Source organism: Sprattus sprattus, assembly GCF_963457725.1.
Source record: "Sprattus sprattus genome assembly, chromosome: 4".
Lineage (NCBI taxonomy): Eukaryota > Metazoa > Chordata > Actinopteri > Clupeiformes > Clupeidae > Sprattus > Sprattus sprattus.
The window spans coordinates 35058213-35194401 of record NC_137923.1 but is presented as its reverse complement, the minus strand read 5'-3'; the positions used below and the strand labels follow the sequence as shown (position 1 = coordinate 35194401).

The 136189-nt window shown below is 40.7% G+C and overlaps 11 protein-coding genes across 15 annotated transcripts in view; 8 read left to right on the top strand and 3 right to left on the bottom strand.

Moving 5' to 3' along the window:
- Nucleotides 1-2062, bottom strand: part of cabp2a (calcium binding protein 2a) — a gene marked incomplete at both ends in the record, with an annotated part of 18385 nt that extends 16323 nt beyond the window's left edge. The window contains 2 exons of the mRNA XM_080836289.1: nucleotides 1021-1212; nucleotides 2006-2062. Of these exons, the coding sequence (XP_080692415.1) occupies nucleotides 1021-1212; nucleotides 2006-2062 (249 nt within the window). The remainder of the gene's footprint in view (nucleotides 1-1020; nucleotides 1213-2005) is intronic.
- A 4825-nt stretch (nucleotides 2063-6887) lies between these two features.
- On the bottom strand, nucleotides 6888-8882 carry LOC308363480 (prostaglandin D2 receptor 2; the record flags this gene model as incomplete). The annotated part of the gene is made up of 3 exons (XM_080836287.1): nucleotides 6888-6970; nucleotides 7211-7371; nucleotides 7639-8882. 3 exons carry the CDS (start codon nucleotides 8880-8882, stop codon nucleotides 6888-6890), a joined length of 1488 nt encoding a protein of 495 aa, XP_080692413.1.
- Nucleotides 8883-16025: 7143 nt separating this feature from the next.
- vwa11 (von Willebrand factor A domain containing 11) lies at nucleotides 16026-23344 on the top strand (the record flags this gene model as incomplete). Its single annotated transcript, XM_080838144.1, has 16 exons — nucleotides 16026-16217; nucleotides 16557-16835; nucleotides 17022-17115; nucleotides 17399-17527; nucleotides 18368-18554; nucleotides 18801-18970; nucleotides 19501-19613; nucleotides 19752-19868; nucleotides 20012-20191; nucleotides 20506-20638; nucleotides 21112-21264; nucleotides 21483-21575; nucleotides 21688-21956; nucleotides 22293-22426; nucleotides 22552-22711; nucleotides 22919-23344. The coding sequence occupies 16 exons, from the start codon at nucleotides 16026-16028 to the stop codon at nucleotides 23342-23344; spliced, it is 2829 nt and encodes a 942-aa protein (XP_080694270.1).
- A 7150-nt stretch (nucleotides 23345-30494) lies between these two features.
- On the top strand, nucleotides 30495-33706 carry LOC308363479 (uncharacterized protein). Its single transcript, XM_080836286.1, has 2 exons — nucleotides 30495-30935; nucleotides 31710-33706. The coding sequence occupies exons 1-2, from the start codon at nucleotides 30656-30658 to the stop codon at nucleotides 32867-32869; spliced, it is 1440 nt and encodes a 479-aa protein (XP_080692412.1). The 5' UTR covers nucleotides 30495-30655; the 3' UTR covers nucleotides 32870-33706.
- Nucleotides 33707-38939: 5233 nt separating this feature from the next.
- Nucleotides 38940-42086, top strand: LOC308364307 (uncharacterized protein). Its single transcript, XM_080837404.1, has 3 exons — nucleotides 38940-39818; nucleotides 40096-40220; nucleotides 40312-42086. Exons 1-3 carry the CDS (start codon nucleotides 39551-39553, stop codon nucleotides 41392-41394), a joined length of 1476 nt encoding a protein of 491 aa, XP_080693530.1. The 5' UTR covers nucleotides 38940-39550; the 3' UTR covers nucleotides 41395-42086.
- A 1767-nt stretch (nucleotides 42087-43853) lies between these two features.
- LOC308363771 (uncharacterized protein) lies at nucleotides 43854-47876 on the top strand. Its single transcript, XM_080836621.1, has 7 exons — nucleotides 43854-43966; nucleotides 44233-44573; nucleotides 44731-45323; nucleotides 47062-47139; nucleotides 47250-47339; nucleotides 47447-47551; nucleotides 47749-47876. The coding sequence occupies exons 2-7, from the start codon at nucleotides 44237-44239 to the stop codon at nucleotides 47821-47823; spliced, it is 1278 nt and encodes a 425-aa protein (XP_080692747.1). The 5' UTR covers nucleotides 43854-43966; nucleotides 44233-44236; the 3' UTR covers nucleotides 47824-47876.
- Nucleotides 47877-48551: 675 nt separating this feature from the next.
- Nucleotides 48552-59078, top strand: LOC308363478 (uncharacterized protein; the record flags this gene model as incomplete). The annotated part of the gene is made up of 9 exons (XM_080836285.1): nucleotides 48552-48576; nucleotides 49525-49844; nucleotides 51800-52150; nucleotides 52251-52329; nucleotides 52730-53173; nucleotides 53593-54261; nucleotides 54460-54530; nucleotides 54651-54694; nucleotides 58612-59078. 9 exons carry the CDS (start codon nucleotides 48552-48554, stop codon nucleotides 58646-58648), a joined length of 2040 nt encoding a protein of 679 aa, XP_080692411.1. The 3' UTR covers nucleotides 58649-59078.
- Nucleotides 59079-69062: 9984 nt separating this feature from the next.
- Nucleotides 69063-74246, bottom strand: tmem176 (transmembrane protein 176). Of its 2 annotated transcripts, none has more exons than XM_080836982.1 (7): nucleotides 74166-74246; nucleotides 73796-73928; nucleotides 73377-73487; nucleotides 73140-73199; nucleotides 72885-73034; nucleotides 71211-71327; nucleotides 69063-70054 (listed from the first exon to the last, which is right to left on the bottom strand). In XM_080836982.1, the coding sequence occupies exons 2-7, from the start codon at nucleotides 73916-73918 to the stop codon at nucleotides 70040-70042; spliced, it is 576 nt and encodes a 191-aa protein (XP_080693108.1). In that variant the 5' UTR covers nucleotides 73919-73928; nucleotides 74166-74246; the 3' UTR covers nucleotides 69063-70039. The 2 variants fall into 2 exon arrangements, with proteins under 2 accessions (XP_080693108.1, XP_080693109.1); XM_080836983.1 differs by having other exon boundaries at nucleotides 73140-73196.
- On the top strand, nucleotides 74140-80325 carry LOC308364036 (uncharacterized protein). Of its 3 annotated transcripts, none has more exons than XM_080836979.1 (6): nucleotides 74140-74244; nucleotides 74903-74999; nucleotides 76523-76630; nucleotides 76820-76876; nucleotides 77946-78128; nucleotides 80063-80325. In XM_080836979.1, the coding sequence occupies exons 1-6, from the start codon at nucleotides 74144-74146 to the stop codon at nucleotides 80174-80176; spliced, it is 660 nt and encodes a 219-aa protein (XP_080693105.1). In that variant the 5' UTR covers nucleotides 74140-74143; the 3' UTR covers nucleotides 80177-80325. The 3 variants fall into 3 exon arrangements, with proteins under 3 accessions (XP_080693105.1, XP_080693107.1, XP_080693106.1); XM_080836980.1 differs by lacking the exon at nucleotides 74140-74244 and adding an exon at nucleotides 74310-74407; XM_080836981.1 differs by lacking the exon at nucleotides 77946-78128.
- Nucleotides 80326-80904: 579 nt separating this feature from the next.
- Nucleotides 80905-86717, top strand: vps37c (VPS37C subunit of ESCRT-I). Of its 2 annotated transcripts, XM_080837217.1 has the most exons (6): nucleotides 80905-81134; nucleotides 81336-81435; nucleotides 81957-82065; nucleotides 82885-83056; nucleotides 84343-84425; nucleotides 84594-86717. In XM_080837217.1, the coding sequence occupies exons 3-6, from the start codon at nucleotides 81973-81975 to the stop codon at nucleotides 85296-85298; spliced, it is 1053 nt and encodes a 350-aa protein (XP_080693343.1). In that variant the 5' UTR covers nucleotides 80905-81134; nucleotides 81336-81435; nucleotides 81957-81972; the 3' UTR covers nucleotides 85299-86717. The 2 variants fall into 2 exon arrangements, with proteins under 2 accessions (XP_080693343.1, XP_080693342.1); XM_080837216.1 differs by lacking the exon at nucleotides 81336-81435.
- Nucleotides 86718-93984: 7267 nt separating this feature from the next.
- tmem132a (transmembrane protein 132A) lies at nucleotides 93985-99019 on the top strand (the record flags this gene model as incomplete). The annotated part of the gene is made up of 11 exons (XM_080836781.1): nucleotides 93985-94201; nucleotides 94326-94540; nucleotides 94778-94987; nucleotides 95261-95772; nucleotides 95857-96009; nucleotides 96305-96500; nucleotides 96737-96880; nucleotides 97025-97227; nucleotides 97477-97702; nucleotides 97828-98019; nucleotides 98150-99019. The coding sequence occupies 11 exons, from the start codon at nucleotides 93985-93987 to the stop codon at nucleotides 99017-99019; spliced, it is 3138 nt and encodes a 1045-aa protein (XP_080692907.1).
- Nucleotides 99020-136189: the final 37170 nt, after the last annotated feature.

Genomic DNA, 136189 nt, shown 5'->3' with positions numbered 1-136189 from the left:
ATTTCAAAAGGTTTAAAGATGTTTCAGATAGAACTCGGCCAAAGCCTAAATGGCGCATCTTGTGGGATTTGTTTGATACCCTGTAAAACACTTTGGTTGTCATTTTAGTTCTGCCATAGAGTAAATCCCAAACGCAGACAGATAGACAGCAAAAACGATACTCAACATCTGCCTCTGTACTCTGCCTCGCATTTTCCCAAGTAATTAAGCAACCTCTCAGATGTTTACACACATTATGCAACAACATCTGGAGGTTAGAAACGGTGGTCAAAGCTCACGGCTCTGCAACCCCATGCATGCAGATTAAACTAGGACTTCACTCCTCCTGAAAACAAGTCTCACCAAGTTTGAGCGTACGTGGTGGTTGCCCTATAGTTTGTGTAGAAGCCTCTGAATATCTGTCTTTGCATGGTGCATCCCTATTGGACAGGGGAACTGAAGGTTTGCTTTGATAGTGATCTCCTGAGCACAACATACAGTAGATGCAGTTTCAGGATACACAGAGATACTGAAATGTCCTTTTAAACCTTTAGCTTAACAAATGCAAGAAATTAGTCAATCAATCACAGAAATGAATGCAAGACAAGTTTCAGTTGATAAAGCTATGTTCCATTCCACACACACAGTTTGATATGACACATATCACCTAAGAGTAAGGCAACTGGCATGGCTGCATGGGGGTAGATGTTATATAATGCATTAGCATTTATGCTCACAACTGAACTTCATAGTACTTTCTAGTACCTCACAAAGCCATTTGCACACTAACCACACACTGTTCCAGTATTCAGCAGATTGCTGGCTCAGTGGAATCCCATTAAAGCCTTGGCAAAGGTTCTAGAATATAATGGAAGTTATTCTCTCTTTGGAATCTTGGTTCTATCTGGTCCCTTATGTAGTTTGACAACCCATAATCTCTTGCTATTGCATGCCCCCAGTTAAAACCACACGGGAAACCTTTGTTCACTGAGCCACAAACCGGCCAGATTCTGAATCAGGCTCTGACCAGGAGGCGCTTACCTGGCCAAACACGGAGGCCACGATGGGTCTGAGCCTGCGGCGCTCCCTCTCCCTCTCCTTCCGCTTGGGCTCATCCTCAGTGGGGGACGCCAGGCTCAGGGCCTTCGTGGGTTTGGATGGCCTCTTGAAGCTGCCGCCAGAGGAGGAGGTGCTCCATCTTCTAAGCTTCTCAATCTTCTTCTTGATCGAACCCTTGAGAGAGGGAGGATAGAGGGACAGAGAAAGAAAGACAAATAGTTGGTGTTATGGTTTGGTCGGAGGACAGGAAAGAGTAAAAATTGAGAGATTAAAGATTCTCCATCTCAAAACTTAAAACCACAAAGGCAGCTGTAAAAAGTAATTTGTGTAAAACATAATACATACAAGATAAGGTTGCATTCTGAAGCATCCTTGGGAGCAATACCCTGTGTCTATTTAACATTGTGTATAAGTTAAGTCAGGTATACCTGCCTTAAGTATATGTTCTCCCTGGGAAATGAACACACAACCTTGGTGTTGTAAGATCTTTGCACAACCAGTGGATCTCTTGAAACAACACTGTAGCCATTAATGCTGTGCCCAATGACCCTAAACTATCAACTGGTTGTATGGTTTGTTGCCAAAGATAAACCTGACAACAAAGTGCTGCAAACACAGAGTGTACAGAAAGCTCTATTTGACATGAAAATGGGGTTCCTGAGTTGCATCAACAGATATGGACTGGTGCAGTGCAGCTAGTCGTGCTTACAGAAGGTCTGTTTTGTATTCTGTATTGTGCAGTATGACTATACACAATTAGATTAAAAATACACCAGTTGCAATTGAGGGAAATAGAGAAAACCTGGCAAAACAGTATAGTGGCCCTGCCAACCTCCCACCAAAGCAAAAGCACACACATGAAAAGATGATGGGTTAGGGTTAGGATTAGGGTTAGCACACAGATGAAAAGATGATGGGTTAGGGTAAGGGTTAGGGTTAGCACACACATGAATAGATGATGGTCTACCTTTTTGGTGATCCCCTCCTGAGGCAACTCCATCGTTGTCATGCTGCCAGCTTCCATGGTGAACCCCTCTGCATAGATGATCCACAGGTCTGTGTCCTCTCCTCTTTGCCTGCCTGAGCTGTTCTCAGCCACTCCCTGACCCAGGGACCCATCTCCCGCTTCCCTCAAAGCCACTCCCCTTTCTCTTTCTCTCTATCTCTCTCTTCCTCTCCATCTCTCTCTCTCTCCCACTTTCTCCAGCTCACTCTATCCATCTCTGTCCCAAGCTCTTCCCATTCATTTCCACACATTCATTCACTAATAGAAATTCTTTCCAATATGGATTTTTGTTGATTAGATGAACCTCTTAGATTTGTCAACATTTACTATATTAGTTATCTGCTATACCCTCTGTTTATCTCTATTTTTTGTTTTTGTTCTTAGGTCCAGTGGATTTCAGGAGGGGTTACAAAACTATTTTTTGTTGTTAATCTGACGTTGACGTGATTCTCTCAGCCCTGTTTATACTCAGACAACAACAGTCCCTGTCTCCCAGCTCATTCAGTGTATTTTTACTGTAATCCCCCATTCTCTCTTTCTCTCATTCATCTCTCTCACTCACTCATTCTCTACCAATTGACAATCCTCTTAGACTTTCATATTTCAAACAGTTGTTTGGCTACCCTACACAGTATGTGTGCTACCCACTGACCCTGACCTGCACTTCATGCCTCTTGCCTCACAGGAGCAGAACAGAGTCACAATTCATGTAGCAGGACTCTTGCATACTCCTGACTGGTTTGGAGAGTAAGTAAGAGCAGGTCTTCACTAATAATCACAACATGACATGGTCATTGGTGGTGCCAGGTTAGATTTCAAGGACCCAATGCACTGTGGGCTGAGAACCTCAACTTAGCGGATACGCAATATGCGTGGTGACGAAACCTCTCTGATGTCAATTTAGACACTGGTGGTGGGGTTGGTTTTCAGAATGAAGGTTAGTACACTGGAAGTCGTTTCAAAGCCCAACACAATAAATCATTTAACAATGTTAAACCATTTCCATGAAAGTTTTTACTATTGTTTATGACTAGACATTAGTCTATTCTAGCTGGATTTTGAACCCTGTAACGATTTGCCAAGGTGTCCAATCGATGTCTCAGTGGAGACCAGCCTATAAACCACCATATTTATGTTGTGTTTTGTAATCATGTAGGCCTATGTATTGTTTGTGAGTTGTATGTATCTATGTGCTGAGGTGTGTTTTTTGTGTTTGTCATGTCCTGCTAGCCTACATGTCATGAGACTCCTGGCTATCCCTAGCGCCAATGCAAGTGGCAGCTTTTTCATGTAGCTCTGGTGTTTTGTATTCATGTATGTATTGTTTGTGAGTTGTATGTGCTTATGTGCTGAGGTGTGTTTCTTTTACTGTTCCCACACTGTACTCCTTTAGGAGCATATTTTTCTATGTAAAGCACTTTGGGCTAAATTTTTTTGTATGAAAGGTGCTATACAAATAAAGCTTTATTATTATTATTATAATTATGATCCTCTTCCTTGTCCATACTGTAGATGGCTATATGGACGCCTTATTGAGCCCAGCTCCTCTCTGGTGATTATAAACCTGAATACATCTTCACCAAGCTTAATGTTGCTGAAAAGCTGAAAATCTCTTGTAGTCCATGCAGATAACTAGATGTGGAATGTTCTGAACCCTGAATGTTTTTTGTGAGAATAAAGTATGGACCATGCTTTTAAAGTTATGTAATTCCACATTCATACACATGCATACACACTTACATGCAAACATGCAGATACGCACACACACACAGAATGGGTTCTCATGTAATGTTATACGTTCTACACCTTGAAATCGATTGTTGGTTTGAGGTTGAATCAGATTCAGTGTCACAGCTGGGGAGAGCTGGTAATGATTATCAAAAATAACTTGCTTAATAACTGCTTGATGAAAATGGTGCTCTTCTTTACAGTTTCTTACAATCATTTTCATACTTGTCTCAATACCATGTACACTTTTTCAAACCCCCAAAGGTACTCATGCTGCCATAACTACAGCATATACTCTCTGCCATTAAACTACTTTATCACTCGATGTACAATTAACTCAAAAACACAGATAACTTGAAGCATTGCAAAATAGCTCTATGCTTAATTTTCTGTGGTATACCATAGTACAAAAAAACACACTTTTCATTCCCAGTACAGTTAGTGATACAACAACACACCAGACTACCATTAGAAGTGTCCTGTAGCCCTAAAGCTGATCCATGGTGACCTCTGAATTTAGAACTTTTAAACACATTTACCTTAAATCATTCAAAAAGATGTAGCGTATCTAATCCACCCCCAGAATCTCCATAACCCATGAATATTCCAAGGCAAGCAGTAGTCATGACAACATAAACAAACTTTTTTGATCTGTTAGTTTGTCACAATACTTACTTACCACATGTGCTCAATGGTGTCAGTGTTACATGTGCTCAATGGTGTCAGTGTTACATGTGCTCAATGGTGTCAGTGTTACATGTGCTCAATGGTGTCAGTGTTACATGCGCTCAATGGTGTCAGTGTTACATGTGCTCAATGGTGTCAGTGTTACATGCGCTCAATGGTGTCAGTGTTACATGCGCTCAGTGGTGTCAGTGTTACATGTGCTCAATGGTGTCAGTGTTACATGTGCTCAATGGTGTCAGTGTTACATGTGCTCAATGGTGTCAGTGGAACATTTCTCAATGGTGTCAGTGGGACAGTGGTTAGGGTTGTCGTCTAACAAGTAGCTGACCTTGATCCAATTCCTGGGCTATGCAAGATGATATTGTAAGTCATTTAGGATGAACCAGACCTTTGTTGTGTTTTTGTGTCACTTAATCTCATTGCCCATGACACACATACAGCAGTAACAGTGGGACGTCTATCTACATCTTTGTTCTTCTTTCATAACTGCACCCCTTTTGTTAAGTTGGCAACCAGGCTGCAAACAAACAAAACAAAGCAGAAAACTGAAAACATTTTCAGCAAAAATTGCAGAATAACCTGTCTAATTTCAAGTGTATAATTTCATTTGTCTTTTAAAATACAGCATCTTTCCATCTTAAATGTGTCTGTTTTTGACCTGAAAGTAAACTGTTTTGAGCAGAGTATCAAAATGTCTACAAAAAATGCTGTAGTTGCACAGAGTTCTTCTGTGGTGAACATTGACTGAGACAGGTATCTGTGAATTTCAGAAGAACTGGTCATTGAATGCATTTTGTATCTAAACAATGCAAAAATATCTGCAATTAAGTTCACATGGTCTACTGATCTGGGTAATGTAGGCATTGAGTAGGAATTTCAAAATCAGTTTTACAATCAATTCATGTCTAATCCCTGAAGGGGGTAAAGACAGCAGAGCATCTAGCAACTTCATTTTGACTTATTTCAGTTCTACCCTGAGTGGTGTCTGACACACACAGCCAGGAGGGGAGTGTGTGTGGTGGCGAGTCGTAGCTGTGTGACGCACTCACTCTCTCTAATTCCATGCTGAAGCATCTGCTGTATGAGTAATGCCCTGCATTAACCCCTTTCTATAAAGCACGTCCAGTGATTCAATTTACTGGTCTGTCCTTCGATGTCTCACTCTCATGGACAGTTGCTCAACAACTCTCTCTGTGTCATACACACATGCACACAAAAACACTCACAAACAGACACACACACACACACACACAAACACACACAAACACACTCACACACACACACAAAGTGAAAAGTGACTACAATATCGATTGAAAAGTGATTGAAACGTGACTACAATAGGCCGATGTCAGAACAACTCAATCTCATGCAATCGATTTAATTTCTGATGCAATAACTGCGTAAAATACATTTATGCCTTGAGTGGTCTTACAGTTTGTCCATGACTGTATTTTGCAACGGTATGGATGGGAGACTCAAGGAGAGATTATGGGAATTTACCGTGGGGTATTTCCGTGGAAACCATGACCTTAGTGTAATATGGCACCTGTTTTAATCCTCCAATGAAGTTGTTTGTAAATGTGCATGTGTGTGTAAGTGTGTGTGTGTGTGTGTGTGTGTGTGTGTGTGTGTGTGTGTGTGTGTGTGTGTGTGTGTGTGTGTGTGTGTGTGTCTGGTGTGTGTGTGTGTGTCCGGGATGGTGGTGACTAGGGTGGGATGGAGAGGTCAGACAATCTTGACATAAGAGAAAGAAATGTGGGTCTGAAAAGGATTAGGGATTTTTCACCCTGGATCTTCCCTCTAAATTACAACAACCTCAGTTGTAATCCCACAGGGCTGTGCGTACAATAGTGACAGTTTGTGACTGAGTGAGTATGTGTGCATGCGTTTTGTGTGTGAAGAAAGCTAGTTCAAGGTCAGATAATTATATCTTATTCTGTTATGTATTAGGTTGTGAGGCAAGTACATTTAACCCTTGTATGGTGTTATTCAAATAAATAAAATAGTTATGAAAAACCTTGCCTCTGATATTTCAACTGACCCTAAATTTGACAAAAATCTTCAGAAAGGTACTTGACAGGAACTTAAGAGATACTTAGGTATTTGTTCAGGCTGCATCTCTCTCCTCTCTCCTCATAAAAGTTAACTTTTTAATCAGAATCAGAATTAGAATCAGAGGTTTTTACTGCAAAGTAGGTTTACACCTACCAGATATTTTCTGTGGTACATTGGTACAAACAATAAACTTCCACAATAAACAATACACATGTTAAGTAATTTTTCAAACATAGGAAAACCAATATATAAAATGTATTTAAAAATTTACAGAATATGTTAGGGGAACATAAAAGAGCTCTGCAGTCTATGCAGGAGTGTGCAATTAAGAGTTCAGGATAAGAGTCTGTGTTGGGGGGCGGGGGTCCCGGGCCTAGTTGATGAGGCCAACCGCAGGCGGGAAGAAGCTGATCTGGTGGCGTGAGGTCTTGATCCTGATGGATGGACCGCTACCTTCTGCCGGAGAGGAACGCACAAGGAGTTTGTGTCCAGGGTGGGAGGGGTCGGCCATAATCTTCCCTGCACGCCTCAGGGTCCTGGATGCATACAGGTCCTGGAGAGATGGCAGATGTTTTAAGAGCGTTGAGCTCAAGGTTGTTCTGTCCACACCAGGTTACCAGATGATCAATCTCCCACCTGTAGGCAGACTCATCCCCACCAGAGGTGAGCCCAATGAGGGTGGTGTTGTCGGCGAACTTGAGGAGCTTGACGGACTGGTGACTGGAGGTGCAGCTGTTGGTGTATGGGGAGAAAAGTAGAGGGGAAAGAACGCAGCCTTGAAGGTAACCGGTGCTGATGGTCCGGGGGTCAGAGACAGTTTTCCCAGCCTCACGTGCTGCCTCCGGTCAGACAGAAACCTGCAGGTGGAGTCAGGCACACTCAGCCGGAGAAGCTTTTCCTGTAGCAGAGCCGGAATGATTGTATTGAAGGCAGAGCTGATGTGCGGGGGTTTTGTCTCCTGAAGAGTCTGTAGACGTCCCCTCCATAATGGATTGAGTCGTCACTGTGCTGGTGTAAGAGGGTGGGTGCTCTGAGCTGGCCAGCTGTGGAGAGGCGCAGACCTTGGCTGTGGTGGGGGAGGTGAAGCTGATGAGCAGGCTAGGTGGGTGTCCACTGTAGGGCACCTTTTGAAGATGCGCCCGTTGCCTGAGTCCTGAGGGGAGAGGTTGAGTCTGGACAGGCCAGGGGTGCTAGGGGAGGTGGGAGAGTTGGGCAAGGAGATGCTGGAGCCCCCCCCTCCTGCTCTGCCAGTCCTCATCCTTACCAGGCTCCCGGCCACAGACACAGGGCCCCCCTCCTCCACCAGGCCCTCCATCAACGCCGACAGGCTCTGCCGGACACGCGTGCAGAAGTGTGGGCAGCTGAAGGCGTACAGCACCGGGTTGAGCACCGGGTTGAGGAAGGCAAAGGTGGTGGCCAGGGGCAGGCCCGCCTCCACCAGCAGGGCAAAGCGCTTGGGATGGTACTGGGCAGCCACCTCCAGCAGGCAGAAGGCGTGGTAGGGCACCCAGCACAGGAAGAAGACGGCAATGACGGAGGCCACCATCTTGGTGAACCCACGGGAGAGGCGCACGGAGGTACCTCTGCCCGCCAGGCCCATGCAGCTGATCTCCCTCTGCCGGCGCCGTGCCCGTAGGCTGAGGCCGCAGTACACGTAGCTGCCCGCAATGATCACAAGTGGTGCAACAAAAGCCAGCAGTGTCTTGGAGACAGCAGTGGCCGCCTGCCGCACCCGGCAGTCCCGCTGCAGCCCTGCCTGCGAGGAGTACAGCGCGAAGTTGTGGTAGCAGAACCAGCCGCCGTCTACCTTGGGCGTGACGGAGCGGAACAGGAAGTAAGGGAAAGCATTAGCAGCCGCCCACAGCCAGCCAACGGCACACACCTTCCAGGCAGCTGCCACCGAACGGTGGTTCTGGCTCCACACGGGCCGCGTCACCAGCAGGCATCGGTCTAGGGAGATGGCGGCCAGCAGGAAGGCCGACACGAACATGTTGAGGAAAAAGACAGAAGCCTGGGCCGAGCAGAGAGGTGCACCCAGCTCCCAGCTGTGGTTCACGTGCAGGTAGTGGGTGAAGAGCGGCAGCGTGAGTGTAGCCAGGAAGTCGGACAGGGCCAGGTTCAGCATCCAGACGGCCGCCACAGTCTTTCGGCGCAGCCGTACTCCCAGCACCCACAGCACCAGCGCGTTCTCCAGGATGCCCAGGCAGGACACCAGCCCGTGGATGCAGACCAGCACCTGCGTGGCCTGCGTGTTGTTGTTGGGGCGATGAAGGCGCATTCTCTGCAGCAGTGGGCAGTAGAGCTCAGGGGAGGAGGCTGAGGTGGAGGAGAGCGGAGGGAACGAGGAGTTGGAGAAAGAGGGATCCATGACACTGATGGGAAAGAGAGACAATGCATGTGTGTGAGAGGGGGAGAGTGGGAAAGAGTTTATTCCACATCAAAGCCTTTGGCAGACATCTTAACACACAGGAAAACAGGAAATAAGACTACAAAGTTAAAGTTAATCAAATTAACTCACTGTGAGTCCAAGCTCTTCCAACGCAACAGCATTGGTTTGAGCCTTATTACATTTTCACTGATATTTGGGGAAAGGACATACTCTGATGGCAACCTCTCTGTGTCACTCGGATGTGTGGTGCCACAGTGGCTTTCTTTCTTTAACATTTACAGCGGTTGCTCCTCTATCTCCAACAACAAGGTATGTTCTAACCTTATGACACAAGTAAAGTATATGAATGTGTTTTAATATGTGGCAGGAGGAGAGCCAGGATATGAGCTCAAGTTATTACTCAAGAAAAGGCAAAGAAATGATGAGAAGATACACAATGGAAATACGATAGATATACAAAGAAGACAGAGGGTCATGTATGATTTGTGTGTGTGTGTGTGTGTGTGTGTGTGTGTGTGTGTGTGTGTGTGTATGTGTGTGATAAAGCTGTAAATAAATGCAAAACAAATGTCTAAAACCTAGTTCTGTAAGTGATGCTGATAGGAGGCACGTGTCATGTCTGTATGCCTTTAGTCTGTGCTGTGGCAATGATACATGGGGGACCCTTATTGTCAGGTTGTCATTATTGTCATTGTTCAGGTGCTTCATGGTTAAAAGGAAAGAATTTTTGAACCTGAGCCCTTTCATCCTTTTCTGATCTTTTTGGGTCCATATTTTTTACTATGGATAAAAACGATCGGAATTGGTCCAGTATTGAGTTAGACTGCTAAAACTGGCAACCACAAAACAGCAATTCAATGGAATCCTTAGGAACAAGCAAACACGTCCAAGTAAACCACTTGTTTTAGCCACTGACTGGCCCATACTTGTTATTTTAAGGGTCAGACGACATGGAATCGATCTCTACAGATATAAACCTTCTGTTTACTGTTAATGAACTTTAGAACATGGAAAGTCAGAGTTTTACCGTTCTCTTCTTCCAGTCAGTGATGTAGCACCATATTCAGTGGCTGTAGTCGATTGGCCTACCAAGTAGTGCTGGAGTGGGCACTCAGACAGTGCCTTCTTTTGATATCTAACTACAGGCACTGATCAGTTTTGTCCCTGGTGAAAATTTTGACAAAAACAAATCAAAAAACAATCCAGAGGTTTTTGTTTGAACTCCAAGGTCAGTAGAAATCAGTCCAATATTTATGTGTCTTCAGGTACAGTGGAGAGAAAAGGCGAATGGGAAAAGACATGGCACAGGCAAGATACTGTCAGATTTGTTTTGTACTTTTGTATGTGCAGTGCATGTGAGTTGGAAGAGGAAAAGAAACTGCTTTGAGTAACAGAATGAAAAACTGAGGTGGTGTACTGACTGACTCATGGGGGAAGACTGAATAAGTGCACTGTTGAAAGCCTCAACTGGCGGAAGAAAAGATAGAGTGAAAAAGATAGGTGAGAGTGAGAAAGGGAAAAATCCCTGACAAGGATCAGTGATCTCAGTGGGGAAAAAACTATCTTTGTGACTATGCAATATTTTAATATACACAGACAGTTTACACACCATAATGATCAAGAAGACTTTTTGCAGTAGCCTATTGCATCACTTACCATCACCTGGCTAGCCTCAGGCCGTGGGGCAGCCATTCATCACAACGGGCTGCCATAAAACATAACCCTGAACAGCGCTGTTAAAATGAGATACTGCTAACCAAACAGTTTAGAGGAAAAAAAGTCCTTGTTAGTCCTTATTAGATGTTACGCTGTGCTACAAATGCTGTTTTTCAGTCATTCAGTGTTCATTCCCGAAGCCATTCTATAGTTATTGGTGCTTTTCAGTCTCTTGGAAAACATCAGTGTGAAGTAGCGTAGAAAATACCACTCGTAAAATCTCATCATAATGCCGTGACAACAGCATGTCAAAGCCTGTCTCCATCAGCCAACTGCATTCCGAGGCATTTCATGCTTAGACTGTTCTTGAAGGGTGTGCAAGATAAACAAACACATTCACAGACAGACTAGCAGGTTACATCTGCGTAAGTGTTATTTGTGTAGGTATTGGCATGCCGTGTATCCAAGCATATGGGTGCATTTACGTTTAGATAACAAACACCTACAGATTCAATCCATGCTCTACCCCACTCAGTGGCAGCTTCACTTCCGAGATTGACCTGGATGCCCTATCTGATTGTTAAATCAGTTCTAGAACAGTAGCATCAGCCCCATAGAAATACAGTGCAAAGCTTTGCTTATTTGACTGAGGTGGTGAGACCTACTTCATATAGGATGTCTTCTGAAATCTCCCATTCTAATTTTGTGTTGCGGATGGACAAGAGGACTGAAGAGGTGTGTAATGAAATTACTCTGTCTGTGGAACCTGTCTGCTGACCCCAGCGTCCTCATGTATACAGGCTTCCTGTCTGAAGTGAAACTCCCTGATCTAATTACCCCCCCAACCCATTCCCCCCCCAACCCCCCCGCTCCGCACACACGCAGGTGCACACACAGTGGCGTAACGTAGTTATGACGGGCCAGGTGCAGGCTATTATGAAGGGCCCTAGTCAGTGGTTCCCAAACATTTTACAGTCCCGTACCCCTTCAGACATTCAATCTCCAGCTACGCCCCCCCCTGTTTTTTTGTTCATGTTTGTAACCGCCGCCACCTAGCCCCCTCCCCCCGCACGCATATTCAGCCTATAACACTTCAAACCGTCATGGTACGTCACTTACCAAACTTTAGATTGACATAAATATGTCTATGGGCCACGGCGACCGCACTTGCTGCACCCACACACAGGCACACACACACACCACACATTGGCACACACACATATGTTTACTAACCTCTTAATGAGCAAGCGCTGTATCTATTCCAACTGTTTCTGGGAAGTGACTCGCATTCTGTGTCGTATTTCTGGTTTCATCCGTGTCCTCTGCATGTTCCCCCAGATGCCAGCCTGGAATGGAACAGGTTATTCAAGTCATCTGCTCAAAGTTTCTTTTTCTTAAGACAGCAGTCGGAATGGAAATGTCTTAGAAAAAGGATTTTTTTAACCAACAATGTCAAAGTCTGTGTTGCTTCTCACCTATGTGGTCATTGTGTCTGTCTTCCTCTTCTCTTTCAAATGGTCTTTTGGGCGAAACTTTCTCTCTGTCATTCCTCCTTTGATCTCGGTTCTCCTCTGTCCTCCTCTGTTCTTCTCTTCTCATTCCAGTCACTCTTGACACATACCTTACCACTCATCATGATGATGAAGGAGGAGCATGCAGACAGAGGGAGAGAGAGAGAGAGAGAGAGAGAGAGAGAGAGAGTGTGTATGTGAATGAGAGGGAGCAAAGTGAGAGGTGGAAGAAGGAACAGGAAGTTCTCGTGCATGTACAGTATGATATATGTGTAGTTGAGTCAGCATTACGAGAAGGGGATGATGAGGAGAATCAACAGCTCAGAATGCAGTTCACATAGTGATCAATGTATCTGCATGACGTAGCGAGAAGGACAGAAAGAGAGAGAGCGGGGGGAGAGTGAGAAATGTATTGATCATGACATTTTGTATCTTTGTGTGCCTACTTAACCTTGGCATGTGAAATACCATCATGCCTCCAGTAAGAGTGTAGGATGGAGGGTTGTAAAGGCTTATTCCTCTGGCCCGTCCGAAGGAGTATGCACTACTGCACTACTCAAGGGTGGCCGCTACATTATGTAAACGTAAACACAACATTAATTCACAATTAAGTTTTGTGAAGCTACAGACACCTTAACTGACATATCCATGATATGCTGTATGCCAGAAAAGTTTTGGTGTACAAATATTAAATACCTCAAAAGTGATGTGACGCATTTCTATGGCAAAGAATTTCAGTCCAATAAAGAGTTGATAGTAGAGGTGACTTGAGAGCACTAAACATATAGCTATCATGATGTGCATATTTTTTAAGGTTTGTGAGAGCCATTTATTGGATCTACACCAGCCCCTTGCTTTTAAAGAACTGAGAGCAGGGATAGAGAACTTGGATGGGGAAGGATGCCAAGACCACTGTGCCATGTTTGCTGTCTTAAAAAACGACCACACTGAGACAAGAAATAGATCATCTTGTGTACCTACCTTAGTTCAAGCCTTTTAACAAGAGTATAAAATGTATAGATGTCTGGATATATGTATAGATTTTGGAAAATCCACAGGAGATAGTGGAACTTGAAATAGACAGCAGAATTGAGTGAAGTGTCAATGTGTATTTTTATTTTATCATTTTAAGATATGTTTTTGTAGGCAACCCCATCAGATTAATTTCAATGGGATAATATAGGTAATTTTGACTTTGGAGGATAAACACTCCCGTCCCACAATATGCCCAGTCTTTTCACTATGTAGTCTTGTGTCTGACTTGAAACCTGGCAGATTTGTTAGTACAGCTTTCACAGTGACACACCCAAATACATCACTGAAATACATCGCTGCAATCTTTTCAGTGACGGCCGCACTGTTGTTGGGGTTTGCAAGTAGGTTGGCTGTTATCACCTTATCTGAGGTAACTCAAGGTGGAAAGAAAATAAATTATTTAAATGTGGGTGCTTCCGGTTTTGACATGATTGTGTGTCAAGGTGTTCAAAAAAATATTTTAGAAAATGAGTTTAGTTAGCAATGCCTTCATCTAGTGGCAGAACATAGGCCCTGCAACCATTTCCTGAGGTCCTTATGGTTTTTTAAGTTCAAACACAATATGAAATCATATTTAGGGAACGTAAGAGGGAAGGAATAAAGTCATGTGAAATACATCGCTGCAATCTTTTCAGTGACGGTTGCGCTGTTGTTGGGGTTTGCAAGTAGGTTGGCTGTTATCACCTTATCTGAGGTAACTCAAGGTGGAAAGAAAATAAACGATTTTAGTGTGGGTGCTCCCGGGAAAATCGAATCCACAGCCTTGGTGTTGCTAGAACCTCATAAGCACTGAACTAAAGGAACAACAATCAGGGGACTGATTGTCTCAGTTGGCTTAAAGCTGTCTAGATTTGGCAGGCAAGTGAAATATTGGTTTTGACATCCTTGTGTGTCAAGGTGTTCAAAAACCTATTTTAGAAAATTAGTTTAGTGAGCCACAAGAATAAATGTAAAGGGCAATGCCTTCATCTAGTGGCAGAACATAGCCGCTGCAACCATTCCCTGAGGTCCTTATGGTTTTTTAAGTTCAAACACAATATGAAATCATATTTAGGGAATGTAAGAGGGAAGGAATAAAGCCATGTGTGATGTCACGTTTGGCTTCACCTAAAAACAAAGCCTCTGACCTGTGGACCTTGGGACAGCCTCCTTTAGGCGGGGATCATGATCATGTGGAGTTGCCAGGGCAAATAGCTTGTAGTCAGAGACAGAACCATTAGTTTTGAGTGAAACCTGAAAACAAAGAGTGAACTGTGCCAAAAGGGACAGTGCAACAGGAATTTCTTTCTATGTTATGTGTTCTCATTCATTCGCAAACACTCCAATTACACAATACTGCAATATTCCTGTGTAGCCAACAATAATGAAAAAGGTGTGTTGGGTCAATCATTGACCAAACTCTCCTATGTTGAATGGAAAAGCTCGGCAGGTAGGAATTCTGTTTCTTCCAGAAAGGGGTTCCCTGAATGGTCAATGATAACAGGATATGAGCAACCCTTCTCCACCCAAGCTATGTCATAAAACATCAGATATGGCCGATATGCGTACATACGTACAGTTCAGTATATAAATGCCCAAATCTGTCTTATAGGCAGTAGGCTGAAACAGGAGGCACATTTGAAGAGTGAGGTGCTTCAAACTGAGGTAGGATAATTATTTTCAATGTTACTGTGAGTTAAATGTATTCTATTTGATGTCTGTCTTGAATTATATAGATCGATAGATAGATAGATAGATAGATAGATAGATAGCTTGAAAGGGAAATGTATATTATAAATAATTCTATTTCATACTTTACATTTTTAATCATAGCTATTGTTAGTGTTATTCACAAAAGCCTATTAAGTTTTTTAACAGAACAGATTGTGGTCAGCATGTACTACAAAAACAAGACCCAACACGTCCAGTTCAACCTGTGAATCATATTTAAACTTTACACAAAAGTGTAAGATTATTTGAGCATGGATGGGCCTGTTTTGCATTATTTCTGTTTTGATAATGTGTGACAGTGAAGTTGACCGTACTTCCGGCTATTAAGTTGACCGGCTATTTTCTTCTAATAACCTTACCAATTTCCTTGTTTCACTCCAGTAGAACTGTCTTTTGCTAAACAAATATGCTTTCTTTCATTCTGAGGAAACCTTCATTATTTGAGTCATGTGGTTACTAGAGTGTGCAAATAATAGTAACTTCAACTAGGGGAGCATTGCTATACTGAATGTTCACCTTCCTAAGGTACCTAACCAGCCTGAGAGTGAGTCTCTTAGGGTTTCATCTGAAAAGTCAGTATTATTACTGTGTTCATGTATATTAATGAAAACCTTTCTGCCGCGTTATTCAGTGCATTTGAACTGAGTTGAACTTGATGGTCAAGTCGGCCCACTCTGGCTTAGTGAACCATAAGCAGACAGCAGAGTGGGCCGACTTGACCATCAAGTTCAACTCAGTTCAAATGCACTGAATAACACTGCAGAAAGGTTTTCATTAATATACCTTAACACCTTTATTTCTGTGTTTCAACTATTTCTGTCTTCCATGTGTTTTGAACATGTATCTCATCCACACAAAAATACTACCAATTTATGTTTGTTCAAATAAACACATTTTATATGTATAAATACACATACCCTCTCAGTGAAGGAATGCAAAGGAGAATGATGTTGTGTGTAAAAAGTTTTATGTCAGAATAATATCTGCTGAGGAAAATATATATTTGAGCACAAAGTCTCAAGAAGCAACAACATCTACATTGAATAATACATTCTAATGACAGCTTGTTGTGAAATGCAGCTATACATACAAGAAAATAAATAAAAGGCAGTTATTTGATTAAAGTAGTAATGATTAACTAGGGTATCTTGAGGTTACTGTTTCCTTGAGGTCATGATTGTGAAGACATATTGTTCTTTTATTACTGAAGATGATAATGATGTCGTCGACCTGCTGTGTGGCCCTCCTGGTGCTGGCCCTGTCTGGAATGACCAAGGCCTTCATGCCAGTTGGTGGGGGCACCTCTACCCATGCCACCATCACAGGAAGTGCAGTGCTCAGTAAAATCACTGAGGTGTGTCGGGCTGTAGCCGAATCTGAAGGCAGGGAGTTCAAGCCTACGGTGAGAAGCTCTGTCTGTGTGTGTTCACATGTGTGTGTGTTTGTGTATGACTCAGATGATTTGTGCCGATATATAGGGTTCATCTTATTTCACCAATTTTCACCAACGCATTTCTCAACCCTTACCTGACGTGTGTGTGAGTGTGTGTCTGTGTGTCGATGTGTGTCTGTGTCTGTCCAAGTGAATTACAGAGTTCACTGTCATTAGGCAGTGTGTATGAGTCTGTGTCTGTTTTCTTGCATGACTGTCTTTCTTGTGAATTAATCAGTGGTGTGTAGCCTATACGTCAGTGTGCGTATGTGTCTGTCTGGTCACCACAGACTGCTTGTGATTCTTCAGGGTTCGTCAGCAGAGGAGCTGTTGCGAGCGTGTCTAGGCACGGCCACAGGAGAAGTGTCAGCGGCAAAGTTCCGCACAGCGCTCAACCAGGTCTACATGCAGAACGGCCTGGTGGACCGTGACTTGGCCAACAGCCCAGCCCACCATGTCAGCAACGAGGCCTTCGTCCAGGCCCGCACTCTCATTACTGAGGGAACCTTTAGTGTCAAGGCCAATGTCCGCAAGGAGAACTTCCAAGCAGCAAGAGAGACACTAGGGCGAGTCTGCCACACCTTACAGGTAAGGGTTCAGAGAAAGAGCGAAAAGAATATAAATGAAGGGAAGGAACAGGGGACACGGGACACAGGAGGGGGGGGGGGGTGGGGGGGGGGGGGGGTATGTGACCGAAAAAGTGTGGGAAAGACACAGAAAAAGAAACAGTTGTTGTAAATGGATAACTTATCACCTGATTATCTACATTTGCAGGACTTCTACAGCCATAGTAACTGGGTGGAGTTAGGGAACAGAGGTTCTTACATCAACCTCCTCCGGCCAGACCTTCCCATCGACAATGTTGCAGGTACATAGTTTATTGGATATGATGTTCTCATTATGATATCTTATGATGTCATTAAGTCATAAAACACCCATGACACAGATATACACAGTGATTCCCCTGATACACACAGTGATTCATCTTTTCGTGGGAGGTCATAAATATGGTGTGTGATTGTATGGGTGTGTGTAAACATGATCGTGTGTGTGTGTGTGTGTGTGTGTGTGTGTGTGTGTGTGTGTATGTGTGTGTGTGTGTGTTTGTGTGTGTGTGTGTGTGTGTGTGTGTGTGTGTGTGTGTGTAACAGATATTGAAACGCCTACATGTAATGACTGTGCCAGTGGTACATGTCCAAACCCTCTCTTGCCTGACATCCTGACTCAGAAGAAACTCACCTCAGGATACATGGGTCTGCTCTCTGCCACCAAACCTAAAGGTACATATCACACACACATGTGACATAGGTGGCCACAAAACACAATTGTACCTATATATCATTTGTTTTACAGTTGGGAAGCACACTGACGGCCTCATTTACGTACATTGCGACCGCATCTTAATCTGCGCCTTTGCCAAACCGCATATACCGCATGCTATTTTTCCGCATTTTCCGTAGTATTTAGAACCTTGTCGCGTAATCTGCGCCTAACCCCGCCCATTACTGTTGATAGTGTGCCATCAAATAGGATGCCTTGGTTGAACAGTTAGAATTAGAGCTTTTGGTTTACGAGGTTAAAGCAAACTTAGACCCCGTCCTCACTAATTATAGAAAAGCAAAATATTTCTCTGTTTAGCCCTTCTGTCCAAAGCAAAACAGCGTATTCCGACACTGAAAATATGCTTTTCAAAAAATATTTGCTTTTTAAGGTTTGACAGGACTGTAAAGGTGCCTTTCCCTTCTGTTCAGTTCAGGTGCCTTACATTCTGTGATTGTTATTTCATCCAACAGCTTAAAAACAAAAAGTAGGCATATATGAATAGCAACATAAATAATTTAAATGTAATGAATGTGTTAATGTAACAGATATTCAATAAAATAATATTAAATGATTCATAATGTTGTGATGAGTTATTTAAATCTGCAGTAAAGTATCTAGTTGTAGGATTTGTAAGACTGTTGCAGCATGATGGGACATGCTGAGTTTGACAGGACTTTCGTCTCAACCATAAAATATTTTAAAGCCCAGTAAAGCTTCTGCAACTCTGCAGTTTATGAGAGGCCTGTGCAATAAGGTTATCCGGATGTGTGGGCTGATGATGGTCATTCTGCTGATAGGAAAGTGTAGCCATGGAGGGGCGTCTGACATGACCAGCACCCAGGTCCCCCGGGGAGGCATCAGCAAGGACGAGCGCAGACCAGACAACGCAGCCCTACATGATGCTGCAGTCGCTGTTGCAACACAAGCCACTCTAGAGCTCCTGGAAGACATCCGCGGGGCTGCGGGAAACAATGAGTTCCTGCGGTAAGGGCGAGGTCACCAGGGAATTGTCCATGACAATCTTGCCCATTCTTGAATTAGTCCTGTGTTAATTACACTTTTTTAAGAATTAGTCCTGTGTGAATAAGACTTTCTTATGAATAAGTCCTAAATTCAGTGAAAGCTAAATGGCTAACTCAGGCCTATTCATCTCAGAGCAAACTCTTTTTAAAGTTCCTGTGTTAACTCTCCATGTCTCTTTCTCTCTTCATCCTTCTCTTCCTGTCTCAGACTGATGGGAATTGCCCGCTCGTCTGTCCTCTGTTTTGTGATTGACACCACAGGCAGCATGGCTGACGACATCGCTGAGGCAAAGAGGGTCGCCACTAACATCATCGACAGCAAAAAGGGCACAGTCGATGAGCCCTCTGAATACATCCTTGTACAGTTTAATGACCCCAGTAAGGACCCACCCCAGCCATTGTGAAGGATCCATCCCAACTTCTCTTATACTAGCAAAATGGCTCTAGTGTATAAAGTGATTTTTGTGTCTACATACAAACACATGTTTACATACACATACAAAATGTGAATGTGAACATATCTGTCGAATTACCAGAAGGCTATAATGAGTGTATTATATTTTATATTTTTAAAAATGATACCCCACTGCATTGCTGAAAAGGAAGAAAAAACTCTATCACACTCTTTGATCAACAAGTAAACATTTGAACTTGATGTGACTGTTTTCACCAGTCAGGAAACTTCCAAAAGCTTGTTAACATGCCACAGCACATTGAATCATGGACATGTACCCCTGTGGTGAATCTGGATAATCAAATAAGCAAATTGTATAAAATACGACAGATTCAAATAAGGGAAATAAGTGTGTGTGTGTGTGTGTGTGTGTGTGTGTGTGTGTGTGTGTGTGTGTGTGAGTGTGTGTGTGTGTGTGTGTGTGTGTCTGTATGAACTGTGCACATTATTACAGAATTTGGCCCTCTGATTAGGACTACTAACCCAGAGGAGATGAAAGCACAGATCGCTGCTCTAAGGGCTAATGCGGGCGGGGACATTCCAGAGATGTGTCTCTCAGGACTTCAGGTACAGACTGGAGATGATCACCATATAGGGAAAATAAATTACAGTTACAGTATATAACATACTGTATGCATTTGAATCCTTAAAGGGCCTTATATCGTTCTCTCGTTCCCTAACTCTTGTCGTTCATCTCTGGTGCAGCTGGCTCTGACCGGAGCGCCTCCTTCCTCCCAAATCTACATTTTCACCGACGCTCCCGCCAAAGACATGGACCTTGAAAAGACAATCATTTCCCTGATCCGCAGCACAAAATCAACCGTACGCTGGATTAAAGACAAAACACATACACACACACACACACACACACACACACACACACACACACACACACACACACACACACACACACACACACACACTGGCACATTCTCAAACGTCTCTTCTGTTTCCTCCCCATACAGGTGAACATTTTCATGACAGCCTCAAAGAGGACCTCTAAGTATGTTGGGCGCACGCCCCGGGCGGATTTCCGTGTGTACTATGATCTGGCGCTGGCCTCTGGTGGACAGGCCATCGAGGTTTCAAAGTCCAGCCTTCCCCAGGCTACCGATATCATTGTGGACTCCTCCACTTCTGCCCTGGTCAGCTGAGTTGGCCCTCCTTTCCTGTGATGTTGTGTGGTCACCATCATGATTCTAATGCTTTGTCCGACTGCTGAATGAGAATATATGATTACGCAGCCATTGAATCAATTAAGGCTGAAGTGATAGCATCCAGAGCAAATATATATATACCTCAAAGAATTCATTGTTATGAATATAATAAGATGTTGAATCTTCACTTAAGAGGATAAGGAATTAATTTGACACAATACAGCCATAACGCACTTAAGGTTCTACTAACATGCTGTTATTGATCCTGTTTGCCTTTGTTTGATTGCCTCTCCATGTCTCAGGTGACAATTCTGCAGAGGGCCAGAAAGCCTGGAAAAGTAGAGACCTTTCCCTTCCTACTGGACGAGACGGTTTCCAATGTGACCTTGTATATCACTGGGACTACACTGGCGTTCACTCTACGAAGCCCCACAGGTAAGATAGGAGGTTAGATGAACCAACATCAGTCTGTAGCAGATTGTACCACATTCTTTAAAAATGATGATTAATAGATCAAAAGTATATTTCAATTCCCTTATGAAAGCTGGCCCTCACATTCAGAACAGATACTCAAACACAGAAGAATTCTAAGTTTAGAAACTTAGATTTTTAAATTGCATATCTCTTGAGGCAGTTACCTTATTCAGAACAGTTTCCCATACCTCAACAAAATGAACTCATTTGGCAATGAACTATGTTTTTCATCAGTTTAAAAAAAAGATTTTAAATGGACACAGCAAGGCACACTTACAAGGAAGTGAACACTGGGTATTGCCATAAATGCTATTCGACTGTTGTTATTCATTTGTAAATTAATTAGATTGGCAGTTGAGCTCAAATATCAACAGCATTTTTCCTGAATTTCTGACTGTGCCTTTAAATGACTTTCCCTTTCTGTCTCATCTTAGGTGTTTCTCAGAGTTCATCACAGACAACAGGACCTCTGGGAACAATTCAGACTGTGGGCAATCTGAAGCGAATCAGACTGGACACCCTAAACCAGACAGGATTATGGGAAATCCACATGAACACTGGGAGTGCCTACACTGTCAAAGTAACTGGTGGGTTTCATTTTAAAACTGCTTAGTTTAGTAGTTCATAGCTGTCCCCACTGCTTGTGCTCCGAGCTGTGGAGGGGAGAACCACAGGAGAAGCCACATGTATGTATGGTGCATGTATGTATGTATGTGTCATGCATCTCTCTGTGTGTGTGTGTGTGTGTGTGTGTGTGTGTGTGTGTGTGTGTGTGTGTGTGTGTGTGTGTGTGTATCATCTACAGGTCAGAGTTCCATCACTTTTGTTTATGATTTTGTGGAGACATTTGAAGGGCCTCACCCAGGGTATGGAGTCATTGATGGACGACCACAGGCAGGTAGGAGAAGTCAACAACAATCACTGAATTCACTTGGATCTCTCTTTCCATCATTCATCTCTTCTTATCCATCTCCCTAAACATCGCTCCCTTTCTCCAACGCTCCTGTTAGGTTTGCCAGTCAAACTACTGCTGACGCTCACCGGCCGGCAAGGACCAGAGAGTCTGAAGGTGATGGAGGCGGCATTGGTGGAGGTGTCTGGCTCAGGTGTGGCCAATGGAACAGTGGAGAGAATGGGAGGCGGCGACTTCCTGGTAACTGTGAAGAGTGCCCCAGCAGGGGAATTCGTGGTTCTCCTTAAGGGGGAGGACATGTCCACCTCTAGCCGATTCCAGAGGCAATCCACCACACAGATGTCCATGACTCCAGTGTCAGTCAAGGTGGGTAGAATTCGCTCTAAACCATATAGCCTACTAACAGCGGGGTGGGTAACTATGTTTTGTACATTACAGTAACTGAAGGCCGTGGAGTCTTCACCATCAGGGGTCTTCACATTGAATTTGAAAAGGCACACGTCTGTATTTTGCATCATTAAGCTCCTCCGGCCTGCCTAACCTACACTATTATGTCCTGTATGAGTAGTCTGATACAAAGTATAAGTTAATATGAGTTTGCGCTGTCCTGACACAATGCCATTAAATCATTTCACATGGCTTCTGTTGAAACCCACCAGTCATCTTTCAATCTGTTTCCCATACATGTTGTCTGTACTGCAGGTTGTGGCTGACAACAACATGGAACCAGGAAAACCATTTGACATACCTTTCACCGTCAGTAGCAGTGTGGCGAAGACCAAGTTCACAATTCGTGCAAGAAATGACAAAAACTTTCCCATGAAATTTCCTCCTAGGTGAGCATATTTCAAGAAACAAGCTAGCAAACACAACACAGGAATATAATAATATGTCAGTGCTTCCATCTCTGGATTCTCAATTATGCCGTGTTCATAGTATTTATGTCTCTTTGTGGCCACAGCATTAACAGTGGGACTGGCACTGAGGCTAAAGGGACCATAACTATCACTACCCCAACCAACACTGTTTCAGGCACTGATGTCACCCTGACCATTGATGTGGAGTCTACGGCAACCTTTGATTCAAACTACGCTGTGGTGCGCCTCTCTGTGATGGAAAAGGTGAAACCTAGTGAACAGTCATCTTTACACAAAGTGCAAAGGCGTAGTTTGTTACCATTTGAGATATTATAACTGTACTACAGTTAAACTGTCAAAGAAATCACCATGGTCTGCAACACTCCAAATTGCTGTGATTAAAAATGGCACGCTGGTGTGTGGACAAATAGTGACATAACTGACTCTTTTGCTTCTGTAATTCTCCAAAAGGTTACAGATTTCACCCCACCAGTATGTAATGTGATAGACTTCAACAACAGCTGCCCAGCTAACTGCAGCATGTCTTCGTGGTCCATCTCTGTCAACATCACCGACAGCAATGGGACGGGAGTCGAGAAGATCTGGATCCAGCAGGGTGAAAGTAACCTAGTCACTAGTACGAATGAAACTGAGCAGGGTGGCGTGACGGTGTTGCAGAACTCCTACCGTACCGCATGCTGCACCCCTGTTTTCAAGCTGTCGGTGCTGGACAAAGCAGGCAACGTTGGTACCTGCATGCACTCCATTGTTCCGCCAACCACTACGCCAGTGCCTCTCACTACACCCAGCGGAGGATCCTCCTCCCTCAGTTTGGCAACACCCCTGTGGTTGTGGACACTACTGTCTGCTCCCGTTCTTGCTCTAAGATTGGCATAAATCAGCATACCCAAAATGCAGTCCCTCCAGGATTTGGCGATGTTGTGTTTTCACAAATTAACAGAAATTCAAGGATTTACCAAAATTACGGGGTTGTCATTTTCTCTTATTATGTAAACATTAAATAAAATCATAACACACCCTCGCAAGACCATGGAGGGACTGGCTGGAAAGGGAAACGATTTCAGGTTGTTTGATGAGGCCCAAATTCAACAATGCTGCTGACTAATAAAGATGTGACCCATAAACCATTGAGAAGTTGATTTAGTTATACTGCCATGTCATTGTACATCACACAAATACTGCCCCTGTACTCTTTGTGTGACAGGTGATGCACAGTGAATGACATCTGTACATAGTATCTATTCACTAAAAATCAATTTCACATCATTTCCAATCACATATTTTATGTAATGGTTTGAGACATTCTGTTAGTTTCTGTAATCTATTTCCTACATTAATCTCATTAATTGCTATTAAAATGATTTTCATGTCTAATGCCTATATGACAATTCAGAAATTAGACCACTTATGAACATTTAATAGTTTTAAGATCTGTAAGAACAGCTTTAATGCTATGAATTAAAACACATTGCAAAAACATTAAACATTCTTGTGTCTGTTGTTACTTTATAACCCTATGCTATAAGTGAACACTGACTGTAGCCTGATATCATGAGCAAAACTTAAGTAAGTTATCCATAGGTGTCTTTGAAAAGGTAAGAAGAGGGATACAGATATACACAGTATTTATTTTTCAAGTAACTGAAAAAAAGCAGAAAAAAAACATATTTTACAGAGCAACACAAGCTTTATAAGGTCCTTCACAATTTTTTCATAAAAAATAAACTTGGAAGTCTGTTTATAGAATAATTTATGTATACAATGCTCGTCCCAAAAAGGTCAAGTTATTGTTACAGTATCTCATTTGTATGAATCCATCTCAAACAATGACTGTAACACATTCATTACTATTACACCAATCAGTGAAATCACTTTAACAGACTGTTAAAAATGACCTCTGCCAAGGCCAATGGTGTACCAAGACCAGCAGATGTCAAAACAACGCCCTATCTTGCAATGTTAAGGAAAGTTAAAAATCCCTGGATCTGGCTCTTGATCTGGATTCGCTCCAAAATGTCATGGGCTCCTCCTTGGCCCATGCTACACACCTTCATGAAAATCCACCAAATATTTTTTGAGTAATCCTGCTGACAGGCAAACAAACAAACAGACAGACACACAAACAAACTGGACTTGGTGGAGGTACTAAAAACCAACCATCTGTATACAGCATTCACTACTAATCTATAATTACCGTAAATCCTCAAATAAAGACCGGGATTCAATCAGAGGCCGGGCTTCAGATAGTAGCCGGGGGCGTGGTCGTTATGGACAAATAAAGGCCGGGCCCCGAATACAGGCTGGGGGTAAAATAAGGTACCGGTAGCCTATTTTACTGTAGCCTACCAGCATCAGTCCATCAGCACAAAGCAGACATCACAATTTAAATGAATGCATTTCATAAATACATCTTCTGCTCATGTTAAATGTTGATGGCTAATTTCATGGGCTGTTTGCAATAAAAAAAGAAATGTTAAGACGAATTTGTTATTTTACAGTTACTTGCCAAAACGATAGGAGACATTGCTCCAAAATACCCCTTTTTAATGATTTTGTTGTAGTTTTGTGAATGAAAAATTGTTCTTCAGGCTAATAGAACTTTAAAGTTCCAGGTGTTGCATAGCAACCCATTACTTGCTGACTTCAAGTTACAATGACTTTCCGCTATGTTAAATGACCGGACTACTTGCGGATGATATGAAAGATGTGAATTAGAAGCACAAAACCTGTCAAAACTTTTCGCAGCAGTGACTTTCAAGAAATTACAGACCTGCGAACGTTGGGGTGCCCCATTCAAATCAACTGAACTTTTTGGAACATTCTGAAGAGCCGTATAATAAGTAAGAAATAAAGGCCTGCCCCTAATAAAAGTCTGCATCAAAAAAAGGCCTGTGCACTGTGCAGCCTAAGTAAATAAAAGACCCCGGCCACAATTTGAGGATTTACGGTAATATAACTAATGCTGTGTGTTGACATGTTTCTTGAGGTGTGCTGACTGAGTGAACCTCTTGCCACAGACCTTGCATTCATATGGCTTCTCCCCAGTGTGAATACGCTTATGCCTCTTGAAATTGCCTAGGTCCACAAATCCCTTGTCACAAGTTGGGCAGCTGTAGCGCTTCTCCCCTCTGTGTCCCTGCATGTGCATGTTCAGTGCCATCCGGTGTTTAAACTTCTTCCCACACAGAGTGCAGCCGTAAGGCTTCTCTCCTGTGTGCATGCGCATGTGAGTTGCACGGTCCGCCTTGGCCAAAAAACGCTTGCCACAGACCTTGCAGGGGAATGGCTTCTCCCCTGTGTGGATGAGCTGGTGCTTGGTAAGAGTGAAGTGGTAGACAAAACTTTTGCCGCATTCAGGGCACTGATGCTGCTTCTCCTCGGCGTGGATCTGGACATGCCGGTTCAGGCCTCTCACACTTGGGAACGCTTTCCCACATTTGTCACATGAGAACGGCCTCTCTCCAGTGTGAAGCCTTGAGTGGTTTTCCAGTGCAGAGGCATTGCTGAGGACCCGGTCACACACCTCACACTGGTTCTTGCATGCTTGGGACTTTCCAGGCTTGGCCAACCTTTTCTGGTCGATTTTTTTGACATCCTTTGCCGAATCATTGTTAAGAGATGCCATGTCATTTTGAGAGGCCATGTGTCCTTCTGCATGATTGATCGGCCCCTCACTTGATAGCTGATGCTTGCTTGTTTTGGGTTCTTCTGAATCGTTCAGGCTATCACTCTGTACCTCAGACTGTCTCGTCCTGTTGGATTCTTGACGAGTCTTGAAGTGTGATCTTAGCCTCCCCAGAACAGACTCACTGTGCCCTTGGCCTTCTTTTTGAACATCATTTTCAATGGTGGTGGAGCTTCCATTACTTTGTTGTGCTGACACATTAGGTGGATCTGAGCAAGTGGGAGAGTTCCTGAATTGTCTGTTTGGGTCCACATTTGCTGAGGGTGAATGAGACTGTTCTGACAGTGTGAGGGACTCTGAGTGTGTTGAAGAGAACTGATCAGATGTGATGCAGGGCGTCTGGGGGGGAATGCCTGGTTGGCTCAATGAAACACATAGCTGGGAACTCCCAGAGGACAAATGTTCTGATAGCATATTCACCTGGTCAAACATGGGTGGATGTAATGTTGTCAAATCTGGTTCTTCTTCCAAGTCGTGCATTGGGTCAAGGGATGCAAAGAAACTGTCTAATGGATAGGTCAATGGGACTTGTGGAGTTTCAAGTGCTGACTGAAAAGACATTGGGATAGAATGGACAGGAGGTAGAGGTGGAACTTGGTGTACTGGAGCAGAAGACCTAGTTGCTGATATTGGAGTTGGAGTTGAATTCTGGAGTAATGCAACAAGTGGCATATTTGATCTAATTTGGCATGCAGAAGGATTAGGTGGAACTAGGCATGAAGCGGAACTTGGCAAAGGTGCAACAGGTATCATATGTGCTGGAACTGATAAGGGAACTGGATTTCCGGATGGTGGACCAAGGGGCATAATTGATGAAACTGGACATGGAGCAAGATTCTGTTGGAATGAAGCAGGAGGCGTGCTGAATTGAACCGGGAATAGAGATTGAATTTGGGGTAATGGACGAGGAGATACAGTTGAGAGAACTGGAGATGATGCCAGAGGAAGTGAACCAGGAGGTGGAACTGAAGTGAGAGTAGAGGCTTGGGGGCATGGAGAAGAGGACATTGTTGACGGTAAAGGAATCTGAACTGAAGGGAGAGGGGCCAACGGAATGAGATTTTGTGTTGCAGTAGGCGGTGTCCTCATTGAATTGGGTGAGATCATAGAATAGGACTGAGGTGTTGGAACGCTGCAAAAAGAAGCATGAATTGGAACTGATGGAGCCAGGATATGGGTAAATGGAAGCAGAGTCTCAGTACATTTTGCTGTATTTTGCTGACCTTGTGGGCTGACTGGAACTGGAATGTGAGTTGCTCGAGGCAGAACCTGAGTCTGAGTTGGTATTCGAACCTGTGGGGGTTGGAATCGATTAGAGTGAGCCTGAGCCTGAGCTGCTGGCACTGGATGCAGCACAACACAGGATGCTGGAGCAATAGTACTGACAACTGTAGGCAGAGATGGGGGCACCGGAAGACCGGAGGAGACTGGCATACGACATGGCTGAAGTGGAGATGAAACTGATTGGAATGGGCTTATACCGGCTGGAAGCAAGACCTGGCCTGCTGCGGCAATGCGGTTTGGTTGTGAATTAGGGAACCGTGTTGTTTGGGGCAAAACCTGAAAATGAGGAGCTTGTTGTTGAGATACTGGCACCGGAGTTGGCTTACATTGCACCTGGCCTTGTGAGACCAGGTGATTGACAGGTGAGAAATGAAACTGCGCTGAGGGATTTGTAATATTTGTCGCATGATTTGAAAGCAGACCTGGTAAGCCTGGTGTTTGAGCCGGGAGGAAAAGAACTGGGGGAGGTGGGGCCGATTTAAGAGACCGCAGAGGAGGGAGAGTGAGAGCTTTGGAGACAGGAAGTGGAGCTGACTGAACCCTAACCTGGGAGGTTTGAATCAGGACTTTACTCTGTGTGCATGTAGGCAGCGATGTTGAAACTGGGGCATGGAACTGCACTGCAGGGCACTTGGGAGGTTCAGTTGGTTGGGAGAGCAGGACAGCTGAACTCTGAGCAGATGTGGTTCCAACTTGGGATGACCCAGGAGCCTGTGTCTTGGTAGCAGTTGTCTGAACAGGAAACCTATCTTTTTCTTCTAATGTTTTTCCTTGTTTAGCTTCTCTACTTTCAGACTCAGTTCTCACTCTTTTATTGCTTCTGGTTTGGGCCTCAAAAGTGCAAATTCGGTGCTCCTCTGTATCCACTCTTTTGCCTTCCGAAGTAATTTCTGAAGGCTTTCCAGAAAGGCTTTTCTGTGTTGTCTTTCTACTGACTCCTGAGGAGAGAAAAACTAAAAAAAGAATAGAAGTGTGAAGAACAGAAGGAGAACTAAAAATAATAATAATAATGACAATAAAGTCAGCAAATTGAAATTGAATGTTCACACTTGTTGTGTTATTGTTATATCTGTATAAAAATGAGATTTTCTTACTTTCTGGAGGAATATCCTTGATATGGTGCTTCCGGATAAGCTTTGCCTCACCATTCTCTTGTTTCAGCAAAAAATACCCAGTGCTATGGTCATCAAAGTCAAGCTCCTGTGAAACAGACAGACAAGCATACAAAGACAGAGTGAGAACCACGGAAGCACACACACACAGACACAAAATGCAAAAAACCACAGTGAGCATGTGACACAAACTAACCACAAACTGTAACAAACTTGGTTTTTTTTTAAAAGGGAGAAATGTGAGCTAGAAGTATAACGGTAGCCAATGGGTAAAGTGCTGTGGACTTAGTAAACCTCACTCCGACACCTTTCCAGTCGTGCTTGCAACAGACACTGTAGCCCCATGGGGTTTAACCTTCTTGCTAGCACGCCTGCATCCCACACGCATATTTTGAGATTGAGTCTGACGCAGGACAGTGCCTGACCACACAACGCATGTTACATAAGCACTGACCTCTTGCTTGATGAGCACCAATGCTAACTGGCGGTTTTCCTCCTCTGGGAGACTTGGGCACAGATCTTGAAATATACTCCTTTCACTCCTTTCTTCATTTTGAGAACATGGGCTGCAGGATCTCTCCACCGTTGTTGGCCTGGCTGACACAGGGAGACCACATGCCATTTAGCATATTCATAGAATCAGCTGTAAATGTGTCGTGTAGGCCATAGCCAAGATCATATCTCAAATGTCCACATTATTTATATCTGAAGTGAAAACAAACTCCTATTTAGCATCATATGCCTGCCATAATAACTATGCATAGTTTTACAAATATTTGTGTCTAACTATTATGTATTGATAAACATGTCAGATAGACAAAACAAAGCAGTGAAACCCCCTGTTTCCTTCTTTCCTTCTTACTATGAGTCAATGTAGACCTGTCTCTAAGGACCTAATTTCAAAGCAGAAACCCAATGGGGAAAGTGAATGTTTACATTGATACATGTTTAATGATTTAACCTACCTAAAAGCTAGTGTCTCACAGAATGGCTAGGACACACAAAAATGTGTTGTTCTTTTGTGAGAAGGACAAAGGTGAAACAAGGACTGGTCTGGATCTAGCCACTACAGGCCTGCGAGGTTTAAGTCGAACCAGGAAGTCTGTTGACATATCACATTGAAATAATTCATCAGTATCACAACTTACCACACTGCACACCGATGTCACGTTTATCAGGATTGTCTTTTGAAGTCGGGATATCGTTTTTTCCTGGGTCCGAACATAGTCTCGTCTTTTCAAAAAAAGAAAGCTTATCATTTAAGTTGTCGTTCTCTTTCCTGACTCGGACTATTTCTGCTTTTAGTTCCTCAACTGAATTCTCGAAGAGTTGTATCGTCTCAGAAACAGTGTTATGCAGTAGCTTCTCCATAACAGATGGAAACTGCCGTTGGAAGTCTCCACGATTTGTCATTATTACACTTTTGAAGCAAAACGTTTTTGGTTAATCATCTTCCAGGGTAGGCAGCTCAACCTGCGCAACTGGCTTCTTGCCCTCGGCTTCACAGTCAGTCGTTGACGCAATAACTCAGCAAAGCAAAGAGACCAATGGTAACTTCCGCACGCACTTCGTGATTCGTGCAATTTGTGCTGTCGCCCGACCCGTACGTATGTTTCCGGAAATTCAGCGTGCTTTGTGGGTGAAGTTGAACTTGTGATTTTGTTGTTAATGTAACTAGTCTTACACAGCTGGCTGTATATCGGGATTTGTTTTTTTAACAGACAGCTAAGAGTTGTCTTTTCAGCATCGTATTCCAAAGCTAAACGCAATGTATACATTTTCAGGAATAGCGATCTGAATGTTACGTCACTCTATTTGGAAAACTTTACCTCCTAGCGTTACGTTATTAGCTAGCTGGCTATTTCCTTAACGTTTCTTTGATTGCAAAATGCATAGCGTCATCAGGCAGTTTAACAGAGTCGCTTGTTAGGGCCGGTCTCGACGGGGGCGATGTTCCACCTGTACCCTTCCTGAATAGAATTTAAGATGTGGTTCAATGTAATAACAGTTTGTTTGTAATCCACCGCTTAGTGATAACGTCTTTTGGTTGTTGTGTACAGATGTACAGTTGGAAAGCTAAAAGGCAGGCTTCGTTAACGAGCCAAAATGTCTGAGGTGATTTTGACATTTCAGTCGCAGTTGTCCGGCGTAATGGAGACTGTTTTTAAAGCGGCGATGTTTGAGATCACAAGGCTTGTAGAGGACAGCTTCATGGAAGAAGTGTCCCGTAGCAGAGAGCAGGTCGAGTCCCTGAAGAAGAGACTACAGCTGTCTGAGAGCAGACATAAAGACCGTGAGAACGTGCGCCGGGTGCAGTGTGTAAACTGCGGGAAGACAGGAGTGTCCACCGAGAACGCTCCAGAGAGTAACTTGGGGACACAGACTAGTAAGTTCTCGATACCTTACACGAAAGGTGCCATACTGTCTCAAATATTACCGGCCATTAACCTGAGTTAACTTGTCTCAGATAGAGGTGGTGGGCTAAAGCAAGAAAAAGTGCAAGAGGATGAGTGGAACAGCTGTGGTGGCATCACAGCAGATGGTTCCACAATTGCAGATCAAGAAACAACTGGTTCCAGTCGTTCGACTGTGGTATGTAAACCTCCTCAGTGGTAACACAGATGGGTATATTCGTTTTTACAACTGAACTGAATCCCTCTTAAAATTGTTGTTCCCAGGATACTGCCACTGGCAGGTTAAAGGTATACTCACACCTCAAACAGGAGACTCTGCGCAATGAGCAGCAGCATCATGAAAAGTGGAGTTTGTGTATGGAAGGTTAGTGTTTTACTGAGAATAAGCTCAATTAGTCACAAGAAATGTAGTATTTTAAAGGTACAGTCTGCAATTCTAATCCCAAACACTTTTTTGTGTCAAATTCAGCTAACTGCAATCCTCTAGCTGTCCATTCAATGTTTGCATTAAAAAAAACGAAAACGAAAAATAAAATGGGAAACGCACATAGCGGCTCAGACCAAGACATAAACAATCCCAGCCAATCAACATGGTGCCTCAGGAGCATGGAAGGGAGGGGTGTGATTTGATTGGCTGTTTAGCTGAAACATCAACAACCTTTTGCAGACTGCATCTTTAACAAGATCTGGTTAGAAATGCAAGAGCGGCCTAACACTATTTGCTAAATTTTCATTCTGTTTACCAGAAGAAGAGATTTCGCATTCATCTGACAGAAAATGTGTCAGCGAGGAGCAGCTCCAACAGGAGGAATGGGGCTCTGAACCAGTGAACCGGTCCCAAGGATCTGGCCCAGATGGGGAAGGAAAGGACCTGCAAGGATTGCCGTACAGATCCCGGTACAGTATGGATGAGCTTGGTGGTTTTGAGACATCTTACAGCAGCCAGGTCCTGGACATTAGTGATCTGGATGGTTTGGCAAACTCTCCTGTGAGAGAGGATGATGCTCTCAGCTACAGCGCAGTCCAGACTCACCTGCCTGCTGACTTGGGTGTAATGGTAGAGGTCAGTCGGCGTACCCATACATCTGGCTCCCTGAGGGGGAGAAGGGGTACTATCAGGGGCCAGGGACGATCACCTGCTGAAGTTTCAAGTGGAAACACCGGCTCAGCAGACCTCAACTGCTTACTGATCAACGAGGATGGATACCTAGAGAATACCAGTGCAATATACCAAAACAGTGGGGAAGCAGGACAGCGGGAGCATGGACTCCTCCCTAGCAGTTCATCTCTGGACAATCCTGAACAGATGTATGCAGGAAATCCCTTCAGTCACACACCACTGACATCGACAGATGGCCTGGTTGAACGCAGTAGTGGGGAGGAGAGACTGCACACTTGCAGTCAGTGTCTGATCAGCTTTCCTGATGGTAGATCCCTCAAGGCCCACATGCAGTCCCACCGTGCTGGGTCTTCTGGCCGTTTCTCCTGCAATCAGTGTGGAAAGTCTTTCACACAAGCCTGCAATCTTAAAGTCCATCAGCGCATCCATCAGGGGGAAGGCCTCCATCTGTGTAGCCACTGCGGGAAAGGCTTCTCCTCGTTCAGCGATCTCCAGAAACACAACTGTAGCCATGCTGTGGATAAGCCATACTGCTGCTCACTCTGTGGCAACAAGTTCAGCCGCCTGTGGAACCTAAAGTTGCACCGGCGCATCCACACCCAGGAGAAGCCACACTGCTGCACACTGTGTGACAAAAGTTTCACCCGGGCAGACATACTGAAGGTCCACTACCGGACGCACACAGGAGAGAGGCCGTATTGTTGTACGGTGTGTGGCCTCAGCTTTAAACGCCTGGACCATCTAAAATCCCATCAGCGCAAACACAGGCCTGACCTCAGGAACTAAGAGTTGGAACATGTTTGAGCTGGTGTTTGAAATATTAGTAGAGGGCATATTTGATGGGAGCAGATAACAAAGTTACATACAGTTGAGTTTTGAAGTTTACATACACTTACAAGACATTAAACCTTAAAAAAAATCACCACTTCAGAAATGCCATGTTACCTTAAATGTCTTTTGGCAAGTCAGTTAGGATATCTACTTTGCCCGGAACAAAAGTAATTTCCCATTGCTTTCACAATGACAGAATTCCAGTGGGTCAAAAGTTTACATACACCATGTTTACTGCCGCTTCAAACAGCCTAGAAGCTTTTGGAAACGTATGTCATGAATTTAGAAGCTTCAGATTGGCTAATGTAGATTAGCGTGTCTTTATTGGAAAATCCTAAAGAAATCAGCCAAGATCTTCAAAGAAGAAAAAATGGACTTCCAAAAGTCTGGTTTATCCTTGGGAGTAATTTCCAAAAGTTTGAAGGTACCAGGCACATCCGGACAAACACTTTTAAACTAAAATAAACACCACAGGAACACACAGCTATCGTTCAAGAAGTAGAAGTGTCCTGAATCTTAGAGATGAACTTATTTTGATGCAAAAGGTTCAAAAGCACCCGCGGACAGTCAAGGAACTGGGGAAGCTGTTGGAGGTAACGTGTACGAAAGTATCTACATCGACAGTGCTGTATTGTCATAACCTCAATAGGCCGAGGAGGAAGCCACTCCCCGAAAACCAGCATGAAAAAGAAAGACTAATGTTGCAGATGAGCACTGTGACAAAAACTGACAATTTATTCTGGTCAGATGAGACAAAAATATAACAGTTTGGCCATAATGATGCATTGGAGGCGGAAGGGTGAGGTGTGTAACCTAAAGAATGCCGTCCCAACCATAAAGCACGGGGGGGGGGGGGGGGGCTGCTGCATCATGTTGTTTGGGGTAGAGGTACTGGGGTAGAGGTACTAGAGTATTGTCGAGAAGGAAAGCTATGTGGGTATTTTGATAACTTAATCTTGAAGACGTCAGCAAGTAGGCTAAAGCTTGGACACAGATGGATCTTTCAGCGAAACGATACTCGTAAACATACCTCCAAAATGGATTATGGACAACAAAGTAAAAGTTTTGGAGTGGCCATCATAAAGGCCTATCGTTAATCTAGTAGAAAATGTGTTGGCTGAACTGAACAAGAGGGTACGTAATGCGAAATGTGTCGGGCTATCTCAAATATTGTCGGCCATTGTTGTGCGAATCTTGTTGAAGCGTTTCCAAGCGTTTGATACAAATTACACAATTTTAAAGGAGCAATACAGAGTTCTGTTCCAAAACTAACTACCTAAAAGGCATGCAAAAACCTTGCAAACACCACCAACAGCCCGGCTGACACTGATAGAAGCTTGCCAACACACTAACTGGTGTCTTTTGGCAGTAAAACTGCCAATGTCATGCTGTGAAAGCTTTTCTTCTATTTTTGCAGGGTGTTCCAGCCCGTTACACAGAACTACATAGGGCATACCTGGATGTCTAGTGTGAAAGACACAGGTGTTTATCTGTCCTTAACATGACCATATGCTATCAAAATTAATTTGAGGATGGTACCAAAATTAGTTGCCTATAAAACCACACCTCAAAAAGTAAGCATAGTGTTACTTTAAGGCAGTGTCACTAAATATAACCTAAGTATATGTAAACTTTTGACCCTCTGAGAATGTGATCAAATACAAACTGAAAGTAAATATCCTTCTATTATTCTGAAATCATCATCATCAAGACTAAGTAGTTGGGCTGATGGAACTCATAGAGGGAATAAACATTGAAGTGAAATGTTTGGAATTGTGAAAAACTGAGTTTAGATGTATTTAGCCGAGGTGTATGTAAACTTCTGGCCTCCACTGTATCAGAGGCCTCATTGATATAGCGGTGCCATCTTCTAGTTATTTACTGGTGTTGCCTGTTTATTATTCTCTCTTTCAATTGTATTATTGCGCATCATAGTTTTTTGTGGTTTTACTATATTTTGTTTAATATTGTTTATTTTTACCACCAGTGTTACTACCAGTGTTTGTAACTTTTGAATATACATGATTTAAACCTTGTAAGGATATGTTTTTACTTTGTAATTTAAAATCTGTGATGTTATATAATGGTGTGTAAGATAAATGAGATTGTACTTATTTTACTTTTGTTAATGTGGACACTGAAGTCTTTCTTGGAATAAAACCAATGGGCCTCATTCTCGACCTTTTTCTGTAATTCTTCAGAAATGTTTCTTACACGACTTCGCAAAAACAACGTAAGAGAAACGCTTCCGCTGCATTCCCGCACGCTTGAAAATGTGTTCATAAGCAGCCGAAGTCTTCTCAGCTGGGTTCCTTCCAATTAGCTTCTTAGATTGATGCGCGTTCTCGTGAAAGTGGATTTGCATACATACACGCCCTGCCAGCTCCTTATTAGGAGACGCAATTTTAGAAACGTGTGCTGTCGCAATCTCCCGAATCCACCTCGTAACAGGTGTTCATTAATAAGGTGGAGATATTGTATAACGTTGAACGTCCGAAGTCCGTAAAACACATTTAAGTAGTCACTTTTTTTTTTTAATCGAAAAATAGGCACCATAGGTGTGAAGACCGGTCCCAAGTACGAGTATAAATTGTAGTCCGTCCTGTAGTTCGAAATGGCCACCATAGGGGTGAAGACTGGCCACCAGTAGTAGTATAAATTGCAATAAATTCATTCCTCAGTCCTTAGATTGAGCTTAGTGTTTATTTATTTATTCACTTACATTTGAAGTGTTCATGTCATTCACAATCAGTCTCTTAGCAGACGCGGCCTTAGTCCAAAGTGACGTACAAGGGAGAGAACAGTCAAGCTACGAGCCATATAGACCTAGTGTAACAATAAACACTACCTCGTATAATTATGACTATACATGTGAAACGTAATTGTTAATGATAGAAATATTCTCGTATTTATTATTATCATAATTATTTTAATCCGAGGATCACCAACGGGTTCTCACAAATTCGCCCTGTAATACGGAGTTTTTTCAAATGTCATTCCTCAACGCGATTCCTCAAATAACCACAAGATGGCCCGTGGAATCCCATTTGAGAAGATTCCGGTAGAGTTACGACTGCTATTTCGAGTTCTGAAAGTTGTCTGAAGTTCAGAAGAAAGCACAGAAGAAAAAAATAACGAGAATGCAAATGTTTTCATAAATGTTTCCGAAGTGGAGTTCCTTCTGAAATCCTTCGGAAAGTCTTCCCAACTGCTGTCGAGAATGAGGCCCAATGTTATTCTCATTTGTGTAATTTTCATCACTGGGTCGCTGGTTGTTATACCTGGTATTGCTGTTATTGTTTGAAAACAGTGTAGGGTGGCTGTTACTACAGGCCAGCTGATTTTTAACCAAGTGAGTCAGGTATAAAGACTGGTTTAGTAAACATCAGTGACATAAAACAGATAAAGCAAATGTGAGTTGAAAAGATGTTAAACTGAGAACATTGGGCCTCATTCTCGACAGCAGTTGGGAAGACTTTCCGAAGGATTTCAGAAGGAACTCCACTTCGGAAACATTTATGAAAACATTTGCATTCTCGTTATTTTTTTCTTCTGTGCTTTCTTCTGAACTTCAGACAACTTTCAGAACTCGAAATAGCAGTCGTAACTCTACCGGAATCTTCTCAAATGGGATTCCACGGGCCATCTTGTGGTTATTTGAGGAATCGCGTTGAGGAATGACATTTGAAAAAACTCCGTATTACAGTAAAAGGGTTAACGGGCGAATTTGTGAGAACCCGTTGGTGATCATCGGATTAAAATAATTATGATAATAATAAATACGAGAATATTTCTATCATTAACAATTACGTTTCACATGTATAGTCATAATTATACGAGGTAGTGTTTATTGTTACACTAGGTCTATATGGCTCGTAGCTTGACTGTTCTCTCCCTTGTACGTCACTTTGGACAAAGGCCGCGTCTGCTAAGAGACTGATTGTGAATGACATGAACACTGCAAATGTAAGTGAATAAATAAACAAACACTAAGCTCAATCTAAGGACTGAGGAATGAATTTATTGCAATTTATACTACTACTGGTGGCCAGTCTTCACCCCTATGGTGGCCATTTTGAACTACAGGACGGACTACAATTTATACTTGTACTTGGGACCGGTCTTCACACCTATGGTGCCTATTTTTCGATTAAAAAAAAAAAGTGACTACTTAAATGTGTTTTATGGACTTCGGACGTTCAACGTTATACAATATCTCCACCTTATTAATGAACACCTGTTACGAGGTGGATTCGGGAGATTGCGACAGCACACGTTTCTAAAATTGCGTCTCCTAATAAGGAGCTGGCAGGGCGTGTATGTATGCAAATCCACTTTCACGAGAACGCGCATCAATCTAAGAAGCTAATCGGAAGGAACCCAGCTGAGAAGACTTCGGCTGCTTATGAACACATTTTCAAGCGTGCGGGAATGCAGCGGAAGCGTTTCTCTTACGTTGTTTTTGCGAAGTCGTGTAAGAAACATTTCTGAAGAATTACAGAAAAAGGTCGAGAATGAGGCCCATTGTCTGCTTCTCTCCCGTATGTGGCAATCACCAGTAGGCTCGAAGTAGCTGGAGATGAAACATCTATGAAATACATAGATTTAAATGTGTAGTGTTGTTCTCAATAGCGAGCGTTCCTCTTTTCTTTGAAGCGAGACTGAGGGACTGATTAAAACAAGCAAACCCCTTTTGCCCTGAAATAAACCTGACCCAAGAATATGGGTACAGAATCACAGTTAAAATGTGCAAACACACCAGTTGGAACCATCGTGGTCCACATCTAACACTACAGTGGGTATTCCGTTTTGTCTAAGGTGCTATGCACACGAAGTCTAGGGCCTCCGAATCGGATTTACTTTTCACACCAAACGAATCTTTTAATTTCGTAAATACGGAGGCTGGCAACGAGAGATTTGCGTAAACACGGAGGCAGCAGATTGCGGTGAACCGACTGTAGTACATACCTCACGCCTGTGGGTGGCGCTTTAGCGCTTTATTTACACAACTGAAAAAACGTGAAAAACCTAGAAGAAGAGACTCAAAAGCACAAGGTAAAGGAAGCAGCAAACGGATAAACAAATTACACAAGACATTCAAGCTCCAATTAACAACATTACATTATGATGGTTAATAAAATCAGTGGTCAGACTAAAGGATATGCGAAAATGAATTCTTTTTTCTATTGATAATAAAGAGTTTGGAACAGTAACATGACATGTCTGTCATCCCATTTCCCATGATGCACTGCTCCGAGCATTTTACATACATTTATGAATAAAAAAGCAAATTAAATCGCTGGCCAATTTATATTTGTGGTCATGAAAGTTATGTTACGTCTGAATAAGAAGAATTAGATCAAGATAGGGGGCTAATCAAAAATCAGAAGACTGGGTTAATGTTAGTGAATTCGAGGCCTACCATGAGTGAGATTTTGAGGGAGAACAAGTTATTTATATACTGGTTGGAGATGACGGAAAAGATCACATGGGGCAGTGACGTCATCAGGTTGCGTGAAACCGTGCAGACGAACACCAGCCCCCGTACCGATTCAAATCTACTCACTTTCTACCCCGGACTGCGATCGTTGCAGAAACAAGGTGCGGATAGAGAGTGTTCGTATGTATGATAGGGCTATCTGTATTAGCTATCCGTATCAGATTGACAAACTAGGCTCCATGTAAACGACCTCTAAGGTGACGTTTAATTAAAGGCTAAAAGCGGGAAATGAATCTTGTTCTAAGAGCATTATGAGCCCTACTATTTGGTGGTGTGGTTTGAACATGAGGAAAATGGGACGTCTGTAAAATAACAGCAATGACAAGTTTGGCCAGTTGCCAGCCGAGAGGCATTCCGCTTTATCTGAAATGATCTATTCAAGAGAAAATGTATCGTTCGGGTACGTTAGGCCGGCGCTCTAGAGATTTATAAATGCGTCTTCGCAGAGTTGGGGCGACCTTAAAGGCCACCGTACTGTTGATGACATCACTGTTTACAACAAGGCTTTCATTTTCTGTGTCGAGGTAATTCTTGGTGCAACAGCTAACTTGCTAGCTTCCCGTAATCTAAACAGAATGTGATGTATGCTGTTATGAGCGACAAATGAAATGACTCTACGAATTACATTCACTGTTTCCTTGATTTGATGTGGAAAATTAACCTTTAAGACATTAACCTCTAAGTTAAGGCGAGCTTGCCGGGTAACTGTAACGTAGCTAGAGGTTGGTTAGCTATCATAATATTAACCATGACCAATGAATAACATTATCTACCGTTAGCCCATTATCTAGGTAGATTGAGCTTTGCCGCTACACGTCCAATGTTTTTCTCTTGTTGTGAACTTATTTAACGTTAATTTTCTCTAGTGTGTGTATTGATGTGAGTACAGTGCTTAAGCGGTCAGTGAAACCTGTGCAGAGTGACTTAGGCCGTACAAATCATTTCTGAAGATTTGACGTTAGGTAAGGTTATGTGATGACGGGGTATTTAAAGAATGGACTGGTGTGACGAATCCTGTTTGTTTCCTTCTGGATATTAATACCGACGCATTCAGACTACATCTTCAGCGGAGTTACGGGTGAAATTAGTCACTCCGTGTAAAAGTTAAAGTGTTCTCTTGCACAGAAAGATAAAACATGTCGGAAGCGGTCATAATCACTTTTCAGACTCAGTTGTCCAATGTCTTGGAGACCATCCTTAAATCTGCTATGTACGAGATTACGAGGCTGGTTGAGGACAGCCTACTAGAGGAAGTGGCGCACGGAAAGCAAGAAGTGGAGGTGTTGCGGAGCAGACTACAGCTGTCAGAGCTCAAACTCAAGGAGAGAGAATGTGAAAAGAGCAGGAGAGGGAAATGTACAGACTGTGGAAGGAGCGTCATGCCTAATGATGAATCACAACATGGTGAGTTTTAGTAGTAGCCTAAAGCATTAGGTGTGTTTGAAAATGATTGTAGGAACGATGATCAATACCTAGTATTTAAGCATATTTGCCAAGAGTTGTATTTGCAGATATTGTATCATTCAACAGTGCATCTTGTTAGACTTGGAATTGTTTAACACAAACCTTTAAAAATCGCAAAATAATTGTTTCCGCTTATGTACAGTAATGATCAATGGGATTTTATAGAGTTTCCCAGCCTGCATTGTCTTCTGCATTTGACCAAACATCTTCATCAAAGGTGGAGAGGAAGGCCATGTTGTGAAGCAGGAGGATGGTCCACCTGGAAAATGGAGCAGCTGTGGAAGGGAAGCCTCAGAGGCAGGACAGGAAATCCTTTCATCTGGCTCTGACAGGGAATTCAAGGTGCATGTTGCTGCTAACATTTAGTTACTCATTTTTAACACACAAGTTTGTTGAGTTTTCATTTATATGATTTTTTAAAAATCTGTTCTAGGTCATAGAATTGGATGTTGTCCAACCTGCTGAACTTGTGAAGAAAGAAGTTTTTACAGATCCATCAAAGTCACAGGATACTGAGCCGCGCATAGTCCACAGCTTCTCAGGAGAGCAGCTAAAAGCTCAGAGGGAGAGTTCGGGTGTATTGAGTGACTGTCAGCTCTCTGAGCCAGTAACCAAGCAGCTAGATATGAAAAACCGTAGGACTGGACAAATGAATCGGGATGAAGGATCCTCCAGGAGTCACCCCATTAGAACACAAACTGGACCCGATTTCAAATCAGACCATACAAAACCTTCTTCTTCTCAGCACCAATCAACCAGCAGCCCACAGTCCTCCACAGATTCTCTCAATACAAGGCATCATACTGGGTCTTCAGACTCTGTATTGATAAAGCAGGAGGTAGTAGTTGTGTATCCACAATGGAGAGAGGAGGAGGACACACCCAGGGAGAATGTGGTGCTTAATCCTTCTAGAGTAAATAGGTCAAGGGTGGACATCTCACCACAGACCTCCCCAATCTGCCCCCAGGCGGAGGGGGTGATGACGATTCCTCAGCCTCAACCCATTGAACGCCATGAGCCAGTCAGAAAACCCAACCCAGCTCTAGTGCAGCCCATTGGTGTGGTGTCCTCAAACCTGGCCTCTGTGGACATGGACAGAAATGCACCTTTTTACAAGAGCTCTGCCACAAGGCCCACCCAGCTTCATCACCATCAGAGAGTTTACACTGGTGGAAGAAGGATTGGCGCCATGCACTTGGGCAGGGGTTACGCACAGATGGCGGGCATCAAAACACATTTAGGCCACCATGTTGCCAAAGCACCTCATAGCTGCAACCAGTGTGGGAAAGGCTTCTCTCACCTGAGCCACCTGAGAGCGCACCAGCAGACCCATACGGGCGAGAGACCCTTCTGCTGTGCTCTGTGTGGGAGGAGCTTCACCAAACTGAGCAACCTGAAGGCACACTGTCGGGTCCACACAGGGGAAAGGCCTTACATCTGCTCAGACTGTGGGAAACGCTTCACCCAGAAGTGCAATCTGAAGAGGCATCAGAGAATCCACACTGCTCATCTATGACACTTTGGGCTTTAGCAGAGGTGGAAAGTTAGACTCGGAAAGTAAATGTCATAAATTTCATATCTCCCATACGGGTCATTCCATGTGAGATCAACAGAGGCCTCCTGACTACAACTCAGCTACCGATTTCATATTTTGTGCATTTTTTTATTAAAACTGCTCTTTCCAGTGGTATGATTGTTTTGACTTTGGCATACATTGGGCAATATGGACTTTGAAATATAGTTGTGAAATTATAATACATTTAAATTACTTTCAGACATGCACATAGTTGCTAAGAAAGTACAATGACAAAATTTGAAAGATATAATGTGGGCCAGTGTGAAGAAATAAAAAGGCAAAAGTTGCTCCAAAGCAAGAAATATTTTTTGTATACAATTTTCAGCAAGCCATAACCTGGCCAATATGCAGCTGTGGACCAGCTTTTCTAGAGGTTAAATGTCAGTTATCGGGCAGTGTCAAAGATCAGCCATTCTGTTAAACAATCAAAATGCTAAGTTTAATAATGGATTAACACTCTATAACTTCAGTTTATTAATGGATTCACATGACAACGCAAACGTTTGCCGTTAATACACGCCGTCTGATAATTAACACTGTTACGGTGTAGAATAATCCCTGGAAATTTAATTGAATTGAATTTTTTTTTTTTTTTTTTTTTAAGCCTCCATATCTCAGAAACTAAAGATACCAAAAAGAAGCCAAAATTGTTGCACATTAGTTGTTGGGTATAATGACATTATTTACATAAAGTATGAAGCAAATCAGTTATGGTCAGTCTGGAATTTTTTTCTTAAAATCTGTTGATTTGACATGGAACTACCCCAAAACATTATTTACTACGATAGCAGGTTTCTCTCATTACCTCTACCTCTATGTCTTGGGGATGACACATGAAGAGTGTTGTTATGCACTTTTGTTTGTTGATTTTGATGTTAACTATTCAATCACTGTGGTAGTGGAAGATGGATGGATAGAGTGTTGAAGCAATAAATATTAATATTGATTTTTAAGCATTTATAGTGTATTTTATGTTTGTTTATGTTATGTTACATGAGCAGTATTTTCACATTGTATTTGTTTTTTCTCAATTGTTTTGTTACCCTTCCTGTAACGGTATTTACAATATAAAACTGCATATGCAGAGTGACACTACACTGCATTGTCCTTTCAGCATGGTTTAAATCAAGACAAAATGCATAGACAGATATTGGCAGTATGGCTGAATTTGTGTTCTGCATTCCTCAGTTATTGTGTTATGATTGTTTCCCCAGGGACAATTTTTTTTTTCATTAGCTATTAGTAGATGCAGAATTTTAAACAATCACATACTTTGCAGTAAGTTAGAGGCAGAATTGCTTGCAAGAGATTAGCAGCACTTTCAATTATATGCAACTCATTTAGAAACATCCATATTGTGGTCGCACAGCAAAGTACAGTACAGTAGATAGAAAACCCAGAAAAGCTATACTGTATTCGAAACAGTGAATCTCCCCTTGGTAACTGAAATCATTGGTTGTCCTGATAAACACATCACGAAAGGCACCATGTAAATGCAATGCAATGCAATACATGTACAAACAGAACAAACAAAGAACCATCACAATCCATTTTGATCAACAAGACTTCTGCACTTAACAGTTTAGCCAGTTGTAGACAGTACAAGTTAACATACTTTTTTGGACAATGTTATCATTCTCTGTCTGATGAAGCCGTAAAGGAAAATGTATGTAATAGATTTAATTCATTGAATCGTTTCCCCTGTTTTGTTACTTTTGAGAATGCTTGTTGTAAAAATGGTAGCTGGGAGTATTTTCAAACAGTAGTGACATTACTGTTGTAATGTCTTGTTCATTGACATTAAGGCTCTAGGTCGAAACAGTACCCAGTATTTAGCATCCCTTCTCTCGCACCAATAGAAAAGGACAATTTTCTCTTTTTGAAGACATACCTTAGCTTTCATTGTTGTCCCCACCACCATAACATGACTTAACTCTATTCATACCCCATTTGTGTAAAAGTAATGAGCTATTTTTTTTTTTATTTTAAACAAAATGATACATATTTGGATATCCCATGACAAAACAATGTGCACGATTTCTAATTAAATGTCCTGAAATTGTTTTATTTCTTGGACGTCGTGCTGAGTTGTTGTTGAAATGTTATATACGGCGAATGAGACCTGTGAGTATAAGTAATATCTAGCCTACTCTCTGGCCAAGCCTTCTGAACTATGGAGTTATTTTTGCGCAGTGGGCAACTTTAGACGCAGAAAAATAATATTTTGTAGAGTTCTCTCTCAAAATTTGCCCACAGCGCACTCAGGACTGAGCTACTAAAATAATGCCACATCCTGAACACCTCATGTGCGACACACGCCACCCAGTGGATGGAGCGCAATATACAATACCAGTCATCAATCCCTGCTTGTTTGAGTCACCCATACATATAGGTGGCAGTGAAGATACTTCTGTGTGTTTCTACCCATACCGAACCCATCGTCGGACTGCAAGGAAAACGGTCAAAATGATACTGAGCTAATTGCCGAAATATAAACAATTGACCACTACTGGTAAGTAGACTGCATTTCGGAAGTATAAATATGTCAAAGCGAATTGGGAAAATGTTTTAGGGACGATCAGCGATTAATATAACAACCTATACATGCAGACATTTTGTTTATCTTAGCCTGTGTACTTAGCTACGTCGAGAGGAAGAAGCATGTTGCCTTATGTTATTGAATCTGCATCTAATGTCGTGGTTAATATAGCACGAATAACCCACGAATTGCTACTTTCTTTGGACTGAAAATTAGGTGTTTATTTTATTTCACTGTAGGTTGATGCAAAAAGGCTACACACGTTCGCATCGAAGCGCCAACTCTGATTCTCTTTTAAAGATGTCAGAGGCCCTCATCCTCACCTTTCAGTCCCAGCTCTCCAGTCTGATGGAGACTGTCCTCAAATCAGCTATGTACGAGATCACTAGGCTGGTGGAAGGCAGCTTCTTAGAGGAAGTAGGCCGTGGCAAGCAGGAAGTCGACATGCTGCGGTTAAAACTACAGCTATCTGAGCTCAAATTAAGGGAAAAGGAGCGTGAAAACGTGAAAGGGATCAGGTGTGGAAACTGTGGAAGGGCTGGCGCCACCAGTGACGGAACCCACGATAAGCCACCGGCTGGTAAGTGCGTCTTTGACCTGGCTAACAGGTCTCTATTTCTGTATTGTTGCTAGTATTTTACTGAAATACAGACTGAACGTGTTCCCTTTGAACAAATACTTAATGGCCCAGGAAACACTAGTTCAATGCTAACTACTTATTTTAATTTTCTGTTTAGAGGCTGACACCCTTTGCTTGAGCCTGAGTGTCAGTGAGCAGCGCCAGTGTGGACAGATGCTTGAAGAGGAGGAGTGGATCTCCACAGAGACACATGATCACAAGCCTCACGTAACAACTGCCCATGTGAAGGATAGGGGGGACAGTCAAAGCATGAGTTTGGCATCTCAATCCTCAATACCAGACAAGCAGTGGACTTTGCAGAGCCCTATTTCAACTGGATCTGCCATAACCCAGGAGTATGACTCCCTCTCTGTTAACAAACACAAAAATAGAGACGCAGAGCCTGGTGGGGAACTTTCCTCTCACACAAGAGAGAGTGTTCAGGAGTCGCAGGCAGCACTGCCAAGCCTGCTTGCCACGTTAGCTCTACCAGGCAGCAGCCGCCACAGCAGCACCAGCAATGATTTCATTCCTACCTCGGCGTTCCCTGATCTGAAGTCAGAGAGTGAGGGAATCCCACCTGTTATCAAAGAGGAGGAAGAAGCCTTGCCTGTGTGGAACCCCAGTCGTGAGGATGCAGAGTTTTGTCAGGACATGGTCAATACATCTGAGACACACTCCAGAGGACCCTGGAATCGAGAAGAGATGCAGGTAGAGACCATTAACAATATCTCCCCTCTTGCCTCACAGGAGACAGACACATACGTTATGTCATATTCTGTTAAGCTGGACACATTGGCGTCACAAACCAGGCAGGTTCAGCCCCTGTTGTTAAGTCCAGCAATGGCAGATTTGACTGATAAGTCAGTTGGATCTGATTTACAAGTTCAGGGCATTGTTGGATACACCATGCCTAACGACAACTTGGTGTTGAGTGAAAACTCACCTGTGTCCCAACAACAGGGCTTCCATGAAGAGAAGGCCTTTAGGTGCTTTATATGCTCAAAGAGATTCTCGTCATATAAGTACCTCAAAGCACATCAGAAGCTCCACACAGACAAGCGCCACCCCTGCACCCAGTGCGGGAGAGGGTTTCAGCACCTGTGTCATCTGAAGGCCCACATGCTCACTCATACGGGAAAGAAGCCTCTTAATTGCCCCCACTGTGACAAAAGTTTTGTGTATAACTTTGAGCTCAAGATCCACCTTAGACAGCACTCAGGTGAGAAGCCCTACACCTGCTCACACTGTGGGAAAGGCTTTGCGCGGCTGAGCAACTTCAAGCAGCACCAGAACATCCATACGCGAGAAAAGGTGTACGGCTGTGTCTTCTGTGGCATGAGGTTCACGCGTTCCAGCAACCTAAGGGTTCACCTGCGGAGACACAGCGGTCCGAGCGACGCTTATCTGTGATGTGGCTGATCTGAAGGATCACCTCCTTAAGACCTGTTGAGGAGGCAGAGACTGTCAGACGTGAACACATAAAAACAAACAAAAAAAAATAACATTAACAAGGACGCTTTCAAGTTCCATTTGGTCAGGTTCCGGAATGGCATAATGGAACGTGGACAACTGCTTTTATATGCATGTGATGTAGATCAGTCATCGTGATGGTTAAATCCTCATCAAATATGATTTTAAAGAAACTGATACTTAAATGTCCTCAGAGAATTGTAATGATAAATTAAAAGTTATTTTTTTCGTGTGATAAGCACGTGTTAACATTTTGAAAGGATACTCTTACACAGATAGCCTAATTCTGAGGTTGATATTCATTAAACCAATTCAAAACTATGTCTCACCATTGTATTGGTATCAGTCTTCATGGTTAAAATAGTGTTGGAATTTTCTGGTTGTTTGAAATGACATTAAGGCAGGTTTTGTCACATGCATCAAGGGAATGACACAAGAGACCAGTATAGAGTAGGACCTTCTAATTAAGTGAATCTACACAAACCTTGCCTTAATAATAAGTTGTGTAAAATGTGTGGGTTTTTAACTGCTGTTGCAGAAAACATGCATTCCTCAGTTCAAGTTCAGATATGCTTCTCTTCAATGCTTTAGATTTGTCTATAGCACCATAAAATGATTTACCATAGTCACACTCTACTGCAAACATTGAGGGATTGTAAACAAGTATGCTCATGCACAGCCCCTCCTTAACATGTTCTGATGTCTCCCTCAGAGAACTAGGAAATCGATACAAGTTGCCACTTATCTCCCCAGTTTGGGACTTTTCAGTCCTTAATTAAATCTACTTGTCGTGTCATAGTGGGAGTTACCTGACCACCTCCATACCAACAGACTTTGACTGGGCTTTGTCGCATGATAATTCCTAAATTTCCCTCGGGATTAACAAAGTATCCATCTATCATCTATCTAATCAACCCAGGATAAAGTGCTGATAATACTGGTTAATTGTATGATCTATTTATTCTTTTTTTTACAGGTTATTCAAAATGTTACTAGATGGGCAAATGCTCAAGAGGCCAGAAGGAGGCCAAAAAACAGACAGAACACATTTAGTGTAAGTACCTTCCTTCATGTCTGACTCTATGTCCTAAATTGCACTTGTCATCTATGAATGATTTTAATTGAATTGAATTTAAATCTAATGGTTACCCTTTCTGACTGCAGACTGTAGCCCGGCAAGTTCTTATACAGTCCCAGGTTTGGCAGAAGGCCTGCTATAGCAGAAATATTGAATGGGGCCCTATAACTGCCAAGGTTTGTTGAAACACACAACATCCATTCATCACGATTACTTATGGGTCAAAGAAATTGGGCGGTTGTGGAACAGAGCAGAAAAAAAGTGTTGTATGATGTGCACACAGATCATATCAGCAATGCCACAGCTTTCTGGCAGGGAAATGGAGGTGATTGTGCGCTGCACTAAAATGCTCCATAACAGACGGGACTATCTAAGGAGAAGATCAAAGGTGCATTACTCCTATTATTGTCCTATGCAATAGTAGTAATAATAATAATGACTACTTATAAAACTAAAACAATTATGATGCTGACTACAGTCACTGCATATATCGATGCCTTTACTTATGAATATAACATTACTGCCTCAGTTGCATTTGAATTTACATGACCATCACCTTACAATGTATTACTTCCTTTTTTGCAGGATTTGACGATGGAAAGAAGTCAGTTATCAGCAAACAGTGGCTATGGTGCTAACGTATGCCAACATTTATTGTAAGAAAAGGACATTTTAGGTGTACTGGGAAATCAATTATTAAAAGTATATGTGGCCAAATAGTCTTGTAGAAGTCTGCAGGGAATAATAAGTACATTTATTTTAACTTCCACAATTAATATATGTCTATTGTTGGGCTCATTAATTAATAAATAAAACTAAGATGATGAAGTGTTAGTTTTTACTTTGGAACCTATTATATTTATAAACTTAAACCAACAGTTTACCCATAGAAATAGATCGAACAGTATGGTTTTACCAAAGACAAAAGGATGCGAAAGTGTAATGTATACATTCTACTTGTTTCCTGAAATCAGTGTTACAAGTGTTACCAATATAGTCTGGCTTAACCAGCTCATTATTCTCTTGCTAATTTTTGGTTGAGATTAAAGTGTGGAAAGGAGTAAGACAGTAGTTTACCCGGTCACTGTTTCGGGGTCCAATGAGATTGGGGTATGAGATGGATTTTGGCCTTGAGATCCAAAAGAGGTGTGGTGTTCTGAAACTCAGGTACAACCATGCAGGCACTCCATGGGTGGCCCACTTCAGTCGAAAAAAATAAATTATGAGATGCTCACCATGGAAGATTCTCAGAACTTGGATGATTTCACATAAAAGGACCCCAAGAGTGCCAAATTAGTCTGCAATGAAAACAATCTGTCTCCCAGAAGGAGACGGATGGGCTACTCGACTCAGGATCAAGCCACTGTCTCACTGACCTATACGGTAGGATGCAATACAGAGCACTCGGTGCAAGTAGGCTACATGTGTGGGGTCCAATTGAAAGAAATACCCTGGAAGGTGTGTGGATTCAATGGCAATTGTTGGGTGGTAACTTCATATCATACATTTAGAAACACGAGTAGAAGAGCTCAAACAAAACCTCTTAACCACCAACCACCGGGTGGCGCTCTAGTCTTGGCAACCGCCTATGTCGCCTTTTCATGGGTAACATGTGACGCTCCTGGTGACGCTACTGTGTTTAAGCGCCGCCATATTTGTGTACGACACCACCTATGCGTCGGTCACAACCCACTACTGCAGAACGTTCAAAATGCCCGCGATATGTTGTGCTGTTGGATGCGACAACAGTCGCCAAAGAAACCCAGATATACAATTTCATTCTATTCCCAAAGATTTAGATCGGCGGAATAAATGGTTGGCTGCAATTAGAAGAGACAACTGGCAGCCAACATCTAACTCCAGATTGTGCAGTCAACACTTTGTATTGGGTAAACTGGCACTAGCTACATATGCCCTCTAGCTAGTGCTATCTAGCTAATTATTTTTATACAGGAAAATTCTAACATTACAAAACACTGGTTAACTTTAGTTGCCATAGCTAACGTTAAAATTAAGCAGTTAGCAGAGACACCCAAACACATGATGAGCTTGTTATAACATTGTTATGCTAACATTAGCTAGTCGCTAATGTTATTCAGATTGTGTAGTAAACTAGCTAACGGAGCTGATTTTAGTCTCACATGACATCTACAACTAGTTATAAACCTACCTGTACTACAGTATGTGAATAGGAGAATGTATGAGAGAGAAAGATGAAAGGTAAATAACTTCCTTAGGTTGGTCAATTCCTTGATGGTATGTACACATTTATTATTCTACCATTCTTTCCTATCTGCTTAGGGAGAAGTGAGAACCCCAGGAGCCCTGACTATGTACCCAGCCTGTTTGCACACCTCTCAGCTGGCCAGCGGCAGAAAAACGCCTATGCCAACAGAAGGTTTGAGCATAATCAGCAGATGAAACGCAAACGGACTGAGACTTTGGCTCCTAGAAATGATTACGCCAACCATGCGACTGTGGCCGCTTCCAGCACCAGTTATGACGCTGAGCAAGATGACAACAGAAAAGTACGGGCAGAATGCACAAAAGAAGAGCACAATTACTCCCAAGCCATTCATAGCCCACGCATGGTGGGACCATGCTCCAATGCAGCCTGTCGAAAGGACAAAGCTGATGAGCTGTCTTTGAGCGAAGAGGCTTCCAAAGGAAATTATGACACGGTACAAGAACTCATAGGCCTTCCAAGCTATGCTAAAAATTAATGGTTGTCTTTACTTTCCTGTCAGGATTTCTGAAACCTAGTCCGAGACTGACTCCCTTTCATAGCTTTCTTTTACCCCTGATGAGAATGAGGCTAAAGCTACCTTCGGATTTTTTTTTTTTTGTCTATTTGTCTCAGATGTCTAAGACAAGTGTCGCCAGAATATTTAATAGTACATTAGTTATTATGTATGTTAGACTGTCACCACTTTTACTTTGGCGCTCAAAAGCATCATAGATATTATTATTAATATCTATGTCTATGGTCAAAAGAACAAATTCAGGCTATTCGGAAGTGACGTCTTTGGTATTCATTAACAGGAAGGACCGCCCCTGACACGACGGGCCGGGTTCGGTAAACATTTTAGAAATTATACTCGGGCTTGGGTCGGGCTCCGTCACATCAGGGTGAACATTCCACATTTAAAATATCTTGATAAGTAGGGAAGTTAACGTATCTGCAGAATGATGCAGAAGTACGTTTTTGAAGAAGTTAAAAAGAAACTGTCATCTGGAGAGTTTAAAACGATACAAAACGAAGGAAAATCTATTGTATGGAGATCTTTCTGCGTAGTGGTCAATGCGAAATTGAATGTGGCTGTTGGATATGTGCAATGTAGGAAGTGTAAAGTTGTAATGAAATATGATAGTAAGCGGACAGGGAATTCTGCCATGCAGCGCCATATGGCTAGAGTCTGCAAGCCGAGTGATGATGCTGTCGGCCAAGGATCCGTATTTCCCCTGGGATCGGTATTAAAACTGGAAGTGAGTACTTAATTTTGTTTAATGTATGCATTTGTAACTTGCTGCGGTATGTGGTGTACTGAATAGCACTGATAAGTAGTGTTTATAATTATTTACATGTGTAAAAATTAATGTAATAGTCTGCATCTTGTTTTTGCAGTCAGAGCACATCACCCCTAAACTCTAGGTCTAGCTAGCTTGTTACCTTTCCAGTTGCTCGCCAACTGACTAGTTCGTTACTTGCTGTTACCGCAGGCTTTTTTATCTAGAGCTGACATTTGCATATTTTACACAACGGGTGTGATCACTTGTCGGGATAAGTTTTAAGCAACCAGACACTGGAATTACATACTCACTTCCGGTTGTAATATCGATCCCAGCGGGAAAAACGTATCCTTGACCGACAGTGTGATTGGTTTGTTGACCTGTCAATCTCACTATAAGGTCAACACAACCCCAGGCGCCAGACTCCTCCCCCGTCCTCCGTTGACCAACGCTTTCCAACCTAGTGTGCCGTGAGTGGAAAGATGCGTCGTTTGTGTTCGAACACCGATCCGGGTTACTTTGAATCTGTGGATATTGGGTTTCGAGGCTGTGGACTGTGGATGTCCTGTTACTAGAAGTGTATAGCGTTGCAATAGCAGCAATGGAGGAAAATGGGGTTGAACAGGAGATTTTTCGTCCGTGTAAGAAGAAGTCTGAAGTCTGGGCTTTTTTTGGTTTTATGAAAGATGCTAACGGACAACTGATTGAGAATCACTTGCCTGTTTGCAAAACGTGTAGAAGGAAAGTTACGGCGAAAGGAGGTAACACATCGAATTTAATGGTCCATCTTCGTGACAAACATGCACAGCTTTATAGACAGTTGAAGGTGAGCCGAAATACCACGGTCATTTGAAATCAGTCATCTCCTCGTAACAGTGTTATAGTAGGCCTACCAAACATTTCCCCATGGATAGAGGTGTGCCATAGAAGATGTTCCCGAGTGCTATGGAGGCTGGAATAGGTTGAATCTATTTTCCATTCTAGTTGAATGTTTGGAAAGTTTTCATTCTGGAAAAAAGTAGAATTCATATTTAGAATTATTAAATCAATGTCTGGAAATTTTGAAATTACTGCCATGATCAAGGTTTTAAGATCTAATGAAGGTGTTTATTGTGTGTTGTGTTAGTCCAAGCAGGACAAATCAGCAACATACCAAGACTATGAAGACCCCATCCAGCCAGAGCTTGTGTCTGGGACCACCATATTCCGGACAAAGATTCTGTCTCTCATGGAGACTTTTATGATGAGGACGACATCAGAAATAGTCTTCCTATTTGACGAAATTTATATGGGAGCAGAAACTAAGTTAATGCAGAAGAGAAAGGAAGTGGAAGCCCTCACAGAGAGATTGAAGGAGAGCGAGCGATTGTGTGCTCAGAATATGAGTCACAACCTGCCAGACTCCAAAGTGAATAGAGGACAGGAGCTTTTGGAAAGTGTCTTGTCCTATGAACAATCCGTCCCAGAAAAGACAGAGGTAAGGATATAAGACCGTATACCGGTAGTCATCTGGCTTAAGTGCCATCATTAGGTCTGCATTTGAATAGAACTTTGATTTGTTGAATTAAACATCTTAGACTGTGGAGGTTTCCCTGGAGTGTGTGGTGCTGAAGGTAGAGGAACCAATGAGCCCAGAACCAGTGGTGCTGCCATGTGGTAAGGACTGTTTCTACACTACACATGTTACCATACTTGATTAATTGGCATTTGTGAGGGTCAGTTCAGTGAAACATTACACCTTTGCTTGTCTATGTTGTGTGTGAGGCTTTGTCATGAAAGATATTTTGATATCCAGCATGTTTCTAACCCTACTCCAAGGGGGATGAATTCATTTTTTTTGTGACCTTTTGTGAATTACCCTAATTTCAACTGTCACTTTTCAGTCAAAATTGGAGCCAGATTCAACTGTCTTATCTCCAGCCTAGAAACTGTAAGACTGTATTTGTGCACACATTTCAGAGTTGAGACGTAGGCTAGTCGCCTTTCCATTTACTGAAGTTTCTTTCATCTTTCCTGTACTCTCTTCCTTTTAAATGCTTTTGGTGTGGATCATCAGAGTACCATCTGGAGTCAAGCAGTGCGACTGACCATCAGCAGGAGCCCCAGAGCAGAGCTGATGAGGAGCTGTTGGGTGCTCCAGTGGAGGAAGAACAGGGAGCTGAGAGCGCGGCCCCTCCTGTGAGGCAGCTTCGCCAAATGGAGCAGGAAACCACACACTCTGCTGCCACAGCAGGACACGGATCCAGCGTGGCTGCACAGGACTCTGCCAGTGTGAGGCAGAATCTGGTACTCAATGGTGCTCCAGAGTCAGACCCTCCTGCTGCTCGACGCCGTGGTCGGCCTCCTGGTAGGAAGAACTTCATCTCCTCTTCATCACAACTCACAAGTTCTTCTCAGGCCCTGCAAACTAAAGAAGATGTAAATGCAAAGGGGCTCACTAAAAAACATAAAAAAAGATTGCGGCTTAGAGACTTTCCATCTTGGCAGGAGTTCAAAAAGCGTAAGTACCTCATTGGTAACACATGTTCTATGGAGATCTTCTAAGAAGAAGTAGAATGTTTTGAAATTAGTTCTGTGAGTTTGTCTCTGTAAAAGTAGGTGCCCTATTTTAGGAAGTGAAAAAATGTATGTACATCATCAAATTGATCCGTTCGTTTTCCTAGTAAATGGAATTTGAGTGATAAGAATGCCACATTTGAAGGTCCTTAGGTGTTGAATGAAGAAAATATGTGTAACATCAGGGGAAGGAGATTATTTAAATAAATCAGTTCTGTGAATTTCAGACACATAGCTCCGCACCAATCCTGGAACCACTGGCTTCAAGTTAAGGTGGCAGTGGATGTTTAGTCATGCTGCCTCTGTGTTTTTAACACTCTCTCTCTCTATCTTGTTTCTCTCTCTCACCATGAAAACCATCAGAGTGCTTGGTGTCAAGCTCTTCAAATATTTCCCCAGATGACCACTCCTCCGTTGAGCACGAGCCCCTGAGCAGAGCTGATGAGGAGCTGTTGGGTGCTCCAGTGGAGGAAGAAGAGGGAGCTGAGAGCGCGGCCCCTCCTGTGAGGCAGCTTCGCCAAATGGAGCAGGAAACCACACACTCTGCTGCCACAGCAGGACACGGATCCAGCGTGGCTGCACAGGACTCTGCCAGTGTGAGGCAGAATCTGGTACTCAATGGTGCTCCAGAGTCAGACCCTCCTGCTGCTCGACGCCGTGGTCGGTCTGTGGGTTGGAGCTCAGTTTCCTACTCAGCACCAGGGACAACATTTCACCTCAAAAGCCGCTCGGCCGCATTGAGCACCAAAGGCAGACCTCACGAGAATTTAGAGGGGCTGGATAGCTCTCTACGTGTGGATGCATCTACAGAGGAGGCTACAGATGATTGTTTGACTTCTGAACCCGAGACTGAACATTTCCCTGATATGGATGTGAAATCCACTGCTGTCATGATAAAGACTGAGGACTGTAATGCCATTGAGAATTCAGCAGATGGGTATCAACAGAGTATAGAAGATATGTCATTAAAAAGAAGGTCAGCAGTGAAGAGTGAGAAGATTCCAAGAAAAAAACGAAGAATGATGGATCAAGGTGAATTTTGAAATGAAGGCTTTTGCCAGCAGCATATTAGTTTCTGTATAGTTGAAAATGTGGTTGTTGGTTCCCTCATTTGTACAAAAGGATTAGATGATTTGGATATGTACCTGGGTCCTGCGTTTGGCATTTCTGTGGAATTAGTCATTTTCTTTTACTTGAAGGGCAGAATTTCATACAACTTCCCTGTTTCAGAGTGCAAACATGATGTGAATGGTGCTTTGTATCCCTTTGAAAAGATTCTCCAGAAAAGAACAGCAGCTGATGTAAGTCAAAAAGAAAGATTAATACAGCTCATTTATATGTTGTACCAACATACAGTATTTTTTACTTTAAATGTGTCAATGGACCACATCACATTTTCATTTTTTTTTTTATTTCTTCAGGGTCAAGAGGAGGTGAGAGTGAAATGGTGGCCTTGTTCTTCGTGGTAAGTGCAGTTTTGCATGTGCTGGACCATGCAATAATGTCAATATTATCAAAGGGTTGGTTACTGTGTCTATAATGCTGGGGACAATAGTCGTTTTAACAATGCATTTGGATGCGAAAGTGAAAAACTCTGCATTGAGGCAGAAAAAGAAAATAATATATTTTTTTAAACAACGTAATTAAATAATATTGTAGCATCTTGCCATTAAATAATATTGTAGCATCTAGCCAGGAAGAATTCTCAGCGAGTTAGAGATCTCAGTTTTATAGCTGTTCCTGTGCCCAATACACCACACGCCCCCAGGAGTATGCTGCTTTATTAACAACCTGTATAGGGAAGAGAAAAGGACATCATTTACTAATTTTACTAATCATGATAATGGTCACAGATACATTAAACTTACACAAGGGATTAACACAGGCATTAAATGGTACAACACGCAAAGGAAACTAATACGCTAATCAACAAAAAACAACACAACACCCAATGCATGCTGGGAGGCTGTTTTTATATTAACTAGTTTTACAGGACAGTTATTCACTAAACTGAATTATCCTGCAGGCCTTATTTGTTTTAATGTGAAAACTATTTCATTTTGATAAAAGTTGTATTTACAATGCAATAGGCTACAAAATATTTAGGTAATCTACTGGGTAGAGTTCAAATCCAAGTGCTTGTATTTATTAATAAAAAAGACAAGATGCATTGAGAACTGTCTTATAATCAAATCGTTACCTTTGAATCAAATCATGAGGCCAGTGAAAATTCACCTCTAGAGCCCCTAACACATAGTAAAATGACATCTCATAGATCAGGGGTATCCAATTAAAATTCTAAGGGGTCCAGTTTCAAAAAAAATCCTCAAGAGGTCTATCACACATTTCTTATGACCGTTGATTTCACTGATATAGAACTGCATGTGTTTTATGCACCAACAGTCAAGGTGTGCATTATGATTTAGGGGCATATTAAGCCAATATAAGTACTTTAGGCGCTAGTAGTATCAGTGTCTGTTTGGTCAACAACTGACTGTCAGATCAAATGAAGGTCTACATTTCAATAATATTTCAACAGTGTTTATTGTGTTTTTCCATATTAACATTAAACATAGTGTCCAGCATATTCCCTAGCAAAGTTTCAGCTACAGCACTCATGCACTCGTTTGCTCGTTGTTGGGCAGTGAATTAATAAGTCAGGATGATGGTAGATAGGGCATACTGGGCTTTAAGATCATGTATTTTCTGTGCTCGCAGTTCGGATTTTTATCAAATTCTTTGTGCTTTATATCGTAGTGGCGTTTCACGTTGCTGCTTTTGACGAGTGCCACCGTCTCAGAGCATATCAGGCACACAGGCTTACAGCTGCGCACAGGCAGAATGAACATGTACACGTTTGTCCACTCCTCTTTGTAAGCCTGGTTCTCGCTGTCTACCTTTCTCTTCTTAAAGCATTAGTAGAATGAAAACCGCACTCTCAAGCTTTTCTCTTTTAACAATAAGACCAGTTTATTTTAGTACAGACGCGTTTCGGCCTTACGCCATCGTCAGTGTGTAGTGTGGACAACAGAATGGTTGCTTTTTATCAGCATAGGTCAAGGGTTACAAGTGACACATGAGACACATGACAACAACAGGTGACATCTCCAGGTGACCTGCACATACGGATACACAGATTCAAAGCATGTTCGCACACGTAATAAACGGGAAACACATATTCAACACATATTAAACAGTAGCCAAACTTAGCAGCCTGAATCAAATAAAGCACACATACTAATAATGATAGAAATAATAATAATAATAATGCAGTCAAGCAGGCTCAACGAGAATCCCCAAAAAAGATTTGGGCGGTAATGCAACCGCAGCCACTCTCTTATAGCATCGGGATGCATCAATACGCATTATGCTCCACCCTACCCCTACAACCCAGTGAGTATGTACACATATTTTTACAAAGAGGGATCATAAAAAGCAGCTCAAAACTAGCTCTTCATTCAGACCACCGGGTTTACAGTTTGAAGCGTGAATATCCAGTACGCCTCCCGCTGAAGGAGATAGCGCTCTCTGTCACCACCCCGTTTGAGAGTCTTCACTGCCTCTATGCCTTAAAATTTTTAGGTGCAGACATCGTGCCCAGATTCATTAAAATGTCTTGCGACAGGTGACTTAACGGCATGATTGCGTATGTTACTTTTGTGTTCAATTATTCTTACTCTTAATTCTCTTTTTGTTTTTCCTACATAACAAAATCCGCATGGGCATTTCAATAAGTATACGACAAAGGTCGTGCGGCAAGTGATTCTCCCCCTCACGGGGAAAGACTTGCCAGTGCGCGGGTGTAGAAAGGAATTACCCTTGATCATCGCATTACAATTAACGCAACCCCTACAGGGGAAATTACCAGGATCAAGGTTTGTAAGCCAATTGGTTGGCGGAGAATACGAGTCTTCTCTCACCAGGGTGTCTTTTATATGCAAAAAGTGGAGGATTTTTAAATGATTGGCCGATCTGTGAGTCGCTACAAAGAATACGCCAATGTTTTTTTACTATGGACTTGACCTCGGACGACAGTGGTGAAAAAGTCGTAGACAAGACAATTCTGTTTTCTGAGGTGGTTCTTCTTAAAGCATGCCATCTTTCTCTTCAACCGCGAACTGCAATGAATCTTGCTTTGCTTTCCCTTTCAACTCACACGCACTCTTTTCTTCAGTCAATTTGTCTGCAGGTCGTGCGTGCACCAGTCCCACAGCTCGCAGCGAGCCCGTGCTGCGTAGAGTAGGCTATCATCTGATTGGCTAATGGCATTATAAAGTTTAAACAAAAAAACATAGCCTACCATAAAGTTATGGTTGATTTAATGTTTTTAACAGGCTCATAAAAGTAACCCAAACATCAGTTGTTAAAACCGCTTGGTCCAAATTATATATATAAAAAAATATTACTATAGTTTTTAGTTTTTTTTGCAATTGTGTCTCGGTCCGGAGACGACGTCCGCCTATTGCGACCCCCGTCATAGACTATAAACAAAAAGTTTGAACCTTGTGCAGTGGATTAGCCTGGATACCAGCCCAAACCCCACCCACAACATTTTTGTTCTGGGAGATTTGGTCTGGCTTTGAGCTAGTTGGGAGACAATATCAGTTTTCAGCAAAACGATCTGACCAATGAAATTGTCAGAGCGGACTTTATACGATGATAGACAGATGATCAACCAACGCTTGAGTTGAATTAACCGGTAGATTTGAAATAGTACAAAGATGGCGGCGTCTCGGCCTGTGAGTGGGAAATATTTTATGTGAATTAAGCTATCTACACGACTTTTTAAATGTCTACATTGACTCGGTTAGTTGTGTATGTGCAACACGAATGTTGCAGAGTATTGTTTGTCTTAACTAAAGCTCTGTAGACCATTATTGTAAGGTTATTGCTAAAGCCAAAAATCCATTGAAACACATAGTAGCTAGGTAGCCTCATTGCTAGTATAACGGGAGCAAGCATATCTCACAGATATTGACGGCGCATTCATTTTGAAAGAGGAACAGAGAAACGCGATAAAAAGATGTTTTTGCCGTCCTTCCTATCCTACGGGATCAGGTAAAAGTTGAATGTATCAGATGGTCATACTACGTTGCTCTAATTGGTTCTAGGTATCCAATTCAGCGAAGAGGCATTTTCTTTCCTGGTTCGTTGAAACACGCCCCGTAATCACAGCCCAATGGGTCAGGATCAGACTAATATTCTGACTAGAATTATGAGTATGACATCGTCAGGCTAGCATTGGATGCTACCCTCACATAAATATCAGAGATTGTATGAAGAGGCATTATAACTAAAGAGGTTGATCAAAGTAATATGGCCTAGAAAATGTACAGTGTAATGTGTAATTTTGAGATGAATGATGTGACTCTTGCTTTTCAGTGGTGCAAAATGGAGCAACTCCTGGGGGCCAGCCTAGAGGAGGAGGAGGAGGCCATGTTGCTGATCTTATGTAACTTCTTACGTTCTAGTCATTTGATTCAAATCATTGGCTAAGAGGTATTCTAAAAGTACTGAGATCATCAGGTAGATTTGGAAACTGGCACATTTGAATGCTTTTGTGTCTCTGCTTTTGAAGAGAACATAAAAAGAACCAAAGCGCATCAGGTACACTATAGATACATGTGTAGAATAGCTGGACTCCTTCAATTTGATAATCATCCCTTGCAACACTTTTTGCAGATTTTAGACTTAGCTTTTCTATTTTCCACCGTTGACCACCTCTTGAGATTACCAGACAACTTGAAAGTATGTGCAAATGCCAGGCATCGATCCTTGTACATTTAATTGGTTTGGGATGTTGATGGATACTCTTTTTCACTCCCATTTAATTCCAAAGGTTTTTGTGATAAGTGGTGGCTATTATCATCTTTCAGCCGAGTTCTGAATTTGCAACAAGACTATAGTTTGCCATCATGTTCATATAAAATCAATAAAACCTTATTTTGTATCATACTGCTACAGACCTCTTCATCATGTATTATTATTCCTCTTGATATGTTATAGCGGTTGTACAAGGTATGAAATTAAACCCACAAGTTTAATAGAAGTTTGAGAAGTCAGACAACTATGTAGAGTTACTTGTGCATATCTTCCTCACACAATGATATGCCATGTAAAAGAGCACTGGTTCATTCATTAATGCATGTATGAAGTTAAATGCCAGTGGGTCAGTTTGTGTTTTCAGCATCTTAGGGTGGCATCACCCAGGTAGAATAGCTACCAGTCACTGACAACCCAGCGCTCAGGTGAGCGGTGGAATTAATAATAATAATAATAATAATAAACTTTATTACAGGCTCAAGGCCCACATGGAAGATGCACAATACATATAATCAATACATTAAAAATAAATATACATACATACAATCATAAATACATGTAAATATACAAGGAAAGAAGGGCTAGGCACTTATGCCAGTGTTCCCAGATCTTAGATGTGTACTTGACAGAGCTCCGGCCAGGGTCTGTCATCAGATCAATTATAACATTTGAAGAGCGGTCCAGCCGACACATAAACTTAAAAGTAAGGTTCCTCAGCAAGGCCATGAAGGTGGTTAGACCCATATTACAGAACAGCTGACTGGCTCTAGTACTCCTGGGTTTCTTCAGGCATATCCAATTTACGCAAGCTCTCCTTGTAATTCACCCAGAGTGGAGCTGTATAGAGAGGGGTGCAGTAGGCTCTAAACAAATTAATTTTTACATCATATGTAAAGTGGTGGAATTTTCTAACCAACATGTTAGCTTGGACATAGAGCAATCTCCTCTGTCTAAACATGTCAGCATCATCCTCCAACGTGTCTGTGATAATGTGCCCTAAGTATTTGGTACTATTGGACACCCCCCTTAGTTTTACAGACCATTACCACACTCTTCTTGGCATTATATATATATATATATATATATATATATATATATATATATATATATATATATATATACAGCCGCGGAAAAAATTAAGAGACCACTTCAAAATTATCAGTTTCTCTGGTTTTACTATTTATTGGTATGTGTTAAAGTAAAATGTACATTTTAGTTTTATTCTATAACCTACTGGCAACATTCCTACCAAATTTCAAATAAAAATATTGTCATTTAGATCATTTATTTGCAGAAAAATGACAATTGGTCAAAATAGCAAAATTGATGCAGTGTCTTCAGATCTCGAATAATGCAAAGAAAACAAGCTCATATTCATTTTTAAACTACACAATACTAATGCTTACACTTAGGAAGAGTTCAGAAATCAATATTTGGTGGAATAACCTTGATTTAAAATCACAACTTTCATGTGTCTTGGCATGCTCTCCACCAGTCTTTCACATTGCCGTTGGGTGACTTTATGCTACTCCTGGCGCAAGAATTCAAGCAGCTCGGCTTCTTTTCATGGCTTGTGACCATCCATCTTCCTCTTGATCACATTTCAGAGTTTTTTTTATGGGATTCAGGTCTCGAAATTGGGCTGGCCATGACAGGGTCCTGATCTGGTGATACTCCATCCACACCTTTACTGGCCTGGCTGTGTGGCATGGAGCATTGCCCTGCTGGAAAAAACACTTCTCAGAGTTGGGGAACATTGCCAGAGCAAAAGGAAGCAAGTTTTTCTTCCGGGACAACGTTGTACTTTGCCTGGCTGAGGTTTGTAAAAGACCATAAGGATTGAAAAAGCGGACTGGAGGTTCTTCTAAGTTCGTTTTCTCTGATGAGTCCGATTTCACAGTAGGTGCAAGACTCTCTGGCTTGTAGGCCTCTCCAGGTCTCCGTCTAACCATCAGACGACCATGTGTTGGGCAAAGCTGAAAATTGGACTCATCAGAGAAGACGAACTAGAAGACCCTCCAGTCCGCTTTTTTCAATCCTTATGGTCTTTTACAAACCTCAGCCAGGCAAAGTACAACGTTGTCCCGGAAGAAAAACTTGCTTCCTTTAGCTCTGACAATGTTCCCCAACTCTGAGAAATGTTTTTTCCAGCAGGGCAATGCTCCATGCCACACAGCCAGGCCAGTAAAGGTGTGGATGGAGTACCACCAGATCAGGACCCTGTCATGGCCAGCCCAATTTCGAGACCTGAATCCCATCAAAAACCTCTGAAATGTGATCAAGAGGAAGATGGATGGTCACAAGCCATGAAAAGAAGCCGAGCTGCTTGAATTCTTGCGCCAGGAGTAGCATAAAGTCACCCAACGGCAATGTGAAAGACTGGTGAAGAGCATGCCAAGACACATGAAAGTTGTGATTTTAAATCAAGGTTTTTCCACCAAATATTGATTTCTGAACTCTTCCTAAGTGTAAGCATTAGTATTGTGTAGTTTAAAAATGAATATGAGCTTGTTTTCTTTGCATTATTCGAGATCTGAAGACACTGCATCTTTTTTGCTATTTTGACCAATTGTCATTTTTCTGCAAATAAATGATCTAAATGACAATATTTTTATTTGAAATTTGGTAGGAATGTTGCCAGTAGGTTATAGAATAAAACAAAAATGTACATTTTACTTTAACACATACCAATAAATAGTAAAACCAGAGAAACTGATCATTTTGAAGTGGTCTCTTAATTTTTTCCGCGGCTGTATATACAGGCGGGAAAATAAGTATTTGAACCCCTGGCGATTTCACAAGTTTGGCCACTTGAAAAGAAATGTGTGATCTATAATTGTAATGGTAGGTGTATATTAACAGTGAGAAACAGAATATCAACAAAAAAATCCAGAAAAATGCATTTTATAACATTTATGACTTTGATTTGATTATGATCATGACTATGATTTGATGCAAAAAATAAGTATTTGAACCCCTAGCAAAACTGACTGACAAAAATGACTTTGTACTTGGTGGAATAACCCTTGTAGGCAAGCACAGACGTCAGACGTTTCTTGTAGTTGGTCACCAGGTTTACACACATCTCAGGAGGGATTTTGGTCCACTCCTCTTTGCAGATCCTCTCCAAATCTTTAAGGTTGCGTTTTCAATGGGAGGGAATGAGGTTCAAGCCCAATATTCCACGTAACATGGCCCCATCCATAGTCCCCTTGATCCGGTGGAGTCATCCTGTACCCTTGGCAGAGAAACAGCCCCAAAGCATAATGTTTCCACCTCAATGCTTGATGGTGGGTATGATGTACTCTTGGGGTATTCAGCATTCCCCCCCCCCCCCCAGTCAAACACGGCAAGTCGAGTTGATGCCAAAGAGCTTGATTTTGGTATCATCTGACCACATTCTGTCTCCCAATCCTCTGGCCCTGTACATGCGCTTCCTTGAGCAGGGGGACCTTGCGAGTGCTGCAGTACTTCAAAAAATTACGGCGTGGTGTGTTGTTAATGGTTTTCTTGGTGACTGTGGTCCCAGCTGCCTTGAGATCATTCACAAGCTCCCCCTGTGTAGTTCTGGGGTTATTCTGCACCTTTCGAATGATCACTGATACCGGACGAGGGGATATCTTGCATGGAGCCCCAGACCTAGAGCGATTAACATTTGTTTGGTGTTGCTTCCATTTATGAATAATCACACCAATAGTTGTCTGCTTCTCACCAAGCTGCTTGCCAATGGTTTTGTAGCCCATTCCAGCCTTGTGCAGGTCTACAATCTTATCTCTGACGTCCTTGGACAACTCTTTGGTCTTGCCCATGGTGGTGAGGTTAAAGGTGTGAAGTATGATTCTTTGGACAGGTTTCTTTTACAAACGTCCCCAGTTGAGATCAGGTGTACCTTGTTAGACCTAATGAGGACTAATCTGTGTGCTTCTTGGGCACATAACTGGTCATTGTGAGCCAGCATTCTTGCTGTTTGCTTGGGGGTTCAAATACTTATTTTTTGCATTAAATGCAAATAAAGTCATAAATGTTATAAAATGCAGTTTTCAGATTTTTTTTGTTGATATTCTGTTTCTCACTGTTAAAATACACCTACCAATACAATTCTAGATCACACATTTCTTTGCAAGTGGCCAAACGTGCGAAATCGGTAGGGGTTCAAATACTTATTTTCCCCACTGTATATAGACCGATTGCACTTACACCTGTAATAATGAAGTGCTTTGAGAAACTGGTTTCTCGCCACATCAAATTAACCCTTCCCCTCACATTCGACCCGCATCAGTTTGCTTACAGAGCAAACAGGTCCACGGAAGATGCCATAGATGTAGCCCTCCACTCCGCACTGAGCCACCTGGAACTCCGTGGAACCTATACAAGAATGCTCTTCATTGACAGCATACAGCTCAGCTTTTAATACCATCATCCCTGACATACTAGTAAGCAAATTAACTGCACTAGGCCTCTCCCCCTCCATCTGCACCTAAATAAGGGACTTCCTCACAAACCCCCCACAAACTGTAAAACTCGGCCCCCACCTCTCCTCCACCATCACGCTTAGCACTGGCTCTCCACAAGGCTGTGTACTGAGCCCACTACTGTACTCCTTGTACACTCATGAGTCATGACTGTACTCCAACCCATCCCACCAACACCATCATTAAATTTGCTGATGACACCACCGTGATCGGGCTCATAACAGAAGACGACGAATCAGCATACAGAGATGAGGTACAGAAACTGACAGTGTGGTGCTCAGACAACAAGCTTTCACTGAACACCACAAAAACGAAATAACTAATTCTGGACTACAGAAGGCAAAGTGCAGATCCGGCCCCACTCTACATCAACGGGGACTGTGGAGAAGGTCCACTCCTTCAAGTTCTTAGGAGCCCTCCTGACAGATGACCTCTCATGGTCTGCCAACACCTAAGTGACAGTCAAAAAAGCACAGCAGCGACTACACTTCCTGAGAGTACTCAGGAAAAACAACCTGGAGTGTAAACTGATGGTGGCCTTTTACCGCACCACCATCGAAAGTGTACTGACTTACTGCATCTCGGCGTGGTACTCTGGTTTCTCTGCAGCTGACAAAAGAGCCCTCCAAAGGGTCATCAACACAGCACAAAAGATCACTGGCTGCTCCCTGCCCTCCCTGGAATCCATTGCCCGCTCCCGCTACCTTAGCAGGGCCAATAACATCTTAAAAGACTCCTCTCACCCAGGCCACCACCTGTTTCCTCTCCTACCCTCAGGCAGGCGGTACAAATCCTTTAGAGCAAGGACCACACGTCTTAGGAACAGTTTTTTCCCTTCGGCCATCAGAACACTAAATACAGTCATGCACTAAACTTTCACTTTATTGACTGCAAGTCACACATACCATCTCTGTATTCCTGTATTTCTTATTCTGTGTACTGTTGTTGTATATATTGTATATAAGTATATACAGCCGCGGAAAAAATTAAGAGACCACTTCAAAATTATCAGTTTCTCTGGTTTTACTATTTATTGGTATGTGTTAAAGTAAAATGTACATTTTAGTTTTATTCTATAACCTACTGGCAACATTCCTACCAAATTTCAAAAAAAAATATTGTCATTTAGATCAGTGGTTCTCAACCTTTTTTCAGTGATGTACCCCCTGTGAAATATTTTTTCAGCCAAGTACCCCCTAACCAGCGCAAAGCATTTTTGATTGAAAAGAATATGTAATTCACAGCGCTTATTAAACTGTCAACACTGAATATTGAACATGGAACATTGTTGCATTGAACTGAATGCGTTTGCAATTACATTTTAGTAAGAACCTTGTGCTTGTGCTTCACTGAAAATCTTTGTCAGTCTTGGTGGCAGGAAGGCAACTGCTGGAATCAAGCTCTTCTCCAGACACAGTCTGTTTCTCTGCTTTGTTGTGATCACAGTCATTGCAGAGAAGGAGGCCTCACATAAATATAAGGAGTAAAAGGGTAGTAGCTGCTCCAAAGCTTTCTCTCCCAGGTCAGGGTGCTCCTGCTTCTCACACATCCAAAACTGTGTAAGTGTTGATTTGGCAAACTTCATCTGGAGGCCAGTCAGATTACAATCTCCAGGAGTCTTTCCTGATTAGTGACAGGTAGCTTGCTTCCGTATGCTTTGGACAAGAGAAATGGGTATCTCACCAAATCCAGCTGTGTAGATTTCTCCTCCATGTCAGGAAAGTAAGACATTCGAACATTTAAATTTCGAATCAAATTGGTCAAATGTCCCACGATGACCAACTTGACAGGAGCTCTGTCCACATCCTCACTAGAGAGAAAATCATCCACCTGAGGAAAGCAGTTGAAATTCCCCTGGCTCTTCTCCACAGCTCTGCTTTCTTCAGGAAACCTCCCACGTTGTCATACAGGTTTAAAATGCTGGTGTCCTTTCCCTGCAGACATATTCAGTTCGTTCAATTTGCTAAATATATCTGCCAGATAGCACATATTTGCAAGCCAGTCTGTGTGGCATGCATGGGGAGATTTGTGCTCAATCAGAAAGGTGTGTACTCAGATCGTAATTTCAACAGCCGGTTAAGTATTCTCCCTCGAGAGAGCCATCGCATATCTGTGTGCAGCAGCAGTTGTGTGTGTTCAGCTTCCATGTTTTCGCGAACAAATCGCGCTTATTATAGGCTACAGTTACTTGCCAAAACGATAGAAGACATTCCTCCGTGATTTCCCTAAGAAAAAAATAGTTCTTCACGCAAATGCGTAGCAACCCGCATTCTGACTTCAAGTTTCAATGACTTTCCGTTACGTTCAATTACCGGAATACTTGCGGACTGATATGAAAGATGTGAATTAGAAGCACAAAAGCCGTTGCCAATGACAGCGGATATAAACTTTTCGCAGCAGTGAAAATCAAGGAACTACAAACCTGCGAACGCAGACATTTAACCCACATAGGCTAGCTTTGGCCCATACAAATCAACTGAACATTCTGAATAGCCGTATAATAACTATTTTTTAAAGGATTTTTGAATGGAGGCTAATTTGGAATATATCTTTTAAAAATCTCACGTACCCCCTGGACTACCTTCACGTACCCCCAGGGGTACGCGTACCCCCGGTTGAGAACCACTGATTTAGATCATTTATTTGCAGAAAAATGACAATTGGTCAAAATAGCAAAAAAGATGCAGTGTCTTCAGATCTCGAATAATGCAAAGAAAACAAGCTCATATTCATTTTTAAACTACACAATACTAATGCTTTAACTTAGGAAGAGTTCAGAAATCAATATTTGGTGGAATAACCTTGATTTAAAATCACAACTTTCATGTGTCTTGGCATGCTCTCCACCAGTCTTTCACATTGCCGTTGGGTGACTTTATGCTACTCCTGGCGCAAGAATTCAAGCAGCTCGGCTTCTTTTCATGGCTTGTGACCATCCATCTTCCTCTTGATCACATTTCAGAGTTTTTTTTATGGGATTCAGGTCTCGAAATTGGGCTGGCCATGACAGGGTCCTGATCTGGTGATACTCCATCCACACCTTTACTGGCCTGGCTGTGTGGCATGGAGCATTGCCCTGCTGGAAAAAACACTTCTCAGAGTTGGGGAACATTGTCAGAGCAAAAGGAAGCAAGTTTTTCTTCCGGGACAACGTTGTACTTTGCCTGGCTGAGGTTTGTAAAAGACCATAAGAATTGAACCAAAGCGGACTGGAGGGTCTCCTAGTTCGTCTTCTCTGATGAGTCCAATTTTCAGCTTTGCCCAACACATGGTCGTCTGATGGTTAGACAGAGACCTGGAGAGGCCTACAAGCCACAGAGTCTTGCACCTACTGTGAAATTGGACTCATCAGAGAAGACGAACTAGGAGACCCTCCAGTCGGCTTTGGTTCAATCCTTGGTTCAATCCCATAAAGTCACCCAACGGCAATGTGAAAGGCTGGTGGAGAGCATGCCAAGACACATGAAAGTTGTGATTTTAAATCAAGGTTATTCCACCAAATATTGATTTCTGAACTCTTCCTAAGTTAAAGCATTAGTATTGTGTAGTTTAAAAATGAATACGAGCTTGTTTTCTTTGCATTATTCGAGATCTGAAGACACTGCATCTTTTTTGCTATTTTGACCAATTGTCATTTTTCTGCAAATAAATGATCTAAATGACAATATTTTTATTTGAAATTTGGTAGGAATGTTGCCAGTAGGTTATAGAATAAAACAAAAATGTACATTTTACTTTAACACATACCAATAAATAGTAAAACCAGATAAACTGATAATTTTGAAGTGGTCTCTTAATTTTTTCCGCGGCTGTATATATATATATATATATTCTGTTAAGCTGTGTGCTGTTGCTGTATATATTGTATGTAAATATATATATATATATATATATATATATATATATATATATATATATATATATATATATACACGTATATATATAGGTAATTTAATATATTCCACGGCGCTTTGTTGCACTCTTAATATTTATATATATTCTTATGCTATTCCTACCGTTTTTAGATATGCAATATTGTTGTGTTATATGTTGTTGTTGTGTTATATGTTGTCCCATGTCGCACCAACAGGAGAAGCACTCCAAATTTCGTTGTATGTAAATACAATGACAGTAAAGGCTTTTCTATTCTATATTTAACATCAAAATCAAGAACAGTGCTCCTCAGGTTATCATCCTTTTCTGTAGCGAAATATAAAAGAAATATTTCAGACGATGGTGGCGCCCCTCTTAAAGCCAGCACAGGGAACAGAATTAACCTAAATCAACTGAACCATTAGTTCAACAGCTCTTGAACATGAAAAAATATTGGTTTCTGTTTTGAACATTGAATGTTGATTCAGTGAAAATTTGCTGACTATGACTGCATGGCTGTTAAAATGGAAACTTGGCTGAATTCTGCTGAATGAACCGGGGTCATTGAATGGCACCAGAATGTAGCAGGGGGCTCATCTGGGGTTCCCCTCCTGAGGTCTATGTTTGATGTCACTTTGTTCCTCTGCTGTGTCATCATGCATGCTCCCAGTGCGGTTGATGACAAAGCACAGAACAGAAGAAGACCATGTGATTCCAATTAACGTCAGTGATGATGATAAAACCAATAATAAATACGAGTTTGTGCAAAAATTGGTAAGAATGACAAACAGGCTCATCTTAATATGAGCTGTAACATGACATCCTCACAATAATAACTTATGTGTTATTTCAGATTGGAAATTAAAATGTATCTATGTAAAATGTTTTAAAAAGTTCTAAAAATGTCTCATATTCTTGACATTGTTATCTTACAACATATTGCTTATACAGAGAAAACATTCTGATCTTAAAATGTTGTTTTTACTCACTACTACATTGTTTCGATGTATGAAATTTCGTTCCTAGGCGGCGCTGCAACTGACACATGTCAATAACTCTAAAACTGTTTCACCAAGTGAATAATGTTCAATGGAAAAATGTAACGATTCACCAACCCATATCTTTTGGCCCGTCAGCGGAGGCAAGGCAGGCATGATGTATGGATCTGAATGAACAACGTGTGTGTAGTCAGCAGCGCAGTAAGCAAGTTTAGAAAATTATAGAAAATTGACCGGCGTACCATGGTTCCCATATGCGTAATGAATGGTACCATATTCCCCTCAATTCTGTCTCTATCCAAAGACTTTCCTATTAGAAAAGGCCTGTCCTATTCCACTAGATTTATAGAATATACTTCACAACAGCTTGATCCAAGCGTTTTATGTTATATAAGGCTATGGACCTATGCTTTGGAAATAACTAGTTAGTTTCATATAACAAGCAGTTTTTCAACCCTCTTTCTCTGACATATATAAAAGAATACCCACTCACTCACTTTTACATTCAGCCTATAGTGTTTATTTTTTATATTCTCATTAAAAAGCTAACTTTGAACAATTATAAAGAAATGATCTACATAATGAGAAAGGTCAATGGAAAAAACCCACATTAAACATTTATAATATTTAAACATGCACAATATGCAGACTGTTTCACCACAGCAATAATTGTGACAGTTCTGTATGAGACTTCATTTAGATTTAAATAGGTAGCATGAAAACACATATATTTAAATTTTTCTTTACAGGAAAAGACTGTAGGGATACATGCCAGCGATGCCAAACGCTTGCTTCGCTTTGAGTGGGCGTGGGAAATAGCGTAACAGACTGGACTAGCAGGCTAGTTAGCAAGCTAGCCAGCTAGTAGGGTATCTACTCATATGTCCAGGGGTAACTATAGGGGGTGCAGCAGGTGCGGTGGGGCCCATAGACATATTAATGTCAATCTAAATAGTCTGAATAGCCAAGTCGCATTGCCTAAGGGGAGGGGCTACACAGGGAGTGCCTAAGGGGAGGGACTTCACAGGGAGTGCCTAAGGGGAGGGACTTCACAGGGAGTGCCTAAGGGGAGGGACTTCACAGGGAGTGCCTAAGGGGAGGGGCTACGCAGGGAGTGCCTAAGGGGAGGGACTTCACAGGGAGTGCCTAAGGGGAGGGACTTCACAGGGAGTGCCTAAGGGGAGGGACTTCAGAGGGAGTGCCTAAGGGGAGGGGCTACACAGGGAGTGCCTAAGGGGAGGGACTTCACAGGGAGTGCCTTAGGGGAGGGGCTACACAGGGAGTGCCTAAGGGGAGTGGTTACAGGGGGAGTGCCTAAGGGGAGGGGCTAGTCATCATTAGTAAGAGCAGAGTGCCAAGTACCAAGGGGAGCTTATTATGCAGCTGTGTGAACCATGGGAGATAAAATGTCACAAGCTGCAAACAACACCATGAATCGGAGCTTCCAATGAGAGCACAGCTGACCAGCAAAATAATATACACAAGTAAAGTACTTTACACATGATTTACCTTTAACAAAATGTATGGTAGAGCTATATAAAATATTGTTAAAAGTATTTACATAACTACTACTGAAAGAGCATAACACTGCGGTAAAAACTAGCAGTTTTCTGGATGTAACCACGTCAGTTGTTCTGTGGCTCCTTAACTGCACATTATCTGGAATAAGAGAGACAAATAAGAGAGTGTGTTTAGTAGCTTCATGGCTGCTTCCAAAAGCGAAATGTTATTATGTCACAATATATGAGCTCAACCATAAAAAGGAAATTACTATGCTGTCTACTATTTCCTGTCCTGAAATCTTTTGTAAGAATTCACACATTAACGTTTTCCTGTGGTAAGTACCAAAGAACAGGTAATGGTTGCCAAGTAATGGTCTCTATGATATTTGCCTTAAATGTCATTCTTTATGGCTACAGTTAGGCTGCTCATTCACATGTTTGTTAAAGTCTTCTGCTGTTTGCAACATAGGATAGAAATGATTAGCATTGAAAAAAATATAATTAGTGTTCAAAACTACAAAACAAGACTATGTTGTACATGCTTGAGAGAAAACCGGAAGGAAGGAGGGCCTATTCTAAGAAGTACATGGTAACTCTATTAACCCTTTTAAAGAAGATTCTGTTGAATAAATGTAGTGTTTTTAGTAGGGATGGCAAGATTCACAGAATTGCATCGATGAGCTAGCATAAAAGTTAATGACGCGATTTCCTTGATTGAAAAGTGTGCATCGATTACAATTGGGTATGACCTAGAGATGAAACGTTTCCAACTTTTTTGTATTTGTATTCTTGTTAAAAAAACTATTTTTGTATATATAATTATTATTTGAGGCCCTATGCCATCGAAATGTGACTAATAATTTGTGTCCAATAATTGTATATTTAGATTGATCCCTCCTCTCTTAACTGTTTCTCAAGGGCTCTCTCTAATCTCCACTGCTGTCTAGTGTGTTTTGTATCTGTAAGACATGGTGTGCATACTGTATTTGCAAATCGTAAGTCATTTCTTAATCACATTCTGTTTGTTTGCAAATCGTGGGGTATTTGTAAAATCTAGGGGTTGTTTGTCACCTTACCTTAGCACAAATAACAAAAGCCTCACAAATGCTGTATCAACTATAAACTAATCCCAGTCATCCTTCTCTATTTTGTATTGTCTGGAGACATTTAGAACTGCCACCTTACATTCTTAAGAGGCAGAAGATTTATGTTACATATCATCAATGATGGATAAGGTTGCTAGTGCATCAAACACAAGTATTTTAACAGAACTAAGCGGATACACTTGGCATCTGAGAGATAAAGGCTCTTACCGTGTAGACGCCAAGGTTCTTCCTAGCTTTGTTCAAAGAGTGTGTCAGGATGGCAGAGATGATGGCATGGATCAGGGTGTATAATGCCAGGGATGTCTTCACACCTATACTGAACAACTAGGAATGTGTGTTTATGTGAGAGAGACGGACAGACAGAAACCCAGACAGACAGAGAGAGAGAGAGAGAGAGAGAGAGAGAGATCTGTTTAGTCCATTACGCACTTGAAGCTTAAACCAAAACCTTAAGGCAGTCTATACATATTCAGCAATATCCTCTACTAAGTACTGTACTGTAACTACAAATGTCTGATCTGTTCATTGAGACCCTATGTGAATAGTAGGCAGGGTATTACTTAGTGCTGTAGCGAAGCGTCGATGATGTCGACGCGTCGATTTCAAAATTACGTCGACGCCATATTTTTACGTCGACGCTTCGCCACATACACGTGGTTGACCCAAACAGAAACAAACATTGCGCAAGGACTGAGAGAGCAGAAACCCAGGGAATTGCTTGGCGCCATTAGTTGATATTGGCGATCTAACGTAGTGAATCATGATACTATAAGCTGACCAACACCATGACTTAGCTCTCTGTGCCGTTTGTTCATGCTTAGTTGCCGTGTTCTGCAGCCGTAAGTTAACGTTAACTAAACTGACACACTAGTAGCTAGCTAACGTTAACTACTAGCAACCAAGCACGAACAAACTGCACGGAGAGCTAAGAAGATAGTTTGCTAGCACCACCGAAGTGCGCAGAGCTCAAGCTACACAACACACTGAACAAACGTTAAATTAATGTAACCAACGTTACTTATTGTCCCCTTCACGAGAGACAATGGGGTGCGTTTCTATCTCCATTCTCAAACGCACCCTATTGTCTCTCGTATTTAACGTTTGTTCAGTGTGTTGTGTAGCTTGAGCTCTGCGCACTTCGGTGGTGCTAGCTAACTATCTTCTTAGCTCTCCGTGCAGTTTGTTCGTGCTTGGTTGCTAGTAATTACGTTAGCTAGCTACTATAGCGGCAACGGCTAGACAGCTGTGTCAGTTTAGTAAACGTTAACTTACGGCTGCAGAACACGCCAACCAAGCACCAACAAACGGCACAGAGAGCTAACTCATGCTGTGGTCATTTACGAGTCAAACACATAACATTAGACTAACGTTGGCCAGCTTATAGTATGTATCATGATTCACTACCACGTTAGATCGCCAATGTCAACTAATGCAGCCAAGCAATGTCCAGGACAGGGCTGCACATAAGGTGGTGCGCAGTGCTCATCAATGAATGAATGTTTTTATAAGCACTGAAAACATTTAAATGAATGAGCACCACATCCAAATGTGATAGGGCTCATTTGAGTACCAAACGTTTTTACTGTGAACTCTAGATAAACATGAAATGCATTGTTGGACTTTTGCTGTGCAAAACGGTGCTCATTAAAGTATATTATTAAGATTTTTTGGGGTATTTATTTGAGATACATTATGGTTTTAATCGAGCAACAGAAAAATAATCGTTAGACTAATCGTCCAATTAGTCGTTAGATTAGTCGACTATTCGATAAAATAATCGCCAGATTAATCGTTTTGAAAATAATCGTTTACCCCCAGCCCTAGTATTACTGCACTTCACCGTCAACAATGCACACACAATAATTTAAGTAAACAACTGACCACAGTGTAATGTTCGTGCACACATGTACTATGAATATCTGTGCGAGCACACTCTGGCGCTGGGTGTCTGGTGATGTCAATGAAGTAGATGATGAGGGCAGTGGTAGACGCTAGCATGGCTGTCACCGACATGACCATACAGGAGTAGAGCTGCAGTGGTGCGACAGAGAAACCAAGAGGAAAAACTTTAAGATGGATGCCTGAGGGGTTGAAGAGACAGAAGTGATCTGTGGTCTGATCAGGAGCAGAACTCACATAATTCTTGTTGGTGTATTTTTCCATCATTGTGGCAAGACTTCCTGCAATGATAAACTGCTAAACGTGTGAGACATGTGAAGCACAAACATCAGACCAGCCTGATAAAATGGTTATGCCCTAGAACTGTACTAATATAGATAGTATTCAAATATTCAGTACACAAAATGCACTAAACTGCAAGTTTAAGGACACAAAAGTTATTTACACTTAATAACCCAATGATAAGAATATTACCATGAGACCACTCCATAAGGGCACTCCAAAGGTCACAACCTCAGTGAAATCAGTACACAAGAGTGGGATGGAGTTGATCATAACCAGTAGTCCCAACATCAACTGGGAAACCTGACCACAAGAAAGAACAGGTGAGTCAGTCCTTCTCAGGTTGAGCTCTGGGCACCTTAGAATACTGTGTAGTCCAACACACACACATGCATGTAATGTAAATTACTATATGGACGTATGTTTCATATTACAGTCAAGATTTGAATAATGGATGATCTCCATCAGACCAACACATACATGCATACTACACTTAAAGGTTTCTTAACGGCAGGGGAAGAATTATTAAGACCAATTTGCCTTCTGGCTACTTTCATTACACCAAATCATCGAATAGGGTATGGTTGAATATCGTCGTGACACTGACTTACCCCCAGAGCTTTGGACTGTACTTTCTCGAAATTTTTCATCAGAGTTTGTTTATCCGGTAGTTTATCAGCAACAACGTCCTCGCCCACAGTGACGGACAAATCGCTGGATACTGATACTGCCATGCTCAAAAGTCTAAATGGAAAATAGTGTCCGAAAACTATACATTTTAGACTTTAAATGCATATGTTGTAAATTATATCAATGTGTGTAGGCTTTGTAAATGTAGAAAACGATTAATAGAACATCTGTTGTCAAAAGTATAGACTTAAATGTTAAATCACAAGCTAACGCATCACTATAAGACCACTTCAAGAATTTCCATTTCACAGATAAATAACTGAAGAGAAATGACTGTGAAAGGCAGCCTACCTGGAGGATTGATGAAAGTTCGACTTTTGAAGTGGTTATGCACTTATTTAATTCCTGCTCTGGATATGAAGAACAAAAAGTAAGTTGCGCAACCGAAGCGGTTAGAAATCTTTTTTATTTTTGTCGACCACTTTCACCCCGCCCCTTAGCCTATGAGTTGAGGGGTCTAACGTCTGAATTGCACATTTATCGTTCAAAACGCCAGTAAAGAAACCAGAACTCGCTGTTCACTGATCAAGTGGGTAAGTCACGTTAAGATCGTTTTTACTTGCTTGTGGTGTGGCCTTAATTTATATATTCTGCATTGTCCGGTTAGAAGTAGTCTTGAACAGATTGTCTCGGTTTTAAGTAATTAATGTGCAGGCCATTCCTCTCACTTGACTACGTTCAACGATGCATCCAGCAGACCTTTGCATCAAATGGCAAGTAGCCTATGTCTCTTTTCCTGGAATTTAAAAGTTCCCAAATGATAAGACCAGGAGTGCATTTGTACAACGTATTTTGCAACGGTGGTTTCGGGAAAATTTCCGTTGACCGTGGCCTTTTTCAGCTAAACAGTTTACTTTTGCAGGCCTGCTTGTTCCTCCTATGCCATTTGTTTCACATTCCACTGCACAATGTCTACAGGGACAGCATGTGGTTTCAATCAGCGCTCCCTCCTTTCTGTCTCCTCTGCGTTGTGTTTTCAGGTTGTCTCATACAGTTGTCTATTAATGTCAATAAAACCTGTCACCTAGCTGTCTCAGTGCCATGGAGTTATCAACGCAAGCAGATTCCCTCGACAAGAGTTCAAAGCTTCGCATCTTCCGCCAGTATGATCCAGAGGCTGCCGCAGTAAGTGAAAGTATACCCTACTGGATACTTGTCACTGATATTATGTGAGTTTCTAGAAAATATACCAGCCAGTCTGCTTTTAGTTTCTCCAGTGACCGGAAGTTCATCAGGAGAATATCAGTGGTAAAAAGTAACTAAGTACATTTAGGCCTACTCAAGCACTGTTTAAGTACAATTTGGAGCCTTCTTGTACTTAACTTTCTACTCCACTACATTTATTTGACAGCTTGAGTTACTCGTTACTGTTAAGATTTTACACAATGGATAATATAACACGCTTTTAAAATACAACAAATAAAGATTAAACCAGTGGTTCCAATATTTCGGGCTTCTGACCTCTTACTAAAAACTGTGTAGTCAGCGTCACATTTCAGTTGTTAACAGCTCCGCCAAATCGTGAATCCAGGGAATTTCAGATTTTTTGCAATTTTCTTAACTAAATGTCAAGTAAATGTGTCATTACCATCACATCATTGCATATAGTTAAGTAGTCAAGTAAATGCCATATGTCTCAACTTTTTTTATACAGTGATCATTTAGATTGTCCAACATTGTCCAAAATATATAATTGTTGGATGTTTTGTCATTTATACATAATTTATTGGCAAAAATATGTATGGTGATGGTGATGACATTACAGTTCTGGTAATGACAGTTTGTGTTGCGGTGATGACAAATCACTTCGTAACCTATAGCAACAAGCTGTAATGTGCTGGTAATGACATTTTTGCCAAAAAACTAGCCTTACTAGCAAAGAGGATGGCTAAGCAAGTGTAGCTAACTTTCTACATGTAATGTACACCATTCTAACTATTAAAATCATAAAAAATAATTTAAAAAAATTCAAAAATACAGAAATACAACACATATGGTAATGACGCATAATACTGTAAGTGCGCATGCCCCACACAAAGAATAAAGAGTAGATTTACTTAATTTTCTGGACATCAAGGCATCGGTCTTGCAGCTTGAAATACATGTGCTCCACTATGATATTAAGTTACCATGGCCACCAAATAAACATTTGATGAAAAAACTGTAGGAAAGTGCCTTTATGCATAGTGTGATGGTAGTGACGGCTAAACCATGGGACAGGTAGAAATGAACCAAAATAAAGTACAAAATGCATATATATATGCTTAATCTGTGCATGCAGTTTATTAGTTCAAGTAACATTAAATTCATTATGCATTATGCATGCATTATGCATATTTTTATTATTAATTTGATAAATAATGCTTGAGATATGGCATGACATGTGAAAACTATGGTGGCGGACAACACCAAAACACAGATATTGTACCACTAAACACCAAAATGTGTGAAAATCATTAGTAAGAACCATAAAAAAAAGTCTAGGCTTGTTTTTGTCTATACTAATTAATGGATCTAAAATGCATTACATTTTTAATATAGTTACACCCTGTGGACTGAAATAGGCCCCAATTCTAAGAAATACCCATATATAGGTTTTCCAGCCTAAGTATGGTAATCTAGTTTTTTTTCTTTCTTTTCTTCATTAGGTGGTGTCAATCCTTCTGGGACTATTTCAGGTTCTCCTGGCAGCCCCTGTTTACTTCTTTAAATTCTGGCCTTTCCTCTATGTCCTTCCCTTGATTATTGGATTATTGGTATGTTATTTTCTCAACTGGAGGCAATGTCTTCTATTCTATTTAAGTGCCAGACCTTCTGCAGACATTTTTATACGCAAGGTTAACAATATTATTTTATACTATTGATTGATATGTTATATTTTGTAGAAGTCCTGATGAAACATGAACATTTTTGCAACCCTCAAGCTATATTGTTGTTGTCTTCAGTTTGTAACAGGAGGATCATTTGCTGTTGCTTGCTGTAAATATCCTGACAGGCGATTGGTAAGTCATATATACATAGTAAATATTATTATTACAGTGCATGAAATGCCCTGTATTGTTATTCCTAGGCTTCTTCTTCTTCTTCTTCTTCTTCTTCTTCTTCTTCTTATTCTTGTTACCTTTTTCTGCGATTAATTCAGCCCGAACCGCTTAACGTAGAAACTTCATTCAAACTTTGTCGCGTAGGTCTTGTAAAGGACACTTATGCTATGTATTTTTCACTTTTCTAAACTTTATACTTTTTAAGATATTAAATAAAAACGAATCGAAATTTTCCCATTGACTTACATTGGGCCATTATGACATCATAATAGGGTCTTTAAACTGGCTTGCACCTGTGCTTTACTGACAGCTGCGCCAAATCAAAGGAACCTCTTCTCTGTCCCTCTCAATTTAACTGTAACTAGGAACATTAAGACACCTTCCATTCTCTACTTTTTTTCTCTCCATCTCTCCATCTTTCTCTCTATCCCTCTCAGTCTACTTTCTCTCACACTCAATCTCTCTTCTTCACTCCATTTTTATCTCCTTTTTTCAATATTTTCACTTCTCATTCACTCTTCTTTCCTTCTTCCACTCATCTTTCCTTCTTCCACTCTTCTTTCCTTCTTTCACTTTTCTTTCCTTTCTTCACTCTCCTTTCTTCTTTCACTCTTCTTTCCTTCTTCAACTATTATTTCCTTCTTTCACTCTTCTTTCCTTTCTTCACTCTTCTTTCTTTTCTTCTTCCACTCTTCTTTCCTTTCTTCACTCTTCTTTCTTTTCTTCTTTCCTTCTTTCACTCTTCTTTCCTTCATCCTCTCTTCTCTCCTTCACTCTTCTATCCTTTCTTCTTTCCTTCTTCCACTCTTCTTTCCTTTCTTCTTTCCTTCTTTCACTCTTCTTTCTTTTCTTCTTCCTTTCCTAACTTTTGCATTTCATGCACTGGTATTTCCTTCAGGAAATGCATTTTCTAGTTATTATTGTTGTTGTTGTTGTAGAAGAGAAAAAATATTATATATTGAAGTTATGCATTAAAACAATCTGAGTACAGCTGTATTGCCACTGTAAAACTACTTCTTGCTTTCAGCTTAAAAGCTGTGCCTACAGTAACCTGGCATGCCTACTGGGCGCACTGGTTGCTGTCTGTGTCTATATTATTGCCCTTAACACCGAACTGCCTCACATGGACTGTTCCACTGTTGATGACGATCAGACTCCGGACTACTCGTGGAGATCTGATTACGCCATGTGTATTGAGTTTAATTCAAGCGTGAGTCATTTTAAAATGTTCTAGTTAAAAGACTGATATTGAAGTGTCTTTGTCACTTGTGGGCATGATCTCACAGTTGCTTTTTAAAGAATGTCATCCAGGGGAAACTGATGTCATTTTTAGTTAATGGTGGGTAATACTCAACCTGAAAAAAAACATATGTTATTGAATGTGATGCTTGGCTATTTACAGTCACATCATAATAATGTATACTTATGCATGATAATGCTTTTCATAAATGTGAATTTTGAACATCGAAAGTGCACAGTAGTCGACAAAACGACATTGGTCTATATAACTATTTATTAAGTTAAGATACATGTATCTAATAATATTCAACTGAAAAACTACCTCCTTACACTGTTAATAGAATAGTTGGACAATTTGGAAAGTCATTAGGTGTGCAATAGACCTATGTAATCATTATACAAGTACTGTAGACACAACAAGCAAGACCTTGTTAAGTGTGTTATAATTAGGGCTGTCAAGATGCCAGTAAAATTCCACGGTTCTCATTACCCAATTTGATTCCAAAGTAAAAAAACTAAAATGTTAAAAACATTTGAATATTACAAAAAAAATAAAAACAGTAGCATGTTTACAATCCATTTTTGGGGTTAATTAGAATCAACCTTTTATGATGGCACAGCATGTCAATTGCCCGGCCAAGACATGAAAGAAATATGGAAATCATTTAATTAATGAGATCAAGTATAGCTCAGTTACTAATTTACTACTCAGTTACTAACAGCAGGAGCTGCACACATAATGTATCAACACACACACACACACCTCTACATAGAGTGTGGGAGTCGACCGGAAGTTTTAAGTTTTTAGTGTTAGCATTTAAACACTTGCTGGTTCAGAAGAAAAAAGTTAAAGTAAACAATGTAGTTGGTCTTTTGTAACAAACAGCTGTCTTATCTCATAAAAATAAAGATATGCAACGGTTATGCGAAAGCAAAATAAGAATGGACTACATCCTGTCTTAACTCACGCCCCACAGTTTCTTCTGAAACGTAACGTTACAGCTCTAGGGCCTGAAACTTCTGATTTTTATTCATCGGATTGTGGCTTTCAAATCTTTAGGTAATTGATTTGTTTACTTAAGATGATTTTGTGGTTGTTGTGAGAACACTTGCAATCCCTGATCGGTAAAGCTAGCTATGGTTAGCTGCGGCTCACCCTGTGAAATATGTGACTCACTAGGCTAAGTGATTTACCTTGTATTCTGTTCTTTTTCGCTGGTAGGACAGGGATATCAACAGACATGCAGGGTCCCTCAAGCATTTATTTTACTGCCATGGGTGTTATCTTTTGTGTAATCTTCACAAACCTGTTTATCCTCTCATAGAGATTTTCTTTTTAATTTGCAAAAATCCTAATCTGCCACATACAAAATGACAAGTAACTTATAAACTTATAAACGTTGTTAATGTATCATCAACATGAAACTCCCTTTTATTTCTTTTTCATACATCTGAATGTCTGTCTGTAAAGTTTTTCTTCCTTTCGTTGGTAAAGTTCGATGGCACGTTTGCATACTGGTTTTTGTGAATTCATTATTCCCTGAGGATCCACCTCCAAGGCAAAGTAGCCATCTTCCATACACAACTCCTACTGGGGTTCTTTTTCAACGAGTGGATGCGGAGCTTTCGCCCCACTGATTTCAAAAACATCTTTTTCTTTTAGTTTAGTGTTCCGTGCTGGAAGGCGATGTTCATTTTACAACAGACTTGGACACTTGTAGGAGTATCAGCTACTTGTATAAGCTGACTAGAATTGCATCCCCGGTACCTACAGTACTGTAGAAAAAGGTGTCTCGGCTTGGCTCTGAAATATCGGTTCTTGTGACACTGACACCCCTAGTTATAATGTAATAATCTTCAGTTATTTCTCCATCTGAATGTGTCCCTTATCTGTTTCTCCTTTAGCTGCATCAATTCTACTACGGCCTTGTTGGTTCACTCTTGGTATACGACATTGCAGCCATGGTCCTTCACTCACTTCTGTCATACTCTGCAGTGAAACGTCTTAAAGTAGACTGAAAAATGACCAACACTACTCTCTCGCACACACACACTTGAACTGAATACTATGCTGTTATTGTATTCTTGCATGGGTCCGAAGATTTCGCTCTCTCTCTCTCTCTCTCACACAAATAACTTCACAGAAATACTATGTTGTAATTGTATTCTTGCACGCACACATCCTAAATAAAGGTTAATGTGTGGAACAGCCTGTCCAGTAGCCTATTACTATTTTTGTTGTTTTGTTTTAAATAACTCTTTTATTATTATTATTATTATTATTATTATTATTATTATTATTATTATAATTATTAGTATTATTATTATGTAGCAAACTCCTATTGGACACCATGCACGATGGTCAGGACAATGGTACCTCAACAGTTTATCACAGGAAAAACATCACACTATCCATTGACATAATCATTTGTCACTGGTTGCCTCCCTGCTGGCACCCTTCAGATGGAATATTCCCGTCACGTCGGGGTTTCCCTTCAAGTCAGCTGATAACACGGCTACACCATTCACCACAAAACGGGTGGCGTTATTTCGGATGTCAATTAGTGTATTTATTGAACAGGCGTATTACATGCTACATTTTAAAGTAACACAGTTATTTTTTCAGACCAGAAGGGAATGAGATGTGACGTACAATATAAACAAAACTATATAGGGTAAACTAGTAGATAAACTGGTTACGCTTTCCCTCGATGAGGTTCCGTGGTTGAAACCAAAAATGGCGCTGGTTTGTGTCAGTCCGAAGTGAAACTTTCCCTGATGAAAAGGAAATCACTCAATCATAACAACATTTTTGGGATTATTTTTGTGGGTTCCCATTCTGTATTGTCATGTGGATATAACTTGGTTTTCCATTTCAAATTACATTGGACGACAGGCGGATGTTAACCCTAATGGAATACGAGCTGTGGGCTTTTCTGAAGTTAGCTAACGCTCACGCAAGCAAGTGCCTTTCGTTGTAAGCATATCGTTTTCGATTTAGCCAGTAAGCTTGCTAGTTAGCTTACTGAATGTTATTAGCTTGCTAGCTTGCTATCATGGTATCTCCCGTCAAAATCTAGATACAACATAGATGTTTAGTTGTCAACCTTAAGTAATACTCAGCGCATAGCGGACATTTGGAACAATACCGATTTATATCTTTTGTTTTGAAATTGAGGTCAGTGCTTCCGTGTTTATTTTACGTCATCCACCTCCAATTAAGTTGGATACCCGTCAATGTGTTCCATGCCACAATATATTTGATTTGCTAGCAGCACGTAAGTAACGTTACATTATTATTTTGATTAAAAAAAATTGACGTATACCATTCTAGCCTGCTGTTTCGATCTCAAAAGCTATACCACCCCTTGAATGTACGATTATCGACGTAGTACGTTGGGTAATAAGTGAATATCGATAGCAATAGGACACTAACTAAACTTGCTTTATCTGTAGGCTCGCTAACTTCATATTTTTTTGGCTACTTACACCTGGAACAGTAATCTAGTTATTTTAACTATTGAATGCCCAGAAAGCGATGTTTGTCTAGTCCAGTTTGTTCATTTTAGAATGGTAGACAGTTCATTTGACTAGTCACAGTATGTTGTAATGATCACGTCTGGAGTCTAAAACGTCAGTGGCTAAAACTCTGGTCTGTCACATGATATTTGCATCAGTTCTGTAGATTAGTGGTATTCCTGAACAGCCTAATTGTTTTAGGCACGGCATGCTGTCTTGCTTCTGTGTCAGTGTTTCGGATTATATGCAAACCTTGTTCACTCTTCGTTTCATCCCACAGTTCTTCTGGCAAATCAATGGATAAGCTTCAGGACCTCAACCAATCCGAGTTGCAGGATTTGCTGGACAACGCGGAACGGGTGGAGTCAATGGCACTGGAATCAGACGAGGTGGGTCGTTTATTTCTTTACACACCTGTTTGTGGATGGAAACCTCAGCATGAATGATAGTTATCAGCTGATTAAGGTGAAATGTGAATAAACCAGTTGGATGTGATGCCATAGTCAGGTTTTTTTTTTTCTTAGTCAAGCCTTGGCCTATTTTTAGTTACACAGTATTATGAGGGTGGTAGAAACACAACATTCCTGCCTGCATACTGGAACCAGAAGGAGAGGAGGAGAACGGTATGCTTCTACGCAATAGTCTGTTTAGACCAGAGCCAGTATTTGACTTTTCCTTTGTTAAATATCATAGAAAAGTTACAAAAGGCACATCATGTGTAAGATCTGAGGCTTCTTAGAGAGGCACGACATTTCGATTTTGAGCTGATAATACTCAGAGCATTGATGTCCCTTTCTCTGTTTCCATGACAGAAACCTGAGCTGCCATCACCTTTTTGACATCCAACATGTCATAGTAATTATAGTCTCACGGAAGTATTTTGAGCTTTGAATGTACAATCACGTTGTAGCGTTGGTGATTAACTCTTTTCTCCTTAACCATGATTGCACTAATACATTCACATAAATATGGTTATGGTTGCACAGAGAGGACAGAACTCAACTTGGCTCATCTCAACTGTTTGCTCAGTTACAGTCGATCCCTTAATAGATCATAGATCCTTACGTACAATTTACAATAAACATAACTTATGCCCTGATGTTTCTAATAAAAGGACACATTTTAAGGTGAAGGTCCATGTGAGGACCTCAAGGACACCCTGTAAAGCCCTGTTTACATGGAACATACCAATTTCTACCTCTCTACAGATCCAGAACATCCAGCTGGAGCGAGAGATGGCCCTGGCCTCCAACCGCAGCCTGGCAGAGAGAAACCTGGACATGAAGCCAAGGCTGGAACAAGAGAGGGAGCGCCTTGTGGAACGCTACTCTGAGCTGGAGGAAGTGCGAGATAGATATAAGCAGCGGTGCTCTCTGAGAGGTAAGAAAGTGATAAGAGACAGAAGAACAGTATGATGGGGAAATGGTTGAGAAACAAATGAAGATCGGAAAGGACTGGCTTTAGAACTGCCCCCTTTCTGTTCAGCTGTTCAAGTGGAAGCTCACTGGAGAGAATTAGATACGGGCCGTCATTACCGCAATTAAATTGAATTGACCTCTAGACACTCCAAGATGATGTAGCATTTATGGGTGAAGTGAGTAAGGAAAATGGGACTCTAGAATATGATGTTTCTCCATTCTGCTCCTGAGCCTCCCCTGATCAGTATGTTTTCCATATTTTCCCTCTCTGCATACTCAGTGCACCTTGATTAGTTGAGCTCAACTGATTTAGCTATTCAAGAACATTACACTATTTCAATCAGGTCTGCTTCAAGCAGGAAAAGATTGGAGGATCCAGGAGCAAGATCGAGACTTTGAGATCGTGACAAGATCTAGGTTACTATAATTTGCATTAAATATTCATCAAGTGACTGACATTACCTGGGTTTCAATGTGCCTGCAAAATCACACAACCACATTGTTTCCCCAAACAATCATTCTCTCCATTGGTCAATATATGTCAGACTCACCAATGGGTCATACCTGGTCATCCAACTGTTATCTGTCTTGTCTAGCTGCCTGTATCATGGATTTCTAGCTTGAAAGGCCAGGTCAGCTCCAGGCTGCTCAGAACTGCCCATAGTACCTCAGGGCACCACAGTAAATGCTCAGTACTGCGTGGACATTCTGCAGTGGACATTGCTTCCTGTTCTAGCAAGAAAGGAAAAGGAAACACTCAAATCAGGCAACAACCATCAGGGAAATGTGTAGTTTGTAATTTGTATTTGTGGCCTTGCTCACAATGTGTGTATGAGTCAGCCGTGGTAAGCTGAGGACCTTGCTGAGCTCCCAAAGCTACATGTGACCTACATGTGACAATAGTTGAAAGATAGTGGAGCACCCTGCCTCTTGTCTTTCTGTCACCCCTCCCTGCCCTGCCCAGCCCAACCCAGCTCAGCCATTCACTGTACACAGTAACATTCTAACTTGTGGTGTTTAACAAAGGTCTGGCATCATCAAGAACTATTCAATATCAGATAATCCTGTTTTTCCTGTGACGGTGTAGCTTGCATCCCTTCTTTCCGGTGTGATCATGTGCACATTTGGATTTGGTTTCTCTGTTCTGGCACAGTTTACTTTGTGTACTTCACATTTTCTTTTCTATTGGCTGTGCATCGGCTCTGGACTGGTTTGGTTTGGTTACTGACAATTTGCCTCTTTTCACAGACAATGCAATGGGGAAGGTGTCACCTGAGGTGCTGTTCTCCCGTCTTCAGGCAGAGGGCGCTAGCACAGAGGCAGAGTCAGAGGTGAGTGAGAACCGATGTCTATAAAACACTGAACTACATAGAAATGCCATGGTGATAAAATGAGGGAGGGGGGGATATTTTGTAAATGGGCAATTAATAAAAACTACATTTCTTTGTGTATGTGAATTGCACATATGGCTATTACATAGTTTTCTATTTATCTTTTAGACACTAGCAGAAGATTTTCTGGAAGGTTCCTTGTCTCTGGACTCGTTCTTGGATCGCTTCCTCTCCCTCCGCTCCCTTGCTCACAAAAGACGAGTACGGATAGAGAAGCTTCAGGAGGTTTTGCGCCAAAAGAGTCAAGCTGCGGGTGACAACGCAGCTGTCATGACGACACAGTCCTGCGCCAACCAGGATCCAGCAGTGACATCCTCCCCCTGGCAACCCAGCCAGCCGCACCCGCACCCGAACCCGCACCCGCTCCCACAGCCACAGAGTGTGTCCAAGCCCAGCGGCAGCTTCTCAAACTCCCCCCAGAATGCCTCCAGCTCTGCCCTACCCTACAGCCCCTTCCCTGTGGCTCCTTCTGCCCAGCCCCCAACTGCCTCTGCAGCAGGCCCCACCAATCCCCCAGGTCAGTTTCCACACTATCCCAGCCCAGGGTCCTCCTTCACCCCTGCGGCAGGTTATGCGGCCTCCCAGCCTACCTTTGGCCCTGGGCCCTGCCCCTACCCCACCCAGCCAGCCTTCTCTGGCCTCCCTGGGCCTCCCTTTGGGCAGTTTGGCCCCAGCCCAGCCCCCTATCCTTCTGCATATCCCTACCCGGCGGGCTACAGCTACCCCACTGGTCCCAGCTTGCCACCCTCCCAGCCAAACACGGGCAGGCCTGTCTACCAGTCTGGATTTAGGGTACCACAGTCCTACTCCTGAGTCCCTCTGTCTATCTCATTTGCTCCTCTGCCTTGCCCTCTCTTTCACCATCTTCCCCCAGTCTATGATGCTGTCTTTGTCATATTTCTTTCTTTCTCATCCGTCACCTGGGCTCTGCCCCCCCCCACCACCCCACTCTCTTTCTCTCCTTTAGTCTTTATCTTCCATTCCCCCCCCGCCTACACTCCTGGCATCAGATTTGTGGTTTGCTCTACCTGTGTTTTTTCCTCTTCCTGTGTGAAGCTTGAGTGTGCTCAAGCCTTTGTTTCTCCTGCACTCCCTTTGCTGTCCACCCTCCCCTTGCGTTCGAATGGAGGCCCCAGAGGAGTCTGAAGGGGGTGCAGTCAGGCGATGGACAGTCCTTTCCTCCATCAGGCTCCAAAGCACTCCTACCACACACCTCATCAAGTCAGACTTCTTCACAGGATGCAACAAAGTTCATTTGTTCTCTGTCAGAAAGTCTTAAAATGTTCACACTTGTTTTTTGTTGTTGTTTTTATCTGTTTAATTGTGCATTAAGAATTGAGCATTGGGAATCCATGACGCTACACTGGTAGAGTTCAGCATTAATGATATGACTTGCTGTGCAAACTCACCATTCCAATCATCAGTCTGTGCATCAATTGTGTAGAAAAGGCAGACCCACGGCGCATGCCATCTCCTGTCACCTGATTTCACATTGTGACATCCAGACCATACGTGCCCTTCAGAAGTCCCACATCAATTCAGCGTGGGAGACTGCAGTGGTTGTGTTGTGTTGGACTCAGACTGTCATCGTTAATTTCCCCTGTTGCCCCTAATCACAATTACTCTCTTTCCTTTCATCTTCTCCACTCGTCTACTTTCACTTTTCCTGTCCTCCCTGATTCTTCCTCCATCTATCCTTCTGAAAAACCTCTTCCTCTTGCCTTTCCCATGTACTGCTTGCCAACATTAACTGTTGCTTGACAATGGTGAGAAGTTTATTTCTGTAAGTTCACTACCATTTGAGAATATATGTGATTTGTATGATAAATGAAAATACTACTAACAGGAATCTTTAAAGAAGGGAAGTTTAGATATATCTTATCCTGCTTTAGTACCCAAAGCACATTGACGCGAAAGTTAGAAGGGGCCCGGAGGAAGGGCGCCAAAGTGTTGGGTAAAGAGGCTACGTAGCACCCCTTCGAATATGCAACCAGCACCCGGGAGCCCCCAGTGCCAGCGGATGGACTTCCCCACTTCTCCTCTATGCAGATGTGTGTTACTGTCAATGGTCAAGGCATCAGAGTTGAGCCATTTTATTATTTTTTTGTTGAAAAAAATAGGGGAAAATCATTCCTGATTGGTACGGGCTGTATTATCTGGTGGTGTTCTGGCATGAACCTGACTTGTATTATTGTGTTAAATTCAGTAATTATGGGATAAACTGGGGGGGGGGGGGGGTTCTAAACCAAATCAAAGTGAATAAAATGTCACCTCCAGGTGTGCGCGTTGAAGGGGCATGGGGCAATATCGCCCTCCCCCCCCCCCCCCCCCCCATGGCAGTGGACCAACTCACTTACGCGCCACCACAGACAGACAGACAGACAGACAGACAGACAGACAGACAGACAGACAGACAGACAGACAGACAGACAGACAGACAGACAGACAGACAGGCAGGCAGACAGGCAGATCGCCAGGCCACTGAGCTCACACTAGCACTCCACCAGCCCGCCAAGCCAGCGCCTCTCAGCCCAACCCAGCTCCGCTGTGGCGGCCCGCACCAGTCCGCTCTTTTTATTTTTGTACTTTGAAGCAATCCTTGACAGAAACAAAACAAGACAAAAATATCGACGCGGGAGGGATGGGCATCTCAATCAAGCCCACCTTGCCACTAGCTTTAACTAATCAACAAACTCAGTAATGAAGACTCAGGTGGGGCGAGGCCTGGACACCTGGACACCTGGGCTCCGGTAGGAAGGAGCTGAGCAGAGGCCCACGGCCTGATCGAGGGTGGGGAGGGGATGGGGTGGTTGTCGTAGAAGCACAATGCTGTGCCTCGTTAGGGATAAAATAAGAGAAATAATAATTAAAAAAGAAAACAGAAGAATATATTGGTTTGGTGGTGATGACTGTAGCCTGTTTCAAAGTGTTCTTTTTTTGAGTGTGTATAATAAACACTGAAGCTGATTTATGAGAAATGTGATCAGTTTGTAATTTTGTCTTTTCTCATCCTAACCCACATCCGCATGCTGGCACACACATACACACATACCTTGACAAGTCTTTCTTCTTTATCTGTTTTGAAGTTGCTTTGACTCTTTCCCCCTCTCACTCCCAACAGTATATGTCAGTCACACGCCACAGTCAGCTGTGGGCAGGGAACTAATGCATCACCATGACAGGAATAACCAATTCAGGATGAAAATGTAAAATGTATTTGCATCTAGTTTTGCATAAAGGGTCAAAAATTGGCTAATTTGTTACTTGCACATGTCACTGCTGTTGCTAAAGCTAGAAGTTTGTGAAGACCGATGAGTCACCTGAAGTTGCGAAGTACATCGGCCCTAATGTTTCAGGAATCGGAGAGTGTTTTTGACTCTGTGGTAGATGTAAGAAGAGGTGTTATTTTTTTCCTTACAAGGTCTACGGCTCTGGTAAACCAGAGGCGAAAGATGGGGGTTGAAACTGCAGAAACAAGAGCGTAAAGCGAGAGGAAGAAATGAGTCAAGGCAAACTGAAAGTGAACACACACGGCCCTGAATTTTTTTATCCCTTTTGTGGGAAGTGATGTGTGATGACAGTCACATTAGCTCCACTGCAGACTTGAACCAGAGGGCATGTTTAATACATTCACCTGTGAGCTGGGTCAGATTTCTCATGACTTAATAAGGTGATGGAGAAAGTTGTGATTCCACAAATAAAGAATGCTTTCATGTGTCATTAGTCAATAATTAATATTTTTAACTAGAAAAAAAAAATCTTTATTTCCTGTTCTCTTTCTTACTCTTTCTTACTTTTAAAATTCAGCCCACTCAACTGTTTTTTTCTATATGCCTATTTCTTCCTGGCTTTGATGTGAGGAAGTTCTGCATTTTGCAGAAGACATCATCTCAAAAAACTGAGCCGGAGTGATTCACTGGAGAGAGAACAAGAGAGTGGGGGAAAAGGAGAAAAGAACAAAAGTGTACACCTCTGCATGTTTCCTTTCACTTCAGTTTGTCTGTCATCCAGTGCACTTCCTGTCATTGCATTGCTGAAGGTAAGTCTTGTTTTTGTTAAAAAATAGTAGAATAATATCATCTTACTAAAAGGATGTGTGTGAAACCGGGGTAACAATGCTAAGACAAATCTCCTGGAAACACAGTCTAAATTTCTTTTCGTTTAATGTTGTTCCCGTAATAAAAGTGTTGGTCCCTGCGATGCTTTGCCACTGGTAATAGGACATTTGAGTGTATTTCAATGAATTTACCTTTAATGTTGATGAGTGCACTGTTATTTTCATGATAAACAGGGTTATTGTCTGATGGGTTAAATTATTAAATTGAGCTGATTGCTGATCTTCCATTCTGGCAGTTAGACATGGACCACTCGCAGCAGCTGGTGGTGCTTTTTCTGGGCCTTCTTGTAAATGCAGGTGAGCCTGTGTGCTGAACATGCAAAACACATTTGAGAGTAAATCATAAAAAACTGATTCAAAATACACAGTTCAAAGCATAATCAAAAAGTAAAAAATGCCTTTACAGCAAAGGAAGGTGGCATCACTTCTTTGTTGAAAAGGTTTACATTTTGAAACATCTCAGTGATGCCGTTTTAGTAATTAGTCAGGTGGAGATATCAAAATTAAGTAAGGGAAAGAAATGTCAGACTTTTGTCACAAATGTCTTCTGTACTTTATTTTACAGCTGACTTGCATGCCATACATTTAAAAACTCCCAAATATGTATCCAACAGACAGAGGGTTCCTTCTCAATTTGTTAGATTAAATCCCAAAGATTACAGGGTATGTTTTAATCCAGGACTTGACTGACCATCACGGTTGGGGGGGCGTAATGTAGAGTAATCCTCATTATTGGGGCCCTAATCTTAAACGTCTAATAGACTTTTTAAACCAACCCTCACACACAGGTCTCACACACAGCTCTCTGCGTGATTTTGGACAGAATATTTACAGGGTGAATGAGCGTGTCACTGTACATTTTTCAGTGGCACACCAGTTTAAATATAACTGTAGCTGAAGTATTATAAGAATAAAATATTCAAAAGCAAATAGGCACACCCATATAATTGTCCATGAGTTATTTCAGGTTCATACGCGTGTGAAAGTATAGTGTGCGTAATTGAAACATCCTTTTACATAAAACTTACAATCAATATTGAAAGGTTCATATCTGTGAGAGTCTGAAATGACAGGAATCATGTTTATTTGAAGTACATGGATTCTTAATAGGACTGGTTGTTAAAGATCCCTAAATTAACAACCAGTCCTAATTTATATCACCTGTTGATCATAGTTATTAAGGGCAAAGAATATATAATGCTCTTTATAAACAAATTGCGAAGATGATTTATCATATCCATACTGTATTTTCTGATTAGCAACTATTATGTCCTCTTACCAACTGGCAGATCTGTTTTAATGAAAGTGCCTTAGTCTAAAGACTGAATCCATAAACAAAAGCTTTTAATGAGCTTTATGATCATATTAAACATTAGCTTGAGTGCATTTTCAGACCTTCATCTTGCCTCACAACGACTTTGTTCATCTTTCTATTATTTCAGCTGCAACTCCCCTAGTGAGCCAAAAAACAACCACATCCAAACCATCAAATGTGTCCACCACACTTGTGTCCTCCAATCAACCCGCAGCCCATTCACCAAAGACAAGCCCAGAGGTCATAACCTCTCCACCACTCCGTAAGGTGGTCCTGATGACAGTGACATGGGATAAGAAGAATCCATGCAAGGGGCCTGTCCAGTGTAATGGTGCGTGACATACCCAAAAGCGGTTTTCTCTGTGTTTTTAGTAGGTAAAGCTAATAAATAAATGAGGGAAGGTCAAGCACCTACTAAATTGACTAATTGTTATATTTTTACAGGGGTAACTATCTCCAAGACACCCATTAAGCAATCTGAAGGTGCGTCCGTGCAAGGGCAGCAGACATATCAAGTCCCTCCATGTTAGCCTCTTCAAGGCACCATATTTACTTAATAACCACAATTAATCTTCCTTTCTCCTACCTTTCATACTTCTCCCTCTGCTGCAGCAGGCTACAGTGGGGAGCTGGCTGCATATAAGGCCATCACAGGTCTGCTTCTGGTCCTGGTGCTGGCTGTTCTCCTCCAGCGCTACGGGAGACCTACATACGCCGCCATCCGCCAAAGACGTCAGTCCACAGAAAATCACTGTGTTACTGTTGTCATGCCCACAGTTTTTGCATACATTCAGTAAATAATGATTTCAGTGTCGGTGAAATCATACCACATGAGTGATGTGACTTTTGTGTGCTGCATTACAGTGTCACAGAAAAGGCAGTCGCGATGGGTTGGCCCTACGCAGAGTCAAAGTGGTAGGTTGCGTGACCATTTACAAAAATGCACACACATGCAAATACACAAGAACACACACACACAGACAATATGACATTGAGTTGAAATACGGAATAATGTACTGACAATATGTGTATCTGGCCGTCAGTTCACTATCATAGAGAACAACAGGCCGGACTTCATCCCAACAACAACACGTCCAAGAGACACTCCTATCCAGGTGGGTATTTCTTTCTCTTCCTCGCTCACACTAGCCCACAAATATATTTACTCACAGTTGATATTTTTGTTTGATTCTGTATTTTTCCCAGCAGCCTTGGAAAAGCTCACAGTGTCAACAAGCAGAGAGCCTTCGTCTAACCGGAATAGCGACTATTCATACAATTAAATTATAACCTTTTTGTCTGTTGTCATAATCACAACCAAACAGTTATTCATCTGCCACCCATCTTGCCCTTCTTTCACATTTCTTCTGTGTTTTTTTTGTTTTACTTTTTGAAAATGACTGCCATGTTCATAAAAGTGTATTTCTTTGAATTTAATTTTCTAAAATAAAGCCAATTTTTGAAACAAGACGAACCATGTTGCATAAAACTGTTTCTCACACAGATTGAATCACAAATTTACAAGCTGTGAAACCAAGACCGGGAGAGGTTTTGGGGAGGAGGGTGTAGGAAAGCAGACTTTTGTAGATGTGTGGTTTCCTGCTGCGTTTTCTGTCGTCTTCCTGTTTGTGTTATTTCTGTCATTCACACACGCTTCTAGCTCTAAATGTATTTCATTATGCTCTGTGCCCCCCCGACTAACCTCATTTTAGATGTGCATCCTCCTGCTCTTCCCCACCCCTTTGCTTCTCTCTAATGCATTCGTTTAGTTTCCAGGACATTCATTACGGTGGGTTATAAACCATCACATGGAGTGCATTGCGGGATTTTATTGCTCTGTTTTTTTTAGATTTTTTTTGAGTGAAAAACTGTGCCTTCCTTAAATTCTGACAAAGAGAATAGAATCCAGCCAATAATCCTTGGTCTGTGTGTGTTTTCTGTTGCATCCATCTGTCAGTCTGTGTATGTGGAGTGTATATAATAGTTGTTTGGCGAAAATTACAGAGAGATGGAAATTAAGGTGATTTTTGCTGCTTTTGTGTGCGTGTGTGTGTGTGTGTGTGTGTGTGTGTGTGTGTGTGTGTGCAAGCAGCAGGATGCACATTATGTATCCTATGGAGCTCTGTTCGAAATCAGTGTTTGTATGCTGACAAATGCAACACCCAGTTGTGTGTGTATGTGTGAGTTTTTATGGGGTGGCAATGGTGTGTGTCTGAACACGTGTTAGGTCTGCGTGGCATATGTGTGATGGTGCTGAACATTTACTGCATTGGTGAGCAAGGGTGAACACTGTGTCACTCTCTTAGTCAGGCCACGGTAAGGGATTAAATCTCTGGTTTGAACAAGGTTCCATCATAGAACAATGACAGATGACAACAGATTACATGCACAGATTAACGGGGAGAGAGAGGGAGAGCAAAGCAAAAGGATGAAGAATAATGAATACCAGCCACATTCAACTATCTGTGACTCTATCACATATATCAAAGGCATTAAGTTGGCCCGTAAAAGTCAAGCCAAAAAGAAAATCATAAAGCACTTTTGTTATGCACACTCAAATCTCTTAGTTGCACTTGATCACGAACATTCCTGTTTTCACGAACAGTCAAGAAGAGTGATATATGACCGTGCCGCATTTTATGAAGTTGCACACACTGACGATGTCTGCGAATGACAAGAACAATGAACAGAACACTCGGGTAAAACGAATTAAGTAAAAGGTGGACGTTACGCATATTGTTTTTTGTGCCCACAAGAAAACAAGACCTAGTAAGTTGGAGGAAAGATTGTGTGGGTTTGTGTGTGTCTGAGAGGGAAAGAGAGAGAGAGAGAGAGAGTGAGAGGGAGACAGAGACAGAGAGAGACAGAGAAAGAGAGAGAGAATTATAGTAATATGAGTGTCGGCGGTGCTTTGTGAAATTTAATGCTATAGGTTTACACTAAGCCTCCTGTGGTGAGGACATTGTGCCTAAGCTCCTTCTGTTGCCCTATTATGGGTATCAGTGCACAGAAGTGTGTCACAGGGAGCCAGATGAAACTGAGTGATTTAAAGTGTGTTCTGACTCCCACCACCCCCCAGTCACATAGCTCACAAGCAGCCCACCATTTCAATTACAACCCCCCGCCCCCCCCCCAACGTCAAAACTTTGTATCTATGAGAATCCATAGTGTTGGCAGAAGGGAAGGAGACGGATAAAGGCGTGTTTAATATGGAATGCTTCGAGGTTATTCCCTGGAGCAATGCAGGGTTAAAGGACACCCTGGTGGAGGATATACAGAGAAATACACTGATTTAAGAATAATTAATTGATATGGAGAGAGAGAGAGACAGAGAAAGAGAGAGAGAGAGAGAGAGAAAGTGAGAGAGAGAAAGTGAGTGAGAGAGAGCAAAACAAGAAAGATGGAAAAGGGAGGGGAGGGACAGAAAGAATAGGGATTATTTACTGTTTTAAATGAATAAATCCGTATTGTGTGAATCGGGCACAGAGGGGAAGGGAAAGAGGTGGAGGGGGAGGGGAGGGAGGCAGGGAGTAAAAAAGAGAGAGACACACAAGAGTAAGCAGCCAAACAGCAATACTGACAAATCCTACAGAGCAATTTGTGGGGGACATTTTATTAAAAGCGACGAAGAAAGCGACGAAGAAAAGGAATAGCTATCATGGCAAATCCTGGACCTCAAGTTCTTAACATCACCAAGAAGTATCTCTGACCAGTCTTGACAGTGAGACAATAAGAAAAGTGACTTTTTTTTCTCAGCTAGATTTCAGTCCCATGTCAGAAGAGTACATTTGGGGAGCACAATGGCACTGAATATCGTACAGGCCACTGAAGCATCACACCGACTAGAGTAGAGAGGACCACTCCATATAAGGTAAGTAAATGGGTCCCTATTTGAAGAACATAAATATAGGTGTATAGTAGCGCATTTTTGATAGAAATTGAATTTAAAACGCACTGTACCATATACCAAATGTTAGGCAAAAGCATGTGTATGCACTTTTTCTTATTTCAATTTGCAGATTAGATTTTTTGCTTAAGCTGCACTGAACTGCCAGGCAGCACAGGAAATGACCAACTTTGCAACTGCACATTTTGTGCAAAACTTAAGGTGCAAATTGTGTTGGTCTACAGCACCGTTCTGCATGGTGGTGTTTGTGACAGTGTTTGAGACCGTGCTTGTGTTTCACTGCACAGGTGCAGGGATGAGTGTGCCTGGCTCCCACAGTTCACATTGTAAAAGAGGGGTTGTCATGGCGATGCTCCTCTACTCCTGTTTCGCTCTTGGTGAGTGAGTTCTATGAAAAATCTTAAAATATTGACTATGTTGCTGCTTTATCCTCCAAGAAACGTCAGAATCCTAATGCTTTCTCCATCTTTGGTCATCATCATCATGTTCTCCACTCTAAAGCTGGTGCCCAGCTGCCCCTGCCAGTCTCTCTCCCTGCACAGATCTCCGTTCCCCCTCCATGGCGTTCCCTTTCTCTCTCGCAGGCTGATTTAGGGGTGCTCTTCTCCAACTCCAGCCCCTTCTCCTACAGCCAGTCCCTGCTTCTCATGCCTCCACCGGGGGCCAACTCTAAGGCGGGGGTCCAGGCTTCATTTGGGCCTTACTCTGTCACGCAGGTACACTTGGACAACCACAATGCACTTTTTTTTTTTTACAGAGTACTTTTTTTGTCTGTTTTCTTGGTCACATGATGGATCATGAAAAGCAGCTGTAAATATGACAAATCCATATTTATATACATGTTTTATATTTTGTTCTATTACAGATATAGCTTCATTTCATAATCTGTCCTAAATTTCCTTCTGCCTCACTGTTCCACTTTCTGAGTCTCTTTTTGTGTGTTTGTTTTTCAGCTGGTCTCCACACCTATCCTCCCTCTTTCTCCTCCTCTCTCAGCATACCTCCTTACAAAAACAATCTTGAAGGAAAAGAAAGGAGATAAAGGAGAGAGGTTTAAAGTGAGAGTGCTGTTTCATATGAGGGGAGATGCTAACAAGGGAACCTGCATCACCCTCCATGCCTTCAAAGAGACAGAGGAACAAAAAGCATCCTGTATAACCCAGGTAAGGTTTTCAGTTTATTGCACATCATGCTGCCTTCCTTTTCATTTGGCTTCACATCATGTATGTTACTTTATCATTTTATACTGTAACTTCTAGTGTAACTATGTCTGCTAAATAGCACAATAATTGAAATTTGTATCACTCTATAATTGTATTACTTCATAAACAGCATCATGATAATACAGATATTGTATCACTGCTCTGGTGGTGCAGTTTTATCACTGAATGACTGAAGTAAAAATGATTCTCTCTTGTCTCACTCTTCTCTGGCAGCCCCCACTTGGCCTGTGCGTGGTTTCCATAACCTTACCCAAGGACTGGTTTGAGTTGGATCAGTCCTTGCAGGCCAACCCAGGACAGAACCCCAGGCTGAGATACCAACACAGGCACCGTGGGCAACATGGGCGTGGGCGCCGGCGCCACAACATGCCCAGTGCACTGCGGGACCACCCCAGCCCTCGGCCCCATCACCTCCAGCTCTACTACTCCTCCTCCGGCGCCGTCTCCAACCACAAGATGCCTCCCCTGGGCTGTGCCGAGGACGACAGCCAGCAGCCACAGAGGAGACTGTATTATGTAGGGGCTGTGGCTTTTCCAGACAGGGAGAAAGATAGAGATATGGCCAGAAAGACAGTGGGGTGTTCAGACGGGAGGGATGAGGATGATCTCAGGCTGGACTACAATGTTGTCATTCGCTATCGCCGAGGACCGGTTCACACTGGTCAGCCCGCTGGGATCTCTGTCAACTTCAGGTCAAATTTCACAGGTGACTCTGTAACTATTAGGTGAGTGAATTTGTTCAGTGAGTTCTGATGCTGCCATGACTGGTTTAGCGTTGTTTTGATTTCTGATTACATTTCGTACTGCAGGCTGAAGGTAAAGAAAGGATTGCTCTCTTTGGTGGAACAACCATCCATGAACTCCGATCTCTGGAGTGTCACTTTAGAGAGAACGACAGGCTCCAAGCATGATACCGTCTCCATAATCTGTCACAAAGTTGGGACTCGATCGGTTAAACTAAGGTACGGGTGAACTGCAAAACACTGCCTTGCTTGTGTCGTGTTTTTTAATCAAATAAACCAATGTATTCCTTCAGGTGAACACTGAGTCTCAAAAGAGCTCTGAATTGAAAAACCTCCAACATGATTTGTGGATATTTATTTATCAGCACTGTAGATTAACATGCATTTATCAGGATGCATTTATATTGATTCTTCTGTTGTAAAGTATCTACATTAAATCATGCATGCTTTTTCTGAGGGTAGTGACAAAATTAGCCTCACTGTCTGATTCCCACCAACCCTGCTGTCCCCTCAGTCAAACTGACCTGCTGGAGGTTGCTTGTTTCTTGGTTGATGGCTTGAAGAGAAGCTTTGGAGTTGCCATGACAGTGACCATGGCTTGGTGGGTGGAGTATTCGAGTCGTAATACCAACGTATCCCCACACGGAGCAGTGACAAGTTTCCTGTCTTTCACTGACAGAGATATTGTGGGCATCGCTCCCATCACAGAGGTAAGCACAATGTGTTTGAAACTATTTTACTTCCCATCTCATTTATTCTTTTATTCTATGTTTCTTTCAATTTGAACACATAGTTATGTTAGGTCACTTTTCAATCTATGAATGGTGTTCTGTAAACAAAGAGTATTATTGTTGTTGTTATCATCATTACTTTCATTATTCACTCTCAGTCTTGTTTCCATTTTACTGCTATGTGATAGCTCTTTATTTATTTTTTCTATCCACAGAGCAATACAATCATAAACACAGCCATCTTGACAAGCCAGCCAATGACCCTTCCAGTAATTGTGTTGGCTGTTGGAAGTGATGGAAAGGTATCTGATGTTACCTCTGCAGTAAGGTGTCAATCCACTAACGAGGACATTGTCAAGGTAACAGGACAGCTCATACATACATCATAAACAACCGTCAAAGTTCAAGTGTCTTAAAACGAACAACAGACATATCAAACCCAAGAAGAAATGCGATATGCGATCATAATTATCAGTGTCTTACTGCAATCCCCCAAATAACAGGTATCAAGCGACTGCTCCACCCTCTTTGTGGATGGGAGTGAATCAGGGGTGGGCAGCACTTGTATTGAAGTGGAGTTCTCTCTTGGCAAGCTCAGCGGGTCTGTTTGTCTGTCAGTCTGGGCCCCCGTGGTCCCTCTACGCATCTCCCTCTCAGACTATGTCCTCAGTGCCATCGAAGGCTGGAGCTACATCAGCCAGGGCAGGTAGGCTCCCCACAGTTCATAGCACCACTATGCCCCCTGTTGGAGAAAAGAATAATCATGTATGGGTCTGCACAGGATTCATGTCACTACACATTATACCATCCTTCTTACTTTCACTGACTGCAGGGACGTTATTCTTTATCGAGGTTTGAATTTTCATTTAGTGTTTTTTTTTTGTGCAAAATCTTTACTCATTCAGAGGACATTTCTAAGTAGTTTATAAACTCCATTAATGTCTGTTTCTTTCAGATGTACTCCAGTTTTTCAGAGGTCCACTGTGCAGGTCCTGGCCCAGTTCAGTGCTCATTCTTCTACTAAGAAGGGTCAACCAACCTACATGCTGGGATCACCTGACTGGTTTGTGGATGTGACAGAGCTGGTTCGGGACTGGCTGCGAGTGGGAAATCCACGCGTGGCAACACTTAACAAGCAGGGCTATCTGATTGGCTTGGAACCTGGAATAACTACATTGCATGTTAGTAAACAAAAGATCAGCTTGCACTCCATCATCTGTGCCCCTCCCTGTCTGCTATCCCTGATTCCCTTTCTTCCTTTCGTTCATTCCATGTTTTTTCTCTTCTTTCTCATTGTCATTATTAGGTGATTTCAAGCCAGTGGGATGGTGTGCTTGGCAGTGCTGAAGTGGTGGTGACTTCTGAAACAGTGACCCCAGGTGATCTCTCAGTGCAGCTGATTGGTGGACTGGGCTTGGCAATCAATTCTAACCCTGCCCACCAGTCTGTTGTCACTGCTGCTGTTACAGCACACAATACTCTCTACAACTATGGACAGGTATGTGGAAATATGAATCTGACATGACATCTTTCACAAGGCTCTCTCAATCTGGCCATGTTTAGAGCTTACTCTCTGGCCACAATATTTAATTCTCTCTTCTCTCTTAATCCACAATTATTTTTCTCAGGAGGCATCTACTAGTATTTGGCTCCAGTTTAACGATGACTCGGCCATTCTGGTTTCCGCATTCAGCACTGTTCCCTACTCCTTGCGTCTCTCCTCGTTGGCCGAATCTGTGGTTGCAGTGACACCCGAGCCACTGCAGCGCATCCTGGCCCAAGGTGAGGGGGGGGGACCACTGGTCAAAGCAGAGCTCCTCGTTTCAACCTGTGAGCCACTGTCCAACAATATGGAAGCCAATGTGGTGAAAGATGGGGGTGGAACCAGAAGACTAGCCAAAGGATCTGGTTGGATAAGGGTGAACCTGGACACAGAAGTTTGGCCAATAGGAAGCGACTCAGACACTGAGATGTTTGATGTGACCGACATGCTGTTGGAATCTGACAAGGACCTTTACGGCAACTTTGGTGACAAAGCTGTTTTAGGGAACATTACCAGCGACTATACTGCCAATGCTGGTTATGGTATAATAACCAGGAATGATTTAGAAAGGGCAGTTTTGACCCCAAACCATCAGGAGAGTGCTGTTTACTTCTCTCCTGGCATGGGAAGAGAGAAAGAGCGGCCTGTGCAGGGAGATAGGGATCTGGAAGTAGGGTTAGGAGCGGTGCTCTCGCTCCTCTGTCTTTCTGCTCTCCTCTTCCTGGCCAACTGTCTGCCCTGTGCTCTTCGAGAGAGGAAGAAGAGGAAGCAGAGAGAAAAAGAGGGACGAGGGTCGCAGGAAATGAAGGGAGGAATAGAGGTGGAAGAGGATGAAGGTGAAGAAAAAGAAGAGAATAAGCTCGATGAGCAGGTAGCAAGACTGAAAACAAAAGTGAAATTTTGTAAGGGAGATAAGATACATACAGTACACACAGACATAAAGTGCAGAGACTGAATGAATAAATAAATTAATAGATAAAATGTAAACAAATAAATAATCTAGACCACCACAAAATTACATATATTATCAAGATGAAACATATTGTCATATACATATTGTCTATCAACATACATACATGCATAATAATTTACAACACAGTACACTGTATATGGCCAATACATAGTATACACTTGCCTCAGCATATTGCAGGTGAGAGGAAGGAAGGTAGACTAATTTGTCTGGCATCTTGTTGTCTTACCATTAGTTGTTATTAAAGTGGACATAGTTTTGTAGGCTGTCAGGCAGCTCTGATCAGATGAGTTTATTATTCATTCATGTACAGACAATCTGGCAAACATTCTGGTTAGGCTACTGCACAGTATACTGTTCTCTGTGGTTGGACAAGTCGTATGACACGGTGCACCAAATCAACAAGCTAACACAATTCCTGAAATGCAATTTTGTTACACTGTGGTAACTGCAAATTCAACTGAGATTTGTTTTCAATTCATATACAGAGCCATTTGACTTGAATAGGCCTAATCTTTATGAAGATAAAGGCTAACACACAGCAATTTACAAACAATTACAACAATTTGCATGTATACAACTACACTCACACATTAAAACAAAATAATGTTTGTTGATTTAATTATTAAGCCGTTGTTGTTCAAATTAGTTTGCTGCATTCATAAAGGGCCATAAGTGTGATGAAATGATCCGCTACAATGCTAGCAAACCTTTTGAATGTGGAACGGTGGTGCATCTGATTACTTTTTCTTTGTGGTGACTGAACTCTCCTGCGTTATTGAGGGATATTGTCTCTCTTTTATTTTGTAAATAAATCTTATATCATCTTTGAATGACTTTCGCATACATATTCAGTAAAAAAGAGAGGTGAAAAGAAGAAAGGAGAAAGAAGGAAGAAAATGTGGGTATTTCCGCATCCATATTTATCTGTGAAATGCATTTCTAACTGCTTAAACAAAGTTTTAAGTATTAAATGTAAAGTTTAAAGTGCATTTATATCAAAGTTCCATAAGTGCATTTCCCCTAACTTACATAACACATAACATTAGTATAATTGACACAATGGGATACAAATCAGCAACATAAAATAATACAATTAACAATTGATGATAACACATATCTCAACACCCCCACTATATATTATATTATAACACGGGTAGATGAAATCAAGCATTCTGAGAGTGAGTTCCGGGGTGTGCTTTAATCAGGGATATAGTAACTGTATGACCTGTTTACATCTACCTGAGCGTTCCATATCAGTGCGCACTCAAAAAAAAAAAAAAAAAGATGGCGGCCTGTTGGGAACCTGTTAGTGGGAAATGTTTCATGTGAATTAAGCTATCTACACAACTTTGTCTACATTGACTCGGTTATTACAGTGCATGAAATGCCCTGTATTGTTATTCCTAGGCTTCTTCTTCTTCTTCTTCTTCTTCTTCTTCTTCTTATTCTTGTTACCTTTTTCTGCGATTAATTCAGCCCGAACCGCTTAACGTAGAAACTTCATTCAAACTTTGTCGCGTAGGTCTTGTAAAAGACACTTATGCTATGTATTTTTCACTTTTCTAAACTTTATACTTTTTAAGATATTAAAGAAAAACGAATATAAATTTCTCCCATTGACTTACATTGGGCCATTATGACATCATAATAGGGTCTTTAAACTGGCTTGCACCTGTGCTTTACTGACACCTGTGCCAAATCAAAGGAATCTCTTCTCTCTCTGTCCCTCTCAATTTAACTGTAACTAGGAACATTAAGACACCATCCATTCTCTATTTTTTTTCTCTCCATCTTTCTCTCTGTCAACTTTCTCTCACATTCAATCTCTCCTTCACTCCATTTTTATCTCCTTTTTTCAATATTTTCACTTCCATTTTTCTTTCCTTCTTCCACTCTTCTTGCCTTTCTTTTTTCCTCCATCCACTCTTCTTTCCTTCTTCCACTTTTCTTTCCTTTCTTCACTCTTCTTTCCTTCTTACACTCTTCTTTCCTTTATTCTTTCCTTCTTTCACTCTTCTTTCTTTTCTTCTTTCCTTCCACTCTTCTTTCCTTTCTTCACTCTTCTTTCTTTTCTTCTTTCATTATTTCACTCTTCTTTCCTTCTTCCACTCTTCACTCTTCTTTCCTTTTGTCTTTCCTTCTTCCACTCTTCTTTCCTTTCTTCTTTCCTTCTTTCACTCTTCTTTCTTTTCTTCTTTCCTTTCTTAACCTTTGCATTTCATGCACTGGTATTTCCTTCAGGAAATGCATTTTCTAGTTTGTTTCTGTGCTACACAAATGTTGCAGAGTATTGTAAGTCTTAACTGAAAGTCTCGAATATTATTTGTAGGTGGCTGCTAACGCTTAGACCAAAAATCCATTAAAAAACATTGTAGCTAGCTAGCCTCGCTGCTAATAAGTATAACGTAGCTCTCACACGCGAGTTAGTGGCAATATCCAAATCAATATAAACAAATATTAACAAAGTTGAAAGTGTCCCATTGTATTTTTTGTTATTTTAATGGCAACTTTATAAAATGAGCAATATGAATGAATAAAATGGTGCGAGATCGATGTCGATCTCCTAGCTAATCATCAACCAACTTTTGGTTCTAGGCTAACAGACGTGGTGTTCCCAATGCTGTTTGTCTGTTGCATAGCAACAGTCACACAAAGGGGGACTATTTTCTCTAGGCTACTGAAATGCGATACACAATGTTTGGTGGCTGCAACTTTTTTGTGCTGAAAGGCAGCTTACTATTAATAATTGAATTACAGTGCATGAAATGCCCTGTATTGTTATTCCTAGGCTTCTTCTTCTTCTTCTTCTTCTTCTTATTCTTGTTACCTTTTTCTGCGATTAATTCAGCCCGAACCGCTTAACGTAGAAACTTCATTCAAACTTTGTCGCGTAGGTCTTGTAAACGACACTTATGCTATGTATTTTTCACTTTTCTAAACTTCATACTTTTTATTATACGGCTCTTCAGAATGTTCCAAAAAGTACCGTTGATTTGAATGGGCCATCCCTACGTCATACCCATACATTAATTCCTGCTAACAGACCTCTGCGAAAGATAATCACCGCTGTCATTGGCAACGGGTTTTGTACTTCTAATTCACATCTTTCATATCATTCCGCCAGAAGTCCAGTCATTTTAACGCAACAGTAGAGAGTAATTTGAAGTCAGCAAGTAATGGGTTGCTATGCAACACCTGAAACTTCAAAGTTCTATTTGCTTGAAGAACTATTTATTTCTAAACGGGACACATGAAACGGCACCTAAATCATTAAAAAGAGATATGTTGGAGGAATGTCTTCTATCGTTTTTGGCAAGTACCCGTATAATAAGCGGGATAATGTATTGTCCGTCGGTCATTCTACAAAAATAATTCCCTTCGGTACAAAACAACACCCTCCGCTGCGCGTCGGGGTGTTGTTCGCCCCGTCGGGAATTATTTTTGTAGAATGACCTCCGGACAATACATTATCCCTTACTTAAGATATTAAAGAAAAACGAATATAAATTTCTCCCATTGACTTACATTGGGCCATTATGACATCATAATAGGGTCTTTAAACTGGCTTGCACCTGTGCTTTACTGACACCTGTGCCAAATCCAAGGAACCTCTTCTCTCTCTGTCCCTCTCAATTTAACTGTAACTAGGAACATTAAGACACCATCCATTCTCTATTTTTTCTCTCTCCATCTCTCCATCTTTCTCTCTCAGTCAACTTTCTCTCACACTCAATCTCTCTTCTTCACTCCATTTTTATCTCCTTTTTTCAATATTTTCACTCTCTCTTTATCTCTTCATCCAGAGCCACTCTTGTTCACTCTTCTTTCCTTCTTCCACTCTTCTTTCCTTTCTTATTTTCATCTTCCATTTTTCTTTCCTTCTTCCACTCTTCTTGCCTTTCTTTTTTCCTTCATCCACTCTTCTTTCCTTCTTCCACTTTTCTTTCCTTTCTTCACTCTTCTTTCCTTCTTACACTCTTCTTTCCTTCTTTCACTCTTCTTTCTTCTTTCTTTTCTTATTTCCTTCTTCCACTCTTCTTTCCTTCCTTCACTCTTCTTTCCTTTCTTCTTTCATTATTTCACTCTTCTTTCCTTTCTTCTTTCCTTCTTCCACTCTTCTCTTCTTTCTTCACTCTTCTTTCCTTTTGTCTTTCCTTCTTCCACTCTTCTTTCCTTTCTTCTTTCCTTCTTTCACTCTTCTTTCTTTTCTTCTTCCTTTCTTAACCTTTGCATTTCATGCACTGGTATTTCCTTCAGGAAATGCATTTTCTAGTTTTACTTAATATTTATAATGTCGCTGGCAACAGTGTTATAAAAGCAATAAGGTACTCGAGTCAGTAGGCCTACTGTATCGTCAATAATGTACTTGCGCGTCGGGCCTAACAACACCCTCGAACAAGTACATTATTAATGTTTAGTACTACTTATTATTGATACAGTACTACTGCCTCTCGAACCTTATTGCTTAATTAGTGCTGTCAGTTAAACGCGTTATTAACGTCGTTAACACAAACCCATTTTAACGCCGTCAATTTTTTTATTGCGAGATTAACGTTTTTTTTTTATTTAAATGTTTTCTTTTAGATAAAAGTTCGCAAACTGTGTAGTAGGCTAACATTATGGTTTGAGATAATGGTAAGCGTGATACGAAATGGATGATAAAAAGAATGGATGATAAAAAGCTTTGAATGAAAATTTTACTTTTAAAAGTTGTGTTGTGCAAAAGAAGCGAGCTTCACTGTTGCCTGAAAATGTCAACAGGCAGCTGGCTGAAAGCAAAGTAGAAGGCTTACCATTTATTGGTTACCTAACTGTTACGGTTCATTGTTACTGAAATAAGAGGCCTGACTGCTATGTTCCCAGCAAACTTGAAAAAAAGAAAATATTAAGCCATGGTTTAACTGCACTATAGACTGAGTCCTTGTATACCTGAAATGTGTTACGGATTGCGGGTGATGTGTGTACTCACTTGCACGACCACAGCAGTAGATTTAGAATAATTAAATTTACTTTCCAGGGTTCGGTACACGGTAAGACAGTCCAAAAGCAGGCAAACAATCCAAATGGGCAAAGGCAAAAGAGAAGTCGAAAACAGTCCAGGGTCAGCAACACGAGAAATATCAATAACTAGAAAATGCATATCCTGAAGGAAATACCAGTGCATGAAATGCAAAAGTGAAGAAAGTTAGAAGAAAGGAAAGAAGAGTAAAAGAAGGAAAGAAGAGTGAAAGAAGAAAGGAAAGAAGGGTGAAGAAAGGAAAGAAGAGTGGAAGAGGGAAAGAAGAAAAGAAAGAAGAGTGAAAGAAGGAAAGAAGAAAGGAAAGAAGAGTGGAAGAAGGAAAGAAGAAAAGAAGGAAGAGTGAAGAAAGGAAAGAAGAGTGGAAGAAGGAAAGAAGAAAAGAAAGAAGGGTGAAGAAAGGAAAGAAGAGTGGAAGAAGGAAAGAAGAAAAAAAGAAGAGTGAAAGAAGGAAAGAAGAAAAGAGAGAAGAGTGAAGAAAGGAAAGAAGAGTGGAAGAAGGAAAGAAGAAAAGAAATAAAATTGAAAGGAAAGAAGAGTGAAAGAAGGAAAGAAAAGTGGAAGAAGGAAAGAAGAGTGGAAGAAAGAAAGAAGAAAGGAGAGAAGAGTGAACAAGAGTGGCTCTGGATAAAGACAGTAAAGAGAGAGTGAAAAGGGAAAATATTGAAAGGAGAGAAAAATGGAGTGAAGCAGAGGAATGGAGTGTGAGAGAAAATAGACTGAGAGAGATAAAGAGAAAGATGGAGAGAAAAAAAGTAGAGTATGGAAGGTGTCTCTTAATATTCCTAGTTATACAGTTGAATGGAGAGGGACAGAGAGGAGAGGAGCCTTGGAACATTGGCGCAGGTGTCAGTGAAGCACAGGTGCAAGCCAGTTTAATTACCCTATTATGATGTCATAATGGCCCAATGTAAGTCAATGGGAAATTTTGCATTCGTTTTTCTTTAATATCTTAAAAAGTATTAAGTTTAGAAAAATTCAAAAATATATAGCATAAGTGTCCTTTACAAGACCTACGCAACAAAGTTTGAATGAAGTTTCTACGTTAAGCGGTTCGAGCTGAATTAATCGCAGAAGTCGGTACAAAGAATAATAACTAGAAAATGCATTTCCTGAAGGAAATACCAGTGCATGAAATGCAAAAGTTAGGAAAGGAAGAAGAAAAGAAAGAAGAGTGAAAGAAGAAAGGAAAGAAGAGTGGAAGAAGGAAAGAAGAGTGAAGAAAGGAGAGAAGAGAGGAAGAAGGAAAGAAGAGTGAAAGAAGGAAAGAAGAAAAGAAAGAAGAGTGAGGAAAGGAAAGAAGAGTGGAAGAAGAAAAGAAAGAAGAGTGAAAGAAGGAAATCATAGTTGAAGAAGGAAAGAAGAAAGGATAGAAGAGTGAAAGAAGGAAAGAAGAAAGGAGAGCGAAGAAAGGAAAGAAAAGTGAAAGAAGGAAAGAAGAGTGGAAGAAGGAAAGAAGAGTGAACAAGAGTGAAAGAGAAAAAGAGAGTGAAAATATTGAAAAAAGGAGATATAAATGGAGTGAAGAAGAGAGTTGAGTGTGAGAGAAAGTAGACTGACGCTGGGTGCCCACGGTAGATATGTCTTGCGTTTAGACGGTAGGCGAAAAGTCGGCTGGGGGGCGTGGTCAGAAAAAATGATGTTTGGCTGTAGCAATGTTATATGAAACTTATTAGCAGCCAGCTAGCTAGCCACTATATATTCCAATGGGGGGTTTCGGTTAAAGTTGTAGCGGCAAGCTAGCAGTAATAGTTCAGTAATAGTTCAGAGTTCAGTAAAGATGTTGTGCTGATTACTTTAATTTATAATTTGTGTACATATTCTATCTAAACCATATCAGCCAGTTCAATCACGAAAACGTATGTAACATATTTAGCAGCTAGCTAGCTACAATGCTACAATGTGTTTTCAATGGGGTTTCGCTCATAGTATTAGCGACAAGCTAACTAAATGTTGAGAGCTTAATTTAAGCTCTACAATATTCAGTTTGACCTCACAGTATTCGTGTAGCATATAAACAACAAACCGAGTCAATTAGACGTATACAAGTCGTGTAGATAACCTTTATTCACATAAAATATGTCACGGTAAATGAGTCCCGATGTCCGCCATCTTGTTTCAAAATTTTAGTTTACTCCCGCCCCTATGAGCTACGTTGACTTCCAAATCACACACACGCCGAACTGATTGGCTCTCAGCAGGCAGCAAGTCGCCTTTATTTGCATAGAGTTAAAAAATCCCCAACTTTTAGCAGCCAGGAGAGCCGACTTTTTCCTCAGCCGTTGTCGGCAGCCGACAAGTCGCCTCCATTCTATCCCAATGAGAGCGACATAAAGTCGTGTCCCGTGGGCATCCACCGTGAGAGGGATAGAGAGAAAGATGGAGAGATGGAGAGAGAAAAAAGTAGAGAATGGAAGGTGTCTTAATGTTCCTAGTTACAGTTAAATTGAGAGGGACAGAGAAAAGGTTCCTTGGATTTGGCGCAGGTGTCAGTGGAGCACAGGTGCAAGCCAGTTTAAAGACCCTATTATGATGTCATAATGGCCCAATGTAAGTCAATGGGAAAATTTAGATACGTTTTTATTTAATATCTTAAAAAGTATAAAGTTTAGAAAAGTGAAAAATACATAGCATAAGTGTCCTTTACAAGACCTACGCGACAAAGTTTGAACGAAGTTTCTAAGTTAAGCGGTTCAAGCTGAATTAATCGCAGAAAAAGGTGAGAAGAATAATAAGAAGAAGAAGCCTAGGAATAACAATACAGGGCATTTCATGCACTGTAATAAGTACTAGAAAATGCATTTCCTGAAGGAAATACCAGTGCATGAAATGCAAAAGTTAAGAAAGGAAGAAGAAAAGAAAGAAGAGTGAGAGAAGGAAAGAAGAAAGGGAAGAAGAGTGAAGAAAGGAGAGAAGAGTGGAAGAATGAAAGAAGAGTGAAAGAAGGAAAGAAGAAAGGAAAGAACAGTGGAAGAAGGAAAGCAGAAAAGAAAGAAGAGTGAAAGAAGAAAGGAAAGAATAGTGGAAGAAGGAAAGAAAAAAAGAAAAAAGAACTAGAAAATGCATTTCCTGAAGGAAATACCAGTGCATGAAATGCAAAGGTTAAGAAAGGAAGAAGAAAAGAAAGAAGAGTGAAAGAAGGAAAGAAGAAAGGAAAGAAGAGTGTAAGAAGGAAAGAAGAGTGAAGAAAGGAAAGAAAAGTGGAAGAAGGAAAGAAGAGTGGATGAAGGAAAAAAGAAAGGCAAGAAGAGTGGAAGAAGGAAAGACAAAAGGAAAGAAGAGTGAAGAAAGGAGAGAAGAGTGGAAGAGGGAAAGAAGAAAGGAAAGAAGAGTGAAAGAAGGAAAGAAGAAAAGAAAGAAGAGTGAAGAAAGGAAAGAAGAGTGGAAGAAGGAAAGAAGAAAAGAAAGAAGAGTGAAATAATGAAAGAAGAAAGGAAAGAAGAGTGAAGGAAGGAAAGAAGAGTGGAAGAAGGAAATAAGGAAAGAAAGAAGAGTGAAAGAAGGAAAGAAGAAAGGAAAGAAGAGTGTAAGAAGGAAAGAAGAGTGAAGAAAGGAAAGAAAAGTGGAAGAAGGAAAGAAGAGTGGATGAAGGAAAAAAGAAAGGCAAGAAGAGTGGAAGAAGGAAAGAAAAATGGAAGAAGAAAATAAGAAAGGAAAGAAGAGTGGAAGAAGGAAAGAAGAGTGAACAAGAGTGGCTCTGGATGAAGAGATAAAGAGATAGTGAAAATATTGAAAAAAGGAGATAAAAATGGAGTGAAGAAGAGAGATTGAGTGTGAGAGAAAGTTGACAGAGAGAAAGATGGAGAGATGGAGAGAAAAAAAATAGAGAATGGATGGTGTCTTAATGTTCCTAGTTACAGTTAAATTGAGAGGGACAGAGAGAGAAGAGGTTCTTTGGATTTGGCACAGGTGTCAGTGAAGCATACTAAGGCAGAAGGCAGTAACTTCTATGTTAAAGCTCAGTGGTATGATAACAATGGAATAATGACCCTATTAATTAATCAGTAGTAATACTATTTCATTTATCACAATTACCAATACAATGATTATCACACACACACACACACACACACACACACACACACACCATTGAATTATCACATTAAGCACATAAAACAATGAACTTGAATTGTCACATGAAACACATAAAACATCTATGTCAGTCCATTGGGGTGTGTGTGTGTGTGTGTGTGTGTGTGTGTGTGTGTGTGAGAGAGAGAGAGAGAGAGAGAGAGAGAGAGAACGATAGAGAATGAGGCCCATTTTCCCCCTCCACATGCCCCCGCTCGCCAAGCGAAGTTACCCGATTTAGATGCACCTTTTTCGGACTAGCCACAGGCACTGGGTGGGTGAATAGCCCGATAGCTTAGCATATCTGCCATGCAATTCTAATGGTAATGCTACCTAGCTTGGTATGCTAACTGTCGGTAGCCTATACATCGTGAAATCAACCAAAATACTGATGTCACTGGCTTTAATTTGATAATGGCATGTTAGTAGTACATTTAATATCAGTACATTTGTTTAATTACTGCTGATATTTTACAAATACGTCAAAAACTCATTTTTGACCAAACTTGAAGTTACGGTCTTTTGCCTTAGCACGGCAGAGTAAAGCACAGGTGCAAGCCAGTTTAAAGACCCTATTATGATGTCATAATGGCCCAATGTAAGTCAATGGGAGAAATTTATATTCGTTTTTCTTTAATATCTTAAAAAGTATAAAGTTTAGAAAAGTGAAAAATACATAGCATAAGTGTCGTTTACAAGACCTACGCGACAAAGTTTGAATGAAGTTTCTACGTTAAGTGGTTCGGGCTGAATTAATCGCAGAAAAAGGTAACAAGAATAAGAAGAAGAAGAAGAAGAAGAAGAAGAAGAAGCCTAGGAATAACAATACAGGGCATTTCATGCACTGTAATAAAAGAAGGAAAGAAGAGTGGAAGGATGAAAGAAAAGTGGAAGAAAGAAAGAAGAGTGGAAGAAGGAAAGAAAAATGGACAAAGAAAGAAGAAAGGAAAGAAGAGTGAACAAGAGTGGCACTGGATAAAAACAGTAAAGAGGGAAAATATTGAAAGAAGGAGAAAAAAAAGAGTGAAGCAGAGAGATGGAGTGTGAGAGAAAGTAGAGTGAGAGCGATAGAGAGAAAGATGGAGAGATGGAGAGAGAAAAAAGTAGAGAATGGAAGGTGTCTTAATGTTCCTAGTTACAGTTAAATTGAGAGGGACAGAGAAAAGGTTCCTTGGATTTGGCGCAGGTGTCAGTGGAGCACAGGTGCAAGCCAGTTTAAAGACCCTATTATGATGTCATAATGGCCCAATGTAAGTCAATGGGAAAATTTAGATACGTTTTTATTTAACCCTCTATACCCCAACGGAATTCTAGAACACTGCAGCAAAATCCCACGAAAAACAGAGAATTCCTTCATTTTTTGTTATTCTGTAAACAAACAGTTACAGTTAGAAAACAAAAGAAAAATTACAATTACAAGTTTGTTTTGTTTGAAAGGGCATAAATTCTTTGTTAATATGATATCAAATATGTATTAGTGACTTCTACAAATATTAAAATACAAATCATTACACACACCCTAAAGTTCAAATTCATAAGTTTTGAACCGTACAGCAGATGTAGTTATTATATTTAATATATTCTTAATGTTTTTTATTAGTATTTGTTATATATTTTGAAAATAAATGAATAAATATTAAAATAAATATTAAAATATTAACACTACTTAACCATACAGATTACCAACATTTTTGCTAATTTGGTGGAAAACACCTAACTCTATGCCTCTTCAAAAGCATCCTGGTGCAATACATTTGTGGAGGAGGTAAAGGTGTTTGTGAGGATAAACATCCACCTGGGTATCCATCATATACCCTCTTTTCTTGACTACTGTTCATCTGATCCAGCCTTACAAGTGTCCTATGTGGCAGACACCAATGCCATGAAATAAGTATGAGGAGTTATTCAGATACCTACCCTGTTCAAACCCAGGGATAGCAGACTCTGGTAACAAGCTTCCGAAAGTGAGACCATTACAGTTTTTTCCAATCATTTTCACACTTGGTTCAATACCATGTACTCTTTCTCAAAACACTTAACACATCCAGCTGTAGACCAACTAAATGGGATACTTTTCCATTGCTTAGATCCAAAATGCAGTCAATGTTCACCACCAGCAAAATGCTGTGCAACTACAGCATTTTTTTTCTTCAAGATATTTAGATACTCTGTTCAAAACAGTTAACTTTAGTTTTTTAACCAGACACAATTTAGATCACTGTAGATGGAAAGATGCTGTATTTTCAGACAAATTAAATTATACACTTGACATAAGACAGATTTAGTTTTTAGCCTACATAAATGTATATAGTTTACATCTTGATTTGAATTTAGTTTACATCTTTGTTTTGTTTGTTTTGCAGCGTTGCTACCAACTACCGCTGTACAGCATTTGCATTGAAATGTACATACATGTAAAATATAGATGTACTGTAGGTGTCAATGAAGACATTTTCCCACTATTACTGCTGCTTATGAAAGTCATGGGCCATCAATGAGACAAAGTGACCCAAAAAGGGAACTAAAACAAACATGTCTATCCAAAATGATTTACACTATCATCTTTCATTGGCCAGGAATTGAACCCAGGTCAGATAGCCTACTTGTTAGCCAACAACACTAACCACTGTACCACTTATCACACCTGGCATTCTTGCCACACAAAACTTGTATGTACAAACCAACGGAAAAGTTTGTTTTTACAGTTTTTTCCAATTATTTTCACTCGTCTCAAATACCATGTACACATTCCCAGAACACTTAACCCATCGAGCATACCAGTACACTATGTGAGGGTAGTAATAGATCTAATGTCAGACTACTATAGACTACAGACTGTAATGTCAGACTACATACAAACACCACCACTTGTAAACTGACAACTTTCCATCTTCAATTCCGTCAGTGAGAAACCTACTATGTCCTACTGAAGCTTCCTTACGCTCATCAGGCCTCTCGCTGTTCCTCTCCCCCCATGTCCTCACTTCTCTTTGCTGCCACAGCACCCTCACTCACTTCTCTACCCTCAGATGAGGTGGAACAATTGACATCCTGACACATAAAAGAAAAAAACTATCCTATTATTGTAAGCCATCACAGTGGAAGTCATTATTGTTTCATCCATTTTTATGTCAATTGTTTTATGCCACAACATCAGCTCAATATCCCAGTGTGTACTACATACAGACAAGCCATATCACATCTACTATAGATTTTTGTAGTAGTGATGTCCTATACCTTGGTCCTGATTTCATTGTGACTAGCTTTTCCACAGCATAAAAACTGTACAAGCTTAAAATTTAACATCATAACATATTACTAGTTGGCTGTCGAATAATCTGCTGAATACCATTTTAATATGAGGTTTTCAATATTCAATGATGACCTTGCTATTGATTGTAGCTACTGTTGTTACCATAAGCTTACAGCTCAAAATAAATGAGGGATTTGAAATACTAGTAGAGATGAAGTTTTTTTTACTATACATGTTATTTATCTTAAACTGATCAGTTTAGTAAGTGATGAGGCTGAGTCAATAGCTGGCTATCAACCAACTCCAGACGAACTCCTCAGACTAACGTTACCTCAGTCAATGTAGATAGCTAGCAAGTAAGCTGGCAAACTGGTCATGGAAATTGAGATGACGATACAAATTGTAAGACATTTCTTCTGAAAACCAGAAAACACAGCCGATTACCCACGTCGTTTATTTGTGCAAATAATAGCTCTCACCCACAGACGCGGGTGCTTCCTTCGTAGGTTGCTAAACTAAAGTCACGAATTGACCGCCATTTCCACAAGTGAGGTAACGTGAAAATTAGCTTTACTGAACGTCCCTCAAAGACCAATTATTAAATGTTACATATCTCTGCTAATAAAAGTGTCATGGGTTTACAATCCATTCAAACATCACTGATCTAGCTATGACTTTTGTCTATGTATACGATGAGGCTGGTGCTATTTGTAAACCAACACTTCTCAGTTACTGCCATACGAAGACGTTACTGGCGAGTTAGCTAGTCAGAAATAAACAGGAGGATAGCCTACTTATATTTCTATTTGAATACGGTTTTTTATTTCTGACTTCTCAAACAAGATCGTTACTGTCATACAAACGTGATTAGTCCTCGTTGGTGCACAAAAATACGGTATCATCCAGTGAGAACAGATGTAGACGTCTCTGATTTCTAGCCTTTACTCCAACAGACACTGTAATCTTCAGGTGATCTGTCAGTAGCAAGGTTAAACTAGAAAATGCATTTCCTGAAGGAAATACCAGTGCATGAAATGCAAAGGTTAAGAAAGGAAGAAGAAAAGAAAGAAGAGTGAAAGAAGGAAAGAAGAGTGAAGAAAGGAAAGAAAAGTGGAAGAAGGAAAGAAGAGTGGATGAAGGAAAAAAGAAAGGCAAGAAGAGTGGAAGAAGGAAAGACAAAAGGAAAGAAGAGTGAAGAAAGGAGAGAAGAGTGGAAGAGGGAAAGAAGAAAGGAAAGAAGAGTGAAAGAAGGAAAGAAGAAAAGAAAGAAGAGTGAAGAAAGGAAAGAAGAGTGGAAGAAGGAAAGAAGAAAAGAAAGAAGAGTGAAATAATGAAAGAAGAAAGGAAAGAAGAGTGAAGGAAGGAAAGAAGAGTGGAAGAAGGAAATAAGGAAAGAAAGAAGAGTGAAAGAAGGAAAGAAGAAAGGAAAGAAGAGTGTAAGAAGGAAAGAAGAGTGAAGAAAGGAAAGAAAAGTGGAAGAAGGAAAGAAGAGTGGATGAAGGAAAAAAGAAAGGCAAGAAGAGTGGAAGAAGGAAAGAAAAATGGAAGAAGAAAATAAGAAAGGAAAGAAGAGTGGAAGAAGGAAAGAAGAGTGAACAAGAGTGGCTCTGGATGAAGAGATAAAGAGAGAGTGAAAATATTGAAAAAAGGAGATAAAAATGGAGTGAAGAAGAGAGATTGAGTGTGAGAGAAAGTTGACAGAGAGAAAGATGGAGAGATGGAGAGAAAAAAAATAGAGAATGGATGGTGTCTTAATGTTCCTAGTTACAGTTAAATTGAGAGGGACAGAGAGAGAAGAGGTTCTTTGGATTTGGCACAGGTGTCAGTGAAGCATACTAAGGCAGAAGGCAGTAACTTCTATGTTAAAGCTCAGTGGTATGATAACAATGGAATAATGACCCTATTAATTAATCAGTAGTAATACTATTTCATTTATCACAATTACCAATACAATGATTATCACACACACACACACACACACACACACACACACACACACACACACACACACACACCATTGAATTATCACATTAAGCACATAAAACAATGAACTTGAATTGTCACATGAAACACATAAAACATCTATGTCAGTCCATTGGGGTGTGTGTGTGTGTGTGTGTGTGTGTGTGTGTGTGTGTGTGTGTGTGAGAGAGAGAGAGAGAGAGAGAGAACGATAGAGAATGAGGCCCATTTTCCCCCTCCACATGCCCCCGCTCGCCAAGCGAAGTTACCCGATTTAGATGCACCTTTTTCGGACTAGCCACAGGCACTGGGTGGGGGAATAGCCCGATAGCTTAGCATATCTGCCATGCAATTCTAATGGTAATGCTACCTAGCTTGGTATGCTAACTGTCGGTAGCCTATACATCGTGAAATCAACCAAAATACTGATGTCACTGGCTTTAATTTGATAATGGCATGTTAGTAGTACATTTAATATCAGTACATTTGTTTAATTACTGCTGATATTTTACAAATACGTCAAAAACTCATTTTTGACCAAACTTGAAGTTACGGTCTTTTGCCTTAGCACGGCAGAGTAAAGCACAGGTGCAAGCCAGTTTAAAGACCCTATTATGATGTCATAATGGCCCAATGTAAGTCAATGGGAGAAATTTATATTCGTTTTTCTTTAATATTTTAAAAAGTATAAAGTTTAGAAAAGTGAAAAATACATAGCATAAGTGTCGTTTACAAGACCTACGCGACAAAGTTTGAATGAAGTTTCTACGTTAAGTGGTTCGGGCTGAATTAATCGCAGAAAAAGGTAACAAGAATAAGAAGAAGAAGAAGCCTAGGAATAACAATACAGGGCATTTCATGCACTGTAATTAGCAAATACTTAAAAAAAGCCAATGACAGCATATCCCGTTTCCGGTTTCAAAATAAAAGTAAGAAGTTAATCTATCCATTAGCGGTGTATTTTTTCATATATTAATGTTGTAGTATTAACACCGTGTCTTTAAAAGTTACGGCCGTCGACGGCCGCTATGGGATTCTACAAGAAGGCCGTCCACGGCCGCTATGGGATCTAGAGGGTTAATATCTTAAAAAGTATAAAGTTTAGAAAAGTGAAAAATACATAGCATAAGTGTCCTTTACAAGACCTACGCGACAAAGTTTGAACGAAGTTTCTGAGTTAAGCGGTTCAAGTTGAATTAATCGCAGAAAAAGGTGAGAAGAATAATAAGAAGAAGAAGCCTAGGAATAACAATACAGGGCATTTCATGCACTGTAATAAGTACTAGAAAATGCATTTCCTGAAGGAAATACCAGTGCATGAAATGCAAAAGTTAAGAAAGGAAGAAGAAAAGAAAGAAGAGTGAGAGAAGGAAAGAAGAAAGGGAAGAAGAGTGAAGAAAGGAGAGAAGAGTGGAAGAATGAAAGAAGAGTGAAAGAAGGAAAGAAGAAAGGAAAGAACAGTGGAAGAAGGAAAGCAGAAAAGAAAGAAGAGTGAAAGAAGAAAGGAAAGAATAGTGGAAGAAGGAAAGAAAAAAAGAAAAAAGAATAAAAGAAGGAAAGAAGAGTGGAAGGATGAAAGAAAAGTGGAAGAAAGAAAGAAGAGTGGAAGAAGGAAAGAAAAATGGACAAAGAAAGAAGAAAGGAAAGAAGAGTGAACAAGAGTGGTACTGGATAAAAACAGTAAAGAGAGAGTAAAGAGGGAAAATATTGAAAGAAGGAGAAAAAAAAGAGTGAAGCAGAGAGATGGAGTGTGAGAGAAAGTAGAGTGAGAGGGATAGAGAGAAAGAAGGAGAGAGAAAAAAATTAAAGTATGGAAGGTGTCTCTTAAAATTCCTAGTTATACAGTTGAATGGAGAGGGACAGAGAGAAGAGGAGCCTTGGAACATTGGCGCAGGTGTCAGTGAAGCACAGGTGCAAGTCAGTTTAATGAACCTATTATGATGTCATAATGGCCCAATGTAAGTCAATGGGAAAATTTAGATTCGTTTTTCTTTAATATCTTAAAAAGTATAAAGTTTAGAAAAGTGAAAAATACATAGCGTGTCCTTAATAAGACCTACGCAGCAAAGTTTGAATGAAGTTTCTACGTTAAGCGGTTCGAGCTGAATTAATCGCAGAAGTCGGTACAAAGAATAATAAGCAGAAGAAGAATAAAAAGCCTAGGAATAACAATACAGGGCATTTCATGCACTGTAATTACTGCGAACACGGAGGAACACAGAGGGAACACAGAGGGAACACAGAGAAAACAGAGAGGAAAACAAGGAGGAAACACGGAGGAGACACAGAGAACCAAACTCGTAACAAATATGACGAGAACGCAACGAGAGACAAGAACACATGGACTATACACACAGTGAGGGACAGGTGAGAACAATCAAGGCGGGGCAGACAATGAGACATAGGTGGACTTAACAAGGGGAACTAGAAAATGCATTTTCTGAAGGAAATACCAGTGCATGAAATGCAAAAGTTAAGAAAGAAAGAAGAAAAGAAAGAAGAGTGAAAGAAGGAAATAAGAAAGGAAAAAAGAGTAAAAGAAGGAAAGAAGAAGAGAAAGGAGAGTGGAAGAAGGAAAGATGAAAGGAAAAAGGAGTGAAGAAAGGAAAGCAGAGTGGAAGAAGGAAAGAAGAGTGAAAGAAGGTAAGAAGAAAAGAAAGAAGAGTGAAAGAAGGAAAAAAGAAAGGAAAGAAGAGTGGAGAAAGAAAGAAGAAAGGAAAGAAGAGTGAACAAGAGTGGCTCTGGATAAAGACAGTAAAGAGAGAGTGAAGAGGGAAAATACTAAAAGAAGGAGAAAAAAAGGAGTAAAGCAGAGAGATGCAGTGTGAGAGAAAGTGGATTGAGAGGGATAGAGAGAAAGATGGAGAGAGAAAAAAGTAGAGTATGGAAGGTGTCTCTTAATATTCCTAGTTATACAGTTGAATGGAGATGGACAGAGAGAAGAGGAGCCTTGGAACCTTGGCACAGGTGGCAGTGAAGCACAGGTGCAAGCCAGTTTAATGAGCCTATTATGATGTCATAATGGCCAATTATAAGTCAATGGGAAAATTTGTATTCGTTTTTCTTTAATATCTTAAAAAGTATAAAGTTTAGGAAAGTGAAAAATACATAGCATAAGTGTCCTTTACAAGACCTACGCGCTAACGTTTGAGTGAAGTTTCTAAGTTAAGCGGTTCGAGCTGAATTAAGCGCAGAAGTCGGTAAAAAGAATAATAAGAACTAGAAAATGCATTTCCTGAAGGAAATACCAGTGCATGAAATGCAAAAGTTAAGAAAGGAAGAAGAAAAGAAAGAAGAGTGAAAGAAGGAAATAAGAAAGGAAAGAAGAGTGGAAGAAGGAAAGAATAATGGAAAGAAGAGTGAAGAAAGGAGAAGAGTGTAAAAAGGAAAGAAGAAAGGAAAGAATAGTGAAAGAAGGAAAGAAGAAAAGAAAGAAGAGTGAAGAAAGAAAAGAAGAGTGGAAGAAGGAAAGAAGAGAAGAAAGAAGAGTGAAATAATGAAAGAAGAAAGGAAAAAGAAAGAGTAAAAAAGAGTGGAAGAAGGAACGAAGAAAAGAAAGAAGAGTGAAATAAGGAAAGAAGAAAGGAAAGAAGAGTGAAAGAAGGAAAGAAGAGTGGTAGAAGGAAAGAAGAGCGAAGAAAGGAAATAAAAGTGGAAGAAGGAAAGAAGAGTGGAAGAAGGAAAAAAGAAAGGAAACTAGAAAATGCATTTCCTGAAGGAAATACCAGTGCATGAAATGCAAAAGTTAGGAAAGGAAGAAGAAAAGAAAGAAGAGTGAAAGAAGGAAAGAAGAAAGGAAAGAAGAGTGGAAAAAGGAAAGAAGAAAGAATAGAAGAGTGAAGAAAGGAGAGAAGAGAGGATGAAGGAAAGAAGAGTGAAAGAAGGAAAGAAGAAAAAAAGAAGAGTGAAGAAAGGAAAGAAGAGTGGAAGAAGAAAAGAAAGAAGAGTGAAGAAAGGAAAGAAGAGTGAAAGAAGGAAATAATAGTTGAAGAAGGAAAGAAGAAAAGGAAAGAAGAGTGAAAGAAGGAAAGAAGAAAGGAGAGTGAAGAAAGGAAAGAAAAGTGAAAGAAGGAAAGAAGAGTGGAAGAAGGAAAGATGAGTGGAAGAAGGAAAGAAGAGTGAAAGAGAAAAAGAGAGTGAAAATATTGAAAAAAGGAGATAAAATGGAGTGAAGAAGAGAGATTGAGTGTGAGAGAAAGTAGACTGAGAGGGATAGAGAGAAAGATGGAGAGATGGAGAGAAAAAAAGTAGAGAATGGAAGGTGTCTTAATGTTCCTAGTTACAGTTAAATTGAGATGGACAGAGAAGAGGTTCCTTTGAATTGGCGCAGCTGTCAGTGAAGCACAGGTGCAAGCCAGTTTAAAGACCCTATTATGATGTCATAATGGCCCAATGTAAGTCAATGGGAAAATTTAGATTCGTTTTTATTTAATATCTTAAAAAGTATAAAGTTTAGAAAAGTGAAAAATACATAGCATAAGTGTCCTTTACAAGACCTACACGACAAAGTTTGAATGAAGTTTCTACGTTAAGCGGTTCGGGCTGAATTAATCGCAGAAGTCGGTACAAAGAATAACTAGAAAATGCATTTCCTGAAGGAAATACCAGTGCATGAAATGCAAAAGTTAGGAAAGGAAGAAGAAAAGAAAGAAGAGTGAAAGAAGGAAAGAAGAAAGGAAAGAAGAGTGGAAGAAGGAAAGAAGAAAGGATAGAAGAGTGAAGAAAGGAGAGAAGAGAGGATGAAGGAAAGAAGAGTGAAAGAAAGAAAGAAGAAAAGAAAGAAGAGTGAAGAAAGGAAAGAAGAGTGGAAGAAGAAAAGAAAGAAGAGTGAATAAAGGAAAGAAGAGTGAAAGAAGGAAATAATAGTTGAAGAAGGAAAGAAGAAAAGGAAAGAAGAGTGAAAGAAGGAAAGAAGAAAGGAGAGTGAAGAAAGGAAAGAAAAGTGAAAGAAGGAAAGAAGAGTGGAAGAAGGAAAGAAGAGTGGAAGAAGGAAAGAAGAGTGAAAGAGAAAAAGAGAGTGAAAATATTGAAAAAAGGAGATAAAAATGGAGTGAAGAAGAGAGATTGAGTGTGAGAGAAAGTAGACTGAGAGGGATAGAGAGAAAGATGGAGAGATGGAGAGAAAAAAAGTAGAGAATGGAAGGTGTCTTAATGTTCCTAGTTACAGTTAAATTGAGAGGGACAGAGAAGAGGTTCCTTTGATTTGGCGCAGCTGTCAGTGAAGCACAGGTGCAAGCCAGTTTAAAGACCCTATTATGATGTCATAATGGCCCAATGTAAGTCAATGGGAAAATTTAGATTAGTTTTTATTTAATATCTTAAAAAGTATAAAGTTTAGAAAAGTGAAAAATACATAGCATAAGTGTCCTTTACAAGACCTACGCGACAAAGTTTGAATGAAGTTTCTACGTTAAGCGGTTCGGGCTGAATTAATCGCAGAAAAAGGTAACAAGAATAAGAAGAAGAAGAAGAAGCCTAGGAATAACAATACAGGGCATTTCATGCACTGTAATAAGCAGAAGAAGAATAAAAAGCCTAGGAATGACAATACAGGGCATTTCATGCACTGTAATAAAAAGCCTAGGAATAACAATACAGGGCATTTCATGCACTGTAATAAGAAGCCTAGGAATAACAATACAGGGCATTTCATGCACTGTAATTAACAGGACACAGGAGAAACCAAAAACACTAACAAACCAGGTGATGATACCTATATTCAAATCAAAGCTAAAGACATTCCTCTTTAGTGCATCCTATAGCAAAAAGTAGTTGCGTCGACAAACCCATCACCTGCTGCGCTAGCCATATATATATCCGAACACAAATAATGTTCTAATAAAAAAATACCAAATATTTCATCTGTGTGTGTGCAGGTTGCAAGTTGCAGGCAGTGTATGTTGCACTGTGAAAGAGATAACATATCTCGGGTGTGACATGCAGCTGTCCTCACTCACCAGAACTAAAAAAGAAAACTTACGACTGATATCTCCATAAGTACACTACCAAACTAAACTAGAAAATGCATTTCCTGAAGGAAATACCAGTGCATGAAATGCAAAAGTTAGGAAAGGAAGAAGAAAAGAAAGAAGAGTGAAAGAAGGAAAGAAGAAAGGAAAGAAGAGTGGAAGAAGGAAAGAAGAAAGGATAGAAGAGTGAAGAAAGGAGAGAAGAGAGGATGAAGGAAAGAAGAGTGAAAGAAGAAAAGAAAGAAGAGTGAAGAAAGGAAAGAGGAGTGGAAGAAGAAAAGAAAGAAGAGTGAAGAAAGGAAAGAAGAGTGAAAGAAGGAAATAATAGTTGAAGGAAAGAAGAAAAGGAAAGAAGAGTGAAAGAAGGAAAGAAGAAAGGAGAGTGAAGGAAAGAAAAGTGAAAGAAGGAAAGAAGAGTGGAAGAAGGAAAGAAGAGTGAAAGAGAAAAAGAGTGAAAATATTGAAAAAAGGAGATAAAAATGGAGTGAAGAAGAGAGATTGAGTGTGAGAGAAAGTAGACTGAGAGGGATAGAGAGAAAGATGGAGAGATGGAGAGAAAAAAAGTAGAGAATGGAAGGTGTCTTAATGTTCCTACACTGTAAAAAAAAAAAAAAAAGTTGGGTGAACTCAAAATTTTAAGGCAACAAACTTCAGTAAAATTTTAAGGCAACAAACTTCAGTAAAATTTTAAGGCAACAAACTTCAGTAAAATTTTAAGTTTTGCTTTTGAGTTTGCTCAACTCTGAATTCTGATTTTGGTCAACTCAAGAGTAAGTTCTACTAACTCATAATTTTACATTGTAATAACATTTAATCCTTACTTGTGCCAACTCTCCCCTAAGTTGTACTTACTTATTATTTAACATTGTAATAACATTTAATCCTTACTTGTGCTAACTCTCCCCTAAGTTGTACTTACTTATTATTTAACATTGTAATAACTTTTAATCCTTACTTCTGCTAACTCTCCCCTAAATTGTACTAACTTATTATTTAACGTTGTAATAACTTTTAATCCTCACTTCAGCTAACTGTCCTGTAAATTGTAGTAATTTATAATTTTACATTGTAATGAGTTCTTATACAGAATTCACTTTAAATGGGTTTAGTTAGTAGAGCAGAATAATTTAAGAGGAATTTAAAATCGCACACTGCAATAGTTTATAATGTAACTCAACTTTATAATTTATAACCAGGAACTTCTAATCAAATGTATAGATAATTACAGACGCAACATATACATTCAAAACATTTGTTTTATTTATACTGTATCAAACCCCTTCCAAAAGGGGCAAGTAAATGCAAACTATCGAGACCATGTAACATGTTTCAGAAAAACCAACCAAAAAAAAAATGTTTCAGAAAAAACTAAATAAAATAAGATGCAAAATAAATGTAAAGTGGGAGATCGAGATACACAACAGTTGATTAATTAACATGGAGTTGGATGGACAGAAGGGAACAATTCCAGATCCAAGTAAATGTAAAGTGGGAGATCGAGAATACACAACAGTTGATTAATTAACATGGTGTTGGATGGACAGAAGGGAACAATTCCAGATCCAACACTTTACTTCACTGAAGAAGTTTGTTTTTTAGGGATCTGACCGTTGCAGAGAGGTCCGACCCCAGTTCCATTATGACCTTTTGGACAGTTTCAAAGGTGTATTTCAAATCCTTTGGGTAACTAAGGTTTAATGTATAGATCAGTCCAACAAGGTAGGCAAATGCAGTTGGCAGGTAAGGGAGATCTTGGAGGACAATCTCTTCTTCCAACACAAGAGCAACATTCCTGACACTTTTAGAGACTGCTCTGCTATCATCCTCCAACACAGTGAGGATACCCACAATGAGGCCTTTCGTCTGTCCCTCTTCTGGGTCAGTGTCCTTGTGTTGACAGACAGAAAACACCAAAACATGAATTGCAAGACATTAGTAATTAAAATACTGTGAATCAGAATAAGCTCTTAATCTAAAATAACTCAAAATATTGTATAAACATTTTTTTTCCAAATAGAATTAATTATGAGTTTGACATATTAACTATTTCCATCCCATACACCACAATCAAAAATGTAACCCTCATACACACATCATATGACATCAATTAGGCTACATCAAGTCAAGGGCAGGACAGTGAAACTACAGAAGACACTCTGGACATGGTTAGGGAACCAGGAGGACAGAGAGGTTATGGTTGAAGACAACGTTAAATACAGCACTATAAATACAGTATAATAACATATTTACAATTTCTATTCATAGCCACTCACAGTTCCTGAAGAGCTTCTCCTGACTCTCACGGAGATACAAGGGAAGGCCCTTTAAAGCTGCAGTTTGTCTATGTGCAGTGATGTCAGATGTCTGAAACAAGAGTTGCATGAAACATTACAAGATGTAATTGACATATAAGAAGTAGAGTAAACATGCAGGCAGCTGTCCTTTTCAATATCCAAAATGATTGCTACGATTACGATTGCTCACTGTGAAGGTATATCCACTGGAGGTGCTTTTTGTGTCACTGACAGGCTCATATCATTATCAGTGTCTGACAACATTATGAAAAGGCTCCCCACAGAGCAATGTCTTTTTGTTTTTAAGATTACAATACCCTTTGTTTAACAAGAAAAAGCCGCTATATCACCTCGATTTGAAAACTGAATCAAAAACGTCTAAAAATGACCCATATATTCCACAATTCACACTACATGGACAAAGATGTAAACAGTCAGTGTGGACACATGTATGGAATCAGATCAATGCCATAAATATTTTGTAATCTGTAATATAGATTTTGTATCTGTAATATAGATGTTGTATCTGTGAAACCATCTACACTTTCAAAACCTATCTACAGATACGGATTTCAAATACGAAATGTATAGATACATTTCTACACTTTCAAAAACTATCTTCACTTTCAAAATCCATTTACAGTTACGGATTTCAAAATACAAAATGTATCTACACTTTCAAAAACTATCTTCACTTTCAAAATCTATCTGCAGATACGGATTTCAGTTACGGATTCCAGTTACGTATTATGGATACGGATTTCAAATACGAGTTACGGATTTCAGTTACGAATTACAAAATCTTTTTGGCAGTGTTTTAACCAGCTTTCTAAAGAGCCAATCAGCGCTTATGGCAGATTTTCTAACGCGCCAATCAACACATTGTATCCTGTACTGACTAGCCAATCAGCGCTAGCTTGCTGCAACTGCTGGGAGAGTTGAGTGAAACGGTTATGCAGGCAGCAGCAGTTCACTGGAAACAGACACCAAGACACCGAGAGATGGCACAGGTAAGAAGGCCTATATTTCAAGTTGTTAATAAAGTAATTGTAAAACGCACAATCATAGTCAATGGTTTTCACTCCACACTTCGTTCCACCTGTTACTCAGATCCTTGTCGTTGTATGGAAGATAGTATGAACTGCTTTGGTAGCTAACGAAAGCTAACGTTAGCATGCTTGTGACCGATTCACATTTAATTAAGATAACCATGAACAGTATTCATATGACCCATTATCACGATGAGAACATTTAGCAAACAAACTGCTATTGTCTTGTTCTCCAGACACATGCAGAGGTGGTGGTGGGGGTATAACGTTAGGTGCATCCTCAACTGGATAATGACCAGCCTGATTTCAAAACCACCTTGCAATGACATGTCATTTTCGTTTCTTTTCATGACACTTTGGGGTAGCCTTCTTGTAACCATTTTCTGAAGTCCTTGAAAACGCTTTATTGTGTATTTTTTGTGGAAGCGAGTTTTACGCAAATACACTAGTTAGATCCATGGAAGTTGATGGAACAGTTGATCTAGGCCAGGGGTGGCCAAACTAAGTAATTGTTTGAAAATTGATGCACTTAACATTAACTTTCTGCATGGACCATAAGCAAAAAAACACAATAACCTAGAGTCTAGTCACTTAAGCATAACACGTACAGACTCATAGACAGCAGCATAAAAAGGTCATAATGGAACTGGGGTAGGACCTCTCTGCAAGGGTCAGATCAGATCCCTAAAAAACAAACTTCTTCAGTGAAGTCAAGTGTTGGATCTGGAATTGTTCCCTTCTGTCCATCCAACACCATGTTAATTAATCAACTTGTTGTGTATCTCGATCTCCCACTTTACATTTATTTTGCATCTTATTTTATTTGGGTTTTTCTGAAACATGTTACATGGTCTCGATAGTTTGCATTTACTTGTCCCTTTTGGAAGGGATTTGATACAGTATAAATAAAACAAATGTTTTGAATGTATATGTTGCGTCTGTCTGTAATTATCTATACATTTGATTAGAAGTTCCTGGTTATAAATTATAAAGTTGAGGTACATTATAAACTATTGCAGTGTGCGATTTCAAATTCCTCTTAAATTATTCTGCTATACTAACTTAACCCAATTAAAGTGAATTCTGTATAAGAACTCATTACAATGTAAAATTATAAATTACTACAATTTACAGGACAGTTAGCTGAAGTGAGGATTAAAAGTTATTACAACGTTAAATAATAAGCTAGCACTGTCCTTGACTGTAAGTGAAAATCAGGTGGATGTGTGTATGCACAAATGGCTACACTATAACTGCGTATGGTTGGAACAGTGATCTAAACATTATTTTCCCTTTGATGTTTGCTTTCAGAAAAGAAAGTTCATCTGGAAGTGTCCCTGTACAAGAGATTTTATCTACTCTTGCTGAAAAGATCAACCAGAACCAAGTCAACCGGTTCAACATAAACCGTGCTGCTGTGCTTGATGGTGCCATTCGGGGCTTTAAAAGAATCTCGTTTGACCCAACACACAGGATAAGTGTGAGATTTTCGGACGACAAAGGAACAAGTGAAGAAGCTGTGGATCTTGGTGGTCCAAGAAGAGAATTTCTTCGACTGCTTACAGAAGCTCTTGCACAGTCTTCAGTGTTTGAGGGAACAGAAGGGAACCTCAACTTGGCTCTTGATTCATCAGGTATATGGCTCCCATACCATTTTGAACCTCATAGTGATTTTAATCCTTTGAAATAATAGACTAACACTGTAAAAAGCCAGTGTGGCTACCCTGGTACCAAAGAGGGTGCTGAACTCAGATTACGAACTGTGATTTTAAGGCATTTCCATGGCAACAGTTAAAAGGTTATGCTAACACTACCTAAATTCTACCTCTCTTTTTTTTCAGCTGTCAGAGAGGACAGATACTTTGTTACAGGAAGGGCTATTGCATTAAGTCTGGTACATGGAGGGCCTTCACCAATTTTTTTCTCTCAAACACTGTTTGACTGCATTGTTCAAGGGCCAGAGAAATCAAGACCAAACCTTGGGGACATCGCCGACTCCGACATCCGTGAGAAAATACAAAAGGTTTGATGCATTTTCATTTCATCATATTCAGCATTCTCTATCTATCTGTCTTATCATTTGTGCCCCCAATTCAGTTAAATGGATCAGCTTATATCCGTTTTACACTGTGGTATTATGCATCTGCCACAAGATATCATTTTGGATGTGACGAAGTGCCCAGGTTGCGTTCATTGGACTGAAGTAGTCTTACCCAATTAAAAGTAAAATCATATCACTGGCACGTCATCAGCCACTAACGTCAAAGTTACGATCACTTCTAGCAAAGCAGTGTTGAAATATGAGAACATTTGAGTTTTGAGCTAAAAGTAGTCACTGGAATAATGTTTAACTGGAATTTGGATGAGAATTTTATCTGATTTTTAAAAAATAAACTGTTAATCATTTTTAGGTTTCAGAATCAACAACTCTGGAGGAACTCACCCAGTCAACTCAACCTCTCCAAGACTATCTTGCCAATGCAGGCTGTCTGAAGCCACTGAAAAGTGTTGACGACAGGGATAGACTTGTGGAAGATGTCTTGATGTTTCAAGTCATTAATCGAGTCCGTGGACCATTTGAAAGGTAGTTTAAATTTAGTTAAATTGAAAATCCTGTTGTTTGATGCCTGACACATGCAAAAAAGTGAACTCTTCATTGAATCACCATTCCTCCCATACTGTCATAGGTTCAGAGATGGCTTAAAAACGCTTGGAGTCCTGGAGCAGATCCAGAATCATCCAGAATCGTTCAGTCCAGTGATGTGCTACAATCCAAGGCCGCTCACCGCTGACCAGGTTGATGGGCTGTTCCACATCCGGTGGTCAGAGGAGGGGAGCAACCAGAAAAGAGAGGAGAGAACAGTAGTTGCTTTCTGGAGGGACTATTTGCAAGATGTTGAAGGTATGTGTGAGAGATAGAGAGAACAACTCAGGAAACTCATATGTGCACTTTTCTAGGAAAAGGGAAACAAGCTTCTGGTGTTAACATGACAAAGTTTATGATTTAAAGTATTTGGTCTGTCTCTCATTCATATTTATCTTCCACCCCAACAAAGTCCTGAAATGTAGTTTGTGTTCTGTGCTTAATTCTATGCTGTCCTGCTTGCTCCACAGAGGAAGATGGATCAAAGAAGTTGGGGGACATCCTAGCATTTGCAACTGGATCTGATGCAGTACCACCAATCGGCTTTTCTCCTCAACCATCTCTTGAATTTCTTCACCCTAGTGGTGAAGCAGCAAAGTTCCCTGTTGCCAACACCTGCATCAGCTGTCTTCGACTGCCGATCTACAGCACGTACGATTGTTTTAAGACCAACATGGACTTTGCAATAAGAAACACAGGGGTTTGGCATGCCATAGATGATGAATTTAAAGTTGAAAAGTATAAAATGTAACAGTATGAAAAAAAAAAAAAAAAATGTCGGTATCCACTCCAAAAATGTTGGAAATTCAAATTACTGAATTCACACTAGACACAAGTTTGCTTGCTTTGTTAACTTCAGTGGATACATTTCCTAGTAAGGGCTTACATTTGTCCTGTTTATTGTCAAGTTTAATTAAAATGTACTTTACTTGTTGAATGAGCTTGGGGGTTCTGTTGCAGAATGTAGATGTGTCCAATCTACTTTTTTTTTTATACAGGTACATTTACATCAATAAATCTTTTATGTAATAATAGCCCAATCTCTTCATTCAAGTTCAAGTTTATTGACATACTAGACATCAACTAGCAACATCAATATCAATGTAGTGAAATTATTAGGCTAAGAGCCAACTCAACTTTGCACACTAGTAAGAGAATCATTCACTTAGTCCTCTGGGATGTCTTGCTTGCAAAAAATTTAAAAGAGACAGAAATAATTGTATTCCATGATTTCCATCATTCATTAATGGGTCAATTCATTCTTGAATTTCTTGCATGGTACTGTTGCTTACATGAACACTGTTTTCAGGAACCTCAATATTATTCCTGCTCTCTACTGTAGGTAGCGGTTCGCCATTATCAGTGCCTAAATGTTGATCAGTCTGAAACACACCACGTATAGCTGTGTTGTTGCTTCCAATATGACTGACAACACCTCTATGCCACAATTGCAATGGGGTTTGGCTTCCTTGGGTAGAGAGTCCATGGTTATTCCATTGACTCCTGAATTCTCTTACTCCCCTTCGAACCCGAGGTAAGTAAATGTAATGCAAACAAAATAAATGAAGATCACAAAGAGAGTCAAGTATGCCTTCATTTTCCATAAACGTAAATAAGTCAGAGAAGTAATAAGAAATGACTCTGTTTAGTTCTGCCCATAGCCTCTCTATTCTTTGGTTGTGTACGCTGCGCCCCATGATCATACTCCCTCTATTCACCCCTCTATTGTTCAGCATGTATCGGGCAACCTCTATGTTTTCCCTTCCATGGTCGCTCCGTACTCTCGAAGGCAGACCAAAGTCAGATACACCTTGCTGAAACAGGTTCAAAACACTTGATGCCCTGTTATTATTGAGGCACTCAAGGTATATGATGGAGCGACTGTACCCATCCACACAGCCATGGAACACCATTCTCCACCTCACCAATTTATGGTTCCCGTCAATATGCCTGTATAAAAGAAAGAAGTGACAGCTGTAACAATCCTGGAAAAACACTCAGAATTATTTAGGGTCACATCATACAAGTTGTCCATCTCTATGGGCCAGAAATATTGTTGCGAGACCTTAATGAACCCTTAGAGTAAAAAAAAGGTTGTATGTTTGTGTTATTTGTCCATTAGTATCAGTTATAATGTAGCTGGCTTCCCCAACTGATAGCCGGGCAAGATCACCATTGAGCAATAAAACAATGAACTCATGGTGAACAGCCAAATATCAACAATATTCAAAATATTTGTTAATCTTGTCAACCATAATGTGGCTAATCTCCCGAGTGTGTGTGATCTGTGATCACGATCACTTTTATGTAAAATATGGTGATCAAAATGATCGTGTTGATCACACACACTCAGGGATACATTGTATTTTTTTTTTTTACTCAATGGAGCTAAACCAGTCCTCGGTTGGGGGAAGTCAGCTAGTTCTAATCTAGGGAAGCCTATGAGCGAAACTTTTGTACAGATAATATAAATACAGGGATCACAAACAGTAACGTTAGGCAAGCCATAACTTGTAAGAATAGACCTGTCAATGGCCCAAAGCAAAGAAAAAATACAACTTGAACCTACCTCCACTGGGAAATGGATGCTGGCAGATAACAGTTGTATGAGAGACATCTGATTCCTGCAGGTGAACTCCAGATAGTCAAGGTCTTAGGGCTGCCGATCTAAGGCCACCTCCAACCTAGACCTCAGTCTGTGGAGAACATCATTTCCCACTGCCACCTGACAAAAATGCATACATGAACATCCAATACACAATCAGCACATAACACTCAAAGTAGACATTCATGTTAACATATTACCAAAATTATGATAATGGTTCTTTGTCATGGATATGGATTGGTCATGTGTATGACTGTAAATGTTAAAGTTACAAGAAATTACAAATGTGGGGTTTCTGGTTAAAGCAAAAATCAACAGTTAACAGTTATTTTTCAACATGCTGCTGTCTATGAGTCTGTACGTGTTATGCTTAAGTGACTAGACTCTAGGTTATTGTGTTTTTTTGCTTATGGTCCATGCAGAAAAATGTTAAGTGCATCAATGTTCAAACAATTACTTAGTTTGGCCACCCCTGGCCTAGATCAACTGTTCCATCAACTTCCATGGATCTAACTAGTGTATTTGCGTAAAACTTGCTTCCACAAAAAATACACAATAAAGCGTTTTCAAGGACTTCAGAAAATGGTTACAAGAAGGCTACCCCAAAGTGTCATGAAAAGAAACGAAAATGACATGTCATTGCAAGGTGGTTTTGAGATCAGGCTGGTCATTATCCAGTTGAGGATGCACCTAACGTTATACCCCCACCACCACCTCTGCATGTGTCTGGAGAACAAGACAATAGCAGTTTGTTTGCTAAATGTTCTCATCGTGATAATGGGTCATATGAATACTGTTCATGGTTATCTTAATTAAATGTGAATCGGTCACAAGCATGCTAACGTTAGCTTTCGTTAGCTACCAAAGCAGTTCATACTATCTTCCATACAACGACAAGGATCTGAGTAACAGGTGGAACGAAGTGTGGAGTGAAAACCATTGACTATGATTGTGCGTTTTACAATTACTTTATTAACAACTTGAAATATAGGCCTTCTTACCTGTGCCATCTCTCGGTGTCTTGGTGTCTGTTTCCAGTGAACTGCTGCTGCCTGCATAACCGTTTCACTCAACTCTCCCAGCAGTTGCAGCAAGCTAGCGCTGATTGGCTAGTCAGTACAGGATACAATGTGTTGATTGGCGCGTTAGAAAATCTGCAATAAGCGCTGATTGGCTCTTTAGAAAGCTGGATAAAACACTGCCAAAAAGATTTTGTAATTCGTAACTGAAATCCGTAACTCGTATTTGAAATCCGTATCCATAATACGTAACTGGAATCCGTAACTGAAATCCGTATCTGCAGATAGATTTTGAAAGAGAAGATAGTTTTTGAAAGTGTAGATAGTTTTTGAAAGTGTAGATACATTTTGTATTTTGAAATCCGTAACTGTAAATGGATTTTGAAAGTGAAGATAGTTTTTGAAAGTGTAGAAATGTATCTATACATTTCGTATTTGAAATCCGTATCTGTAGATAGGTTTTGAAAGTGTAGATGGTTTCACAGATACAACATCTATATTACAGATACAAAATCTATATTACAGATTACAAAATATTTATGGCATTGATCTGATTCCATACACATGTGTCCAATTTCCGATTTCAGTCCGATTTAAATTGGATATTGGACACATGTGTCTCCCCAGAACTAGATTCATTGTGTCCGACTTGAGTCCGACTTGAGTCCGACTGGACTCCGATGTAAACCCCTGGACACACGATTCGATTCCGCTGGTAATTGGACTGGGCGCGCATGTGTCTCTCGTATCTGATTCAAATTGGACAACAACAACTTTTGCACGTGCTTGAGATCGTGCCCACAGACATATACATGCATCATATATGGGCCATTCTACCGAATTGGTGCAAAGTCAGGTCGGAAATATTTTGAATTTTTTTTAGTTTTATTCCCAAAACTTTGTCTGTATGTATATTGTACCATATCTAAAGTACACATATCTAGTAAAAGAACAGTCAATTTTGATATTGTATTTTCAGAATGTGTTGGAATGTTTTTCCTCTTCCAAAAATTGTCACTACCGAAACATCACATTTACTATAGTAAAAAAGTATTATCATTGACCTGTTCAGATTGTGTTTCCTTCCCTTCTCTGAAGAGTATTTTTACAAATATTTCTTGAAGGTTTTCATAATGAAATTCATAAAAATGAAATTTTAACCAAATTTTCAAGTTCAATTTATACAATTCATCAAAATCTAAGTGCAATATTTCTTTGTAAAATGCAAAATACTGATCATATTGATTCCAGAATTGTTGATTGATGAAATTGAACATACATTAATCCAATCAGTATCATAACATTTTAGTTGATTACTTAATATACTTAATTTTTTACAAAACATCCAGTGTTTCGGTAGTGCTGCACTGTTTCGGTAGTGACATCCAGTGTTTCGGTAGTGACTGCACTGTTGGATGGATGTTCATTTCTCTCCCAAAATCATCCAAAAGGTGCTCTGGGCCGCCCTTTAGTCAACACAACACATTTATTTAAAAATTATGGGATCAAACTACTTACCATTTCATTTTGTCACTACCGAAATCATCTGGTCACTACCATATGTTTCGGTAGTGACTGTTTCGGTAGTGACAATTCTAGCTAACTTTAAGCATAAATAAAGAATTCTAGCAAGCACACGGCTTGCAAACACATCTTTGAAGAGGTGAACACACATACAAACATAAGATTTTCCATGAAACCCCAAAAGGTTTACTTAATTGAAGAAAACATGCGTTTCGGTAGTGACCATTCTTAAGGTTACACGTCGATTTTCAGACTTTGGAACACATTTATATAAAAACTATGGGATTTAGCTACTTACCATTCAACCATGAGGGACAGAGATGCAGTGTCAATGCATGGTCAAAAATGCAGAGTCGTGGCTAAAACCCAGGCTCAGCTAATGGACTAAAACTGTTGTGTTTCGGTAGTGACATGAAAACTAGGGACATGATTTTTTGAGTATAGAAAATTGATTTAAAAATTAAACCCACAATAAATCTAAATATTCCAAGTTCTGTTTCAACCCAATCATAAAGATCTTTGAAATTAAATCATTGAAAAAATCTAAAAAAAATTGAAAAGTGTTATTTAAAGGCATTGAAATTTAGATGTCAGGGTTGGGGACAGCTACTTCCCAATAGAAAGTACCCTATAAATGATGATTTTGTATATATTTAGCTTATCACTATCTCATGTAATGCATTGGGTTTATATAGACCATAACATGTTCTAATTAAATATCTATGCCTAAATACCTAAATGTTTTGTAAATAGTTTTTATTGTTGAGGGACTGCATATTACACGAATTCGGTAGAATGGCCCATATAATGTATATGATATGATAAACGCTGCTAGACGCTCAGTTCTTGTGCTCCCTCTCATTCACGTTGAAATACTGAAAGCGAAAGTGAAACTTAGAAACTGGAACGCAACTGTTTGGGACAGAACGCGCTAATTCAGTGAACAAATATTTTCATATTACTTTTCCACCCGTTGTTAGTCATGTAATCCATTCATATCGATGTGAATCAATCAATACTAATACAACTTTAACTGTGGTGTGTTTTTGTTTCATTTCACAACGTATTTACTGTATAATCAACGGTTTTGTTTCATTTCACAACGTATTTACTGTATAATCAACGGTAGCAGATGTAAACATTCCGCATTTGATTTGAACTGATCTAGTTTTGTCACTTCCATGTGCTTTGAGATAGAGCAGTTAACCCCCCATGGAGACCCCATGGAGAGAATCGGATAGGATCGGAGTGCTGCCATCATGTGCCCGCACTGAGTGTTGTTGGACTGATCATTAACTTCACTGGAGCAATTCCAAGAACGCGATTGGATAACAACGACAAAACGTCACGATTATCGGACCCAAAGTGTAGCTGCCCTCTCCATTTGCCTCGGGAATAAAGTTATCGATAACGACTTAATAAGCAATAACTGCAAGTGGCAACAATTTTTGTCTAAACGTGAATACAAACGTAGAACATATTTACAAAAACATGGCTTCTCCATATCCAGGGAACGTTAAAATGCACGAAATCGCACCTCGGCCCACCACCTATTAGGGGAAGCCAAGCTTTAAAGAAATCGCCACTGGTCGTAAGTGTGAACTAGCCAGGTAACAAACTACACACGATGGCAGACAATGCTAATATTTGTATGATGTACGCAAAAAATGAGCTCCCCCTCTTTGAAAGATCAGCAGCTGCCACTGGTGGGGCAGGCAGCACACTGACTGCAGAACCGAGCAGCAACCTGTCGCTGGCCCCGCTCTCTCTCTGTCCCTACTAAACCAGCCTGCTCACCTGCTACCTGGAGCAGAGACGGAGCATGACTACCACTGTGTAGTAACACTACACTTCTGAAAGATGGCATAAAATGTCAGCTAATGTTGCAACCACAATTTTGAGTTAGCATTAATACCATAATGTCTTTTTTGTATCTGTAACAAGCTGGCAAACACGAATTAAAGCAGCACAACGGATCAATAGCTATACGCTAGCTATATGCTATCAGCTAAAACTGACGAAATCTCTTGAAATGTGCTGACTTTGACATTATTACAAACTAGTTACTCAACAACTGTCCTTACACAGTCAAGCAAGTGCAACACAAGACAAAGCAAGATGGCAAATAAGCTTACTAGTTCAGCAGACAGTGGAAAGTTGGGCGGCAAAACTACAAAACGAAGTTATGTGCCTATAGACCCTGCATAGCAATGGCGCGGATGCAATTCTCCATATTAAAAGTCATTGTAGCGCCCCAATTTTTTTCAAGCTGTTATTTTTAGGTTAAACTGATTATCCTAACCATAATCCTGAAGTATAATTGTTGCATTGTGTTACTTTAACACAATACCAACAGTCAGAAGATAACATGCCTGTCCTGTTTGAATAGGTTGCCTGACTGATGCTAGCTTTCTCTAATGACTGAAAAGCTTTGTGTAAATGTCTAGGTCGCTTTCTCCATTAAACGACGTACAACATAGGCCTACTGCACAACACAACTCAGAATAAAATTCGCGCATCATTTTAATTTAATTAAAGGTTGATTTAAAACGTACCTGTTTGGACTCCAGCAAGAGGCAGCAGCACAGCCAGAATGAGACTTCAATTGTAAAGTGCCAACGGACAGTTGGCTTTTCCCCGCAATTCACAACACAGAAATAAGAGTTAGCAGAACTGTTGTCCCTCGTATTGAACCCCAACTTAAGGACTTAAGTATTAACAACTCACCAAATCGTTTTGGATCATACAACTTTCTTGCTTTGTTGTGCTAACTTACATTATTGCCTAAAATGTCACTAATTACAGTGCATGAAATGCCCTGTATTGTTATTCCTAGGCTTCTTCTTCTTCTTCTTCTTCTTCTTCTTGTTACCTTTTTCTGCGATTAATTCAGCCCGAACCGCTTAACGTAGAAACTTCATTCAAACTTTGTCGCGTAGGTCTTGTAAACGACACTTATGCTATGTATTTTTCACTTTTATAAACTTTATACTTTTTAAGATATTAAAGAAAAACGAATATAAATGTCTCCCATTGACTTACATTGGGCCATTATGACATCATAATAGGGTCTTTAAACTGGCTTGCACCTGTGCTTCACTGACAGCTGCACCAAATCAAAGGAACCTCTACTCTCTCTGTCCCTCTCAATTTAACTGTAACTAGGAACATTAAAACACCATCCATTCTCTATTTTTTTTCTCTCCATCTCTCCATCTTTCTCTCTCAGTCAACTTTCTCTCACACTCAATCTCTCTTCTTCAATCCATTTTTATCTCCTTTTTTCAATATTTTCACTCTCTCTTTATCTCTTCATCCAGAGCCACTCTTGTTCACTATTCTTTCCTTCTTCCACTCTTCTTTCCTTTCTTATTTTCTTCTTTCACTCTTCTTTCCTTTGTTCTTTCCTTCTTTCACTCTTCTTTCTTTTCTTATTTCCTTCTTCCACTCTTCTTTCCTTCCTTCACTCTTCTTTCCTTTCTTCTTTCATTATTTCACTCTTCTTTCTTTTCTTCTTTCCTCCTTCCACTCTTCTTTCCTTTCTTCACTCTTCTTTCTTTTCTTCTTTCCTTCTTTCACTCTTCTTTCCTTTCTTCTTTCCTTCTTCCGCTCTTCTCTCCTTTCTTCACTCTTCTTTCCTTTTGTCTTTCCTTCTTCCACTCTTCTTTCCTTTCTTCTTTCCTTCTTTCACTCTTCTTTCTTTTCTTCTTCCTTTCTTAACCTTTGCATTTCATGCACTGGTATTTCCTTCAGGAAATGCATTTTCTAGTTTATATTTTCAAGTTTTACCAACATAAAGTACTGTTTTAGGCCAACAAATACAAGTTGCTTTTTTTACAGTGTAGTTACAGTTAAATTGAGAGGGACAAAGAGGTTCCTTTGATTTGGCGCAGCTGTCAGTAAAGCACAGGTGCAAGCCAGTTTAAAGACCCTATTATGACGTCATAATGGCCCAATGTAAGTCAATGGGAAAATTTCGATTCGTTTTTATTTAATATCTTAAAAAGTATAAAGTTTAGAAAAGTGAAAAATACATAGCATAAGTGTCGTTTACAAGACCTACGCGACAAAGTTTGAATGAAGTTTCTACGTTAAGCGGTTCGGGCTGAATTAATCGCAGAAAAAGGTAACAAGAACTAGAAAATGCATTTCCTGAAGGAAATACCAGTGCATGAAATGCAAAAGTTAGGAAAGGAAGAAGAAAAGAAAGAAGAGTGAAAGAAGGAAATAAGAAAGGAAAGAAGAGTGGAAGAAGGAAAGAAGAAAGGAAAGAAGAGTGAAGAAAGGAGAGAAGAGAGGATGAGGAAAGAAGAGTGAAAGAAGGAAAGAAGAAAAGAAAGAAGAGTGAAGAAAGGAAAGAAGAGTGGAAGAAGAAAAGAAAGAAGAGTGAAGAAAGGAAAGAAGAGTGAAAGAAGGAAATAATAGTTGAAGAAGGAAAGAAGAAAGGAAAGAAGAGTGAAAGAAGAAAATAAGAAAGGAGAGTGAAGAAAGGAAAGAAAAGTGAAAGAAGGAAAGAAGAGTGGAAGAAGGAAATAAGAAAGGAAAGAAGAGTGGAAGAAGGAAAGAAGAGTGGAAGAGAAAAAGAGAGTGAAAATATTGAAAAAAGGAGATAAAAATGGAGTGAAGAAGAGAGATTGAGTGTGAGAGAAAGTAGACTGAGAGGGATAGAGAGAAAGATGGAGAGATGGAGAGAAAAAAAAAGTAGAGAATGGAAGGTGTCTTAATATTCCTAGTTACAGTTAAATTGAGAGGGACAGAGAAGAGGTTCCTTTGATTTGGTGCAGCTGTCAGTGAAGCACAGGTGCAAGCCAGTTTAAAGACCCTATTATGATGTCATAATGGCCCAATGTAAGTCAATGGGAAAATTTAGATTCGTTTTTATTTAATATCTTAAAAAGTATAAAGTTTAGAAAAGTGAAAAATACATAGCATAAGTGTCCTTTACAAGGCCTACGCGACAAAGTTTGAATGAAGTTTCTACGTTAAGCGGTTCGGGCTGAATTAATCGCAGAAAAAGGTACGAAGAAAAAATGCATTTCCTGAAGGAAATACCAGTGCATGAAATGCAAAAGTTAAGAAAGAACGAATAAAAGAAAAGTGAAAGAAGGAAGGAAGAAAGGAAAGAACAGTAAAAGAAGGAAAGAAGAGTTGAAGAAGGAAAGAAGAAAGGAAAGAAGAGTGAAGAAAGGAAAGAAGAGTGAAAGAAAGAAAGAAGAGTGGAAGAAGGGAAGAAGAAAGGAAAGAAGAGTGAAGAAAGGAAATTAGAGTGGAAGAAGGAAAGAAGAGTGGAAGAAGGAAAGAAAAGTGGAAGAAGGGAAGAAGAGCCGAAGAAGATAAGAAGAAAAGAAAGAAGAGTGAAAGAAGGAAAGAAGAAAGGAAAAAGGTAAGAAGAGTGGAAGAAGGGAAGAAGAAAGTAAAGAAGAGTAGAAAGAAGGAAAGAAGAAAGGAAAGAAGAGAGGAAGAAACAAAGTAAGGAAAGAAGAGTGAACAAGAGTGGCTCTGGATAAAGACAGTAAAGAGAGAGTGAAAATATTGAAAGAAGGAGAAAAAAAGAGTGAAGCAGAGAGATGGAGTGTGTGAGAGAAAGTAGAGTGAGAGTGATAGAGAGAAAAAAAAGTAGAGTATGGAAGGTGTCTATTAATATTCCTAGTTATACAGTTGAATGGAGAGGTACAGAGAGAAGAGGACCCTTGGAGGCTTGCCGCAGGTGTCAGTGAAGCACAGGTGCAAGCCAGTTTAATTACC

Bases quoted from the DNA above. Each gene is read 5' to 3' on its own strand.
- vps37c (XM_080837216.1), top strand. From the start codon at position 81,058: ATGTTAACCCTAATGGAATACGAGCTGTGGGCTTTTCTGAAGTTAGCT. The intron at 81,135-81,956 runs GTAAGCATATCG...TTCATCCCACAG, and splicing joins GCAAGCAAGTGCCTTTCGTT to TTCTTCTGGCAAATCAATGG. The intron at 83,057-84,342 runs GTAAGAAAGTGA...CTCTTTTCACAG, and splicing joins GCAGCGGTGCTCTCTGAGAG to ACAATGCAATGGGGAAGGTG.
- LOC308364307 (XM_080837404.1), top strand. From the start codon at position 39,551: ATGTCGGAAGCGGTCATAATCACTTTTCAGACTCAGTTGTCCAATGTC. The intron at 39,819-40,095 runs GTGAGTTTTAGT...TCTTCATCAAAG, and splicing joins TAATGATGAATCACAACATG to GTGGAGAGGAAGGCCATGTT. The intron at 40,221-40,311 runs GTGCATGTTGCT...AATCTGTTCTAG, and splicing joins GCTCTGACAGGGAATTCAAG to GTCATAGAATTGGATGTTGT.
- tmem176 (XM_080836982.1), bottom strand. From the start codon at position 73,918: ATGGCAGTATCAGTATCCAGCGATTTGTCCGTCACTGTGGGCGAGGAC. The intron at 73,200-73,376 runs GTAATATTCTTA...TCACACGTTTAG, and splicing joins CCTTATGGAGTGGTCTCATG to CAGTTTATCATTGCAGGAAG. The intron at 73,035-73,139 runs GTGAGTTCTGCT...GCACCACTGCAG, and splicing joins AATACACCAACAAGAATTAT to CTCTACTCCTGTATGGTCAT.
- LOC308363771 (XM_080836621.1), top strand. From the start codon at position 44,237: ATGCAAAAAGGCTACACACGTTCGCATCGAAGCGCCAACTCTGATTCT. The intron at 45,324-47,061 runs GTAGAGACCATT...TTTTTTTTACAG, and splicing joins GGAATCGAGAAGAGATGCAG to GTTATTCAAAATGTTACTAG. The intron at 47,552-47,748 runs GTGCATTACTCC...CCTTTTTTGCAG, and splicing joins ATCTAAGGAGAAGATCAAAG to GATTTGACGATGGAAAGAAG.
- LOC308364036 (XM_080836979.1), top strand. From the start codon at position 74,144: ATGACTGTGAAAGGCAGCCTACCTGGAGGATTGATGAAAGTTCGACTT. The intron at 74,245-74,902 runs GTAAGTTGCGCA...CCTGTCACCTAG, and splicing joins CTGGATATGAAGAACAAAAA to CTGTCTCAGTGCCATGGAGT. The intron at 76,631-76,819 runs GTATGTTATTTT...TGTTGTCTTCAG, and splicing joins CCTTGATTATTGGATTATTG to TTTGTAACAGGAGGATCATT.
- LOC308363479 (XM_080836286.1), top strand. From the start codon at position 30,656: ATGTCTGAGGTGATTTTGACATTTCAGTCGCAGTTGTCCGGCGTAATG. The intron at 30,936-31,709 runs GTAAGTTCTCGA...TCTGTTTACCAG, and splicing joins TAACTTGGGGACACAGACTA to AAGAAGAGATTTCGCATTCA.